Raw genomic sequence first — 144,179 nt, forward strand, 5'->3', positions numbered from 1 at the left:
TTTTCATATCTCATGTCCTTTAGTCCAAATATCATAAAGAAGTCCCATATTTATATGCTGTCAATTTCAATTTCCCAAAATTATTTGAAGTGGCAACCCACAGCAGGCCTCTCCACACCAGCACACAAGGAGGGCAGCAATTCCCCCATGTGTGTGGGTGGGGACTTCTGCCCTACAGTAGTAAAGTATAAAATAGCTCCTGATTGGTAGAATTATAGGCCAGTTGTACAACAATCATTGGCCATTAAGGTCCCAGTGAAATAAGTATAAGAATGGGAAAGTATAATGGGTCCACCAACTCTAGTTATAGCCCAATGAGGCTCCATTAGTAGAAGTGTAAGGGCATTACGGTCCCATATTCCAAGTTAAGCCAATCAGCTTCCCATTTTCTATAAATGGATGCATAAAATCTGATATAGTTTAAGCTTTGCTACGGGGTTGTAATGACATCCAAGCATACCATGCTCCAAATACAAACTGGTGTCAGATATCCAAAACAAAACAACACTTACTCACAAAAAATACATATTTTCTTCGAATTTCCATGAGGAGGTCTCATATATAGAGAACCAATGTCTAGTAGTAGGCATGAACCATACCAGAAATCCAAGTAGAAGTGAAAAGATATAAAGAGTAAAAGAGTACCCCCTCATTTCCTCGGATGTCTCTCCCTACCATCATTATGGCCTGCCATGCCATGAATGTAGCTAGTGATGGGTTCCCATATCCAAATCTTGTCAGATCTACAAGTGTTGTGGAAACCTCGAGTAACCTTTACAACATACAAAGGTGCATGTTACCTACTTCAAGTAGAAACTACTAACCCCAACTCCACATAGAATAACCATCATTCATTACACCACCCCAACTTTTGATAATGCAGCAAGGGTGTGTGTTGCCTGCTTCAAGTAAAAACTACTAACCCCAACTTCCACATAGAATAACCATCATTCATTACACCACCCCAACATTTGATGATGATGCAAGGGTGTGTGTTGCCTACTTCAAGTCAAAACTACTAACCCCAATGTCCACATAAAATAACCCATTCCACCACCAATCCATTCATCGCAAAGTACAAGCCATAGTGATTCAATTTCATATCCTATTTAAATTGACATAACCATGGAGGTATGGGTGGAAATAACATAAGCTTTATTTGCATCCCTAGAACAAGGAAAATGGGTTGTGACCAAAAGCTCCATAGTGCTAGAATGTCCATAAAGAAATAAGTCTCAAAGTTGCCAACACCATTTGGTCGATCCATTTCACCATGTCAAAGATTCTACTTTGCAAATCCGATGGAGAAGTGTACCAACTCACCTAGCACCATCACAAACCAAATAAAATTTAGACCAATTCATTCAAGTTGAGGAAGCTAGGCGTCAATGCTAACACACAATTGTTATCCTTGTCACTTGATCTAGACTAGCAAAAATCAAATCTTTCAATGTTAACTTGTGGGGGTTAAAGGTCACTGTGCCTTTACCCCAGCTATGTACAATACTCAAACACATATATAAATGAATGAAAAAGAAGATTAGGGTGTTCTACACCCACCAAAAACTTGTGTGGCTCTCTGCTTCTATCTCTCCCTCTTTCGTTTTGCTTCCGTTGAGAGCACTCTCAACTGGTATCACAGCCCGGGTGATCTACCTGAGCGTGTTGAGAGCCTGTTAAGTGTTTTCAAAGACAATTTCATTTTTTTAGCTTTTCCCTATTCCATTCGACGACAGAGACTCCGTATTGACTTGTAGAGGCAACCATTGCCTTCTTTGTCCATTTCACTTCAGGAGATTGGAAACACCTTCATTCTTGAATTTGGGATCATTTCATTGGATTTCTGACTCACTGTGTCAGTTTCAACGTTTTTCTGCCCGGGTGTTGGAACTCAAGTTTGGAGAAACCATTTGCAGATCAGTCAGTTCCGGTGGACTTAGGAGGTCCTAAAACTTCTATGTTGCTCATCATTCGCACTCTGGTGGAGTTTACAAACAGTTCAGTTTCCAAAAACATTTTTCAATCCGTGTGTTGGACCCAGTGATTGGGACCACGGTTTCTAAAACCGTCTATCCCATTGCGTTCCGGACGCCTAAAAGCCCCTACTTGTCAGTTCTTGCGCGATTCGGTGGAGTATTTTCAGAGTTATAGATCTCTGTGTATTTGATTTCGTCTCTCTGTTATGCATTTTTCATTCTAAGGTTTTGAAACCTTAGATTTATGCCACATGGCAGTGGATAAGTGTTGATTCCCATTTCTCACTCATCGGTTGGGATTTTGGAGTTCCAGTAGAAGAGCGATATTTGCAGATTGTCTTGCTGAGTCCGATTATGCAATGGCGCCCATGTTTTGAAGCATCTCAGGTTCTATTTTCAGTAGCGATAATTAATGTGGGACCATGATTTCTTGAGCATACCTTATGCAGATCACTCTGGTTACAGTTTAAGCTGTGTGCGCTCATTTGTGGTGTGCATTGGGTTGCAGTGGATGATTTATAGGCCATTTGGATGCATTGCGATCCTTATTGGATGTGCTGATAGGCCCAGATTGCCTTGTGGGATGCTATTTTTTATGGACGCTTTACACATGGATGCTATTTCATGATGAGGGACAGCTTTGACACATTGCAATTGATGCACTGATAGTGTTATGCTCTCTTGGATGAGATATTGTTGATGCATATGCCCATGGACAGTGTTTATGCTTGAGCCATTTGGCACTTATTGGCATTTTGGATTGCCATTGCAGTTGGCATTTTCTTTTGGGCTAGATTTGGCCATATAGATGCATAGTACATGCACATGAGTTAGCTGTATCTTTCGATGCTTTGAGCTTTGAGTTTTGGGGATATTTCACTCTATTGTGGCATACACATTTGGTGCACCTGGTATTTGGTGTGATTCTCTCTTGCAGGGACTAGCATTTGGGATTTTGCTTTATTTGCATCATGGCATCCTCTTCCATGTCTGAAAAGGAGTTTTTCAGCATTAAAAAGTTTGATGGGACAAACTTTTCTTTGTCGAAAGAATAGATAAGGGATGTGCTTATTCAAAAGAAGTAGATAAAACCCTTGCAAGGAATTGCAGCTAAGCCTGCAGCTATGTCCACAAATGAATGGAATGAGTTAGATGCATTGGCAAAGTCTACCATTAGACTTCATCTTGGGGAGAGGTTTATTTCACAGTAGTCACTGAAAAGACTACGGAAGCTTTATGGAAAAAGCTGTGTGCTACATGTGAGAAAGAGACTAAGCAAATTTTATGAGATACATGGTCATAAAAGAGTCCTATTTTTTTTTAAAAATATCTAAATCCAACCCTATTTAGCATAACTCAAAGTCTCAAAACTGTAATGTCAAAACTGATAAATGCATAAGCAAAGGTAGAAATGTCTAAAATATACTCCCTCGTGTTAACCAATTATGTCAAGATAGAGTTTATATATCTCTTCTTGTATCCTCAAGCATCTATAATGGTTTCGAGTATACAAACCCTTGAGAGGAGTCCTTTGACTTAATTTAGATCCCAATTTTGTGTGGTTCTATTACGCGATAGATTCTTTACATTATGCATGGGATTATCCACATGGGCATTTATAATGACCCGTGTTTCATCGTCTAAAGTCATTACCTTATGCTACTTTTGTCATGAAAATCATTGAAAATCATGCATGGTCATGAGTGAGGATGAAAATATAGAGATGTTCAAGGAATTATTACTCCAAGGTTAGGAGTAATTAGTTTAGAAAAGACCTTGTGTTAGGTCAATTTGTTCACAAAATAAATACAAAGAGGAGCTAGCACGCTTTCAAGAGTAGTTGAAAACTATGTAGAATGTTTCTATAATTTAGGGGGACACCCAGTAAGGAGTCATACGACATGATTTTGAAAGTTTTGCACAAAAGGAACCGGTACTAGATGGATTGTGGAAATGGACGTGGTAAAAGTTTTCCAAATCACAAAGTCATGTACTAAGGTGGTACTTTGGCATACTAAGAATTCACGTACGTTGAGATACTCTGAGAGAGAGAGAGAGAGAGAGAGAGAGAGAGAGAGAGAGAGAGAGAGAGAGAGAGAGCCCCACACAAGAGCTTGAGTTGCTACGTAAATTAGCTCGGGTGCATAAATTCGTCATTCAAATAGGACGAATAGTCCATGACCTAAAGTAATTGAGTAGGAAACACGCGAGCTATGTCGAAATGTCCAATAGCCAAGTGGTGGCAATAAGAGGGGGACTCAATTTGTGCCACGTGGAAGGGAGGGAGATTAATGCCATAGATGCGTTGTGTCGGGAAGGTTGAAGGGAGCCATACTTAAAGGCGTCCAGCGATTCTGTCGAACATACTTACCTGGGCGGGGTCAATCGGTGATCATGAAGGCCGATGGCCTAGGGTCGGCCTCTCCATTGCACTCCGGACGGGCTGCACCCTAGCATCTCCCTACGGGGAGAGTGCACGTCATAATTTGTGGCAGCGGGGGCTCGCGTTCGCGCGGCCCCCTCCCAGATCAAGCTGAAACATTGGATTTAGACTTGCCCACAGATACACCGCAATTGAGCTTCGTCTGTACTGCTGAAACCAATGTGGTTCCCTTTGTAGCTGTAAAACGACTCTACAGCCTTTCAGGATTGGTCTCTCTTCCTAACCATTGCTCACATGCAGGATAGAGCGAAAGGACATTCTCAAATTGGATTCACCTCCGTCACGTAACGGAGTATGACCGACCTGTATCCTCATCTAAAAAACACGAGCATTCCAAGCATCAGGTACCGCCTCCCTGTCTCCTTGGCCCCTGGGTTTTGGGAAAGGTACTTCTTAATTCTGAAAATTTAGGTTCCACATTCCAGGTACCTCCTGCCGTCTCGCCCAAAGTCTATTGATAGGGACAGCATAAAGCTACTTTCCCATCTTCGGTGAAGCACCTGGCAACTGTCCATGCTAAATGACCGAGTGCTCAAACGTAGGTGGCTGTAAATTTTTGGTCCACATCTATGATGATCCTTCACATATCTTTGGTCACACCTCCTTGATGAGCTGTAAACGGTTATCGGTTGGCAAGCAGTGAAACTGCTGCATTCGAACCCATGCCACAGCAGCAGATTATGTTCTGCCACCGGGGAGCCTCTCCACACCCATCCAGAGTCCAGACTAGAGGAAGCAAGTTTATGGGAAGGTTGCAAAAACAGGGTGTCTGGTTAAAGGAAGAGCCATCCAAGAAAGTAGCCCTACTTTCCTCTTGTAACAGACAGCAACCGTCCGTGCTTAATGACCGAGTAGGTGGCTGAGTGCACTAGGTGATTGTACTGCAGCAGGCGGCTGATTGGGCTGGCATGCTGGCTGCTGCTACGTCGCCTGTGGACTGCTGCTGCCCTGTGGCCTGCCTAGATGGCGGCCACATGTCTGCTGCTCCCTCATGGCTCGACCGCTGCTTCTGTTCCACATGCCACCAGCCTGCCTGGCTGCCTAGACTGATGTCGGTATGAACTTCCTCCTGACGCTGCCTGTGAGGGAGTCAGTTGGCAATGGTGGGGGTACCATGTCTTGGCAGCATGAGGCTTGCATACATCCCAACATGAGGCATACATGGCAAAGAGACGGCACATGATTGGCTTGCAACTGGTAGTGAGGCCTATTAAACCCCCTCAACCTTATACAGAGACTGAACAGACTGTGGAACTTGGAACCAAGACAGTTAACAAGTGTGTAGTCTTCTAGATCTCGTAGCCTCTCTCTGTTACTCGACTGACCTTTATTCATTGCTTTAAAAAAGTTGCAACTATCTTCATGTCTTTCGTCATTGATGTTTCTCTCTTCAAATATTGGTTGATTAAGATAGACATACGATAGTTTTACAAGTTCTCTTTTCTCCTTGTAGAAAGTAAGAGAAAACTTGGAAGTCTCTTGCTTGAGCGATTTTTGAGCACGTGTAGAGAATGCAACTATCAGTGTAACAAAAAACAGAAGGGAACAAAGGCAAGTGATGCTTGAGAATGATGATAAACTAAGATTTTTTGTTCCCTGATCCAATCCTTTCAATCTTAGAAATATGTAGGGAATGCCCACCCTTTTCTCATCGTGCAGCAGGCTACTCCCTCTGATCACACTATTCTCAGATCTCCCTCACAAACATGTGCACACAAGGAGATCAAGGATGCATACATTGTGCAGAAGTAACAAACATGTGCAGAAGGAACACCAATGTAGGCAGCAACATATCTGGAAATGAAGTATTACGTGCCTGTTGCATGCATGGTGGCTACATGACTCTGAATCTCCATGCTTCTGGATGGCGAGTTGGCGATGGCACGTGGGATTGCATTTGTTGGAGAATTCGAGGGAATGGATAGATCGTGCGCTAGAGAGAATGGGCTGGAATCTTTGAGCAGCATCGACGGATGAAGGCAACCATTTCCGTACGTTTTTTTGGGCTGAGCACTGAAGGCCATGATTTGGTTCGTACATCGCTTTCCAGGCTCACAGAGAGTTGGTGTGGGTTGATGGATTTACACGAGGGAGAGCAACATAGTAGCTCAGCATCCTCGTTCCTTCCTCGTCACCTTTTATTTTAATTTCATTGGCCCATGAACCTGATTGGTCAAGGACGAGACCTAGTAGTTTTCGTGCTCCCTAATCGGTTGGAGCATATGGAGTTATGGGTGTATGGACTGATACTGGTGGACACCTTCGTCTTGTTCGCAAGCGTGGTCCCATGGGAATGCATGGAGCATCTCATTCGAGGGGTGGGTGTAGTCCCACAGTGTCATTCAAAGGGGCAGTATGAGAGTGACAAGCCACAATGTGAGTCCCATATGAGGAGGCTAATGGGGGTTGACATCCGCAAAAGAAAAGGGTTTGGGCTGCTCATCGTGGGCTTCCTACCGCATGCCACCTGGGCAGATGTGAAGTCTGCAGCACTAGAGGCTGCCACGAGGATAACAGCAGATCTCAGCCTCAGGTGTGACTGCTACATGGACAGCAAAGTAAACACGGCCAGGTCAGCTGAAAGGCCCACCCTGGGCAGGCCTTGAGGGGGATTATGAATGGCAGGGAGCCCTGCAAACACGCAAACCAGGGACTGACATCAGCTGACTGGGGTCGCTTACAAGGGGCAAGCCGCCAAGCAGAGATGGGAAGGAAAAAATATTCCTCCTCTACAAAAGAAGGCATTGCACGTCATTCCACAACAAGCCAAAGAAGCCCACTAAAACACACGGCAACGAGGGAGCAGGGCCATTATAAGAGCAGGGCATCAGTCCTAGGTAGGTGCCTAGTAGGAGCTCAGGCAGTGGATCAGCCCCTCAGCTGTCTGCGTGGAGACGGAGAGTGGAGCATGGTAATGAATATAACGTAGTCAGATGAATGCCCGCATACGACCACACAATCACATGACAACGGATAACAATGATAGACACATGCCATCCTAAAAACAACACGACGTCACATTGGATACCATGACGCTTTGCAAGACCTGGTGCACGCACACTGTGACTCATCATCTCCCATAGGAGTCCCTGCAAAAGATTTTTTCATAACTCGGAATATTTACATCAGTCCATAATTTCTAGCAAAAGAGCACTCACTAAATTTAAAAGCCCCCAGCTACCGTAGCTGTGTACATCCAAGTGTCTTACCCCCTATACACATGCAGTGCACAAAAACCTTCTACAATTTTTAGTGTATCAGCGGCTGAAACGGAGCTTATGGTAGTATAAGAGATGGTCAATGATGCAGTAATGAGGAGGGGGTCGAGAAGAGGGTATCTGATTGACCAACCTGGTAGACTTGATTATGTTGTCACGCAGCATTGTTGAAAACCTGATCTCATAAGACAAGAATTTCCTTAATTCATCTTCGTCTTTGAGCTGTTTTCACGGGTCTAGAATTGAGCGTTGGAATGTCATGGAAGACATTTGCTGTTGTTGTCGTGGGAACTTTGCCTGCAAATGCATCAGGAAATTGTGATAGGATTGATTTCCTCTTGGTTAAAGATATCATCCTGAAGCACAGTGGACGTAGTATGTGCAGGAACCATTTGTAAATACAAGCATGGGATTGGTGGCATGCCTTCTAACTACAGACATTTATTCCAAAAATCTATGCCGGCATTATTGTTTACTAACCAATCACACCCAAAGGTTATAGGAAAAATCTGTTTCGATAAGACAATAGTTGGGAGGACAAATGAACTTAGACCCTGCAAGATGTAGCTCGATATCTGCACCCGAAGAGGAACTTACTTTTGTGACATATTCTCCAATAGTCACATCATTCGGTGGTAAAGAGTAAATTGGGATCCTATTATGGATAAAATAAAGAGGTCAGAGAACTGCCTGAGTCGACTAAGGCCTGAATGGGATGACTCGGAAGATAACTTCTATTACAAATGCAATAGGTCTGGAGATGTCGCCTCCACTACGGCTCCAGATGCTCTTCCCCGAAACCAGGGAACTTGAAACATCCACTGCTTGCGCATTTTGTATTGTTTGGAGCAAGCGACAGTATTTTTTCACGTGCCCAGTATTTGTTACAATAAAAACATCTATGCTTTCCTTGCTGATCTCTATCTGGTAGTTTTTTATCATTATTAATTCTAGGTCCAAACCGTGTCTTTTGAGAATCTTTAACACTCTGTGTGTGGTCTATGTCCATGGGGATTGGTGTTGGTGCTGTATGGCCCACCAAACGCATGCTCCAGGATGGAACGGTGCGAACCTGGCAAGCACTAAACATGAATTGTCTGCTTCAACCCATGTACCATCTGGTACAAAATACAAACTCTGTCCATGAATCCAATGTAGAGAGATCCTTCTAGCTGTTCCACATAGATCCCTATTAGAGCAGAGGCTAAAGCTTCAACCTCCAATGCAGTGGGTAGATCTAGATGACACACTTCAGATGCACACTGAATCCTAAACCCACAAATAAAGAGAGAGTAGCACAAATGCTTCCAACAATACTCAGATTATACCAACCACAGTAGTCGAAGAAAACTCCTCCAGGAAAGAGCTTCAACATCCAGCTTACTGCTGAGCAGAAGACAGCCAGGGAAAGGCTGCACAAATCTGAGATGTGACGCAAAGTAAGATCGCTATGTTCTGCTCCTGTGTGCCCTCAGTGGGATAAAGAATGGAGCCACCTATGGCTCCTTTTACAATGTCCTGACCAGGCCGACGTGCTCTATAGAAGGAGCTGACCAGATCTAGGCCGACCTGGGTCAACCCAACTATAGGTCTGCCAACCTGCTTTTACCTGACCTGCTATGAGGCCCTGTCAGACCTATAAATAGGCCTTGCCATACTGCACAATCTGCTGCTTCTATTCGGCTGTCCTGTGTACTGTTTCAGCAGGTAAACCAGAATGGTGGGCCATACAACAAGCGGTGTATTAAAGGCATGCTTCTGCTATGTAATTAGTTCTTCTGAAACAACCTCGTCCTCATATGGCAGCCCGCAGGTGGGTTAGTGACCTATTCTAACACGCCCTCTCAATGACTCAATGTGTGCCTATAAACATGCTTCAGATGAGGTGCTTCAGCTAGAGCACATCAGAGATGATGTCGGAAAGTCAAAACAATACATCAGCTCCACGATCTCAGTGATGAGCTCTAGTAATGGGCGTCAATGTGTTTCCCACCTGCATGAAACACAAGGTTCTTGGCAATAGCTATGCAACTCTAATTGTCGCACAAAGTCACTCATGCACCCTCTTGAAGAACATCATCCAAAATGCACCGGAGCCACAACTACTCGCAAGCTGCAACACAAGTTGCTTTGTACTCTGCCTCAATTGAAGAAAGAGCGACCGTTAGTTGTTTCATGAAATTGTTTTCACTTGGTAAGTTGCATTGTACTCTGCCTCCGTTGAAGAAAGAGCGACCGTTAGTTGTTTCATGAAATTGTTAGCACTTGGTATGGCCTTGTAGGCCAGTTAGGATCAGGCAACCCTCAGGTTGACTTCATTGGTCAACACTTGTGGTTGACTTTGGGGCCATTGGCCACCACTCGTACTTTGCCATGACATCTCTGAACGTTGCAAGCGCATTGCTTCGGAGAAAAACAGCAGCAAGGTCTTGTAGTTGCAAATGCTCCTACTGCCCACGATCCTCTGTATGAGATAGCAAATTGGCTCAAGATGAGTACTACAATCCGGAGATTCATGCTTGAGTGTCATTTATTTCAGATTCAAAGTCAGCTTGATATTTTGACAGCCGTGCTCCTAAGCACATTACCTCTTGCAAATCTCTATTTCAGTCCTTGAGTGATGCTCCACATGGGGGCATTGTCACTTGTGCAAACAATGCATCTTATTCCATGAAAGGGATTGGTGAGGTGCTGGTCACATCAGTGTCAGGTGATATAATGACATTAGTGAAGTTTTGTATGTTCTAGATATCAAGAAGAATCTGATTTCTATTTCAACCATCTTCACAAATGGCTTCAGCTTTCTTTTTTTCTTTTTTCATGAAAAATAGAGGATACTACTACTTTGTTACTTTTGTGGATGACTTCACTAGGTTCATTTGGATTAATCCAATGAAATTGAAGTCAAGTGTCTTCTCTAGCTTCAAGCATTTTCTTGCCTTATCAGAGAATGAGAGTGGAGAAACACTCTTGACCATCCACATGGATAGGGGGGGTGAGTACTAACCTCGGTCATGTTCTGATTTTTTAGCAGCCTGGGTATCATACATCAGTGCATAGTGCCATACACTCCACAACAAAATGGACTTGCAGAGCGAAAAAATAGAACAGAAATGGAAATGGGTAGTTGCATGCTTAAGGGAAGTCGTTGCCCAATAAATTCTAGTTGGATGCTGTTATGTGTGCCAACTATGTGCTCAATTGAGCACCCTCTCAAGCATTGAAGACCATGACCCCTTATGAAGCATGGACAAGCCGCAAACCTGTAATTTCTCACATGTGTGTATTTGGATCTCTTGCATATGCAGATGTACCCTCTCAGCTGAGGCATAAGATTGATAAGGCCATCAAATGCATATTCATTGGCTACAGCTCATAGAGCAGCCCTCATAGGGCATAGGGCAGCCCTCATAGTAGCTACAGTAGAGTGTGTTGGGTTCCGTAAGTTACTCTCATAGCTTCATGTCAGCCATGATACTTCTACAATCATATACACTAACAACCAGAGTGCTTCAGCCGTTGTGCGTAATTGAGTGTTTCATGTGCTTACGAAGCACATTGAGGTGCACTATCATTATGTTCTAGAGCGCCTATCAGCTGGATATATTATGTTGTCCTACGTTCCCATGGAGGATAACTTAGGAGATCTCTCCACGAAGGCTCCATCACGATCCAAGTTTGAGGATTTTCGACATGCCTTACACTTGGCTTTTATTATGTGATGTTGGTCTCCCTATACTATCATAGGTTGCTATATCCATCTTAGACGAATATATGCAACCATGATATAGTTTCCAGGTATACCTAAGATGTATCCAAGATATTTCAGCCATACAATGGAGGGGGTTTTGCTAGCACTTAACCTTGGTATCGCCTTGTAGGCCAGTTAGGATTAGTCAACCCTTAGGTTGATGTAATTGGTCAAAATTTTATGGTTGATTTTGGGGCCTATATTGGCTACCACTTGTACTTTCTCATTATCCATTTGCAAGTACTTTGAGTTCTCTCATCTGTTGTTTGCCTCCTTTGCATTCCATCTCTGTTCCATTGCTCCCTGCACCTAACAGAAATGACACCTGATGCAAGCATGAAGCAATACACTAGTGTCAAGCATTTGGTGTTCCAATCATCTGCCCAATTTGAATTTCAGAAATCACCAAGCCCCAACTTGTGCTGCAAGTGATTCTATGTGTTCTTATACCCGTAAGTAAAATCAATGCATTGGTATCATGTCCTTGGGGCCTGTTTCAGCCCATATAAAGCTTTTCTCAATCTACATACCTATTTACTTGGTACTTGGAACATGCAATCCCTCTGGTTACTCCATGTTAACTTCTTCCTCTTGGTCACCATTTAAGAACACAAACTTGACTGCCATCTGAAAAATTGACGATTCAAAATGGGCAGCCAAGACTATGGCTATTAATATGGTCCACGTCCATGGAGTAAGGGGAAAGATCTCATCAAAGTCAATACCCTCCACCTGAGCATAACCTTTGACCACTAGCATGGCTTTGTATTTGTCCAAACTCATCATGGGCGCATTTATCCGATACAAACCATTTTCTTTGACTCCACTTGCAAAGATTTCTCTAGTCTTTATTTGACCAAGACCTCGTGGTCTTTGAGCTCCACCTTCATCCTCTTCTTAGTTTGCGAAAAGCAAGTGCTTATAAAGATCACGTAAGTAGAGATATGATTTACCACTTGAAAAATTCACAAATGTTTTCTAAAGAAATTCTAAAATTTGCACTTTATCAAACACAGGTTGTAAAACAACCATGATGCGCATGTGGATCTTAATCAATGAGTTGATACAAGTATGAGATGTTATATGCTATTCTTTAAATACTCATTTATTTCATATGATAATGTGATTAGCATTTAACCCTTATGTAATATAAAATAGTTAAGTGTGAAGTAGTTTATAATAACAAAGATATTGTTGAGGCTAAACATTTCTTTTAATATTAGATTTGAAGGATTTATTTTGTATGAAGCATAGAAGAAGGTGTATGAGGATGTATCCCATACGAAACTTTTCTCTATCTTCTTAGAGTTTTTTGGTTGATGAATTTGATGAGGCTTTTTAATTGCCATGTTGGTATAGATTGACCTCTCGCTGCCATTATTGAAAGTATCTCAAATTGAAAGAGAGCATAATTACTAATGAAAATTCACATTAAACTCATGCTACAAAAGCTAGACTTTATTAAATTGCCATCAAAGTATAATATGTAAAGATTTTTACCATCATTAAAAGGCAAATGCTACTCTTGGCAAAGATTTCAAATTGAATCTTGAATGTATGCGTTATTATTAGGAACAAATCCATATTATTGGGGCTTTTGATATTAACTCATGCTAGTAAAGTACCAAAATTTTATTGTATATAAAAATTTTGCATGCTTTATGTTTTTTTGGGCAAAGTCTTCAATGATTTATCTCACTGATTTCAAAAATAAAGAAAAGATGTATATGTCCAACTTTTACATATAAAACATATCCCACAATATTTATTATTGGCCTTGAAGAATATACTACTTAACCATGCATATTAGGCATTTAAGTAACACCCATGGGTTTTAAAGACAAAAAAAGGTCTTAATCGTATAACTGTTCAATGCGTGTACATGGCTCGTGTATGAACTTGGATCTTGCAAATCGAGCTTGATTTCCTTCTTATTGTAAGTTTATTTATGCATCATAACTATAAGATCTAGCTATGGAGGATGGAAGGAGAACATTGCAACAACTATAGACAACATGTAGGCAATACAACAAGCATGATTCTTCATTATAGAATGAGCCTTAAGTAGGCTTAAGTAAAGTAAAAGTGACCTCATACATAAGCTCATGGAAGAGCATCTCTAGACCTATAATATCCCAATTACACACCAAACTCCCACCCCATGGATTAGATGTATCACACCTACTACCTACATACTTGGTGGTCACACACGAGCACACATGGACAAGCACGCATCTAGAAACACACTCTATGACCATACTAGGACACACACATCATGCACACATTGTGCATAAGAGAGCAAGACCTTGATCCCAACAATAGCACTACCTTGTTCTCTACTTTTACATTGTCATTATGGCATGCCTACAAACTAATGTGTGTGTGTGTGTGTGTGTGTGTGTATGTGAGAGAGAGAAAGAGAGAGAGGGAGCCTTTTTGTTTTGGTCCTAACTTAAACTTTTTGAATGGTGACAAGTATCAGCATTGCTGGTTGAGGTTTTGTACAAAGGTTCTACTACAAATTTTTTTAATTAGATTCTATACATTTTTTAATAAAAGGATTCAACTGCATCAACTCTTTATAAATACCTCTTTTTATAATCATATCATGTTTAGTGCGGTGCATATATGCTTGGACCTTCTTGAGGGGCTCTAGTCTAATCTTAACACATACACGCACGCACACACGTGCACACATGCACACACACATATCAATACACCCGTCTCTCTCTCTCTCTCTCTCTCTCTCTCTCTCTCTCTCACACACACACACACACACACACACACACACACATGCACACACACATGTAGAGTTAGCAATGATGATTTCACAGCTTATGTCATTTTCTTCAATGGGAAAAATATTATCTTCCCTGTAAATAATGGAAAAACACATGGATAGGAGAAATTCCTAAATCCTCACTCACATTTTGCTTATAGGACAACTTTCCATATCCATGAACATAAAAGAGAATGTCCATGTGTAGGAGAAACAAGATATCTACGCGAATATGTCATAACCATAGGTGTGGAATACCATGTGTATAAGAGAATATCTCCTAACCCTATGTGTGGAGCATCTAGTACATATAAGAGAATGTATATATGTCAAATAATGAGCATATATAAGAGGATATGCCATACCCTTATGTGTAAAGGGGAGTATGTCATAACCCTACGTATATAAGAGAATATGCCATAGATTTACGAGAGTAATCCACCTTTTTTTGGGAATGGATAAGCCATGTGTGCGATCCACCTTTTATCATAATGGATAAGCAATGCTTATATGAGTGAGAATGCTCTACTAATCCATATAATGTTTTGCCATGTAATGCATGCAGAGTTTGTGGAGCACATTCATATGTAAAGGCTATGCATGAACTCCCATGCATGGTATATATATCTCTGCAATGGACCACCAACACTATATAAGCTGAGAGTGTGCAATTAGGCCGCTTTTGCCATCACCAAGGATTATCCCAGGAAGAGGATTACCCATAGTATCCAATGAGCATCTCAAGCTCAAGATGGACCCAAGTTCCCACCAGTGTGTGTACATGCATGGCTCAATGAAAGCTCCTCAACCTATTATATCTCTGAATAATTACTTTTCATATTTCAAGAAAGTGAGGATCATGCTTTTTGCCGAGCAAAATGGTTAGTCTTGTGGGTGATTTCATACTAGCGTTACTAGTGTTATTGTAATTAGATCGCTATATATTTTGATGTTTGTATATCGAGCATAATTGCGTTGAAATTAGTTAGTATAATGATTCATTACTTGATTTTTATGAATAACTAACACAATTAGCAGCTTGAGTATGGATGATGAGTTGGATAATGAGGACTAGAGATGGTGAAGATGATTTGGATTGATCAAAGTATAGAATTCTTTACAAAGGCCATGGGCTAAGATTTTGAATAGCAAGTCATGGGATAATTCCTTTTATTAATTGCAAATGAGGGCATATAAAGCCTTGTGATATTTTGAGCTCATGGAGCTATGTTGAGAAATCCCTCCAATTATCGACAAGGGATACTTCTAGATGTACTATTATTGGCTTTTTGCTTTTTGGAATATGCAACTATAAATACTCTAGATGGGTAGAAAGAGCATCGTCTAGAGGGGAAAATTGGACCCCATAGGGCATTGCTTTCTTCTCTTTCCATTTGATCAATTAGTTCATGATCTTCATTTTCTTGATAATTCATGAAATTGTACTATGGCTAATCTTTGTTGGTTTTTTATCAGGTATGTCCTAATTATCTGCAAAAAATTCAGGTTCATTTTTATTTTGTTATAGATGAGGATATCATCTCATGGCTTATTGATGGGTGCCTTGGCAACTATGGTAGGTAGAGGCTATTGGTAATTGTGTATGCATGTTGATGGTCCACGTGCTATGATAGTTGTAGTCATGAACTCCCTATTGATGTTGAGTTGACCAAATTGTATTACGTAAGGCATCTAGCCATGGGGGAGTTTTGGGATGCATTGGTGGTATTCACCCTTAGTGGGTGACACACATGGATTGAGGGGACTTAGTCCCATATAAAATTGTGAGGCCATGATGGCCTTGAATAAAAAAGCAAGAAAAGACTATCTAGAGCATCCCTCTTAAGACTTGTGGGAGCTCTAAGAGGTTATGTGGCTATGGGGTAGGTATTGACACCCTCACACTCAAGCATCCTTGGTCGACATGTAGTAGCCTTTGGCTACTCCAACAAGAGTGTGCACCCTAAGCCATGAAATAGAGTCATCATGTAAGTACTTGTTCATCAAGGAATACACATATAGTTTTACTTGAATATAATACATTATCTACATCTCCATGGTGTGTCTACTCCCCATTAATGCTTGTACCAAAGTTAGAGGTTCCTAAGGCCATACAGATTTCTTCTTCTTTGACTCCTTCAAAGGGTGTCTATTGGACTCTCCATTCTTGAAAGTATTGCTTGGTCTCAATCATAACTTTGCACTTGGGAGATTGTTTATTGGATACAAGGTCTTTCAAAATGCTCTATGATTTCTTGTCACTGGAAGCAAGAGTAGTACGAGGGTGGGATGGTGGAGAAGAAACCCCCTTTTAATGATTGCATTATATGTAAGTGTGATTAGCTCGTGAAAGGAGGCATGCTAATTTAGGGTGGACGTTTAGGGAGATAAAGTGGTTGGCAAGGGGGAATGACGAGGAGAAGAACTTTCCCTAATATGATTCTATGCATGGGAGATCTCTTCAATAATTTGGAATCTAGATAGGATGAAGGTGATGCAGATGTCTAATGATTGTCCCTTGAAACATCCTTTCACATTATTGTTTTAATATTGTATTTTCATTTGCAAGAAGATTGTATATCTAAACTTCTTCGATAGTACCAAATTCTTGGTTTTCAAATAGACGTGCAATAGGTGCGAGGAAGTTCCAAATATTCACAAAGCAACCCTAAGGAGCCTGACAAGATAAATCTGCAAGTTTTTAAACTTAACAGGAAATTCCTTATCAATGAATAATATGAAATTATCACAACATATGACACCCATAGAGTTTTTTATTATATCTCTCCCAAGATTTTTAGATAGCAATAAGATCAGCGCGGCCTCTCGCTTAATGAATGGTATAGATAATCTGGTAGTTCAAACATGAGAAAAACTTGGAAGTTGTTAGCAAGCCTCCAAGGTCCTTAAATTATTCATTAATATGTGGTAAAATGGAGGAGATCAGGGCAAGGAGCTAGAGATTAGCCTAAAGAATAGCAGTTTAAAAAGCATAGGCAAAACATATGGATTTGGAAATCTGGAGGGTATAAAGACAAAGCTCACAATATATAGTCCACAACAATGAAATCTCCAATAAGGAGAAATCAAAGCTAGAAGTCTCCTATTTCATATGATATCTAGTTGTGTCTGACTTCCTTTATATGCTTGCATTGTAGGAAATTCTTCCTTTTTTAATAAAAGAATGAGAAACAAACTATAGAAGTTCTATATTTTAACTAGAAGAACATGTTTCTTGAGAATGGAAGTAATCCTTTCAAAGGGACCTATTAAAAATGTTACTTTTCCCAATCCTATCACTTATGGGGGCACTGCCCAATTGTGCAACAACAGTAGTATCCCTCAATTCCAAAGAGTCAATTCCAAAGAGTAACTCAATATGTGCCTTGGCTACATAGGCCCCTAAAGCATTATTGGGATCTCATCTCGTATGATCAATATTCCTTCTTGGTATACTAAAACTTATTGACTTCTTCCAATCCATACTTGTAAAATACAATTGCATCTTTATTGGAGTTGTAATTAAGTATAATCCTCATCCATAAACATTTGTTTCCTCTTTTTAAACATTTACTTTGGCTTGCAATGGTGTGAAGTATAAAAATATAAGAATATATTTGATGGTTATTTGTCAATGGAGATCATTGGAGTGCCTACAAATTGGATGTCAAGCTCTTAAATGTGTGATTTTGCTTCTATATGTATTGGGGTTTTATATTTTAAAGAAGAAGAAGAAAACAAACACTTGTCACCATGGAAAGAGAGTTTGAGCAAGAGGTGGAAGTAGAAGGGGGAGATTTCTCGTGTAGATCCCATATAATCATGAGTTGTACGTATCAGACCTTGCGGCATGTGACACTCAGTAAGTGAATGGCAGAATTGGAAATGATGCAACAATTATTGGTAAATCAAGGCTAGGAAGGCTTACCAAAAATTATGTGTACATATTCTAAAGTGCATTCTAGAGAAGATAAGGGTAAAAGATGTACTAAACCATAGTTTAATATCCATAAAAAAGAAAATATAAAAATTTAAGCAACCAAACACAATAAATTACACACGTGATAAATATGCTAGGTGAATGAAAGATTGGATTCACAAATGGGATGAGTCTCTTGCCATTTTTGAAGTATATCATATGACATTATTCAAATCTGTAAGGCCGCTCACATATGTATTGAGGTGGCAACCGATAGTGGACCAAGCAATAGGACATTGTTGATTTTGGTACTTGTGAGAAATTCAAGATGGAGTTCAAGAAACATTTTCTATTTCCCAATGAAGCATCAAGAGCTTGGGTGAAAATAGGTATCTCAATTGGAAGAATTGATTGGTAGCAGAGTATACTAACAAATTTGGAGAAATTGTAATGAAGATTCTTGATCCATTACCACAAGTTATTCAAGTTAAAGTTACATCCTTGGCTTGAAATTACCGCATAAAATGGAGGTAAGAGAGAAATATGAAAATAAACTCGCCATTGCAATAGCAATTATATCAAATTATGAAGATGTGAGAATTAGAACCATAGGTTTTGTGCATCTCGAGGTATTATCAGGTGCCTCATTTTTCTTAGCAGCACACATGTTACAATATAGAATTTGAGGTCACATTACGTAGATGAATCTAAAGCTCCTCAAACCTTATAACTCTTCTCCATCTCTACATTATATCTTAGATAACCATCTCCACCATGTGCCATTGGTGATACTTGGTTAGAATCTAATGCTTGTTTAAGGTTTGACCATCTAGGTAACTGTAATGGGTATTTGAATGCTTTCCTTCTTTATAAACTTATCCACAAGTACAAGTTTCTTTGGGTATTCATGCTACACATACTTTCAAAACTCGTAGCGACGGAGTATTCAGGATTTGCGGAGATGGAATTAAAAAAGAGTGAAAGGGCAAGTAGCCAATCATAATGTAATGATTGTATTGCTTGACTCTGGCCAACAAACAATGTTATTAATTCCAAGTTGGCGAAAATGTTGAAATTTAAAACTTGTCCTTTTGATTATGACTATATGGTTAAGATGGCAAATGGAAGTCCAACAAAAGTGTAAGATAAGAGAATTGTAGTTGGAACTTTGTATCCAAGACCATTAAGAGAAGCTAGATTTTGAAATGACTAAGCTAGCTCAAGCATATATAGCTCTAGGTATGGAATAGCATTCTAGGAACAAGTTATTGATTTGCAAAAGCACATATATGAATTTATATTTAATAGTATGCCACATGTATTACAAGGTGAAAAGGATTTGATATATTGGGGGGAGAGAGAGAGAGAGAGAGAGAGAGAGAGAGAGAGAGAGAGAGAGAGAGAGGAGTGCACATGATATAGCTACCTGTACACTATGTTGTATTGAACATAATCATGAATATATACATGGGAACCCCTTAGGGTTAGGGTTATGGTTTGCCCCTAATGCCCTTAAGGTATGGTGTAATTTACACCATCTCAACACCCCCTCTTAAATTGCATTGTAGAGGGTGCATGTACAATATCTTTTTGTGTTTTGTTTGGTGCATATGATAGCATCCAAAATTGAAAAGAATTAGGGTAGTATGTGCAACGTGTGAGAACAATTGACTATGAAGCACAACCCTGTACAATGACTACAACTTACTAGATCTTGTATATAATGTGCATTTTCCTCTCTTAAGTTGGGGGTCAACCTTTGCCTTTGGGAATAAAACCCAGAAGATAAGATGAAGGAAAGAGGATGGAAAATCAAAGACTGGTCGATCAAAAGATGAATAGTGTGTCTGGTTGCATGCCGAACTAGAGAAAATGCTACTTGCCTCCTTCAAAAGCAAGAAGCTTTCTACCTCTATGAAGAATTGGGCAATTCATGAACATGAGTTGTATGGCTTTATTCATTCTTTGAAATCATGGAGGTATTATTTATGTGGATCTCGATCATGAGTATGTCTATAAACAACCTAATTTGAGTGGCTGCCAAAAGTAGATGGAAAAACTAATACATGAATTCTAGATGAAAATCGTTACTGAAGAGGAACAATAATAAAGTTGTTGTTGTGTTGTCTCGTATCATGCATAATATGAGTTTTACAATATTAGAGAGTGCTCTAAATTAGAGAAACTTAAAAAGTGGAGAAGAATGACTAGAGACTTTTACTTAAGGCTAGCGTGATTAAGCTATTGTTGAAGACCTACCACCTAAAAGAGACGTAAGATATACCATAGATGACAGTATGCATAAGACAAATGGCAAGACCGTTGTTATACTGGTCAGAATGAGCTTAGGAAAAACATTATTCATCACTGCCGTGATAGCCCATGTGTGGAACATTCTATTGAGAAGACATACAAGGTTGTTAAACGTTCTTTCTTGTGGCCAAAGATGGAAAAAAATACTGAAGTGTCAAGTGGATAAGGTAGAATGGACGAAGCCACATGGCCTTTACAATAACTCGAAATAGCATCAAGTAGATGGGAGAGCATTTTCATGGTTGATCTGCTGCAAACACTATGGAGATATCATTCCATTCTTGTGGTGGTCGACAGTCTTATCAAGATTGCTCACTCTTGTCTGTGAGATAGTCAGATAGTGCACCACAACTAAAATTTGTTTATGTGTAACGTGTTTCATCTACATGGACTACCAAGATCCATAATATCACATAGGGATACGATATTTACTATTCATTTTTGGAGAACAATATTTGTTGCACTTAGGACTAAGCTAAGAACAAGTAGTGGATATCATCTTAAGACGGATGGCCAGACAGAGAGAGTCAACCAAACTATTTAGGATATGCTAAGAGCATATGTTTCATTAAGGTAAGTACATGTAACAATTTGTTGCCATTACTTGAGTTTGCCTATAATGATAGAAAGCATTCATCCACAAGAATAATGAGTCCTTTTAAGTTGAATTATGGATTTAGACCAACAAATCCAACTATCGTTGGGATTCCTCAAAAAGTGTCCAGATGTGGTAGATGCTAGCATTGGCCAAAGCAAGCATCTGTCAGGCCATGGATAGGGATAAGGCTTATATAGATAGATATAAGGCTTATACGAATAGGGATAAGAATTTTGTGGAGAGAATTTTATCAGGATTCTTGCACACATAAAGTCCTTAAATACAAAATAATACATGAAGTTATTGCTCTGTGCCCTCAAGTTTGTGTAATTGAAGTTCCAATTATTTCTTCACTCTTTTCTTCTTTTTCCCTTCCCCCCCTTAGTCCTCTTAATCTTTTGCACTTGGCATGTAGTACCAGGTGATGCCATTTTAAAATCTCAAAATCATGATGACTCAAGCTCAAATTTAAGTGTTTGAGCTCTCTTTGTTGGTTGTTATAGGTGAAATGAATGTGCAAGCATTTTATTTGCATTTATGTGAATATATGGCAGTTTTACATAGTCATGGAGGACACAAAGGTATTTGGATAAATTTCTTTAGCAAAGATGAACTCGAGATTATCTCACTAGATTGAGACTTTATTTTAATGCAAATTCTCTACTTTTCTCTAATTTGAAGGATTTTCCATTCATTTTGGCTAAATACATCTCTTAGTTTGCAAAAAATGGCATGGGGTTTGTCGTGAATGTCTTGTCAATATGAACTATAGTTCTACATGGATGAAGTTTTCCAAAATTGGGATTCTTGGTTGATTCATAGGTTGTTTTGCCTCCCTGCACTAGTATGAAGCCATTTCTAGCCAATTTGGAGAGGGTATATGAGCTGCATTGTTGCACTTTTTCCTTGAATTTTAAGCTTAAATACAATAAAACGAGACATGGAATCAAGCTTTCAAGCATGAAGAATTCTCCCTTCCTTGCAATCCCTTAACACTTTTATGCCATTCGTGCACTCCTGTAGCCAAAGATGGGGGTTTGCTGCCATTGTTTTGGATGGTGACTGCATGTGACCATTAGAGCACTACTTCACACACTATCGACTATCACTTGCAATTCCTTGGCATGTTTTATGCCCATGCACTTCTTGGACCAAAATAACACATGATGTCTTAGACTCCCATATAGGTGCCCCTTTTCCTTAGCACTTGTATGCATAATCTTATCACCTTTTCTCTTCAAATCATGCACTCTTAAAGATGGAATACCATTTCTTGGAGTTGATCAATCTTTTTCTCTAGCCCCCTCATTTACACTCAAGTGTTACCATAAGCAAGTCCTTGTGAATCCTTGATGCCTATGGGAGTGCTGAGTTTCTATAGACACTTCCTGTAGTTGAATCTATCATAAGATTCTCAAGGAGCTAAGTAGAAGCAAGCCTAAAATCCATGCATGAGTTGTCCTAGAAGCATGTGGGCTACAATGAAAGACTATTGTGACAACAAAATAAAAAGGAGGAACCGCAATGACCCAATTATGGTAGGTGTGACTGGATAATGTCCAATTATGTTAGAACGATTAACTTTTGTCTTCATTCAGTGCCTTTACCATGATTCTAAATTGTGGCTAGTTCTTTGTTAAAGATATCTCTGTAATTATGTATTCAAACATTTCATTTTGTTATTCCCCTCAAAATTGACCATTACTACTTATATTCTAGTAGACCATCTTCAGATTTACCACAATTGGTGCAAAAATTGTAATATAGTATCATTGCTTAGAGTAGATTATAATCTTGTCGAAAATATATTACTTGTAGCATTATAGTTATCCATAGCACCAGCCTAATTAAGACTTGGTCATTGTTTGATATTATAACTGCACTTTCTAGTTGTGACATAGTCCCTATTTTCGACAACCATATGTAATGTACTTTTGTAAGAGAATGCACTAAGATTGAATAAATGGATACAAGCCAAATTATTTAATTAATCCATATGAGGTTTAGCTACTAAACAAATCCCTATCATGGCATAGAGGCCTTCTTTTTTCCTTTTTATTTTCCTAAAAGGATTAGAAGAATTTCTACAGATACATATATGATGATACCTAAAATACAATGGAGAAGAAGACATGATTAAAAAAGACTTCAAGAGTAGTAATTTAGTTATGTTATGAGGCAGTATCTCACAATGCATGTTGCAGATTCTTAAGTCTTTTTTGAACATATTTTTCTCTAACTTATTAGGTTTTCATCCTACTGGACACACCCACACACACATACACACACACACTCTTAGTAGCTTGCAAGAATGGATAAATAAAGAGCCATATTTCAAAAATGCAATGTAAACGTAGAGATCAAGATAGTGTTATTGTTGGGATCAAGGTCTTGATCTCTTATTGCAGTCCTAGTATGGTCATGAATATTTGCCCTCTTGCTTATGTGTGCTTCTGTGTGACGACCAACTACCACAGGGTTCCACAGTGCATATCTAGTGTTTCATATTTCATTGTCGAAAAGATTTTTGCAATCTTATGTTACAGAAGCTAGAGAAGAGTGCTGAATGCAAACCAGTAAAAACATTGGGCGGTGGCAAAATGCAAGTTTCAAACCAAATGATACCTATAGTGCTAGTTGCATGGCATGGACATCCTTTTCTCAAAGGCTACTTGGAATCCGTTTACCAAATACGGAGAGCTTTCCCAAATTTTAAATCAAGGATATTGATGCAGGAAATCAAGGATATTGATGCCTGCAGAGCGAACAATTGTTACGTCTTAGTGAGAATGTGATTGGAAGGATTGGTGGACACTAAAGTCCTTAGAACGACAAAAATATGTATGTAAATGTAAATGCATTTTTTGTTGTAATGGGTTTTCCATAAGTTGTTTTGTTGTAATGGGAATGCGTAGATGTGCGTCAAGACAAGCGACTAGGCATTGAAACACACAGATGAGAGGACTCAAAGCAAAGACAAATTATGAAGAAGAGATGCATAAAAGAGTCTGCTTTCATTCTTGGAGCCTTACTCCTCATAGGCTACCTCTCAGGCACGGCAGATGAAAGGACTCAAAGCCAAAGACAAAATATGCAAAAGAGATGCATAAAAGAGTCTGCTTTCATTCTTGGAGATCGGTTGACGTGGAACTGATGTTGTCACGTCTACTCCCCGTGAAAAATCAACCTCCCAAGAGTGGAAGGGTTTACTTCACGCAATATGAGCAGTGGTCTTTGTTTTGCTTCGGCCTGGTGTGCAGCTCTCCAAAGCATAGGTCGTTTTGCCAACCAGGTGCAAAACACAATAGGGCCCAATCCATTTTGCTAGGAATTTTTCTGTCAATCCCTTCTTCTTTGTTGGGTAATGTACTATGACAAGGTCGCCTCGAGGAAAATCTGCTGGTTTATGCTATTTGTTGTAAGAGATTGCCTTGCGGCTTTGTGCTCTTTGCAAATGAGCTGCAGCATTTTGCCTTATGAAAGTCAACGCATCAGACAAGAAGTCGACCCATTGTCTAGCATCCTTATGCTTGATGTTCTCCCTCTTAACCGTTCCCAATTTTGGAGAAAATATAGGAGATCTTCCATATAGTGATTCAAATAAACTCAGACGGGTTGATTCATGGATCAAGGTATTATACGCTCGAGAACGTAACGGAGCGACACTCCAAAATCGACGTTTGGGTAGAAACTAGATTGGTATCCCAATTTGAATGGTGGGAGTCAATGTACATAGCCAACATTAATTTGATTGTAATGTTTAGCCTGCCTTTCAAACCATTACAATCTGGGTGATGTGGACTTGAAAATTGATGTGAAATGTTTAAGCAATCAGCTATAATCTGCATTACTTCAGATTTGAAATTGCTGCCTTGATCTAAGAGCAGCTGTTCCGGACAACCATGTGGAAGGATCAACTTTTGGAGGAGAAAATTAGCTACTTCTAAAGCTGTTGCCGTTTTCAAAGGAGCTGAAGTCGCCTAGCACGTAGATAGTCTATCAGAACAATTAGGTATTTGTTGCCATCAACCGGCTCTGGAAATGGGCCCATTATGTCATAAGCCATAAGTTCAAAAGGCCTTGAAACTGAGATGGATTGCATGTCTCCAGCTGGCTTGGTGGTTGGACTCTTAAAAGTTTGACACACAGGACATGCTTGTTGTTGCATTCTGGGCCAAAAAGATCTAGTTTGTAGTTTGGTAAATGTGGCCTCCAAACATTCCAGCATGAAAGGGATATTGATTCTTGAATTTCTGTGAACAAACAAGCGCAGTGATAACAGAAAAGAGGGGAATGACTGGACAGCCCTCAAGCAATCATAGCATAGATCGACAATTCCCACAATTACCAACAATAACTTAGAATTGAAAATGAGAAGAGACACCTTCAATTCGAAGAGACACCAACGGGATCAGTAACACAGTGTGGCGCTCATGTAGATGGACCATATGCACAGATATCCAGAGCACATAAAGATCAAGACAATCTCTCACACAATCTGACTGGAACACAATCACACCAACTCATAGACACTATATTCCTCTGGAAAACAGCTGAATCTCAAAATCTCAATCAGCCGATCCCTCCTAGATGATGGCGCAACCCACAAAGAAGCAATGACTGCTTAGTCCCTCTCGAAGAAATTGCACGCACTAGGCGTAGACTTCTGATGCACAACCAGCCTCCAAGCCAAGACCTCCGTATAACTTGTGGTGATCAGCCCTCCACAGAAGCAGACCTCACAACAGCCCATGCAAAGCTCCAGAGTCTCTCAAAACACACAAGAAGCTGAAAAGCATTAGTGCTTGTGTTCCACACAAACTCACTTGCAATATTCTGACAATGTACTTCTTCAACCTCAAACTATTCACTCTATTTCTATGCATTCTGCCATCTAAGTCCCCCAACTGATAAGAACCATTTGGAAACTTCTTCAGAACACAGTAAGGACCTTCCCATTTTATCACAAACTTGGTCTTAAAAGTACTATCCAGCTTGCTATCATAGAGAAGAACCAAGTCACCTTAATTTCCCTATATTTCAGATTTGCCCTCTGCTGATTTCTCTCCTGTATTGATGCATAACGTTCCACTGCCTTCATCGTATCCAACTAAGCCTCTTGCAAATCCAACTGCCTATTCTCAAGAACTGAACCAAGCTTCTCATCCATCTTTATCAACATTTGAAGTGCTGGAATTTCCACCTCCAAGGGTAACCAAGCTTCTTTTCCATACACAGATGAAAAGGGGAAACTGAGTTCCTTCCTTCACTGCAACACAGTAAGCCCACAAAGCTCCATGTAATGCCAGATCCCAACCCTTTTCTTTGTACACTCTCCATTAAAGTTCTCATTCATGCCATTACACTGACGATAATGAGGTGGCATACCTATGTTTGATCTTCAATTTTGGCACACAATCAATCCATCAACTCACTTCTAAAACCCGATCCTCTGTCAAAAACTAACTCCAAAGGAACACCAAAACGGCAACAAATATCTTCATAAACAAACTTACAAACTTGCTTAGCATTGATAGCCCCCGTACCGCTCTTGCTTCAGCCCACCGAGATAAATAATCCACAACAGTAAGTAGATAACAATTACCTCTAGCAGTCATAGGCAAAGGACCAATGGCATCTTTTCAAAAATATTGTATGCAATCATCGTATTTCTAAGTTCTGGATGAAGAATCCTCTTACCCATCTGCTAGCACTGCAAACAAGAGCTACACCAACGCCATATGTCTCGTTGCAAAGAAGGCCACACATATCATGTTGGGTGCAAGAAGCAATGGAATGGGAGTGGAGTGCGGTAAGCAAACAACAAGTTGGAGCAAAACGTAGTACTGCTCAAATGGATAAGAGGAATATACAAAGGGTGGCCTGTATGGCCCCCAAGTCAACCATATGGCTGACCAGAGAAGTCAACTCATTGAGTTGACCTGACCTACAAGGCTCATACCAGGGCTAAGTGCTAACAAACCCCCCTCCATGGTATGGCTGAAGTATCTTGGAAATATCTCAAGAATACCTGCAAACTACATCATGGTTGCACATATTCGTCCCAGAGGGATATAGCAACCAATGACATGTACAAAGTGATCCCTCACGTAACAAAAGGAGCCAAGCGTAAAGCATGTCGAAATGCCTCAAACTTGGGCCACAGTAAAACTTTCGTGAAAAGATCTGCCAAGTTGTCCTCGGTGGGAACATAGGACAACTAGATGTCTCCAGCAGACAGTCACTCTCGAACATAGTGATAGTAGACTTCAATATGCTTTGTCGTGCATGAAACACTGGGTTTCTAGCAACTGCCAAAGCACTCTAGCTGTCGATGTAGGTCGTAGTAGAGTCAGGCTAAGATTTGCAAGTAACTTATGAAGCCAGATGCACTCTACTGTAGCTGTAAAAGCTGCTTAGTACTCAGCCTCACAATTGGATGTGGCTGCTTCTTGCTAAACCAAGAGATGCATGAAGCTCCAAGCATAAAATAGTTGCCGTTGTGTGACACCCTAGTGTCGTAACATCCTGCCCAGTCACTATACCGTGAATGCATGCAAAACAAGTGGGGCCTCTGAACCATAGAGTAAACCCAAATGTTGCGGGGCCTTCAAGTATCGAAAGATCCACTTCACTGCTTACCAATGCTGCGTACTAGGCTTGTGCATGTACCTGCTCAGCTGGGAAATGGCATACTGAAGATCAGACCGGGTATGACAAAGGTATATGAGGCAACCAACAGCCTGCTGATAAATGGATGCATCAAATGGCGGACGTCCATCCCCGTCCAATATACTTGGACTGACTCATCATTATACCCCCCTCAACATATGCAAACTGTATGCCCAAATAATAATGCAACCAGCCCATATCTGTCACGGCAAAAAGTCTGCTGTAAATCAGCCTTGAAATCTGCAATTTGTTCCATATCTGGCCCAATGATAAGCGTGGCATCCACATATAAAATCAGAATTAAAAATTCTGACGCACTCTTTCGAACATAAAGAGTGGCCTCGGTTGAGCTATTTTGAAAGCCACACGCTATCAAAAATGCATGTATCTTCTCATACCATGCCTAGGGTGCCTGCTTCAAGCCATTGAGGGCTTTTCTGAGCTGGCAAACCATATTTTCAGAACCTAATTGTTCAAAACCAGGTGGCTGAGTGACATAAACCTCTTCCAGAAGATCACCATGAAGGAAGGCAGTCTTGATGTCCAGTTGATGAACCTCCCAATGCCAATGAGATGCCATAGCAATAACACACCTAATAGTAGTAATGCATGAGGTGGGAGCAAAGGTCTCCTTAAAGTCAATGCCGTGTTGCTGTGCATATCCCTTTGCAACCAAGCGGGCTTTGAGGCGGTCAACACTACCATCAGCTCTCCTTTTCAACTTGTAGACCCACTTTGTGCCAATGGCATGCTTGCCTGCTGGCAAGTCACACAACTCCCAAGTGTTGTTTGCATGAATGGATTCAAGCTCAGCCTTCATGGCATCCATCCATTCCTTGTTGTCAAAGGCATCCTTGTGACATAAAGGTTCCTCATTGCAAGTAGTAGCAACCAAAGCTACAACCAAATAGTTTCCATGCATCTGTTTATACGCACCTCTAATGCGGGCTGGCAAAGGCTCAGCTTGTTTGCTGTCCCTGAGTGTGTCCAAAAGACATCTCGAGACTCATTTTTGATGTTTAATGACAGCACTCTCCCATGCAACTGCCTGCTCAATAGCATGATCATCAACTAAAGGCATATCAGGCTGAGCACGAACTATTGCAGGAGGACGTGCACTCATAGAAGTGTATGGCACAACACTCTGAACTGGCTGCTCTGATCTGTGGGCGACTGAAAGAGAGGCAACAATGTATCAAAGACATCTGAGGAATCAATAGTAGGCTGTTTTTGCATTGCAGCAAGATAAAGGCACATTTTCAGCGAATACAACATCCCTACTAACAATGGCCTTGCCCGTGCTGGGCTAATACAACCTGCATCCCTTGCTCTCTGCGCTATAACCAATGAATATGCATTTTACAGCTTTGTCTTCAAGCTTGTGCCTCAGCTGAGATGGCACATGAGCATAAGCCAATGACCCGAACACCCGCATATGAGAAATTTCAGGTTTGCACCTGTGCCATGCCTCATAAGGTGCGATAGTCTGCAATGCCGTTGTGGGTGCCCAATTGAGCACATAGTTGGAGCACATGACAGCGTCCAACCAAAACTTATTTGGCAAAGACTTTTTCCTTTGAGCAAGCACCTGCCCATTTCCATCTTTGACCGATTTTTCCTGTTGGCCAGCCTGTTCTGATGCGGAGTATAAGGCATTGTACATTGATGAATAATACCCCGAGCTGCCAAAAAATCTGAGAATTCACGGGACATGTACTCTCCCCCCTGTCAAGAGTAAGGAGCTTGTTCCCTGATTCATTTTCAGCCATGCAAGCCAATGTCTGAAGCATGGGAACACATCAAATTTGGCCTTCATGCCATATATCCAAGCAAATTTGGTGTAGTCATCCACAAAGGTAGAAAAGTAAAGGTAGCCCCCAAGAGATGCTATCCGCATCGGCCCGCACACATCACTATGCACAAGGTGAAGCTTCTTGGATGCACCAACTGTCCCATCCTTTGGAAATGAGAAACGGTGCATTTTGCCCAACAAGCATCCCTCACAAACATGTTTAAGCGGTGCATGCATGGGTGGGAGAGCAGCCACCATGTTTTGTGAATGCATTTTAACCAAGCTTCTGTAGTTGAGGTGACCCAACCTCGCAGGCCATAAGTGGGAATCTGAAATTACAGATTCAGCCACCAAATTTGCCCCTATAGTAGGCTGTTTGTCATAAACATCAAGATGATATAGCCCAAAAGAAAGTGGCCCAATAAGTACTATGATGTCATCGTACCGGTTGTCATACACGGCACATCGATAACCATCAAAGAGAACCCAAAAGCCATTCAAGGATATGGCTGCAATGGAGATGAGGTTCTTCTTGATACCTAGGACAAACAAAACGTCCATGAGCGTGATCGTATCACCTGAAACTGAAGTGACCTTGACCTGGCCAATCCCTTTCACGGGATATTATCCATTATTGGCACATGTCACTGTGCCACCATGTGGAGCAGCCCCTAATGTCTAAAAGAGTGATCTGCAAGAAGTGATGTGCTTGGAAGCACCACTATCGAAGCACCAATCTGACTTAGAATCTAAGACAAAAAAGGCTGTAGCATGCTTCTCTGGATGGTGTTGGCATGTCAACGTGAAAGCCCACTCATGGTGAGCAATGTTTGCTGCCTCATGACCATGATCTGGGGCAGCAACAGTAGTAGTGACAGCAAGTCCCTTTTGCTGCTTTTTAGCGATGCGCTTCCGACATTCAGAAATGTCATGTCTTGGCTTCCGGCAATAATTACAATGTTTGCTGTTTTTCTTCCTTGCATTAGACGGGGCAGAATTAGATGAGTGTCCAGCAGTAGATGAGCCTCCAAAAGGCTTGGGTTTGCTGTAATTTTGCCCGTTCTTTCCCTTATTTTTGTGGTTAGCGACAAAAGCCTGATTTGCAATTTGAGAGGTAGCACGATTTGTGCGACTCTCCTCTTCCTGCAAGGGAAGGGAAACAAGCTGGTTGAAAGTATAAGTGTTGGGATTGCCCATGGCAACCAACCTCAATGTAGTAGCAAACCCCTGGTAGGACTCACAAAGTCCATTGAGTGTCATGGACACTACCTGAGCATCTGAAATAATTTCATCCACATTAATGAGCTGCTCTTGAAAATCCTTGATTTTTGTGATGTATGCATCCATGTTGTCCCCCTCTTCCATTTTGACATTCTCCAATTGCCTGCATAAGAAATCAACACGTGCCTCATTGCGAACCTGGTAAAGGTGAGCCAAGATGTCCCACGCAACCTCTGATGTCTTGCAAGACCGAATGTGAGAAATGATATGTCTCTTGACTGAAAAGCAATGATAGAATGTGCTTGGGCATCTCTACCATCCCATCTGACTGGTTCGGGCGTAGAAGGTGTGGCTGGAGTAGTAGTAGATCCAAAGGACTCCTCTGCCAAAGATAGCTGTCCTGCAAAAATATCAGCCCAAAACAAGGGGCAAATGTATCAAATGATCAATTGAGCTGTAAATGTCCCAGATGGAGGCTGCGTGCCTCAAATCTAACAAGACAACAAGCCCAAATCAAGGGGCAAATGCATAATATACCCAAATTGAGGTGAATAAAGCAAATGTCAATGCAATGGACAACAAATCCAAAAGCCCCAAAATCTAAGAGGGCGAATTGGAAAAAGCCCCAAATTGTGCTGCAAGTTGCAAATGTGATTCAATGTGCTGCAATTGCAAGCCAATGTCAATGTTCCTGCATGTCAATGTCTACCAAATGCCCAAAATTGGCTGTACCAAGCCAATGTCACGGCAAATTTCAACAAAATTGACAAAAACCCCAATTTTTCAAAGGGCAAAACTGTCAAATTTGGGGCAAATGACCAAAAGTCCCAAATTTTCTTGTAATAAAGCAAATGTGACAAAACATTATGATCCACTCCTGCTGCCCTTCCTCCTTCCTACTCCCCTCCTTGCTGCCCCCTCCCTCCCCTCCTTGCTGCCTCCTCCCTCCCCTCCCCCCTCCCCTACCTTCTGCTCCCCCCCCGCCTCCCCTCCCGCTCTCCCCTTCCCTACCTCCCGCGCTGCTGCAGCCCCTACCCCCGCGCTGCTCCCAGCCTCTCCCCCGCGCGCTGCTGCAACCCCTCCCCCGCGCGCTATTGCCCGCGCAACCCCCCCTCCCCCGCCTGCGTGCCCCCCCCGCGCTGCTGCTTGCACATCTCCCCCCGCGCTGTTTCCTTGTTCCCCCCCCCCCCCCCCCCTTCTCCTCCACTCCTCCTCTCCTCTACCCTCCCCCCCCCCCCCCCCCCTTCTCCTCCACTCCTCCTCTCCTCTACCCTCCCCTCCTCTCCCCTCCTCTCCTCCTCCTGCCCCCTTCTCTTCCCCTCTCCCTCTTGCTGCCCTCCCTTTCTCCTTTCTGACTCCTCCCCCTCATTCATTCTCCCTCCTTGCTCGATCTTCTCTCTCCCTCCCTCCTTTCACCCTCTCCCTTCATCAGGTGTACCCCCTATTTTTTGGGGTCTCCTGGGCTTCAGGAAAGCGGACAGAGTTTCTTTGTGTTTGAGTCAGCCTTTCCCACCTCGATTGACGAATGGGTACCCATTCAGTCAATCCGTTACCGCACACACCAACCGCGAGAACCGTCACTTTCTCAAAAGACGAGCTGCAGCAATTGCAAAAGGATTTGGAGCATGAGTGTTCCACGACTCTCTTTGCACGCATCTTTGGCTCCCACCCCTCCAAATCACAGGCTAGAGATTTTGGATGCTTGCGGCACTTCCTCAAGAGCTCGCTCCCCACCTTAAGGATATACGTTTGTTGGGACGAGGTTTCGTTCAAGTGTGCCTAGATTCCCCGAACGTCACGAGAGACTTGCTACAGACTGGGTTTCTCTCTTTAGGCTACATGAGGATTTTTTTGTTTCCCTTTGAACTGGGCCTTGACCCAGTTGAAGAGGACAAGCACGGAGTTTCCGTCTTCATCAGGTTTCCTGGTCTACCTTCAATTTATCACCGGCTTCTTTCAGTTATTGGCGAGAAGTTTGGTGTGGTAGCAGAGATCCCCCCTCTTCCTGGCGAGCCTTCGTCGGCTGCTGAGGCGATCAGGATGGATGGTGTACCCACGGTTAGGGTCATTGTCGAGGACTCTAACATTTCAGATGACCACATCTACTACAACGACCCGATGGGTCATTCTTTTGCCAAAGATTTGAGGTTGCAAGTCGTCAAGACCAGTGCAGGATTTGTAGATCCTCCGGGCACTTCTCCAGAGATTGCCCAAAGAAGAAGAAGAGGCCAAAAAAGCAACCAGCTCGTACTAGGTTACGACAAAGTTTAGGAGCAGGACCTAGCGCTCCACACGCACCGCCTCAGACATGGGTCCCCCTCCTCCTAGGGCTGCTCGAGTTCCTCCTACACACCGCACTACCTCTGGCCCCCGGTGGATTCCGGTTGCGGTCAGGCCCTCTTCTTCAGATCATACTTCCGCCGCTCCGGAGACTACCCCTCAGGAGCCTCGAGAGGTTACCACCGTGGAGCCTTTTGTTCAGGAGCCTTCTTCCGCTCCACCACAGGATCAGGCTGTGCCTCCTTCAGCAGCCCAGGTTGTTGGCACCTCGTCCGCAGCACTTCTTGATCAGGACGCAGCACAAGGGCCTCCTTCTGTTGACAGAGGGAAAGGGGTCTTACTTTCTTTCCCTGCTTCGATAGGAATCCTTCGGACCCCTTCCCCAGGTTTGGCTCAATGGAATTCCTTTTCCGCTCTCGAGGACCTTTCTGACCTCCCAGATGATGATTTTGTACCCTCCACTTTCGGAGAGCCAGTTATCAGCATCCCCTTTGAGAGATCCTTCTCTCTCTCTCACCAGTGGACTTTCCTCCCCTTGGACCTCATGTGTATGGAAGGAGGTCAGCTCCGGTAGAGGGTTCTTTTTCCGCCACTAGGTTGGGTAAGGTATTCCAACCCGCTTCCTCCCGCCGATGAGGATAGCCAGTTGGAATATATAGGAGTTGGGCGGCATCCCTCATTGCCGTCGCAGACAGCTAATAAGGAATCAGCTTCATCCAGGTGTGTCAGGTGGTTCCTTAGACATTCTTTTTCTACAGGAACACAATTTGGATGCCAGAGATTGCTCAAGTCAGGTAAGTTGCTTTCAGGCCGGACGTTTTGGTTTCCTGCCTTGGGAACCAGAGGAGATACTTGCATATCAGTTTCAGACTCTATCCCCCTCTGGTCATTGGACACCGTACCATCACCCCCTCCAGGGCACAGTGGATTTTGCTTATGGTTGACGGACGTAAGGTTGGTTTCCTCAACCTCTACGCTCCGAACAACAGAGGGGACTGTGTTCTTTTTTGGAGAGAGTTGCTCTCATGGGCTGACATTGCAGATTCTTGGATTATTGGAGGTGACTTCAACATGGTTGAGGCACCATCCGATATGAAAGGGGGAAGAGAAGGTGGTATTCACTCCCTTGAGAGAGCAGCTTGGGATGCCTTATTGTTCACATTCAGTGGTAGAGATGTTTGGTCAAATGATGCATTTCATATTCAGTCTCAGTCACTCTTGTTTTCGTGGTCGAACCGTAGGGTGCAAATGCCTATCCATACTCGGATTGACAGATTCTATGTGGATGACTGGGCTCTTGATAGAGGGGGGACAGTTTGCATTGCACCTAGTGTTTCCACCTCCGACCATTTTCCGGTAGTTTTGTCCATCTCAAAGCCCCATTTGAGAGGACGATCTTCCAGTATCAAGATCCCTGAAGCCTTATACATAGATGATACTCTCACAGAGGCAGTCTTGGAAATCTGGGTTTCTCACATGCAGGGGGGGTGGCCGCACCTTCACATGTGGCGCTCATTAGACCAATCAAAATTTTTTTATGGAGTGGACTTGATGGCACGGCAGATGTTGCAACGAGGGTGGCCTGGGAGACCATTATTCTCCCTACATGTGAAGGGGGCCTTAATATCATTGACCCGGACTTGCAATGCAGGGCATTGCTTTGTAAGGTGGTGGTGAGGGTCTCATGCCTAGGCAGGAACCTTGGAAGGACTTCTTTTTTGGACGCATTCAGGCTTGCACACCTACCTTGGGAGATGATTGGGTGGACAGCCCTCACTGGATTTTTTATTCCACCCCTCTCAAATCTCCTGCATCTCCTCTCATGGCTGCCATTCTGAAAGCTTGGGGCAGCTTCAGGAATACACTTTGCAAGGTTCCGCCCTCTACCCTCGAAGAGATTGATAGGCAGCCGGTCATTTAGAATGACAATATTCTTGATGAGCATGGCAGACCACGGGGCACTTCGCATTACATGCAGTGGTCTAGATGGGAGAGAGGCCCCGCCTTCACAGTAAGCACTTGGAAAGCATTTATCAGGCTACCTGAGGATCAGAGACTACAGTCCGTGAGTCACCTCAGAGGGGTAGCACGCAGGATTCAACAGATAGATACAGTCATCCCGGTGGACTGGACAGTTGATATGCCTATTACTTCTCCCACTTGGATGGGAGCTTTCTTGAGGACAGCAGTTCCTCTTCAAGTGATCACTCTTCTAGGTGTTGGGGAAGATGCACTTGTCTTTGACGTTAGGGATGGGGGTATACTTTCTAGATCCACGGATGATATTCTTCTAGAGGTTGCCTTTCAGCTCGTCAAGATTGCTGGCTTTGTAAATCATGGAGCGAGCTTGCAGTGGTATTTAGACCCCGACCCTTTGCTCTTGGCCCTGGGATCCTAGAGATTGTGGTTATATGGAGATGCACCTATCAGGTGCTTACAGTGGGACCCAGGAGAGTGGGAGTGGATAGATTGAGAGAGGGGGATTCCCTTCTTTCGTTTCACGGTTGGTAATGCCAGGAGATTTCAGTTGAGCAGCAGGGGTTGGATTCCCTCCAGAGCCCCCCATTGGGACAGCAGCTTCATCACCGCAGATTTGCGTAGGAACTTCTGGAGGAGGCTCTGGAAATCCCTCAGAAATGGAAAGATCACTCTTTTCTTTTGGCTTTCTATTCATGGAGGGATTGCAGTGAACCTGTGGAGATCACGATTTGGGGCTGACCCTACTTGCCCTCGTTGTCATTCTACATAGGAGTCAGTGCGACATTGCCTTTGGGACTGCAGTCAGGTGAGGACTGTTTGAAAGGGGTTACTCGGATACTCAGCATTTTTCATACCTCCCCTTTCTTCATGACTTGGGGCTCGGTCGCTTGGTTATCCCTTACTGGGCCCCATATGTTTTATGAGGGTGAGCCTTTTTCTTGGGCACTCTCGGTCCACAAGTAGGTGATAGAGACCTGCTCTCTTCAGGATGTACCATTTACTCCCTTCAGAGCTTCTCATGCTTCAATGGACACTTCCTGGGAGATTCTGGCTAGCATTTCCTCTTGGCACATCTAGAGAGCTAGATGTATAGAGGCCCTGGATGGCACCCAGATACACCCTTCACAGGTGTTCACGGGTATTTGGACTGATACGGTTCATACTTTGATAGGCATTTGGGCTAGCATGCAGGGCCCTTCACAGGCAGCCTCTTCTAGGAGGACTTTATTCCTACGAGTTTGGAGGGGTTCTCCCTTTTTCTCGGAGGGTTCTACAGGATTGAGATGGCACTATCAGATCCAATCCTTTCTTTTTGGCTTTTGAGCTTTTCATGCATTGCATGGTGTATCCCGTATGGAGCTTGCTCTAACGGTTTTCTTTAATACTTAATAGAAGTCTCTTTTTGCAACCAAAAGAAAAAAGAACGTGGGACGACCACAAGCAAATAATCAAGCAAGTGTTACAAATGTTGTAACAATACAATTTGCGGTTGAATCCAACCAAATGCAAGTTGGGCGCAGCAATCGCAGCACTACACCCAATTCCACGAAATGTAAAGCAGCTTCAAAGGTCTCTCGGGATGGCAGGTTTTACTTCTTGTGTCATGCCAGAAGTGTTTCAGCTCCTCTCAGAAATCTGTTGTTGGAAAAAGTCAAATTTATTTGGTCTAAAGAACATCAGAATGCTTTTGATCAAATTCGTCAAATTCTAAAAGATGACGTTCTGATGCGCCACCCGGGTTTGCAGTGACCATTCATAATATGCACTGATGCATCATCAGAAGAATTGGATGCAGTTTTGCTGCATAAGGATGAAGGGGTGATCTGCGACCAATTGTGCACATCAGTCGTTCACTCACAGGACTGGAGTCGAGGTACGCAGCCACAAAATTGGAATAATTAGCCGTGGTTTGGGCCATCTCAAAGTTGCACCATTAGTGCATGGCACAGAATTTGATGTCCAAAAGGGCCATGCAGCGCTTACTAGCCTTATGAGAAGGCGAAAACTCCAAGGACATTTGGCCCGCTGGGTTTTGCTCCTACAGGACTACAACTTCAAGATCTCTTACCGATCAAGTAAGCATAATGAAACTGCAGATGCTCTTTCAAGATCTCATTTTGCAGCTGCGCAGAGTTCAAATCCTCTAGTGTTTTTAGGATGGCATGTGTCTATCATTGTTATCCGTTGTCATGTGATTGTGTGGTCGTATGCGGGCATTCATCTGACTACGTTATATTCATTACCATGCTCCACTCTCCGTCTCCACGCAGACAGCTGAGGGGCTGATCCACTGCCTGAGCTCCTACTAGGCACCTACCTAGGACTGATGCCCTGCTCTTATAATGGCCCTGCTCCCTCGTTTCCGTGTGTTTTAGTGGGCTTCTTTGGCTTGTTGTGGAATGAGGTGCAATGCCTTCTTTTGTAGAGGAGGAATATTTTTTCCTTCCCATCTCTGCTTGGCGGCTTGCCCCTTGTAAGCGACCCCAGTCAGCTGATGTCAGTCCCTGGTTTGCGTGTTTGCAGGGCTCCCTGCCATTCATAATCCCCCTCAAGGCCTGCCCAAGGGTGGGCCTTTCAGCTGACCTGGCCGTGTTTACTTTGCTGTCCATGTAGCAGTCACACCTGAGGCTGAGATCTGCTGTTATCCTCGTGGCAGCCTCTAGTGCTGCAGACTTCACATCTGCCCAGGTGGCATGCGGTAGGAAGCCCACGATGAGCAGCCCAAACCCTTTTCTTTTGCGGATGTCAACCCCCATTAGCCTCCTCATATGGGACTCACATTGTGGCTTGTCACTCTCATACTGCCCCTTTGAATGACACTGTGGGACTACACCCACCCCTCGAATGAGATGCTCCATGCATTCCCATGGGACCACACTTGCGAACAAGACGAAGGTGTCCACCAGTATCAGTCCATACACCCATAACTCCACATGCTCCAACCGATTAGGGAGCACGAAAACTACTAGGTCTCGTCCTTGACCAATCAGGTTCATGGGCCAATGAAATTAAAATAAAAGGTGACGAGGAAGGAACGAGGATGCTGAGCTACTATGTTGCTCTCCCTCGTGTAAATCCATCAACCCACACCAACTCTCTGTGAGCCTGGAAAGCGATGTACGAACCAAATCATGGCCTTCAGTGCTCAGCCCAAAAAAACGTACGGAAATGGTTGCCTTCATCCGTCGATGCTGCTCAAAGATTCCAGCCCATTCTCTCTAGCGCACGATCTATCCATTCCCTCGAATTCTCCAACAAATGCAATCCCACGTGCCATCGCCAACTCGCCATCCAGAAGCATGGAGATTCAGAGTCATGTAGCCACCATGCATGCAACAGGCACGTAATACTTCATTTCCAGATATGTTGCTGCCTACATTGGTGTTCCTTCTGCACATGTTTGTTACTTCTGCACAATGTATGCATCCTTGATCTCCTTGTGTGCACATGTTTGTGAGGGAGATCTGAGAATAGTGTGATCAGAGGGAGTAGCCTGCTGCACGATGAGAAAAGGGTGGGCATTCCCTACATATTTCTAAAATTGAAAGGATTGGATCAGGGAACAAAAAATCTTAGTTTATCATCATTCTCAAGCATCACTTGCCTTTGTTCCCTTCTGTTTTTTGTTACACTGATAGTTGCATTCTCTACACGTGCTCAAAAATCGCTCAAGCAAGAGACTTCCAAGTTTTCTCTTACTTTCTACAAGGAGAAAAGAGAACTTGTAAAACTATCGTATGTCTATCTTAATCAACCAATATTTGAAGAGAGAAACATCAATGACGAAAGACATGAAGATAGTTGCAACTTTTTTAAAGCAATGAATAAAGGTCAGTCGAGTAACAGAGAGAGGCTACGAGATCTAGAAGACTACACACTTGTTAACTGTCTTGGTTCCAAGTTCCACAGTCTGTTCAGTCTCTGTATAAGGTTGAGGGGGTTTAATAGGCCTCACTACCAGTTGCAAGCCAATCATGTGCCGTCTCTTTGCCATGTATGCCTCATGTTGGGATGTATGCAAGCCTCATGCTGCCAAGACATGGTACCCCCACCATTGCCAACTGACTCCCTCACAGGCAGCGTCAGGAGGAAGTTCATACCGACATCAGTCTAGGCAGCCAGGCAGGCTGGTGGCATGTGGAACAGAAGCAGCGGTCGAGCCATGAGGGAGCAGCAGACATGTGGCCGCCATCTAGGCAGGCCACAGGGCAGCAGCAGTCCACAGGCGACGTAGCAGCAGCCAGCATGCCAGCCCAATCAGCCGCCTGCTGCAGTACAATCACCTAGTGCACTCAGCCACCTACTCGGTCATTAAGCACGGACGGTTGCTGTCTGTTACAAGAGGAAAGTAGGGCTACTTTCTTGGATGGCTCTTCCTTTAACCAGACACCCTGTTTTTGCAACCTTCCCATAAACTTGCTTCCTCTAGTCTGGACTCTGGATGGGTGTGGAGAGGCTCCCCGGTGGCAGAACATAATCTGCTGCTGTGGCATGGGTTCGAATGCAGCAGTTTCACTGCTTGCCAACCGATAACCGTTTACAGCTCATCAAGGAGGTGTGACCAAAGATATGTGAAGGATCATCATAGATGTGGACCAAAAATTTACAGCCACCTACGTTTGAGCACTCGGTCATTTAGCATGGACAGTTGCCAGGTGCTTCACCGAAGATGGGAAAGTAGCTTTATGCTGTCCCTATCAATAGACTTTGGGCGAGACGGCAGGAGGTACCTGGAATGTGGAACCTAAATTTTCAGAATTAAGAAGTACCTTTCCCAAAACCCAGGGGCCAAGGAGACAGGGAGGCGGTACCTGATGCTTGGAATGCTCGTGTTTTTTAGATGAGGATACAGGTCGGTCATACTCCGTTACGTGACGGAGGTGAATCCAATTTGAGAATGTCCTTTCGCTCTATCCTGCATGTGAGCAATGGTTAGGAAGAGAGACCAATCCTGAAAGGCTGTAGAGTCGTTTTACAGCTACAAAGGGAACCACATTGGTTTCAGCAGTACAGACGAAGCTCAATTGCGGTGTATCTGTGGGCAAGTCTAAATCCAATGTTTCAGCTTGATCTGGGAGGGGGCCGCGCGAACGCGAGCCCCCGCTGCCACAAATTATGACGTGCACTCTCCCCGTAGGGAGATGCTAGGGTGCAGCCCGTCCGGAGTGCAATGGAGAGGCCGACCCTAGGCCATCGGCCTTCATGATCACCGATTGACCCCGCCCAGGTAAGTATGTTCGACAGAATCGCTGGACGCCTTTAAGTATGGCTCCCTTCAACCTTCCCGACACAACGCATCTATGGCATTAATCTCCCTCCCTTCCACGTGGCACAAATTGAGTCCCCCTCTTATTGCCACCACTTGGCTATTGGACATTTCGACATAGCTCGCGTGTTTCCTACTCAATTACTTTAGGTCATGGACTATTCGTCCTATTTGAATGACGAATTTATGCACCCGAGCTAATTTACGTAGCAACTCAAGCTCTTGTGTGGGGCTCTCTCTCTCTCTCTCTCTCTCTCTCTCTCTCTCTCTCTCTCTCTCTCTCTCAGAGTATCTCAACGTACGTGAATTCTTAGTATGCCAAAGTACCACCTTAGTACATGACTTTGTGATTTGGAAAACTTTTACCACGTCCATTTCCACAATCCATCTAGTACCGGTTCCTTTTGTGCAAAACTTTCAAAATCATGTCGTATGACTCCTTACTGGGTGTCCCCCTAAATTATAGAAACATTCTACATAGTTTTCAACTACTCTTGAAAGCGTGCTAGCTCCTCTTTTCTCACTTTTTGGCAAAGCGTAGATCTAGCTCCTTGTATTTATTTTGTGAACAAATTGACCTAACACAAGGTCTTTTCTAAACTAATTACTCCTAACCTTGGAGTAATAATTCCTTGAACATCTCTATATTTTCATCCTCACTCATGACCATGCATGATTTTCAATGATTTTCATGACAAAAGTAGCATAAGGTAATGACTTTAGACGATGAAACACGGGTCATTATAAATGCCCATGTGGATAATCCCATGCATAATGTAAAGAATCTATCGCGTAATAGAACCACACAAAATTGGGATCTAAATTAAGTCAAAGGACTCCTCTCAAGGGTTTGTATACTCGAAACCATTATAGATGCTTGAGGATACAAGAAGAGATATATAAACTCTATCTTGACATAATTGGTTAACACGAGGGAGTATATTTTAGACATTTCTACCTTTGCTTATGCATTTATCAGTTTTGAGACTTTGAGTTATGCTAAATAGGGTTGGATTTAGATATTTTTTTTAAAAAATAGGACTCTTTTATGACCATGTATCTCATAAAATTTGCTCTAACTTTGGATGAAAATGAAATTCGCATTAGAGTCTCATTATATGATCTTTAAGTGGGGCTATTTGCCATTGATTCTGCTACATTAGGATGGCGAATTGGGAGCTAAATTATGTCAAAGGACTCCTCTCAAGGGTTTGTATACATGAAACCATTATAGATGCTTGAGGATACAAGAAGAGATATATAACCTCTATCTTGACATAATTGGTTAACACGAGGGAGTATATTTTACACATTTCTACCTTTGCTTATGCATTTATCAGTTTTGACATTTCTACCTTTGCTTATGCATTTATCAGTTTTGAGACTCTGAGTTATGGTCAATATGGTTGGATTTGGATTTTTTTTTAAAATAGGACTCTTTTATGACCATGTATCTCATGAACTTTTCTCTAACTTTGGATGAAAATAAAATTGGCATTAGAGTCTCATTATATGTTCTTTAGGTGGGGCTATTTGCCATTGATTCTACTACATTAGGATGGCGTTGGGCAATCCCTTTATTTAGTTGGGATGCTTTTTTTTGTTTAATGGAATTCGACAATGACCCTAATCAAACAGAGGCTTGGTGGGATGTAGGAAAATAAAAATCATATGTGTACCATAGTTTATAAATCTTTTTGGTATATTTTATATGATTGGGCAAAAGAGAGCTTTTCTTGGTGGACAGAATTTTGACCCTTTCAAGGATTCTATCTCACTTTGACTTATGCATAAACCTTAACCCTTGATTGGTTTTAGAAAGTTATAACAGTGCTCTCAACGGAAGCAAAACGGAAGAGGGAGAGAGAGAAACAGAGAGCCACACAAGTTTTTGGTGGGTGCAAAACACCCTAATCTTCTTTTTCATTCATTTATATATGTGTTTGAGTATTGTACATAACCGGGGTAAAGGCACAGTGACCTTTAACCCCCACAACCTCCCACTTAAACGACAATGTGCCTTTAAGGGAGAACAACCAGTGAGCATACTATCCAATGCCCATCAATACACGACAATACTCAAACCACTGACTAGGTAGACTCTTCGTCAGCATATCTACAGGGTTATCATCTGTATGAACCTTGACAAGCTCTATACGCTTGTCCTCAAGTACCTCCCTGATGAAATGGTACCTGAGCTCAATGTGTTTGGTCTTTGCATGAAAGACCGGATTCCGTGCTAGCTGAATAGCACTCATGGAATCACTATGCAATGTCGGTACACTTGTATGAATCCCCAAATCTCCCACTAGCCGATCAAGCCATATAGCCTCCTTGCAACCCTCTGTGGCTGCAACATACTCAGCCTCTATGGTAGACAAAGAATTGCACTTCTGTGCGCGAGACATCCACGACACTGCACTACCTACAAAGGTGAACACACAACTAGAAGTGGATCTCCTACTATCCACATGCCCTGCATAGTCTCAATCTGTGTACCCAAGTACACGCATGTCTCCTCTACCGAAGCAGATGCACATCTCCTTGGTACCCTTCATGTACCTCATGATGCACTTAACTGCCTCCCAATGCCTCTTTCCTGGATTAGCCATATACCGGCTAACAACTCCCACTGCAAATGCAATGTCTGGTCTAGTAGCGATCATAGCATACATAAGACTCCCAACCCCTAATGCATCAGGAACCTTGGCCATCATGGCCCTCTCCTCATTTGATTTGGGACTATTTGTATGACTCAATTTCACATATGGAGAAAATGGAGTATTCACTGCCTTCCCCCCCTCCATATTGAAACGCTGCAATACTTTTGGAACATACTCCTTCTGTGAAAGCCAAAGGAGTTTCCTACTCCGATCACGCATGATGCCCATACCAAGAATATGACCTGCAAGTCCCAAATCCTTCATATCAAAGGCCTCATGCAACTTGGCCTTTAATGTATCTAGCTCATAAGTATGACCTGCAAGTCCCAAATCCTTCATATCAAAGGCCTCATGCAACTTGGCCTTTAATGTATCTAGCTCATAAGTATTCTTGTAGCCAATAGCATATCATCCACATATAGTGCCAGGAGTATCAGGCTATTATCCTTAGCCCTTTTAGTGTAGAGGCAGTGATCAATTTCACTCCTTCTAAAACCTTGGGACCGAATGAAAGTATCAAACTTCTGATACCATTCTCTAGGCGCTTGCTTAAGACCATAGAGACTCTTTTCAGCTTGCAAACTAAATGCTCTTTGCCCTTTTCTTCAAAGCCTTCTGGCTGCACCATGTAAATTTCCTCATGCAGATCCCCATGCAAGAAAGCTGTCTTGACATCCATCTACATAAGCTATATATCCTCTGTTGCCACTAGTCCAAGCATGCATCTAAGTGTGTTCATCTTCACAACCAGAGACAATATATCATCAAAGTCCACACCCTTCTCTTGCTTGAACCCTTTAGCGACCAAATGGGCCTTGTACCTAGGCACATCATCACCTATGACCTCCATCTTGTAGACCCATTTACATGGCAATGCTTTCTTTCCATGTGGCAAAGAAACCAAGTCCCAAGTCTTATTCTTCATAAGTGAACTCATCTCTGATTGCATAGCATACTCCCACTTGCATTGATCCTCACGCATCATAGCCTCTCTATATACTCGAAACCATTATAGATGCTTGAGGATACAAGAAGAGATATATAAACTCTATCTTGACATAATTGGTTAACAAGAGGGAGTATATTTTAGACATTTCTACCTTTGCTTATGCATTTATCAGTTTTGACATTACAGTTTTGAGACTTTGAGGTATGCTAAATAGGGTTGGATTTAGACATTTTTTTTAAAAAAAAGGGACTCTTTTATGACCATCTCATAAAATTTGCTCTAACTTTGGATGAAAATGAAATTCGCATTAGAGTCTCATTATATGATCTTTAAGTGGGGCTATTTGCCATTGATTCTACTATATTAGGATGGCAAATTGGGATCTAAATTATGTCAAAGGACTCCTCTCAAGGGTTTGTATACATGAAACCATTATAGATGCTTGAGGATACAAGAAGAGATATATAACCTCTATCTTGACATAATTGGTTAACACGAGGGAGTATATTTTAGACATGTCTACCTTTGCTTATGCATTTATTAGTTTTGACATTACAGTTTTGAGACTTTGAGTTATGGTCAATATGGTTGGATTTGGATTTTTAAATAAAATAGGACTCTTTTATGACCATGTATCTCATGAACTTTTCTCTAACTTTCGATGAAAATAAAATTGGCATTACAGTCTCATTATATGTTCTTTAAGTGGGGCTATTGGAACTATTGGAATTTGATGTCTTTATTCTATGTCCACAAGTCTAATTGCCCATACTCTCCAACCAAGCACCATTGAACGCATACTTCAATTTCGTTTTAATGCACTCGTTGCAACCTCTGTTCAAGATCACATAGATCTAACACACCCATTTCCTCCATAAACACTATTAAGCCTCATGGACAAGCATTCTAACTACACACATCTAATTATAGCCAACCTTCTTTGGTGGGTACCTTCTTTTTTAAGATGATTCTAATATCTTCGACTTTCCCTTACATCCTATTATTTTGGACATTAGGGGTTGGTGCCAGATTATCTAGGAAGCATCTTTATTCCCCATAAAGGAACCAATTTTGGAATTAACCAAGACAGATGACCTTGAGTCCTATCCTTGCAATCCAAATTCCTTGGCCAAAGGACTTAACTAGCTGCAAGTGCAAGGGCATCAAGAAGCCATCCACACCAGATATTATTTGCTCTATAATACAGTCACATAATATCATCCATACATGCTTATTATACTATATAACAGGGTATTCAAAGCCATCCTAAACATGGTCCAAATTGGCAATATTACTTTTGAAATTCGAAATCACTTCTTGACGAGGAGGCACTCCAAATCATCATTTTTAAATCTAACAAGTCTCAAAAACCTCACAACGTCTCTAACCCACTCCTTCACACCACTTTACACTCAACAATTGCATCCACCTCAAAGTGTACACCACATGTACACCTATACCTTCCACAACACAATATCCTGGGCAAGCAAAACCATTAGCAAAGCCATCAACTTCAACTATTCCTACTCTAGAAATTGATGGTAAATTGATGTAGCAAATCTTTTGCCTTGCCTTGCTCATTGTTGAACCATTGGGATACCACCAGTTGATCCTCTTGCTCTAGGTGATGATACTAACTTCTCAGTTAACGAGGATAATCAAGATCATGGGGAGCCACTACCCACTTATTTTGATTGACATCAATCATCACTTCTTTCCATGATATAACTGATCTCAGTTGTTGTTGGAAGGGAAAACTCTTGAGCTTCAACCTTTACATGGTTGACATCATGGAGGTACAACTCCAACAAAATTCGTTCAGCAAAGTTATCAGCCAACGACAAGAAGCTCAGTGTCTAATCAAAATGGTAGATATCATTTCTTAAGAACCCAGCCATCCAGAGGATCTACTATGGTACACTGCATCCACCTGGCCTACACTCCTATCCTTCGTTGGTGGACTTGGGAATTTTTTGCATGCTTTAAGAATAGGACTCCTATTTCAAATACAATTTTCCATGTTTTAATTTTCAAAGTGTCTAATAACACCACTAAGGCTAGTAACACAAATGTATACTTTTTATGACATATGCTGAGGTCCCAGATCCAATAGTCATGACTCCTATGCATTTCTTTTAGATCCTAATCATTTTTTTGCAAGATATACCTCTCCATAGACTGATTGTAGAAAAAAAGGCGCTCAAATTAAGGTGAAAACTAGTGTTTGATCCTAACAAAGGATTAACACTCAAACAAAATATCTGCATATACCTTTGAATCAGCTATCTTTATGCTCATCATATATGAACTTTTGAGGACATGAATGACACATGCCCTATTCACATTTTTTGCTACATCTCTCAGAGTCTCATGGCTTCTTGGCACCCCCAACAAATGACTAGGAGTCCAAGTTGTCCAATCTTAGACCAAGTTGTCCAAGCTTCCCACTCTTCTAGAATTCTTTAACTCCCTGGCTCTAAGGATGGATCAACATCAAGAAGGGGGGTATGTTAGCCACATTTTCTAGCAATGCCATTTTGATGGTTTTAAGTAGTGGAGTCAATAAGTTGTCCAAGCTTCCCACTCTTCTAGAATTCTTTAACTCCCTGGCTCTAAGGATGGATCAACATCAAGAAGGGGGGTATGTTAGCCACATTTTCTAGCAATGCCATTTTGATGGTTTTAAGTAGTGGAGTCAATAGTGGCCAGGGCATATGACTAGGTAGGACTATGCCTTGGAGCCAATTGGGCCCAAGAAGATTACACAGGATGAGTCAAGAGAGCAAAGGGTTGGTCCTCCCTTCAAAAGGTGGATTGTAGATAAGGGTAGACCTATGACTTTGGTCCTAGTTGTTGTATGCATCTTTTGGAATACAAGCTCAAGATCTCTTGCTCTCTCATGATGTCGGTCTTGCTTCCATGTCATAACCTTTTTGGTTACCACTCTCCATTTATTTTCTCCCCTTCCCCTCCCCCTCCCCCTTCCACTATTTATCCTATCCTTCTTTTCCCCCTTCCTTTTCTCTTGCCTTTGGAGTCATAATCACAACAACCTGGGAGCCATTTGTGGATAGCTCTTACTTGCATTGCTCTCACTAAGGGTAGCTTGGAGGTTAGGTGTCCAACAACGTTCTAATAAGATCCCCATGACACATCAGTCACCACCAAGGACTACACATAACTTAGGTGGGGAGTGTAGAAAAACAAAATGGAGACACACAATGGAGAGAATAAATCACACAATGGAGAGAAAAGGAGGACCACAAGCGGACTCAACACATAACGATTGGTATTGACTATTACCTTCATGAAAGGGAAGTCTAGAAGTGTTCCACACCATACAAGGGGAGTGACCACCCATGAAATAGGAGCCAAGAGCTCAACTTGTAATCCAAATCCCATCCAATATCCTCATCCACCAATCACATGGATGTAGACTTAAATCCCTTTAGTCATCCTGATGTACAAATCTAAACACTCCCCCTTAATGTAAAATGGGTAGAGTATTGCACAATTGTTAGGTGACATAAAATGGGAGAAGCCTTTATCACTTACAAGATTACCACATGGTTTTGTATTTTAAAGAAGACATGGTGTCAACTTGAGAAAACACTACATAAGGAGAGTAGTGTATTGATTAAGAAAGCTTGTGAATACAATACATAAAGAGAATAGTATATTGATTAAGGTGACTCAAAAAAGTTGCTTGACCACCTCAAATTACATATTCATTTTATCTTAATAATCCTTATAGAATGATCAAGTCATTTGCACATGGATATGAATGGCTTGCGTAAACATGTATGGTTTTTCTCTACATATTGAAATTCCTGCAATCCAAGAGGATAGCAACACCTCCTCCAAATGAAAATGAGGGCATGTCCCTCAAACGATGGTGGAAATTCAGGAAGGAAGGAGGGCCTTACCACTTGCTTTCACAAATATCAAGGGCAGTGTCTAGTCCTTTTACAAAATGTGAAATAATAATAGGCATGCCACATGAAAATGCCTTAAACATGAAGATATAATCATGAAAGAGTCAAAAAATGCACGTCACTATGAAAGATACCTCTCCAAAAAATCCGACAAATATTTTGCTATAGAGACACCACCAAAACGTTGGTGAGCCTATGAAGTAAGGTAAAAGTGTGAGTTAAATTACACTCTCTGGATTGATTTCCCCCCCATCAATATATAAAAACAATGAGCTCTTGGTCAACAAGAGATAAATAAATATTTGCCATATGTGCCTTTCCAATAAAATTATCCTAGACCGTTGATGCCCAATAAATAATAAAATTTTGCTAATAAAAGGAACTAGCTCCCCCGATGCAATGACTAGCCTTGAACCATAAAAGTAACCTTTACCAAGGATTAAGACCCAAATGGAAAATTAAAAACGTTCTCAAATTGGTTGAATAGTTTCTTTTAAATGAGGAAAGAAAGGACATAGAAGGTTTAAAAAGGGGCAGTCATTTTAATGGTTGACCTGCCTAACAACGAACCTTAGCCCAAAGAGGATACGAGGCCTTGAAAGGACATTACATGTCAAAAAATAAGAAGGGATTTGAAACTTAGCAAAGGGAAACCAAAGGAATACGTAGACAACATCTCTATTACTGTCTCTCTCATGGATTGAGCATCTAGAGCAAAAGAAGGTGAATAAGCCCTGCCTTTCATATAAATTCTTCAAGAACTATAAGGTACTACAGAAACACAAATGGCTTCCCATATCTTTTTCACGATGACAAAAATAACAAAATTGCTAGTGCAGCTTTGGAGAAAAGACACTATAATTCAATCATGAGTTATGCGTGGTAAATAATTATTATAGCATGAGAGCAGTGGATATATTGCTTGTATCTTGTATCTTCTTGTCGGCTAGATAAGAAAACATAGGACTGGATGTTTTTTTGTGGACGTAGCCCACATTGGGTGAACCACGTATATCGATGTATCTCGTTCTATTCCATTCCATGCGCTTTCTGTAGTGTGTACTTTATGCATTCTATTTCTTACATTGTTGCTCCATTATCGCATTGCTCCTAACATTATGCATTGATATGCTGACTGTTGAGTATAGCATTCCCCGCCTTTTGCATGCCATCATTCACTAGTGCATTTGTTTGCATGCATTGTGTTATGGTTTGTTTGATCGCCTTTGTGGTTGCTTTATTAGCTTTTGTGATGTATGATGTGCAATAAGCAACAGCTCCATGTGGATTCCGAACAAAGTGTACATCTGTGTTTGCTCCCCATAGGTTTGATAATATTGGGTTGAAATTGTTGGTGTATATGTATTTCAGTGCCTCTTAGTATCTTGGGGCACCAACTCCCTTTAGTAAAAAAACCTATCAAAATCTTGAGTATGAGATGAATCTAACAATATGCCATGAGTAGAAATTAGTTAAATTAACATGGTTGTGTTCTACACTAAAAGAGCTTCAAATATGTCTTTACACCTTGAAATTGAGGTAACACATGAAAAAGTTACAGTAATTTGAAAGGAGATGGTTTTTCATATTTTAGTGTATTTTTTGTTTGCCCCCCCCTTTCATCCAAAAGACCCCCCCTTGGGCCTCACATACTATGAAAAATATGTACAAATCTTAAAATCTTGCATATTTTTCAAGGTATATGCCTTATATTTTGTGGGAGGGAGGACATGAGATTTTTATATTTTTCCCTTAATACTTGAAAATTTTTAAGGAAATTTTATGCATATTCTATATGAACCTTGTTCCCCCATACCCTAGATTTTAAACGAGGGTAGTAACATAATACATATCGAGTTGGCGCCCCAAGCTTAGTATATTGCAGGATAAGATATAGCTGATTGCAATGCGATCACTTACTCTTCTTTGATTAGCCCTAGTTCTTATAAAAAAGAATCGAAATCCAATGTCAACTGTTGTAGCAGCAAGGAAACATGCCTTCTATTTTTATTTGTATGCTTTTCCATTGTTCGCCTCATCCACGCATTGATAGTCGAGGGAATCCAAATCTACACTTTTTAGACTTTTGTTTGTAAGTTACTCTATATTTATGCAATTGCAATTCTTTCTTCTCTAATGTCAACTGAGAGAGATCTATTGTAATGTACTTGTCTAAGAAAGCTATTATGTTTGCATGCTCCTCTAAGTGCAATTCTTTCTTCTCTAATGTCAATTGAGAGAGATCTATTGTAATGTATTTGTCAAAGAAAGCTATTATGTTTGCAAGGTCCTCTATGTTTATGTAATCGCAATTCTTTCTTCTCTAATGTCAATTGAGAGATATCTTTTGTAATGTATTTGTCTACTACAAAAGCTATTATGTTTGCAAGTTCCTCTATGTTTATGCAATTTCAATTGTTTCTTCTCTAATGTCAATTGAGAGAGATCTATTGTAATGTATTTGTCTACAAAAGCTATTATGTTTGTTTCTATAGATTTTTTTGTAATCTTTGCATCCTTAACCCACAGTAGTCCATGGTCATGTTGGCTTTCTATGTTCTAAATTTCAATGATAAAAAAATAGTCTATGATTTTGCCCAGGATGCTAGAATCATGTTTTAGTAATTGTTGCAATGCCTTAAATCCATGAATGTAGTACTAGGCAGCTATAGGATCAATGCGAATGAGCTCACAAACATCGCCTGAAACATCTTTCAATAACATTGCTAGGCTGTCATCATGCAAAGTTTGTAGGCATTGTAGCAATGGTTCCCATAAACTTTCCACTGTTGCAGAGAAGGTGACAAAGAACAATGGTCATCCCAATTGTCTCACCATGGCAAATAAGTTATTCTTAAGTTTGTGCTTGTAATCCAATGACGTCCTTAGGCAAGTGAAGCCTTGAAATTTGATATTTTATTGGTGAAGAAGCTTCTGTATGTTTGTGTTAAGAAAAGCATCTATATCACTTGAAGCTTCCTTCCTTGTGGAGTCAACCCTTGCGCATTTGTACCCATATGGAGGAAAAACTTGGTGCATGAAAATTTCGTTGTCCTAAAGAACAAATTCTCAGTAGACATCGCAAATCACCTATTTGTGCTTGTGAATTCCCATTGCAGTATGTCCTAGTACGATGTGCATTCAAGGATGTGATAATTGCATGTGTGCCCATAAAAGAGCTTTAGAAAAGCTAATCCAAGTCTACCACTTGCTGGTTTGTACCACTATTGCTTGTGTTCAAAGTCTACCACTTGTTGGCTAGTTTACACCTTGTGTACCAGGATATTGGTTTTCATTTTATGTTTTGTTCCAATGTGCACGTCGTTGTTTGAGGTCTGGCTGCACTCTTCTTCTGATTCAAGTGAAGAGATACGCTCTACCTAGGTTTGATTAAGGCTAACATTGTTTTCTTTATACATTGAAGTGTGTGGCAGTTCACCCAACACAAGTAGAGTGAGAGTCGGACGAATGAATCCACTTATATAATTGTAGAAGTACTCGAAGGTTCTTTTTATTTCAACCATCACGATTGCATGATCTGTGATGAATCTTGGCAATACTCATTGCATTTAGTCAACATCAGTGAACGTGTTTGCAATGCTCCCATAAAAGCCATATTTCCCATCATATGATTAGCATTGACTTTGAGCAAGTGGTACTCTGATTGCAATTAGACACGCCTCAATGTCATTCCACTTTCTTGTGTGTTCCTTTCTCATTGTAGTAGTCAAGTTTATCCTTGAAAATATTGGAACTTTTCCTTTTTCGATTTGTTTTGAGCGTATTGGACACAAATGGGGCTCGCTTGAATGGCACTCTTGCATGAGCAAGTCGTGCTATTCCAAGACTCTTTCTGTTGTTATAGTTGGATGCTTCTGTCTTGAAGAAAATGTCAAAGAGTAATCGCAAGGACAAGTATACCTTGGGCTATCCTTGATCTCTGTTCTATGTATTCTTTGAGCTAAATTTGCCTCCCTTTTTCTTTTGCATTCTTTTGCCTATAGAAGATGATATTGAGTTGTTGTTTGGGTAGCAACCTCTTCCTCATGTGTTTCATTCCATGTTCGTTGACCTAAGTTAGCAACTATTGTCATGTTCTTTTGCATTCTATATACTTTCTTTATGATATCTTGCATTGCGTATCTATCATGTGGATATATGGGAATGTCCTTTGCAAACAAGTGTGGATCAGAAGTAAGAAGGCCTTGTAGTTGTAGTTAAGCCATGTAACGTATGGCCTTCTTGTGGTTTGTGGGTGCAATGGAGTGACAACAATATGAGAGAAACATCCATCAAGCATGAGTACTTTTGAATTTTTGTCATTAACCGTACCAACATCGAAGACCTTCTTAACATGTGTCCTATCGTACCAAAGGACAGTGAAGACAATGTTGAGGGCATTAGCTAAGTGTGTAAAGCAATTGAAAATCAATGATCTTGAGTTTGATGAGTTTCCTACATATTGTGCAATGTATTCATTACTCAACAAACATTGCTCGAGCTTGCATGCCATAGAAACTAGTGAAAACCATGGTGATCTGTGCATGTTTGGAGACATTAGAATTGAGCTACAAAAAACATTGAACAAGGTACCATAGTTTGTGCTTGAGAATAAGTCAAGTATGCAATTACATGTGTCTATGTTGTGAGGATGCTTGTGTTGGAACATTTGATTTTTTCCCGTCATACTAATTAAGGATTTTGATATTCACCATTTTATGACATATAGGTTGCCAAGACTTTCCAAAGAATGAAGAACACAATATGCAAAGCTTGCTTCCTTATGAAGTGAAATTACAAATCAAAGATTTGAAGGCAAATAGAAACCATGATCTTTATTCCAAAATAGAGTATGCAATACATCCTCATAAAAAGCTAACATCAAATGTCTAGATGTGGGGGAATCAAGAATCTAAGATCAAAGTCAATCATAAACCCACCTCTATTGATTGTGAAATCGCTGGTGGGATGTCCATGCACATGGAGTGAATACAAAGCACACTCTCAACGTGGACATGTAGAAAAGGGGTATCCAAATAGAGCAAGCTTTCTACTACATGGTCTCCTTTCACTTTCATTGAGACCTCTGCACCCTCTCACAATATAATCCTCTCCTTAAGAGAAGGCACCTGAATCACTCGTGTAGTAATATGGTCAAGCAAGGTCACGATTGACCTCTCTGTAGCTGCTACACTAGTACTTGATCAGATGCCCATTCAAGTTGGTGAAGTGTAAAGTCCATAAGACCTGCATGAAAAGGAGCAAAAAGATTATGATTCAACTCTTGGGATATATTGATGCAAAGAATGAAGTAAGCATACCTTTCTTTTGTATCCAAGCTCAAAGACTTGACTAAAAAATGTGTCCTTCAACTCCTCTCACTTGCTTCCTGCAAAAATCTCCGCTGGTATCGTGAAATCAAACACACCCAACACGTTATGTGCACACATGAAGGGGATATTTTTCAAAGCGTACATCACTAGGCCTTTCTCGTTGTACTTATGAATTAAGTGTGCATGGATGTTCTTGCATTCCTTCACAAATGATAAATGCATTGAAGGCTAAGGTTAGTGACAAAGTTTAGTCATCACCATGTACATTGCATGGGTGTTTGGGTTAGAGAGCTAGCCGCTGTCACGTCCTAATCACAAGGCCCCATCCACGATTGTGATTTGATCATTTGCACGTCCCTTGATATCAACCTTAATGAGTACGAATGCGATATTGTGCATGATAGTCGAAATGGTCCCCCTATTAGACTTGATGATGATGGATGAATGCCCATGGAACTCAAGAAGATATCGTCATCTTGAATAAAAATGAATGGTGCCATCAAATGGCTCTCCCCCCATTACCATTGTGGTTGCATTCACATGAATAAGAAGTTGCATGCGCCACCTTCACCTCTTGCCTTCGGCACAACTATGGCTCCCTCTATATGATAAAATGAGTCTACATCAAGCCTGTCCTTGAATTGTTGACTAAGATGAGGTCATGAGCTACCCAAGGCCTTGAACTCAAAATTGGCCCAAACTACACACACATTTTTGCATTGTCCCTTTTATTAAGTGCCAAACAACACCCCATATGAGTGATCATGACGAGGTCTTGAGCTGCCCCTAGCTCTTGAACTTCAATCGGCCCAAACTCACCCACACCACTTGGTCTACATGTTGTTGGCACTTTATTTTTTATTTTTAGTAATCTATCCAAGGTGACAATGTTTACCAGAAAACATTTTTCTCAACAAATCACAAAACTTGGGGTTTCAGAGCTAAAATACAACTCAATTGCTTAAAGTTTTATAGATTTTGCAAAATTGGGAAAGAAAAATTTAGAGGTGAAAATGAACATGTTGTAAGGTCATATTTTCCCTCATGGAAACTATAAACATCATGAGCTTCTAAAGGGGAGGCACTATGCACCTAGCTAGGTGTGGCTGGGGGCAGGGGACTGCCTGTCGAAGGTGTTGGGTTGAGAGCCCCCTGCACTTAGCCGCACCTAGCTAGGTACAGGGTGCCTAGTTCATCAAGTTATTGGCCTGTCCTATGGGGAAGGCCGTGGTGATGATTTGGTAGGGATGCGTCAATTTTACAAGCAAAAACCTATGAGCAGGTTTATCCTAACGTGTTTTTCGAGAGATTTAAAAAAGTGTATTTCTTTAGGAAACATCGTTTTTACACTTTTATTTTCTCTAGAACTAGATCCCTTTATCATAAAAATATACAGAATTGTCACTCATTTAATTTTACATAACATAAATTTTCATCTTCATAGACATCCTTTGTATCCTTGTTATTACCTAAAAAAGTATTGAAAAATAATTCCTTTAAGAAACATCCCTCGTTTCACTCTCAATGTAATAATATTATACATATATAATTCCTTATTAAACACATTTATATCAATATGACAAGAGCTTTCTAGTGTTTTAATAGCATAAATAACAAGATATTTATGGATATGTTTTTAAAGAAGTTTAAATTACTATAAATAAGTATTTACTTGGGCTTATATATCACTATCATAAAATACATGTAATATTTAATTCTATATATGAAATATTTTTCAAAATATAACTCCATAAATGTGCTCAAATGGGGTTTTTCGATCAATTTGAGTGGCTGAATGACTATATTTGCACATTGGATGTGAAAGTTATGCCACTTTTAAAAGTGCTATCCATGGTAGTTTTGCCAGCGAAACTGCCCTGGAAGACCTACTTCAAAGGGGTTTCACTGGCGAAACTACGTGCTCATGGGACTTTTTGGCTCGAGTTCTTCAATGTCTTTTTGGCTCGAGTTCTTCATTGTCCTTTTTGGAAGTGCTACTATTTTAAGTTTGCAAATGTGATTATCTCACAATGTGCAAATGAGCTCACTTTGAATGGACATAAGATCCATGTCATGGGTGGATGCTTTGTCTCAGAATCATGTTTCCAAAATAGATTTTGTAAACCTTTTGCAACCATTATGAGTATGCAAAGGTAGCTTATCTTGTCTATGTGAACCTCTCTAAGGTATCTATGATATTTTGTACTCCCCTTGTTTTGTGTGTGTCTTTATCATTGTAATCACCTCTGGCCACCTTATGATGTAGGCCATGTGACTGTGTGTTCCCTCATGGTACCTCTTGCAGACAGGTGTGTCTATATATGCAAGTGAGATAACCATTGGGAGGGGGTGTGTTTTATGCCCTCTTGGTACCCCTTGCAGACAGGTGTGTCTGTAAATGCAAGGGTGATAACCTTTGGGGGGGTTTTGTGCCCTCCATAGTACCCCTTCAGGCCTGTTTGCACATGCTAGGGAGATAAGTATTTGGGGGGGTCTTTATGTATCTCTTTTTTGTACCTAACCCTTGGGAGCCCTTGCTAGCAGTTGACATAGTCTGAGGCATTCCCTTGAGGGGGGGTTTATTGGGATGTATCAAGGTCATGCCTCCTTGTTAGCAAACCTTTAGTCCTATGTGTGTGCTAAAGGCACAGTTAGGTGGGAGTAGATTCCATCTAGATGATGTTGGCTAGATTCTAGGGGAGTAGATGAGGTCGGTGGCCTTTGGTCAGAGGTCATCGACGATGTCAATGATCATGTAGAGATGCCCTACATATGGCTCTCATTGTTCTTCATTCTATGAGCACTTCTTTTCATTGTGTCCATCTTCTGTCGCTTCCATGATATCTTCCAATAGATATATCATTCACCTTGTTAAAATGTGGGAATTTGTCTAAGGGGGATTTCACATCCGTTTGTAGACAGGGGAACCCCTTGAATCCTTGTCTGCCTTTAAATCAAGAGAACTCCGCCGTTTCTCTATGATGGTTTTCACAACCGAGCGGACGGTTCGCCTTATATTATTAAATACGTCATTTGGTTACACTAAAAACGATTTGGTTGAAACGTCATGTTTTTGAAAGAGGGACCCAGGTTCAAGTCCTTGCTTGAATTTTGATAGGCTATGAGCTCGCGGATGCTCTTTTAGGCACCGTGATGAGGCCGTTTCGAAAATTTACAAAGGCTTGGACGTGACAAGGATTCCACGGATGGGTGCGAAACCAATAAGTGGCTGCTCACACTGAGTCATTTTGCGGGCGGACAGGTGTGAAAAACCCTACCAATGATAGTTTGGAGTAGCTCATTAAGTTGGGAATTTGTCTAAGGATAGTTTGGAGGTTTTTTGTGAACACTGGTACTACTATTACAAGCGAAGTTGATAAGGGGAGCATTGTGGCTATGGCGTCCTTCACTGTAGCTGCCCCTTCCCTCTCCTCCTCTTCCTCATGCTTCGCTTCCTCCTCCCTCTCTTTGCTTCGCCCCGCCTCCCTCTCCACCCGCGCAGCTTCTTTCCGTCCTCTCGCAGTCCCTCGTGCCTCTTCCTCCCGGTCCATTAGAGAATTCGCCCTCAAGGATTTCACCTGTCGACGTGCTTTCAAGGTTGGTTGGAGCTTGTTGCTCGTTATGGAATGTCCATTTCTTTTGGCTACCCCTAAGTCCAAGGCGTACTTTTGAACCGCATCAACAGGCTCAATCATAGTAGCCTGGTCTACGGTATTTACGAAGCGCATTTTGTAAACCGGAGCATTTCTTGCAGTGTGTTGAGCCAACCTGACATCCATGGTCCTCGAGTTGGCAGATGATTTGTTGCAGTTGTGAAAGATACTGACTGTTATTCACGGGTAGACTTATGCAGTTATATTTCGCTATAGAGGTCCCTGATATTTTCAGTGGAAAAGAAGTTCACATTCTGTCAGTTCTGCGTCTCCAATTTGACCGGTTCATTCAACACAAATGCAATTCTTCATCTCGCGTTTCTTGGCGAATTAATTGTGTTGATGTTCGTTATCTAGTGCCACGGGGTCCTTCGAAAAATTCAATTCTAAAGTAATTGCAGTGATAGAACATGCAAGAGAGGCAAACTTATGAACGATGAAGAACGAGGGGTTGTGCAGAACAAAGGGGCGAAGGAAAGTCGAATGCAGGAAGAAAAGAAAGGAAGCGCTCGAGCAAGAAGACAAGACAAGAAAGCGTAGTGAAAAAGATCTGTGTATAGAGTCTTATGAATGGCCCCTTTTAAAGAATACAAGTGCGTAACAGAAATGTCCGTTGCTGTAACTAATCTGGACTTATGTAGGCATATTGAGTTCATGGCTAAGCTAATTATTGGAGTTAATACAATATTCTAATACCCCTCTTAACTCCAAAATATTTGAGCTTTATGAACAGACTAGCCACTACTATCGGGTGGCAGTGGAGCCGGGATGTGATTCCAAGTGCAGAGCAACATTTCCAATGTGAGGCTTTGGGGAGCGGCTTGGTGAGAACATCTGCTGCTTGGTGAGAACATCTGCTGCCATTTCGTGTGTGGAGACATAGACAAGTTGCAGTCTTGGTTGTTTGATTTCATCTTTGATGAAGTGGAATCGAAGGTCATTATGTTTCAGACGCTCGGGCTGGCTGTTGTTCAGTGCTATTGCTATGGTAGACTGATTATCACAGTATGTGATCAACGGATCTTCGACTTGAAAACCGAGATCTTTGAACAAGCCACGAGGGAGTCAGATGTACTCAACGAAACAAGCAATTGCTTTGTGAGTGATGAACCAAGCCAAGAGTATCTATCATCTGCAAGGCAACGAATAAAGGAGGGAGAGTTTTCACTATGGACTCCATGTCACTCCAAAGTAAGTGATCCAAGCACATGCTCTGTACTGTCTTGCTGTCTTAGTTGGTAAAGTCAGGCCACTCTAACCACATTTGACACACCACTTCTGTCGAAGAGCTGCATGCATTGCAAGAAGGCGCTCCAAAACAATGTGCATGTATGCAAATCTTGTCTTCAATGGTTGGACAATTTCCAAGTTGGTATGCTCCCTGAACATGGCCAAGGCCTTGGGCTTTTGCTTAAAGAAGCTACAAATGTTCTACCAGTCTGCATCACACTAGCAATCCAAGGGAGCTGACCGATGTCCTTCACACAAGGAGTCCATACAATGGTGGGGAACTGTGCCTCCACAAGCTCTCCCATCCTCATGTAGTTACTTGCGTTGTCTGAAACAACTTGGACCACATATCTTCCACCCCTCCTTTATAGGATCAAGAGCTTTGTTAACTGCTTTGTGGCTGAAGGTTGGTCATTTTTGGTATGCAGTTATAATGCCAGGTGCGATGTCAACCACAAGGTTGCCTCACTCAGTGTGAGTGATGCTTTAGTAGCAGTTTGGTACTTCGATAGTGGGGTTTGGGGCACATTACTTCCAAGAAGAATTTGAAGCTGCCACTTTAGATTTTGGCACCTTGGGATGCCTACTTACCAAACTGAGTGTTGTTCTAGTGCTGAAATTTGTGCAGGAATCTGCATATGCTAAAAATTGCAGAAATCAGCCCAAAAATGCATGAGATCTCTTGGCATGCATGTGACCTTTGCGATGTCAATGATGCAAAGATGATGACAAACTTGAGACCTTGTCCATATGTGTGGTTGAGCTGAATTTGGATTGCATGTGAGACAACTGCATAAAGCTCTTCCAAGATTGCCTGATAAGTAAGAAACTAGTGGCAAAGACTCTGATCACCAGATTAGCAGGGACTAAAAGATGATATTGAATGAAGGGGAGCACAAGCAATGGATGCAAAGGTGAATGGAGAGCACTACTTAAGGTGGAGTGTGCACAATGAAAATGGTAGCCCAATATATGCGAGGGGATGGAGATTTAAGTGTGACTAATGCATAGTTAAAATTTCCTAAGCTTAAAAATGGAGTGGATAGCCTGAACATGAATTTGGGGAGTACCCCACAACTTCAGTTAGTATAATGTCTATTTGGCCAATAATTTTGTTCTAACCATACTAACTAGAATATGACTAAATGTGGCAATCATCGCACTAATAATTTACAAGCTAATGCTCCATCTTTGTCATTTATTTCTCAAACTCGCAAAGGGTGCTAGGCGTGTACTGATCAGTTTGGATAATTTTTTCCTTTTGAATCTTTTATGTTAGTGCTACATTGAAAGCTTAATAGGTCTATCATGCCATAACAACTGTGAGAAGTCCAGCGGAACTGAACAGAAGTGAGAGAGAGAGAAAGGAGAGAAACTGCAAGTGAGCTCAGGAAAAACCCCCAAGACGGTGGGGAAAACTAAGACTGCTCAAGAGCTCACAACACTGCTTAAGAGGCACCAGATTGAGATATGAAATGGAATGAGGGGGGGGCCTATAAGTAGTCCCTCACCCTCCTGGGCGGCTAAGGTAAGCAGACCGACCCACTTGCTCTAGATAGCCGACTGTAGGCCCCTAGGGGGCCAACCCCCTGGCCTATATCTAGGGCTCCACAAGGCCCTATGTATGGGGTTGAACCCCTGCTCCAAACAGACCAACTGCTGGGCCAGCAGCAGCCCTAAGTGGGCGACCACCTACTGCTCCATATAGAGGCTGCCAGGCTGTTTTACAAAGGGCTGCAGCCTTGGCTCTAGGCCTGGTGGGGCTGCACCACCTGGCCGACCCTGTTGTTAGAATATCACTGTCCCCACCTGTGAGCCCCCGATTTGAGGGTTCAAGAGGGCAGGAGATAACAGGGGGATGGGACCTGCAAGGCTTGTGGCCTGCCAAGTGCTGCCCAAAGAGCCCTGTTTGAAGGCCTATTTATAGGCCGGGCCAAGTCGGCCTGGTCAGCTTTTGGCCGACCCATTGTCTAGAAGGAGGCAGGGGGCCGACCCCCTGCTCGTCGGTTTTGACAGCCATGGACAGGACCTATATAAAGGGCACCTCACTCCTCCATTCCCTCATCCACTGAACTGAAGCCTACACTCACGGGCAGCGTTCTAAGAGGGAGGAGTTCTCTGATATACTCAGCAGTTTTGGACAGCATCCTTGCTGCTTACCTTGTGCTCATTTGGAGCTTGTTTATCCCACACACTGTGAAAGAATTTAGTCTGAGTTTTGTCTCTCTCTCTCTCTCTCCCTCTTATGCTGTTCCAGCAAGGTTTCTTAGTGTATGTGTGATCATCTATCTAAGGCTTCTGAGTGTTGTTTGAGCTGAGATCGGAGTGAGAGGTCTGAGCGATTCTATCCTCCTATTTTCAACATGGTATCAGAGCAAGGTTTCCAGCTCTAGAAGGGAGTTCCTCAGCAAGAAGGCGACTCCAATTGACACTCAGGTTTGCTGCGTGGTCAAGTTCTCTACTGTAAGTCCATTTTTCAGTTTGCTGTTTGATATTACAGCGAAGATGGAAGAGAACGATCCATCCATAGCCTCTTCATCCCATGCTCGTCCTTCCTCCTCCTGTTCTCATCTTCCGTCTTCATTCCTCCCTAACTTTGGCGAGTATTAACTACTTTGTGCTTTTATCACTTTAGACAATGGAGTCTTACAACTTTTTTTTAGAGAAACTGTTGTAAATTGCCCACACACATAAATGCTGTAATTTAGAGAGTGCAGAGGAGGGTGAATTCAGATTGACATAGCTTAACAATTGTTGACAACAAATTGAGGTTGCAATATGGTTGAGGGGCCAAGACACCCCCCCCCTTATCCAGGCTCACTTTATTTCTTGAAATAGGTAGAAGACCAAGGTGCAAGCACCTTCCAAATTGAGAACTCAGGTATTAACTAGGACTCATATAGATGATTTGGGGACAACTGTAGAGAGATATAGACAATAGAGAGAAAGACTCCAAGGCTAGGGCTGATAGAGAATCAGCTTTTGGCTATCCCAATCCACAAGGAAGAAGCCTGCAACAATCACCTCTTTCATCCAACATTAGTTGCAAGCACTAGTGCACTAGTTATCTAGAAAGAGAGCAATATCAACATGAAATTGTGCTACAAATGAGATAAACTTGAAATTACAGACTCCCCTCATGACTTGATTCCTTTGGAGATGGAGTCCTTGATGCATCTACAGCCCCTTTGGGTGGAAAGAGTGAGATCATGGGGCTGGAGTAAGGACTCAGAAAAAGCCATGTAGGCTAGAGAGAGAAAGCTTGAAAGGGGTTATACTTTTAGAGAGAGAAAGAAAGAAAGAAATTTTATTAGAGTCTTCGGAAGACCGATGGGTCTATGAGACTGAAAGAAAACCTGATACAAATCACAGTAAGGGTGGAGCTACTGAAACGAGCATCATCACCCGTGCTGAACCCTAAGTCTGATCATACATAATCAAATACATCTGGATGTAACAATGAAAAGAAAAGGACTGGAGTGGAGCGGAATCCTCCGTATGTCATGTCGCCTTGGCAGGTGTATAGCCGGTGATGGGACGTTGGCGCCCGTCAAGGGGTGCCGTGCGTCTCGGTCTCCTGGACGAGACTCGACACAAGACCAGAGCCACCGTTACTCCCGTGGGACGTATCCCGGGTCTAAACAATGACGGGAGGTCCCCCAGAGTGATCTGTGTGTCCCCTTGATGTCTCGTGTGTCGTGCTACGGTCGTTGGGTCGAGGTCTCTGTCACGTCTGTGGCTAGAGAGTGGATGATCAATGTCACTCGATGGGAAGAACTCTGTGATCCTGCTCTGAGAGGTGTCTGATGATGTGGCAAAGTCCCGTCGCCTCAGTAAGTACTCTCTGTGTTGGATCCCCTCGTGAATGAAGGCCGCAGGCATCTCTGATTTGGGTAGGCGAGGAATCTGGAAAGGAGCCCCGAGCCGTCTCTGAAGAGGTAGTGGTAGCGACCTCGGATCTCGTAGTACACTGGGCACCTGAAAATAAAATGCTCCTCCGAGTCAACCTCTTGATAGTTGCACAATATGCATAAGCGATGCTTCCTAGGAATCCCCTCTGCTTTGCCGCTTTCTGTGCAGAGGCGGTGTGATGATACCCAAAACTGTCTGATGGAGATCCGTAGTGAGTGAGGCATATGAAGCTCAGTGTACCCCGGTGGTGTGATGAATCCCTCCTCCGAAATACGAAGACAATAATCTCTGTAGAAACTCAGCTTCACTGGAAGCTCCCTCGGCTCCAACCAGGTCCTAAAGGTGTGTAGCTGTAGGAGATTCTCTCGAATGACCTGGTTGGTGTGTGGCCCAATTGTGATGGTGGGTGGGAGTACCGGAGGGGCATCTAAACTGTACTGAAAAGGAGGTATCCTATCGATGTGGAACCCTAGTCTCACAAACCATCTGTGAGTCCATGCATATACTAGCATCGCTCGTCTCCCTCTGCTGCCAACCTCATGGAGGAATCGAGAGCCAACCATGGCAACCTCTGTCTCCCTGATGTGCAGTCCCCATATGACTGCCTCGAAGCTGAGAGATGCTGTTGCAGTTCCAGAGGTGCAGAGAGAGGCTGAGGGCTGGAACTGTTGAGAGAGAAATTACTGCAGTAGAGAGAGAAAGTGCTGCAGTAGAGAGAGAAATACTGCAGCAAGAGAGAGGAGGGTGCGGTTGCTGCCCGCAGGCTGGGAGAAGGAAAGGGGAAGCTGTTGCTGCTCTAGAAATGCTGAGAAGGGGCAGATCCTTGAAGAACAGGAGCTGAAACTGTATAGAGAGAGAGTGTGCTGCAGTAGAGAGAGAAAGTGTTGCAGTAGAGAGAGAAGATGCTGGAGAGGAGCTGGCTGAACCTCAAAGGGTGGAGGAGGGCTGCTGCATCAAGGGAGAGGAGGGACTGAAATGGATGTTGGATTTTGTGTAGGAAAGAGGGGGAGGGAAGGCCTTCTTTTATAAGCTCAGCCCATTTTGATGGGCTGCATGGGTGACTGTAGGTCCTGCAGTGACAAGTGGTGCCATGGTCCATGCATGGCCCTCCACATGTCCCCCCCCACAGGCTGTCATGTCTCATGCATTGCCATGTGGCTATGCCAAATTTCAAGGCTGCCATGTCAGCATGCCATGTCACCCAAAAACCCTAAAAATACATAGTTGTCAGAATTCAATTTTGATTTCACTGCTGGGTACCTAACAGCTTGTACTATCCAATGACATACTCTAGGGTCACAATTGAGCCATAACTGAGCTCATTAGTTTGTCGTCTAATTTGTATCTCCATGTCTCTTAGCATGCTTCCAGGTCCACACCCAAAGCTTAGGGAGCATTCTCTTGAATGAGTCCTAGGTCGGTATGCAATCTGTGCATTTGATTGGTCCTGTAATTGGGTACTCGGGTGGGGTGCGGTCATCAATCTTGCGGGTCACTAATGCCGATAACCCCAAGCAGAGGGATCCACCCTCAAATGCTAGACCTAGTTCTCATTAACCTAACTCACACAGTAGGAAAAACATTTCTTTTTATTCTTTTACAAGCATGCTTATTGAAATACAAAAAGAAGAATTACCAAACAAGTGGATACATGTTGTGGAAGCAGAGTGACACCGAGTTTGGGAAGCTGGATGGGACTAATTATCCCATATGGAAGGTGAAGATTCGGAGCCGTCTCATGGCTGGAAAACTCTAGAAGCTTGTGACGGGTATTGAAGAGAGGCCGGAGGATGTTCTATACAAGTGTTGAAGAGAGGCCGGAGGATGTTTTGGACAAGAAAGAAAGAATTTTGATTCCAGTAGATGGGACGATCTCGCACCGTGGGAAGAAAGAGATGCCCAAGTCCTAGCCATGCTGATAGGGACGACGGCATGCAGTAATTCCCCACATTCAGATGGCGGAGACGTCTGTAGAGGCGTGGGCCATCTTGAAGGATTTGTACGAAATAGATAACACGTCTTGGATCCTCACTCTTTAGCATCAGTTATACAATTTGGATATGAGTGAGGGAGACAACGTTCATGACCATTTGACAAAAGTCAAGGTGGTGAGGGATCAGCTCGCAGCAATTGGTAGAAGGTAGACTCAAGTCATCTAGCTTTGCTGACACTTCACAAGCTACCTCGAAGTTTCAAGAGTTTCGTGACGACAGTCACTGCAGGACACAGGACCAAGCCTCTCACATTCGAAGAGCTTGGCCCCTTTACTATTGCAGGAAGAGGCTTGAGAGAAACTATTTAATCAATCGGATGAGAAAGCACTCGTGGCAAGGGACAAGCTAGGAAACATCAAGTTCAAGGATTCCAAGGACAACAAGATCGAGGATGCAGAGAAAAAGAAGAAGATAAAATGCTTCTACTGTGAAAAGCTTGGTCATTCAGCTAAGGAATGCCGAAAGAAGAAGGCAGACCTCAGGCAGAAGGAGTCCAAAGCCAAGGAGGAGCCAAAGACTGAATCGGCCAATGTCACTACCGGCTCTCTCTTTATCATTACTGAGTACTGCTTAGCCTACGCTGTTAGCGAAGGCAAGGAAGGCTGGTACGTGGACAGTGGAGCCTCAAAGCACATGTCGAACAGGAAGGAGTGGTTCAAGACCATGGAAGGGATTGTGGCTTGCCAAGTGCTGCCCAAAGCGCTCTGTTTGAGGGGCCTATTTATAGGCCAGGCCAAGTCGGCGTGGTCAGCTATTGGTCGGCCAAAATGGCTGACCCATTGTCTAGAAGGAGGCGCCCTTGCAAGTCAGCCATGCAGGCAGGGGGCCGACCCCCTGTTGGTCGGTTTTTGACAGCCTTGGACAGGGCTTATATAAAGGGCACCTTACTCCTCCATTCCCTCATCCACTGAACTGAAGCCTACACTCACGAGCAGCGTTCTAAGAGGGAGTTCTCTGATATACTCAGCAGTTTTGGACAGCATCCTTGCTGCCTGCCTTGTGCTCATCTGGAGCTTGTTTATCCCACACTTTGTGAAAGAATATAGGCTGAATATACGGGCTGCACTACGCCGTCTACACAATCGGAAGGCACAGGATCATGAAGGACTTTAAACAGAGCATTTCTCACATGGGCATGAGGTCCTGGCCCTGATTTCAGCACGGATGTTCAATCACGCAGTATGCCACCGTTTTCCACCTACCTGGAGCACCACCACCATCGTACTGATACACAAGGCAGGGGACCCCATGGACACTGAAAACCACCACACCCTCATGATTGGTCATACTTTGGCCAAGATCTATGGATCAGTGCTAGAGAGGGAACTTAGCAGCCACACGAAGCTTCAGGGGCAGCGAGCACTAGGACAGGCAGGCTTCCGGAGACAGCACTCTACTTTGGATCACATCTTCACTCTGCGGACTATCATTGAGGAGGCTAGGTCTAGACATCAGAAAGTCTACACATGCTTTGTAGACTTTCGGAAGGCCTTCGATACTGTCCCGTGATCTCGTCTGATCACGAGACTACGTGAGCTACATATCCCGGACTCCATGATCTGGGGAGTCACGAGTCTATACGAGTCTGTTCGAGGGAGGATTCGAGCCCCATGAGGTATATCGGATTGGGTGGACAGTACGATAGGGGTGACGCAGGGCTGCCTCCTCTCCTTGACGCTCTTTGGACTCTACATTGATGAGATCACATCTTTCTTAGACCGCGTCTGGGGGGGGGAGGGTTCGCCACTGGCTGATCTCATGATACAGATACTGTTATATGCAGATGACATAGTACTCCTATCATCATCAGCAGAGGGCTTACAGACAGACATTTGGATGCTTGGAGGTGTTCTGTAGAGAGAGGGACTTGATAGTCAACCTTGGGAAAACCAAGGTTATGATCTTCAACACCTCACGGGCAGTGCTTCACCGACATAGTTTCACATACAGAGATGCCCCAGTGGAGATAGTGCAGTCCTATACATATTTGGGTGCAGTTTTCTCAGGACCCCTCTTCATGATGACCCACGTTGCTAGAACACGGCTCACACGGGGACGGGGCGCATTGGCCCATTTGGAGAGAGAGTGTTTCCAGGCCCACTTCTAGGACCCTCCGATGAAGGGTTGGCTTTTTGACACCCTTGTCCGACCGACGGCCATGTATGCTGTACCCTTTTGGTTGTGTGACCTCCCGATAGCGGAATGGAGGACATTTGAGAGGCTGCAGGTTCTCATGGGCTCCAGGATAATTCGGAGTAAGCCCTCAGTCCCACATGAGATCATAAAGGCAGAGTTCATGATGACACCCCTTCAGATTGATGCCATCTTCCAGACAGTGACATACATCCACAGAGTTTGGGCCCTACCTCACTGGAGACTATCGAGAGTGGCCTTACAGGCTTCCATACGCTTGGCAGGAAGCGGCGCAGACACCTGGTATGCACGCATAGGCACATGGCTGGCGAGGCATGGTATTTATCTAGATAGGCTCCCCTCCTTTCAGTACAGTATGGATGCACCCCGACTCCCGCGTGACGAGATCAGCCGTATCATATGGCTAGATCTCCTACAGCTTTACACTTCACGGATATGGGGGGGGGGACCACTTCCTAAGATGCAGTTCTTTTGTGACCACGTCCTAAGAGTATCGGAAGATGGGTTTATCATCAGGCCACTTTACCTTGAGGACAGAGGGGTCTCCCACGCACTCAGGATCGCCATTGGGCAGATGCGAGTCTCCTACCACCAACTTAAGATTGAGGCCGGACGTGCCGCACGCATACCCAGAGAGCAGAGGATATGTATGATATGTGATATGGAGACAGTTGAGACTGAGGAGCACTTTCTGTGCATCTGTCCGGCCTACTATGAGATACGAGACGCTACCACTGCCTATATCAGGAGGGGATTGGATTTGGCCCACTCTCGCGATTGATACATTTCGAGGACCAGGTGTGCATAGGGCTCTACTTGATGGAGATGCGCCGACACAGGGAGACCTTACTGAAGCAGCTTCGAGCACAGCAGACACCAGATGAGTCACAGGTTGTAGGGCAGACCCTACTCAGAGGTAGGTCACGGATTTTTATACATTTGAGTCAGTCCCAAGACACAGTGGGATCGAGGAGGAGGAGATAGCTGATACGAGGACAGCATGGCTCAGCCACTGACGACCACACACGATGCGCATAGCTGCTAGACTGCGCACCATTGAGATATGACCCATTGCGGCCCTCCTCAGAGGAGACCGCCAGAGGCGTGGGATCATAGTAGATATAGCCCGTCGGGTCCTCAGATCGAGACGATCGTGTCCACCGCTGCCACATGAGACTACTCGACAGATACAGATCCGCGACATCTTCACGGCCCATAGGAGGGAGGCTCTGATACCAGGCATTGGATCCTGATATTGGGCCCCAGCTTGAGCTTCAGCTCAGTTGGAGAATTTGAGCTTGAGTTCTGAGTCCGAGCTAGGAGTTCTGCTTAGCTTAGTTTTCAGCAAACGGCCCTAGTGCGCCCTTTTGCATCAGCCCTTGGTGGCATGTATGAGTTTCTTTTTTTTATTATACTGTATCACTCTGTCCCATAGGCCTGCGAGGTCTTCCGTGGACGTTAATATATCTTTCTTTCTTTCTTTCTTTCTTTCTCTCTCTCTCTTTTATGCTGGTGGAGGAAGGTTTCATAGTGTATGTGTGATCATCTATTTAAGGTTTCTGAGTGTTGTATGAGTTGAGATCGGAGTGAGAGGTGTGAGAGATTCTATCCTCCTATTTTCAATACCTCTCCTGCCTCATACGTAGGCTGCAAGGGGCCCATATGAGGGACAACCCTCCTGCAAACACGCCAGGCTCTGGGTGACCGTAGGCTCTGGGTGACCGACCTCTACCATACATGAGGCCCCACCACATGGGCTGCACACAGCCATAAAAGGGGGTGCTCCCCTACTCTATCCTCAAGTGGGCCGGGCACACCCACACCAAGGCCCTCTCTCTGTGTCCTATCCTAACGTCTCTCTGGGCATGCACACCCACAACAAGGCCCTCTCTCTGTGTCCTATCCTAACGTCTCTCTGTGTAGGCACACCCACAACATAGGCCCTCTCTCTCTACGAGATGTTGACCTCCAACATCCCCTCTCAGCTTCTGGATGGAACACAGATACCAAGGAGTTGGGTTTGCCACGGGAACAACTGGAGAAATCCATCATCTGAACTTCATCGTTGAAGACCGCCACAGGTATTGTCAAAGAAGCCCCCTCTTGGCATGAACCGCCTTAGCATGATCACTAGAAACTTGGTACTGCTGCTCCCAGGCCACAGGTGCTAGATAACCCTCCTCTGGTCCAGTATTGGTACAATAACTTGTGTGGTACAACAATCCAACTGTTGGTACTGGTACGTCACTCCAACAGAAGGTACTGAAACAATAATCCAACTGATACTGGCCTCAGTGCAAGGTCTGCTTCTGTGCATGTGCACTTGTATCTCAGAGCAATACAGCCCCCTCTGAAGCCCCCTCTCAAGTGATCTCAGCCAACATGGTGGGGGAAAACCTCTGCTATAGAAGACTGCTCAAGAGCTCACAACACTGATAAAAAGGAACTAGAATGAGATGCATGAAACGGAACTAGAATGAGATGCATGAAACGGAATGAGGGGGACCTGTAAATAGCCCTTCACCCTCCTGGGTCGGCTGAGGTAAGCCAGTTGACTCACCTGCTCTAGATAACCGACTGTAGGCCCCTAGGGGGCCGACCCCCTGGCCTATCTCTAGGGCTCCACAAGGCCCTATGTATGGGGCTGAACCCCTGCTCCAAAGAGACTGATTGCTGGGCCAGCAGCTGCCCTAGGTGGCCGACTACCTGCTGCTCCATATAGAGGCTGCCAGGCTGCTCTACAAAGGGCTGCAGCCCTGGCTCTAGGCCTGACTGGGCTGCACCACCTGGCCGGCTCTCTCCTGCCTCATATGAAGGCTGCAAGGGGCCCATATGAGGGACAACTCTCCTGCAAAAGTCTTGAAGAATTGACCATGTCTTGATTCTTGGCCATTGAATCCTAGAAGTGTGGATGATGTTTGTTTCATGGCTTATATTTGATAGTGAGTTTGCTCCCTTTCTCTTGCATGGAGTGTAATTCTATTGCACATTTATGGTTTCCAAATTCCAAATTAAAACTGCAAGTGTGGTTACTAGATTATAAACAATAAGGAAGATTCACTTTTTGCTTTTGCAGGTTATTGCAGGTCTTCAAAATTTTGATGAAGAAAGAGTTGCTTCAGTGGTTATTGCTGCAGAGAAGGTAAGAGCAGTTCATTTGTTTTGTTTGTTGAGTGTGACAACTAGACATGCCTGGTAGTAGAAACATGCGTCCCATACCATGACCTCCTACACTAGGTCCTAGTGAGGTCTATATCTTGGGAGTTACTTTATTGAAGATCCCTATACAGACCCTTCCTCAAGATTTCTGCATTCCTGCAAAGCTGAGGTGAATTGCAGTTTTTAAGAGCAGATTTGAGTAGCATGGATGAGGCGTTTTTTATATGCTTGAAATTTAGATGCTACAAAGTGAATTTGACATGTTTTTTGGTTATTTCATGCTTCCAATTGTGGCATTATTTCACACGTGTTGATTGGAAGCATTTGAAGATGATCTGGAGCAGGGAAATTCCACGCATGAAATTTTGGAATAAATTTGCAACACTTTGGCACGTTTGTAGACTGCAAAGCTTGAATGTTTGATTTTGCATTTGCAAGTCTCTAGATGGTGTATTCAGCACATGGGTTGCACATTGAGCAGGTGCAACAATGCAACACTTTGATATCTTTCGTCAAAACTGAATTTCTCTAATTGCTGGCTGACGAAGGGAGAGGGAGATGCAAGCACACAACACACAGAACTAGGGCCCAAGACCAATCGGCTAGAACCCCCCATAAGCTTCTGTATTGCTTGATAGAAAACTGAGTACAACATCTGCACATTATGAAGCTCTTTGTTTCAAAACGTGAGACCCCCAAAAGCATTACATTCCCTTTCATGGGAAAGCAGGGAGGGGTGCTTCCCAAATCGGCAACCCATCCCCTTACCCACACTTGCTTATCCTAATTAGTCCACATGCCATGGGTGAGGTCCTTCTAGAGCCTTCCAAGCCCGTGGTCACACACCAAGGTGAGCTCCTCCTTGTAGGCAGCTTTAGCCCCTTAAAAGTAGGGCAATTCACCCCTCTTGTACGTGCAACAATTAGATGTAGCACACAACCATGGCACCCATTAATTGTTAGGTCTTGCATGCAATAGACTGTCCTGGCGTCTTGTCACGGGGGCGTGAAATTCTAAGTACTTTAATGTACTAGAAGACTGTGACAACTTTGGTTTTAAAAGTCCAAGCGTGGGCTTAATAATGTGTAATTAAACGCGGCATGGTGCCTAGCACATAAGCGTAATTAATCCCTAGGCCCAAAGGTATTCCAAGGAATTAAAAGAGTGGTTGTTAGAAAATGATGATGTGGCATTTTTAATGGCCTCCCTAGAGGGCCATGTACCTTCAGTGGCCCCCCTGGAGTTCCAGGTGGCTCTAGTGCCTTCTACATGCTCCTTTGCCATTCCTGGACCTTCTTGGGCCTTCTAAACTTCTCATGTGTGGTTTTCTCTCTCATCTTCTCCCTTTGTTGAGATTTTGGATTGGATTTTCATCCTCCTTCAGTTGAATTCCATTTTTCTTCATAACTCCTCACTCGTTTGGATTCCTCGACTTCCGTTTGGCCCGATGGCTTCCCCTCTGCCTCCCCTTCGCAGTGTTATGCTTTTCCCTCCGTGTGTTTGGTAGAATGGGCAGAGTTGAGCACTTCTTTTCCTGGTCAAATTTACAAAAGTGGCTTTTTTTGGACCTTTTTGCTTCTACAGCCTCCTGGGCCTCTCCTCTTGCAAAGCTATAGCTTTCTGTTGAATTTCGAGTGGTCCCACGCACTGGTTGACTGGTTTTTCTCAGTTTTGGAGGACTTTTCGGCGATGAAACTTCCCCAAAACCTTCTCAATGCATTCCTCTCTAAAGCACGCTTCTTTTGAGCCTAAGAACTCCTACTTCTTCGCGACAGAAGTGCTTCTTTTCGCATTTTTCAGTGGAATTCTTGCTGGTCGGCTCTTGTAAATGCTCTTTCTTCATGCCTTTGCACTCCTCTTTGGCTGAGAATGCAATTGGGCATTGGCTACTATGTACTCTTGGCGATTGAGGACTTGGTTCGAGTTTTCAAGGCTTGGTGAGTTGTGATTTTGCTGCTACAATTTCTTTTTGTCATAAGCTATTGGTTGGCCTCGTGTGCCGTCTCTTTCTTGGTTCACAGGTGCTGAGGCAGTGCTACATGAGCCATTCTTTGGTTGGGTACTTTGCTGATTTTATTTTGGAGCTTTGAAAAGCTTTGTGAATGCCATCTGGAAACCACTCAAAAAGAGTGCAGCTGGGGTGCAGTGTGATTGCACTTGGACAGCCAATGGAATTGCACTCAGAAAAGAGAATGCCTTTGGGTTGAGCCTATGGGTTAAGTGCACTTATATGATGGTGTTCTATGCTTGAAAGCCTAGCGAAGGCTCAGTGAATTGGGGCTGCATGCTCAGTTGCAGGGAGGGTCTCCCAGATGCAACTTGTAATCATTTCACTGTGAAATATAAAGAAATACCGAAAGGGGCGCCACGGTGTTTGGGGCTAATCGGGTGCACTTGTCTATGTTTGTTGAGCAAGGGCATTCTAGCCTCCATCCCTTTTTCAGTGGTTTTGTTTGTGAACAAATGGGTAAATGCCAAATGGTGATCATGCAATGATTAATGGTTGTGATATATGCTTTGTGAGCTGTAAATAAGTGTTGAAGTGATTAAAGGTTTAGTTCCACTGCCCTCTGAGTGATTAGAGGCCGGTTTCATTTGTTCCATTGCCGGGATACCACACACTCTTTCTCAAGAGGTGGGCCTCGGTAGTTTGGTGGAAGGATATCTTTGCTGCACTTTTTGAAAGCTGAATATTACAACCATAAACATGGTGAATACCCATAAGCAAGAGAGCTCCACAACTCCTCAAAGGAGAAGGTAGGAAAGCCTTAATGATCCAGCTAGTGTACAACTGCAGGGAGCACAACAAATGCTTTTTGAGTAGGCCACACATGAAGCTACAACTGAGCTCAACGGTGATACTAGTTCTAGCAGTGAGTCAGATGATGCTACTATGTTGAATGCACAGCTTGCAAGTGCAGTGATTGCTTTGACTCAGCTGACTCAAAATTTGGCTCAGATTGTGCAAACAAATGCCAAGAAGAAGAAGAAATCAAGAAAGCACAAGCACGGAAAGAGTGAGTACACACATGCATCAGCTTCTCATGGCGGACCACACACTCATGCATCAATTTTCCACGAGGGACAGCCATAAAAAATGACTCAGAAAGTGACTTTCAAGAGAGAGGAATCCCCCAAAAGAGCGCTTGAGAAAGAGGTACAAAAAGTACAGCCAGTGCAACAGTATGAGCAGCTAGCACAAGGCCTTGGTTTGGGTACTTCTACTCCTCAAAATAATAATGTGCAGTCCATAAATGTGGCTCAGCCACCTCAGCCATATTTGAGGCAGCAACCTGAATATTTTGGTACAGATTCTATCTTTGATGCTATGTTGATTTCACCGCCAACTGGGCATAGAAAGCAAGCCATGTATGACAATGTGGGAATGCAGCCAGGCATGCAAGCCATAGCATATGCTCCCATGCCTAATGTTCAGCCAAGCATGGCTCTACCTAGTGAAGGGAATGCTGCAAAAATACAGCCATCTTTGGGACAGCCAATATCAAATGTATATAAAGAATTTAAGGATGGTGGTTCTCATGTCAAGTTTGAGACATATAATGGAGTACAGGACAGGTACAATGCCCTCACATTCCTTCAACAGTTTGATGTTGCATTTCTTGGGGGTTTGTTTACAGAAGCATCCAAGATGAGGAAGGTTGCCACATTTTTGAAAGGCAATGCACTTAAGTGGTACACCAACCTTATTCTTCATGGAGATGCACTTGCTACTTGGTTGGAATATAAGCAAGTGTTCTCTTCTACTTGGCTTACTCCAACTTTTGAAGTTGAAGTACTTTCACATTGGCATGACTTGTCATACAAACCTTGCAAGAATCTTGATGATTACACCTAGAGGTTTTGGGATGTTTTGTTGTCATTGAGCTCTTATAGGCATGTTTCTTTGAAAGAGCAAATAGAGAGGTACTGTTGTGGATTGCCTAGTGAGCTACGTGATTATTGCATCAAAACCAAGGTGGGTTCTATGACTCAATTAATTGAGAATGCAAGGATAGCATATGCATGGATGCAGGAGAAGAATTTAGGCTTTATGGACAGCAAGAAAGAAGACAACAAACGGGCTGCCAAACACGAGGATAAGGACATCAAATCTGAAAATAAAAATTATGGCAAACGACCGTTTCAAAAGGGAGGAAAAGCCCAATTCAAAGCTGGTCAAAGGTGTGGACAGCCTAATAAACAACCCTGTACCAAGTTATTTGATGAAGAGAAAAAGTCACTCATGGAGCAAAACAAATGTTTTATATGCAAAGGAGAGGGACACTGCTATTATGATTGCCCATCCAAGAAAAGAGACAGGTCAGATGATGATAAGAATGGTGATAAACAGGCTGATCGGAAGGGCAAAAGGCCTAAACCTTCCGCAGGACTTCTTCCAGATGTGATTGGGAGTTTGCCACATTCACATGATGAAGAGGAATGAAAAAGACTGAGATGTGCAGAGCATGGGGAAAAATCAGAAATGAGAATTGTTTATTTTTCTTTGATTTTGGGGCAAAGGCGAATTTCATAACTCCTGATGTGGCAGGAAGGCTTGGCATCAAGCCTGAGGAAATGGGGCCATCCGGCATGTGTGATATGGCCAACCCTGAACTCAACACACTTGTCACTCCTATCATTGGCAAGTTGAGGATGCATATCCAGCAGAGGAGTTCTACATTATGCCTTTGCTAGAGTGTGATGCTTTGCTTGGGATGCCTTGGATGTACAGGGTGGGGGCTGATGTACAGATGAGAAACAAGAAGATTTCTTTAACTCATAGAGGCAAAAATCATGTACTTGATTAATACAGCCGAGTAATTCTCCTTATTGTTCCCCTGCGTTGCTTGTGCAAAAGAAGGATGGCAGTTGGAGAATGTGTATTGATTATAGGGCTTTGAATAAAGTCACAATTAAGGACCGTTTTCCAATTCCACGCATTGATGATATATTGGATCGGTTGGAAGGTTCCTCAATGTTCAGTCGTATTGACCTTAAAAGTGGATACCATCAGATAAGGATACGGCCTGAAGATATCTACAAGACTGCCTTCCGCACTTCATTTGGCTTATATGAGTTCCTTGTGATGCCTTTTGGTTTGACTAATGCACCTGCCACTTTCAATAGAATGATGGACATAATTTTTAGAGCACACAGAAAGTTTGTGGACACTTTCTTAGATGACATCATTGTGTTCTCTAAAAATGAGCAGGAGCACAGGAAACACCTCACTATTGTGTTTCAAGAGTTGAAAAGACACAAGCTGTTAGTAAACACCAAGAAAAGTGAGTTCTTTATGCATGAGATTCATTTTCTGTCATATAGTGTCAAAGGATGGAGTCAAGATGGATCCTGCAAAAGTTGAGGCCATAAGGAGTTGGCCAATTCTGAAAAATCTGCATGAAGTCAGAAGCTTCCTTGGGTTGTGTTCATACTATTGGAGGTTTATAAAGTACTTTGCAGAAATTGCTTCTTCCTTGCATGCTTTACAGAAGAAAGCTGTACCGTTTCGGTGGGGACCAAAGGAAAATGCAGCTTTTGAAGAGCTGAAGCAAAAGTTGTGTTCTGAACTCGTTATTATCTTGCCAGATCTTACAAAACCCTTTGCTGTAACTTGTGATGCATGAGGGAACAGCATAGGAGGCACTTTGATGCAGGATGGCAGAGTGGTTGCATATGAGAGTAGAGTTCTCAAAGATGCTGAATTGTACTTGCAGACATATGAGAAGGAAATGTTAGCGGTGATACATGCTTTGACCACATGGAAACATTACCTTCTTGGAGCTGATTTTTATGTGCAGACAGATCATCAGTCACTTGGATATTTTCTCACGCAGAGAAAATTATCTGAAAAGCACATGAGATGGGCTAACTTCCTCTCAATGTTTCATTTTCAAATTGTACATGTGCCGGGTAACAAAAATGTCGTGGCTGATGCACTTTCTAGGAAACCACAGCCTGAAGCAGTCTCCAAGAAACCCAGTGTTTCAGCAGTGAGCATTGCTTACAACAATGTGTTAGATGTGATGAAAGATGAGTATGTTAATGATGCTGATTTTTCAACTATTTATGATCAGCTTTGTGATGGTCAAAGGCATGATCACTATATGTTGAAAGAGGGTTTCATTTTGATGCATGGACAACTCTGTGTCACTAATCAGATGCGACAGAAAGTCATAATGGAAAGTTTGCTCCTCCATATGCAGGACATAGGGGAATTACAGCAACAATTACAGTAGTGGAGCAATACTTTTATTGGCCATCTTTGAGGAAAGATGTGGAAGAATATGTGAGAACATGCATGGTTTGTCAGAAAGTAAAGTTTGACAGGCAGAAGGCACCTGGGTTGTTACACCCTTTGCCAATTCCGGAGAGACCATGGCAAAGTATAGCTATGGATTTTGTGTTTGATCTTCCACGTACTCCTATTGGACATGATGGATTGTGGACAATAATTTGCAGGTTTAGCAAACAAGTCCACTTTGTGCCAGTAAGAAAGAAAATTACAGCAGATCAAATGGCCAAATTGTTTCTGCAGCATGTCTTCAAGTATCATGGGATGCTTGAATTCATAATCAGTGATAGAGATCCGAGGATGACCAGCCTCTCTTGGAGAGGGCTGTTTGAAAATATGGGCACTATGCTGAATTTTTCGTCATCTTTTCACCCTCAGTCTGATGGACAATCGGAGCAGGAAAACTCTACCATCTTGGATATGTTTAAATGCTATGTCTCAGACCACAAAAGCAAATGGGAGCATTATTTGCCTTTGCTAGAATATGCTTACAATAATACGGTGCACACATCCACAGGTAAAGCACCTTTTGAAATAGTAGAAGGTGCTAGGAAGATACCTCCCATTTTGCATACAAAAGAGAAAATCTTTGAAGCTGATCGTTTTGTGGAAAGCCTTGAAGAGGCTTACAAGAAGATCAAATATGCCTTGCGAAGAAGTCAGGACAAGCATAAAAGAGCAGCAGATAAGCACCGCAGGGAATTGGTATTCACAGAAGGTGATTGGGTTTTGCTGCGTTTTCAGAAGGCAAGGCTGAAAAATAAGAAAGGTAGGGAAAGGTTGTACACAAAGCTGAACATGCGTTACTATGGTCCTTTCGAGGTTTCTGAAAAGATATACGAGGTAGCTTATAGGCTGAAGTTGCCTCCGCATTGGAAGATACATAATGCCTTTCATGTGAGCTTGTTAAAGCAATATCATGGAGATGTTCCCGAGGATTTACCTGATGAGGTACAGTCTGAAGTGGAAGAACATGATCAACTTGATTCTGGCACACAGAGATTGAAAGCTCAAGGGTAAAGTTATCCGTCGCTACTCGGTGAAATTTCAAAATTAGATTCACTTGGGATATTGCAGCTTTACCTTGATGCTTTCCAGTTAGAGCCGACTGCAGTCGAGGCTCCTACAGGTAGTTCAGCAGAGCGAGCGTCTGGAGCATTACCTGGTGTTCAAGAGGGTGGTAGCACCTCCACTCCCTCAGTACAGACGGGCTCACCGTGATTTCATGAGGTCCCTTAATGACACTGTATGTTTCATTCGAGATATTGAGCTGACAGTATTTCTACTGTGAGACTTCATGATATTGATGCATCTTGACTATTGATCGCCGAGGATCACATAGATTTTGAGCAGTGTATATGGATGGATGCATGCCTCTCCTAGCCATATTTTCACTGTCTTTGTATACTATAGTTGCGGCTTTCTTGTATACTCTTTCATGGTATATTTCATGCTCGCTCTTGTGTTTTGGGGCAACAACCTGTGGTTTGTTGTTCCAAGATGTAGGCCATCTTCTCCTAGTTCTAGTGATGCCCTATAGGCCCTGGTATGTGCCTTGTAGGCATTGGTATAGGCACTTGGTTTGTGGCCCAATGAGGACAAATGCCATTGGGGGATATAAGTATTTCATGACTCTCATTGATGATTTCACAAGATATTACTGGATATATCCTTTAAAAGCCAAATCTGAAGTTTTCTTATGCTTTCAGAGGTGGCTGAATATGGTTGAGAATGAATTAGGTTGCAAGCTTGTCACCCTCAACACAGATAGGGGGGGAGAGTATATGTCTAAGGAGTTTGATGCATTTCTGTCTTCACGGGGCATTATTCACTCATGCACTACTCCTTACACTCCTTAGCAGAATCCTGTTTCTGAAAGGAAAAACAGGTCCACAGTGGAGATGGCCAGATGCATGCTTAAGGCCAAGTCTTTGCCCAATAAAATTTGGCTTGATGCAGTGATGTGTGCCAACTATGTGCTGAATAGATCACCTACACGGGCATTGAAGACTGTTACACCTTATGAAGCATGGAAAGGCAAGAAGCCTTCACTTTCACACATGAGAGTTTTTGGGTCTCTTGCATATGTTCATGTACCATCTCAGCTGAGACATAAGCTTGATGATAAGGCAATCAAATGCATATTTATTGGTTACAGCTAGGAGAGCAGAGGGTATCGGTTATATCAACCAAATACTGGGAAGATTATTGTCAGTAGAGATGTAATCTTTACTGAACATTCAGCTTCTCCTCTTGTGGACTGCAAAGCTAAGCCAGTGTTGACATGTTTGATGCCTTTGAATCTTGGTTACCTCTGCCATCCTCAGAAGAGGACTTTGACCAGCAACATGAGCTTCCTGCAGGCCCTCCACCAAGCAATAGTCAGCCACTACCCGATGCTGATTTGCAGGTTTCTCTTCCAGCCCAAAATGATCCCACTATTCATGACGCAGTCATTGAAGAAAGAGCTGTCAATAGACAGCAAAGGCAAGTTCCCAGATGGCTTCTTGATACATTGAGGGACAGCAAACAAGATCAGCCTTTTGCTGCCCGGACAAGATCAGGGAATAGACAGATGCATGGTCACTTTCTTGAATTTGCACTCCTTGCTACAGCTTGCAATGAAGAGCCCTTGTGCCATAAAGATGCTTTTGACAGCAAAGAGTGGATGGATGCAATGAGAGCTGAGTTACAATCCATTGCCAAAAATGACACATGGGAATTAGTAGATCTTCCTCCCGGCAAGCATGCCATTGGTACATGGTGGGTCTACAAATTAAAAGGAAAATCTGATGGTAGCATAGATCGATACAAAGCCCGTCTTGTTGCAAAAGGGTATGCCCAACAACAAGGCATTGACTTTGAGGAGACCTTTGCTCCCACATCTCGGATTACTACCATTAGATGTGTCATTGCCGTTGCAGCCCATCATCATTGGCAAGTGCACCAACTTGACATCAAGACTGCTTTTCTTCATGGGGATCTGCATGAAGAAGTATATGTCACCCAACCTCCTGGCTTTGAGGTTGTTAATTCTGAAAATAAGGCATGCCGGCTTAGAAAAGCCCCATCCTCAACTCCGACACGCCCGGCAAGGGATCCCGCCAGAGAGGAGAAAGCATATGGTATCATTGCTCTTGCTTTAGGAGATGATTATATTCATCACATCTCTGACTTAGAGTCTCCTTCAGAAGCTTGGCAAAAGCTTGACATGATTTTTGGTGCTAGCTCTCACATCTCTAAATTATCACTTAAAATCTCTTTCTTTGAATTGAAGATGGTTAGTGGCACTACTTTGGCAGCTCATGTCAATTACATGCGGAGTCTTATGACTTAACTTGCTTCTATCAACTCTCCTATTACTACAGATGATGCTATGGCAGTGTTACTTAAGAGTATGCCTGAAGATTATGATCATATAGTTACCACTTTGAAAAATCTTCCTAATTCTAGTCTTGAAGGTATTATCTCTGCTCTCCAAGAAGAAGAAAGGCATATGGAGCTCAGGAAAGGCAATGACAGTGTTTATGCTGTAAAAATCCAGAAGGGCAAGTTTACACCTTGCAATCACTGTGGAAAGACAAATCACCTTTCAAAGGACTGCTTCAAAATCAATCCATGCAAACACTGTGGCAAAAACAACCATCATGAGAAGTTTTGCAGAGCCAAAGCAAAGACAGAAAATGCAAATCTACTTTCAGTTGATGAGCCTCCACAAGATGAGGCATTTTTTGAAGATTATGCATTTTAAATCATCTCTATGTATGCTCCAGATCTCTCTTTTTTATGTCAAGGTACTCAGCCTGGATAGTCCTCCAAAATGAATGAAATAAACTATTGTGTTTTGTGTGTTTTGTAAACACCTCTGGTCACCTTATGATGTAGGCCATGTGTATGTTTTGCTCCATGGTACCTCCTGCAGACATTGTGTGCATGTACATGTAGGGGAGATAACCATTGGAAGGTCTTTTTGTATCTCTTTTTGTTTACCTTACACCCATGGGAACCCTTGCTAGCTTGAGATGCTAGCCATTGATAGATCCATGACCACCATGAGATGGCATGAGACACCTTGTGCTAGCTGTATCCTTGACATAGCCTGAGGCATTCCCTTGAGGGGGGGTTTGATGGGATATCTCAAGGTGTATGCCTCAGGCACACCTTGGTTTCTATGTGTGAGTGCTAGAGGCACAGTTAGGTGCCCATAAGCACAGTTAGGTGGTGGAAAGCCACATAGGATGATTGAGAGAATCTAGGAGCAGATTGAGGAGATGATTGTGGAGCTCTGAAGTCATCAGTGATGTCAGTGAGCATGTATGAGGTGCCTACATAAGAACCTCACTCTTCTTCATTCCATAATGCAAGTATTCTGAGTTTGTGTCCACTCTACTCTTTCTTTTCAGTTTACCAACAGGGGTATGTCACGGGGGTGTGAAATTCTAAGTACTTTAATGTACTACAAGACTGTGACAACTTTGGTTTTAAAAGTCCAAGCATGGGCTTAATAATGTGTAATTAAACACGGCATGGTGCCTAGCACATAAGTGTAATTAATCCCTAGGCGCAAAGGCATTCCAAGGAATTAAAAGAGTGGTTGGCATTTTTAATGGGCCCCGTAGAGAGCCATGTACCTTCAGTGGCCCCCCTAGAGTTCCAGGTGGCTCTAGTGCCTTCTACATTCTCCTTTGCCATTCCTGGACCTTCCTGGGCCTTCTAAACTTCACATGTGTGGTTTTCTCTCTCATCTCTTCCTTTGTTGAGATTTTGGACTGGTTTTTCAGCCTCCTTCAGTTGAATTCCGTTTTTCTTCATAACTCCTCACCCGTTTGGATTCCTCGACTTCCCCTCTGCCTCCCCTTCGCAATGATATGCTTTTCCCTCCGTGCGTTTGGTAGAACGGGCAGAGTTAAACACTTCTTTTGTTGGTCAAATTTGCAAAAGTGGCTTTTTCTGGACCTTTTTGCTTCTACAGTCGCTTGGGCCTCTCCTCTTGCAAAGCTACAGCTTTCTGTTGAATTTCGAGTGGTCCCACGCGTTGGTTGACTGGTTTTTCTCAGTTTTGGAGGACTTTCCGGCGATGAAACTCCAAAACCTTCTCAATGCATTCCTCTCCGAAGCATGCTTCTTTTGAGCCCAAGAACTCCCACTTCTTCGCGACAGAAGTGCTTCTTTTTGCATTTTTCAATGGAATTCTTGTTAGTCGGCTCTTGTAAATGCTCTTTCTTCATGCCTTTGCACTCTTCTTTGGCTGAGAATGCAATTGGGCATTGGCTACTATGTCCTCTTGGCGACTGAGGACTTGGTTCGAGTTTTCAGGGCTTGGTGAGTTGTGATTTTGCTACTGCAATTTCTTTTTGCCATAAGCTATTGGTTGGCCTCGTGTGCCGTATCTTTCTTGGTTCACAGGTGCTGAGGCAGTGCTACATGAGTCATTCTTTGGTGGGATACTTTGCTGATTTTATTTTGGAGCTTTGAAAAGCTTTGTGAATGCCATCTGGAAACCACTCAAAGAGAGTGCAGCTGGGGTGCAATGTGATTGCATTTGGACAACCAATGGAATTGCACTTGGAAAAGAGAATGCCTTTGGGTTGAGCCTATGGGTTAAGTGCACTTATGTGATGGTGTTCTATGCTTGAAAGCCTTGCGAAGGCTCAGTGAATTGGGGCTACGTGCTCAGTTGCAGGGAGGGTCTCCCAGATGCAACTTGTAATCATTTCACTGTGAAATATAAAGAAATACCGAAAGGGGCGCCACGGTGTTTGGGTGCACTTGTCTATGTTTGTTGAGTAGGGGCATTCTAGCCTCCATCCCTTTTTCAGTGGTTTTGTTTGTGAACAAATGGGTAAATGCCAAATGTTGATCATGCAATGGTTAATGGTTGTGATATATGCTTTGTGAGCTGTAAATAAGTGCTGAAGTGATTAAAGGTTTAGTTCCACTGCCCTCTGAGTGATTAGAGGCCGGTTTCACGTCCCCACGATGCAAAACCAATGCAAGCAATAAAAATACTTTGGTTGACTGGGATGAACCCTTCTTTACTGTGGGCAAGAACTTTGGCCGCAACCAAGGTTCCTTGACCGTAGTCAAGTCTCTCTGACTGAAGTTAGCTCTAGATACTCTGGTTGACTGTAGTCAACTCTTCTTGGCCAAAACCAAGATTCCTTGATGAAGTCAAGCCTCTTTGATCAGAATCAATGCTTTGACCGAAGTCACAAGAACTTCTTGGCCAATAAAAACTCTTGGACCAAAGTCAAATAAAGAGTATACTTTATGAATTGCTTGGGGTATTACAAGTTGGTGACAGTAGGTGTTCCTGATAATTACAGAGAAAATGCATGAAATTTTCAGATTTGCTAATATTATAGTTGATAGAGTCTGTATATGCTGAGACACTGCAGAAATTCCAGGACTTGCAATGCCATGCTGAAAGTTGCACAAAAACTAGATAGAAAATGCTGATTCTGCTTGCCTCCGAGTGTTTGTATCATCTAAAAATTGCAGACATAAGTGAATTGTTGTCTTATGCAAGTTGCTGGGCTATTGACCTGGTTTTGGCTAATTTCTTCTGAAGTGTGAAATTGCTAAATTTGGTGAAATTTGCTAGAAATTGTGTCAAAATTTTGGGATTTTGCATGTTTGTAATATTTTTGCATTTAATCTATGCAAGAGATTACCATTTGTGTTGTCAAAAAGAATTTGCATGTCTTGTGCTTTATATTTTGTGAATTGATCAAGATGACTGCATACATATTGGAGGGCTCATTAAAATTTCATATTTGTAAGCACAAGGTCAAGCCTTCTTGCTCTCATAGAGACAAAGCCAGAAACAGGTGTGAATTTTTGTCAAAAGGCAGGCTCTCACAAGCCACTAGGTGTTGCTCATGCAAAAATTTGCTTTATTGCAACCACCACTTGCATCTGCCCTGAAGTACACTGGTATTTGCAAATATGACGCTACAAGGATTGGAGCCGATGCTATATCTTTCTTCGATCCACGCATCAAGCTTTCTCTGAGTGTGGAATAGGGAACACTTTCTTAATCATCTTTGCACATTGACTTTCGCAAAAAATTCCACAATGAACTTGACATTGTCCAAGTATTCCTGAATATGGACAGAAAGCTTGCCCACAACGAGAGCAAGAGAAGTGTTCGTGTTGTTATAGCATTGACACCTTTGTCTGTGTTAGATGCTATGCCTTACAATGATGCCAACTGTAGAAATGTTGTTGTGCATTGAGATCCACGTCAAACAAAACAAGGTTGGCTTGTCTGCAACGTGGCCCCAAGATTTCAATATCACAGGGGTTGAATGTTCTTCCTTACCCTCATCTGTAACTTTTGGAGCCCCTTTTTCAGCCACCTGCTTGGTTGGACTTATCATTTTATTCCGAAAGGGCACTCCAAGTATTGTGTACTCATCAAAATGAGGTAGAGTAGTAGGAGCAGAAAGACACATATGCTTGTGTGGTCTTGATATAAAGCACAAAGGACATGGTTGTCCCCCACCCCAGCTGTTTTGGCTGACTGAAATATGAGGCTGCATACAAATGGCTTTGCTTTTCAGTGCTAGCCTTGAGAACATATAAGTTGGCGTTTCATCTGCTATGCTTCTATCTTTGAAGCTCCTTGAGTTTCCAAGCTAATCTGTGTAGGTTGAAAGTGATAGTTAAGCAGGAAGACTTCCTTCGTATGGGCATTCAATGGTTGTAGTTCACGCTCCGTCAGATGGGCATTCAATGGTTGTAGTTCATGCTCCTTTGCGGGTCTGGTCAGGATTAAAATACTGTAGGTACTTACATTTTTGTGGTCCGGGCTAGGGTTTTGCAAGGTTTCGTATTCGCAACTTCTATCTATTCGCTTCAATATGCCTGGATTACATTGTAGATAGCATATGCCTTAAGTGGAGATGTGTAGTTGTCTTTTACAAATTGGGTGTATATGTGTATGTGTCTGTTTGTGTGTGGATATGCATGCATGTGTGAGAACATATTTCTGTGTGTGTATGTGTGGATATGCATGCATGTGTGAGAGCATATGTTAATCAAATGGTCTGCACCCACCATTTGGCACCCTCGACATTGGCAGGTATGTCTTAGTAGCTAGTCTTTGTGATAAGTGAAGAGTGATGGTTTTTAATGTGATGGAAGACTTGGAATTTGCACTGTTTGTTTTGTTTTTACATGATGAACAGGTCCTATTTCCGTTTAGATAACATTTTGGAAAAGGTCATGGCATTGGTATTTTATCTGGATTAATTTATAGAGATCTTTTCCGGTCTTGCAGGGTGGGGCAACACACGTAGATATTGCTTGCAGCCCCCAGCTTGTCAAATTGGCACTTGAGTTATCAAACTTACCTGTCAGTTTTGATGATTGCGTATCTCTCATTTCTGTAAAGAAATCAATAACGAGACAGAATTTTACTTTCAATCGCATGGCAAAATCATAACTATATCTGGGATAATTGTTTTACCATGTTAGGAACACTTTTGTTGTCTCATCCATGATCTGACAGCTAATGTTTTACATTCTTTCCTGCTCCTTACGTCAGGTATGTGTCTCATCAGTGGAGCCAGAAGCTTTTATCGATGCTGTAAATGCTGGAGCACACTTGGTACTTTTTGCCTTTTATAAGAATGAATGTTTGACTATCAACAATGTCATCGTGCATCTTTGTTCTGTCAGTTGTAGAAGTCTGATCTCCTGTTGAAACAACAGTGGTTCTGGCTTCCTCTGCAATTTTGAGCTGTGTGTGTGTGTGGGGACGCGATACAGTCATATTTTTAATTCAGGTTTCTTTTGACAGGTTGAGATAGGAAACTATGATTCCTTTTATCAGAGCGATCGGGTCTTTTCTGCTGAGGAGGTAATAATATGACATGCATCGTTTCATCTGTCATAACGAAGAGGCAATTAGCTTAGCTCTGTTTGTGAACTTTGAATGGATCTGTGCTGCACTTTTTGTATTATAGGTATACTTATTTTTTAAGTCTATCCTTGGGAAGAAGCTTCTCTCATGTTTCTGGAAAGGAAAAAAAGAAGAGTCTCTCGTGACTACAACACAGTTTACCTTTATTCTACTTGCAACAAAGCACATGAGTAAAAATATTTTATAAACCTATCGTGACCTCTTAATATCATACCACTAGATTTCATATAGGCATTCATTGCCAATTATTATCAAGAGGAGAACAAGGAGGGTGAAGTGTGAGAAAGAAAAGAAAGAAAGAAAGTCTATTAACATCCACGGGAGACCAACAGGTCTATGGGATAGCCAAAAGAACGAGCTAGTACATCCGCTCAGGGAGGGCACGTGGCAGCTCCCAAGGAGTGCAAAAAAAGCAACTCAAAGTTATTTAGAGTACCTACATTATAATCTGAAAATAAAAAACATAATCAGCCATACATGTTTAAGACTGAGAGTCTTTTGATTTGGATTTAAACCCTTGATGAGTGCGACACCCTCACGGTAGGCTCTCCATTTCCCATCCTTTCTAGCAGTCTTGACCTTGGCGAATTCTGTTGCCTTATTTTTCAATTCAGCTCGTGTGAGTCCCTCAGCTATTAATACCTTGGTCTTTCAACTTTTAAGATTGTTGGAGAAGCTTGATCCGCAAATCTCGTGAGTTAAGTGTAATGATAGCATGTCATCTAGAATGCAAGAGATTAGTTGCTTTGGCATCTTCATCATCATCAACCGTCCATTCAATGCTAGGCGTGGCTGCTTTGATGTGTGCTAAAGATTTACGGAAAGAGTCCTTCTCTTTGTACCTGCCTTCAGGGAGTGGCCCGATTCTAATCTTGAGGGAGCCCCCCTATTGTAATCTCTCCTTGAATATTAGTTTTATTTGCCTCTATATCAATCTCCACAATCACTTCTCTTTTAATTGTTTGTACTTTATAGTAAACAAGATCTTTAAGTGTAGAGACTAGTTGAGGGGTAGGGTGAGAAGCCCCCTCCTTTGATGTGTCTTTGCATATGGAGAAGGTGTCAGTGCTGCATGTCACGATTTGTGACGTATTCCTTTCTCTATACCTTAGAATTATGGATGGTTTGATGAATGGACACTTGTGGAAGGGTATGCCCTTTCGACGGGACACTTCCTATGAGGCACAACCCTTCACAAGAGACACATTCTATTGAAGAGACACTACCATTGTAATGTACCCTCTCATCAAGGGTCACACCCTTCACAAGGGGTACACAGCTCTTCATGCACATACTTTAGAGTACACACCTTTTCATGTGTGACTCTTCACTCATAGGACCTCCTTTGCCAGATTTCCACGGGTGGTTCCATCCTACCTTGCCTGCTCCCTCCAACATGAGCAATCTCAGGGAGCAGCCCGGATCTTCTTCTAGGAATGGCACAAACTAGAGCGCAGTCTCGTGCTCTTCTCACAGGGACCTCATATATGTCGCAACGCTTGCGTGTAGCCTCTCCGGAGATAAGCGACCCTAATCCAAAAAAGACCCCTAAACATACAAGGCGAAGCATTACTTCAACTTCAAATTTCTCAGCTTCAGGACAGCATTTCCGACTTGGTCCAGAAAGTCCAACAACTCCAGGATTCTCGCAGTACCACACATACAGAGGATTGATGGGATATCTCAAGGTGTACAAGCACACCTTGGTTTCTATGTGTGTGTGCTAGAGGCACAGTTAGGTGCCCATAAGCACTATTAGGTGGTGGTAGAAGCCACATAGGATGATTGAGAGAATCTAGGAGCAGATTGAGGAGATGATTGTGGAGCTCAGAGGTCATCAGTGATGTCAGTGATCATGTAAGAGGTGCCTACTTAAGGACCTCAACCTTTCTTCATTCTATAAGCAAGAATTCTCAGTTTGTGTTCACTCCATGCTTTCCTTTCAGTTCACCAACATGGTATCAGAGCCCTTTGATCCTCCTTGAGCCCATTTGTGCCACATCATCTTCTTCTTCTCCATCTTCTTCTTCTTCATCTTCACCATTTCTTCCCTTTCTTCCCAAATCTTGCTAGAGCTTGTTCTCCCTCGTTTCTCCGCCATTCTCCAAGCCCTTCCTGTTGGAGATACCCCTCGTATGGGCGAACTTCCACCTGCAAGCAATTGAAGAAAGGTCGTCGCTGTTGGTCGCCATTCCACGAAAATCGTCAAAACTGTCTTCTGCGTTTTCTCTGTGTCTGCTCCACCTTTCTCTAATTCCTTTCAGGGGAAGCTTCTCCATATCTTGGGCTATCTTGTGTTGAAATCTGAGCAGCAATGGTTGCATATTCAAGGAGAACAGAGCCAAAAACCAGTCGATTTTGACGACGCTCCAGCCAGCAATATCGCGCGCCATTTCGCCCAACCTCTGTGTTGGATCTTCTCTGGTATATGAGCTTTCTTTTGCTTCAGAAAGCCCTGTTTTCTTTGCTCTGAAGAAGGAGATACAAGCCCTCCAAGTTCAGGCCTCTGTTTTGGACAGTTTTGACAAGGTTGTGAGTCTGATGCTACATTAGATGCTACTTTAGCATTTCTGAGGTTGTAAAGTATTGAAAAGCATCAGTACAACTGTGGCTACTACTTTCTTTTAAGTTGCTATACCTGGATTTGCTTGGAATACTTTCATTTAACCACCTCTATAAAGCATGCAAGTGAAAACATCATTTTTATTATGTTTTGTAGTATGGAATTTGGTTGCAAGCCTTTGCTATTCTAAATGCTTGTATTTTGAAGCTCTTTCTAGCCCTGTAAGAGAGTAGACACTGCCCATTCTGGGTTAGACCCTCTCATGGCTACCATCTTGAATATGGATAAGTTCAATGGTAAAGGCTTTCACACATGGCAGATGAAGGTTAAGTTTGCATTGATGAGGGGAAACCTCTGGGGGCTTGTTAAACTGGCGTCAACTTCTTCTTCAACAGCCTCTAATGCTGGAGAATCCTCAGCTCCGACACACCCGGCAAGAGATCCTGCTAGAGAGGAGAAGGCCTATGGCATCATTGCTCTTGCCTTAGGAGATGACTATATTCATCACATCTTTGACTTAGAGTCTCCTTCGGAAGCTTGGTAGAAGCTTGACATTATTTTTGGTGCTAGCTCTCACATCTCAAAATTGTCACTTAAGATTGCTTTCTTTGAATTGAAGATGGTTAGTGGCACTCCTCTGGCTGCCCATGTCAATCTTATGCGGAGTCTCATGACTCAACTTGCTTCTATCAACTCTCCAATCACTATAGATGATGCAATGGCAGTGTTGCTTAAGAGTATGCCTGAAGATTATGATCAGGTTGTTACCAATTTGAAAAATCTTCCTAATCCTAATCTTGAAGGTCTTATTTCTTCTCTTCAAGAAGAAGAAAGGCACATGGAACTTCGGAGATGCAATGACACAGCCTCTGCCATAAAAATCCAGAAGGGCAAGTTTTCACCTTGCAAACATTGTGGGAAGACTAATCACCTCTCAAAAGACTGCTTCAAGATCAATCCATGCAAACACTGTGGCAAAAACAATCACCATGAAAAGTTTTGTAGAGCCAAAAAGGAAGCAACTACAAAGTCAGAAACTGCCAATCTACTTTCAGTTGATGTGCCTCCACAAGATGAGGCATCCTATGAAGATCATGCTTTTTGAATCATCTCCATATATGCTCCAGATCTCCCTTTTTTATATTGAGTTAAGGTACTCAGCCTGGATAGTCCTCCAAAATGAATGAAATAAACTATTGTGTTTTGTAAACACCTCTGGTCACCATATGATGTAGGCCATGTGTATGTGTTTTGCTCCATGGTACCTCCTGCAGACATTGTGTGCATGTACATGCAGGGGAGATAACCATTGGAAGGTCTTTTGTATCCCTTTTGTTTACTTCACACCCTTGGGAACCCCTTGCTAGCATGAGAACCTAGCCATAGATTTATCCTTGACCACCATGAGATGGCATGAGAAACTATGAGACTAGATGTATCCTTGACATAGCCCGAGGCATTCCCTTGAGGGGGGGTATGATGGGATATCTCAAGGTGTATGCCCCAGGCACACCTTGGTTTCTATGTATGTGTGCTAGAGGCACAGTTAGGTGCCCATAAGCACTGTTAGGTGGTGGTAGAAGCCACATAGGATGATTGAGAGAATCTAGGAGCAAATTGAGGAGATGATTGTGGAGCTCAGAGGTCATCAGTGATGTCAGTGATCATGTAAGAGGTGCCTACTTAAGGACCTCACCTTTCTTCATTCTATAAGCAAGAATTCTGAGTTTGTGTTCACTCCATGCTTTCCTTTCAGTTCACCACCAAGGATGACGTGACACCACCGGACGACTATGTGGACCCGATCCCACCAGAGGTAGAAAACGCTGAACTCCGTGCCCTCTACCGCCTACTTCAAGCTTCCAAAACTAAAAGACTTGGCATTAAACTTCCGGAAGCCTACACTGGTCAATGAAATCGCAGAAAAGTTGACCAATGGCTTGCAAAATTGCACATGTACTTTGATACTGTCGACCTCACTGAAGGGAAGAAGATTGCCTCGGCTGCCTCCCTCCTCAAAGATACAGCTTTTCTATGGTGGCAACGACGCTTAAAGGACGGCAAAAGCGTGTTAACTTGGGAAAGTTTTGAACACGTGCTCAATATGCAGTTCATACCTGCCAATGCGGACTTCCAAGAATGCTCAAAACTTTGACAGTTGGAGCAAACGGGCTCGGTGTCTTCCTACATCTCTCAGTTCACCCCATATTCTTTTATCTTTAAAAGTAAATTATAGGTGATGAGGTCTAAACAAGGTACAAAGGTTTTTTAAAATATAATCAGCATTTTCTTTTGAGGCTTTATTTGGGGATTTCTCTTTCAGGTGTTGCATCTTGCAAGGCGAACAAGAAAGCTGCTTCCTGTAACAGTTCTCTCAGTAACAGTACCGCATACCCTCCCCCTTGATGAACAGGTATTCCGATGTCTTGTTTTATGTTATCTTTTTCTGTGAATCAATTAAGTTTGATTGTTAATACTTTCTGATATGATGTTACATTGAAAGACATCAGAAGTGTATGCTGTAAATCTCAGTTTGTTCCACTGAGTTTTGGGAACAAGAGGATATGTGCGTGAGATCTGTAAAAGCATCTCCTTTAACTAAAATAGAGATTCCTGACCTTTGGAAAAGAGAAACATGTTGAGACACAGTAGAGTTTCGCCTAGTCCACAGCATTCATATTTTCACATAATCTCTAATACCTTTGAGAATAGTGGTGTTATTTAGAGATTTTTCTGGTTGTTTGTCTTTATATTCTGAATAGTGACCTATATCATGTTTTCAAGACTTAGAGCATGTATTGTACTATAAACTAAGTATTTGACTGTGCAAGAAATGCTTGTGGCTCTATGATGGTGAATACGCCATTCACAGTGTACAATGTGATTTCATCTGGCATTTTTGAATGTGTATTGAACCTGCCGTTGCAGGCCTTGATGTTGAAGGGTTTTTGTTTATACGTTGAATGCATTTGGACGTTATCGTTGGTGAGAAATTAATAAGATGGCGAATTTTTTAAATCTAATCGTAGGCCATGCTTCAATTTAGACTGCATGGCTAGGATTTGTGGCCCTCTTTGAAATTTGTGTCAATAATTACGTTTATGGTACTGCTCTTTGTGAGCAATACAAATTAATCGTGAAATAAAGAGAAACTTCACATATGTGTATCTGGATGTTCTCATACATGCACATGTGTCCATTTATGAAGAGAGCATTAATTTTGAGGCAAGCAGAGGTATAAATTAAAAACAAATAAAAGCAGGCTTTATGTAATATCTATGTATCCTAAGGGTGTACATGCTCAAACTGCTGTTTGTGTGTATTCTTGATTGGCCTCCTATAGTAGAAGACATTTGAGCTTTCATCACTTGGAGCATTACCAAACCAACAGTTAAATGTATTGATAATATATTTATTCAAGCAGTAAAAGGAAACAAGATGCTTTCATTTTCTGCCTTTATAAATGTGCATGAAAAATGTTTCCGAAGAGCATTGTAGGATTTGGATGTGTCCTTAATATTCTGCATAGGGGCATCAATGCCAACCCAGTGTAGCATGAAGCCATTAATAACTTACGTTTTTCTTTGTTTTTCTTTTTAACAGGTCAAATTAGCTGAGATGCTTGAAAAAGAAGGTGTGGACATTATTCAAACTGAAGGTGGCACAAGCTCAAACCCTTTGAATTCAGGGGTTCATGGTTTGATTGAGAAGGTATTTTTCATGATACCCTCTCTGGACGTTGACTTGCTCAGATTTTTATTCTGCAGATTTATTCTATAAAAGATTCCTTTCCTTTTCTTTAGGGCTTCTTACTGCTAATAGCTACTTCTTTGTTGTGACAGGCCAGTCCAACACTTGCGGCAGCATATGCCATTTCAAGAGGAGTATGCATTCCGGTCATGTGCGCCTCAGGATTGAGTGACGTGACAGCTCCTCTAGCATTTGCTGCTGGAGCTGCTGGTGTGGTATGCCATTTTCTGTTATCCTTTTCCTTTTCCTTCTCCTTCAAATTCAAGTTCATTTATGTCATCGCTTCCTTAATGTGGTTTGATTGAACCTCACCATAAGGCAATACTTGACAATGAAGTCAGTCCTTCAAATGTTTTCCTTCTTTTATATACACTCCTGTTTAGAAAATCAAGCAGTGTGGAAACAGCATCCTGCAAAGTACTAACAGAGCAAAAGACAGTTGTACAATAAGCCAGCAATTATGTCTTGCAGGCATCAAGGGGATGGCCAGGCCATAAGATGAGAGCACTCCAAGCCATCTGTGCTCTGATGTGACCTCTGATGTCTTGTCCAGAGGATTTAAAAAATGATGCCAAACCTGCCCTAGGCAAGAGTATGGAAATGTCAGATGCACATGGAAGCATGCTATTCTTATGTGAATCAATTAAAGACTGTTATGACACAGTAATCATCACATTCACTTGAAGGGTAAAGGGTATAGAAAGAATCACGTCTATGGTACAAACAACCAAGTAATAGTTTTTGAATCCTTGAACATAGTCCAGACACAGCTTCGCCATCTAGAATACAGATGGACCAATACAAGGGATAGTGGCTGCTGATGTTAAGCCCTTGAATACCTATACGTGTGTGACTTTGGCAGGATGGTGTCACCCAAAATATGATTTTGTCATAAGTAGAACTTAAAGCTGCCATCTAGAATACAGATGGACCAATACAAGGGATAGTGGCTGCTGATGTTAAGCCCTTGAATACCTATACATGTGTGACTTTGGCAGGATGGTGTCACCCAAATACGATTTTGTCATAAGTAGAACTTAAAGCTGTAACTCAATTTCAGGAGTCTACAAATCTGTAAGCTTCGGGTCCGCCGTATTCTTATTGGATTTGAGTCCAGAGCTTGCATGGCTACCATATAGTGTGATAAAGCATCTGGATGGCCAAAACACAATCATTTTATCTGCGAGGTGCCACCATATGTCCTTGATGGGATATAGTGCTTGACTTTGACTGGACATGGTGTTCTAGAGCTTTGAAAGCTTTTGATTCTATAGATGCCACTCCAAGTGCTTGATGTTGACTGGCCATGTCGGTCTAGATTCTTGAAGGCTTTTGATTTTACAAACTACTCCCGTAGTGCCAAAGAAAGGTATCATTATCTCCCTCATCAATTGAAACATGACCGCTGTTCAAGATCTGAGGACAAGAAGTGGCGTCTACCATGGGATATGGTTAGGTTGAGACAAGGGATAGTTTGGTCTGCAGTTGTGTAGCTTATTTGTGAGATTAGGGGGAGGGGAGGGGTACTGTGTCTTTTGAGATTAGGGGCTGGGGGGGATACCGTGTCTTCTAAGATAACCTTGGATCCATTTTCACTTCATGAGACATATAGGCCAACAATGATGTGAGATGCAATGAGGAAAAGATTACTTATTAAGATCCTTGGGAGGGACCCATTACGATCCCACAAAAAAACTTGTCACCTCTTCTTGGAATGAGGAGCTGGTTGAGGAGGATCAATATCAAAGGAGAATGTGTTTAAATAGCCTAGCAGAGTAGGGCAAGTGTCACTTAGCCCATCCTACAGGCTATTGATAGACGGTAGCGATGCGTGGGATTGGGACGGATATATGGAGGAGGTGGATGCTAGCTAAACACGCTGGCCCTTATAGCCAAGAGGCGATTTATATTAAGTCTATGTTTGGACATAAAATGCCTAGTGTTAAGGAGGTCGGGTTAACCTAGGGTCATGTAACCTAACAGTGGGATAGTTAGGACCTGACGTACCTTTGGTACAATTAGGGTAGTCTTAGGGTTGAGACACGTAGGACACCTATGCCTATATAAACGTGGGCCTCAACTTATTTGCCGGATGCCATTTGCGCGTAGGTAGGGCTGCATGATATGGGACACAAAGTTTTACCTATGAGTTCATTGGTCGAGGGTTGCTTGACCTCTAGCTCGGGGGTGATCCTTGTGCGCATCTATGGCTGGGTGGTGACGCGCTACTATGCCTGTCCTTATGTTCGTGTTCCTACCTTTGATCATGTTTGGAGGTAGCTTTTTGGATAGAGAATAGCGTTGTACCTCCAGGTTAGCTGTGTGTCTGTTTCATTTGGTATCAGAACGTACTCTTATCTTGTTGTTTTGTATTGTCTCCTTGCTTTTTGTATGTGCTTATTGGTTGCAATTTCCTTTTTGGATTCGTACATTAAGGACGTTGAATCCCAGTTTGTTTGTGCTGAGATTTTACAGCATGAGTTGAGCTCGCGTGTGCTCCTCATGATCTGTGTATTGGTGTGCTGCTTTGCTGTATTGCCAGGCTTAAGAAATTCATTTTTTCCGTAGAGGCAGTAGTCACGTAGGTGAATGCAGCAACTGGAAAAATTTCTCTCATTTTTGTAGTTCTTGATCTATGTATTGGGATTCAAGTGGTAAGATTTCTTGCAGCTGTTTGATTGTGAATTGTTGCTATATCTGTTTGCGAAAGAGAGGCCTTGGCTGATTGCAAGCAGTGATAGACGATTGCAGGCAGCAGTACTTGCTGTTTGTGAGCATGCTGCTAGTGTCTGGAAGTGGCAGCTAAATTGGCGATCTGCAGATTGGGAATCGCAGGCCTGTTCAGAGGCATGATTGTTTCGGAGATGTGAGTGAGCCATGTTTGTCAGAACAGATGTGAAATCTGTCTGACGCCATTGGGCTGTATACCTATGCGCAGGTCTTTGTGACTTTATATGGGTCTGTTAAGAGGAAGGTATAAAAGCTGATACGTCAGCTTGCTGGCGTGTCCTGAGTTCGTGGCAAAGAGAAGGCTGCATGTCTACAGGTTAAGAAACATAGTTTGAACTGGCCGTGTATGGTTACCACAGGGCCCAACCAGATGTATGGAATCGCTCTTTGCGTACGCTAATGGAAGGGAACATACTTGTTGGTGAAAAAATGCAAAAAGCACTTGTCCTCCATGGCTTTAAAATCGATACTAGTTGGAAGTTTGAAGTTGAAAGTTCTGTAACTCTCTGACAATTAAATGTGTACAATGCATATTTTCTTGTTTAAAAAAAATAAAAAAAATTAGGGTCATTTATGATTCAGCCCCAGGGGCTGAACCATACTCCCCATACCCGTATGTGTTTGCCGTATAGAAATGTATGGAAAATACTATGTGTAGAAAGGTGGTGCTGGCAGTTGAGGCTGCTAGAACTTTTGTCAAGCATGTGTGCATTTAGGAGTTTAGTGTGCATGTGAGGTTGCAGGCAGTGAGTCTAGAAGATGCACATGCATGGGTTGCATGTGTGGCAACTTCATTAAGTCCTGCTAATGTACTTCGAAAAGTAATTTTAGGGCTGTTAGACAAGTAATAAGTGAACCAGTATTAGCACTGGTACCAATGGATGGTCTTTCCATGAAAGTACACCCACCTTTTGCTCATTACCTACTTCAGTTCACTTTCTATCTCGCCTAGTCTACCAGCTTGTGTTTTATTCCTCTCGAAATCTCGACCAGCCTACTTACTCTATCTCCAGGCCTAGTATGCTCTCTATAGCCTGCTTCTATCTTCCCCTTGCTATCCCTTATTTGACTATAGGATGTGATTTCCAGCCCATGAAAGTACACCTAGCTTTGGCTAATCACCTACCTCATCTTACTTTCTATCTTGCCTACTCTAACAGCTGTGTTTTATTCCTCTCCAATACTCGACCAGCCTGCTTACTCTCTCTATCCACAGGCCTAACTATTGCTCTCTATAAACTGCTTCTATCTTCCCCTTAGTATAGGATGCAACCTTTAGTCAATCTCAAGCATATATCTTGCTCTTTTCTGCAAGGAGAAAAGCGCTTAGCACACTGTCAAATTGCATCCTGCAAAAATCTCCAGGGATTTTGAGCTTTTGATTGCATGTTCACACTTTTGGATTGAGGAGCATGTTGTTTACACATGTAATCGGATTCTAAACCTCTTTGGGTTTCATGCATGTTATCTCTACCTTTAATTCTCATTTTTTAATTGTAACTTCTTGCATCAATTTCTTGCACAACATTGTCATTTTACATTGACTGTTTATTTGCTATTTCATACATGCTCTCAAGAGCTTATAAAATATCAGGAGAGGCAGCTCAGCACTTTGATGCTCTTAGACCTTCTGCACCACCATGCATGTAGGTTGTCTAGAGATAGATGCTCAGGTTGGTGCTGCAAAATTCGTTCTAGCAAATGCAGACCATGCAGTAGTAGCTTTTCTTGTTGCAGCAGATTCAGGAATCCCAGCGCCTTCACAATGCGATGGCTTCCTTATATTCAAGAGAGGAGTGTACATCTGAGTATGTGCGCTCCTGGTTCAGGACATGGGACATTTTGCCATCATCAAGTACTAGACCACATCTGCACTATCTCTTGTGTAGATGTATCTTTGAGAGAAGCCTTTTTCGTGGTTGTGGGATCTCAAAGAAAAGTCCTCCGCACCTACAACTTGGAACAAATTCTGTGAGGCCTTCACAACGGAGTTCCTTCTTGAACCGGATGAATTTGACAAGTTTTGGAAGCTTTAGACCATGAATAAGGGTGGGAAGCTCTCGGATCCCTTTATTTAGGAACTCAGGAGATTATGGGTAAAGTCCGTGAAGGTATATATATTCTAGTCTTGTGAAGGTATATATAAACTATGTGATAAACTGTCCATCTTTTCTTCGTTTGTAGTTTGCTGAAGGCCTATCAAAACAAAATAAGGTACAACAAAAATAGAGGCACTCGATTAGGCTGTCCAGTTTGCAAAGGTTTATGACATCCCTTAAGCACATAAGGATGTAGGACCTTCGATGGACAATCAAGGTGAAAAGCTGTAGAAAAGACAATTGAAATAACCAACGAGCCGGTAAACTCGAAAAGGCTAAGCAGAAGTGACTATGCTTTTAAGTGTTGGTCATTAGTCGAATACATGCCATTTAAACCCTAGTACGGGTGTACAGCTGTCTACTGAGTTGAGTCTAGCAAGACTCCATGTAATCTTCACATTTGTAATGTCGATGTCCTTTCTTCTGATTCTGGTTGTGAGCATGGCCATTTCAATGTTAATGTGGTTGGACCCCATGATTTGATCTGTGTGGTGGGTTGGATCAATGAGCATTTGGCTCTTGTTTTATTTGATGACGGTATTGCTCATGACTTGATTGATACTTCTCTTGTGTAGAGGTATGAATAGCCACCACTACACTGTCAATCTCACACATGGTGCTTCAAACACCTTGGAGGAGATGGTGCAAGACTATTTGGAGGAGCCGTTGTTTTCATGTCATGAGATTGGATAGAGTAGGCATTTTTCTGTGGATGGAGTGAAGAGGGCTGTTGTAAATGTTGATTCTTTGATGCATGTAATTCACTTTTGATGTAATGGAAAGCTTTTTGCTCTTCATGGTGATCTCCATGGACCAATGGTAAAAACAGCATATATTGATTTGAATTCATGTGTTCAAAGTAAGCAACATCTATGTCTTGCTTTGGAAACACTACATTATTCCAACCCATCAAATGTGATGCTTTGTAGTGTGTTGAGAAATCCGAATAATAATGTGTCTCAATACACGTATTAAGCAAACTCTTGTGCAATAATGATGAAAGACAGCAAGAGAGGTAAGTTTTCTTATGGTGATGTTTTTTATAATAATGCTTCAGCTATGGCTATAGCTGCCGGCATTGATGCTACGATATTGTGTGAATAGCTTGCGCATGGACTACCCGCTGCTCAACGTGTTTTGATAAGAATCAGCCAGTTGAAAATTTTTTCCGAATCAGTGAGGTGACTAAGTCAGAGCACTCAGAGTGATGATTTACCCTAGGCTCAAATAACTCGAGAGATTATGTTAGTATTTTGAAGTGTTTCCAAAGGAGCTTTCCTTTTGGTCTGAACGTTGACTAAATGATTGAACTTATGCCTAGTGTGTAGCTTATGTTCAGGCAGTGGTACAAGGCTAGTTTTACTGAGGAGGATAGAATATCTCCAACTAGGTCAAGCGGGACTAGGAAAGGCACCTTGGAGTGCACCAATTCTTCTAGTTAGAAGAAAGGCACTTCTTTGCACTTATTTGTAGATTATAAGAGTTTGAATAGACTAACTATCAAGAAAAAATATTCTTTACCAAGGATGGATAGTCTCATTGATTGGCTTTCATAGCCAAGTATATTATGAAGATTGATTTGAGAACAGGCTATCATTAGATATGGATATTTGGAAAAGATGTCTATAAGACCGTGTTTAATATGCCATTTGGCCGTTATAATTCCATTTGGACTCAACTTTCGAGCAGATGATGATCTCTTTTGTCCATATTTGGGAGATTTTGTAGTTTTTCTAGACATCTTTTATAGCAAGACTCTTTTAGAGCATGGACGCCATTTGCACATAGTTTTGTTCATACTTTGAGAAGAGCAGCTCTTTGCGAAAAAAAGCAAATGCAAATTCTCAAAACAGGAAATCACACACCTTGGACACATCATTTTGGTTAATGGTGCCCTTATTGACTATGAGAATGGATATCTTGAGAACGATTACCAAGGTCAAAGCCCTTCTTAAATTTGTGAATTTCTTCTTGACTTTATGTGGAACTAAGACTTGTCTAAAGGGGGTGGAAAAAGGGAAGTACAATTAAGTAGCTGCCCATTTTGTGGACTAACGAGCTTGATGCATGTTTCAAGCAATTGAAACATGAGGCTATATCAGCTTCTATGTTGCATGATAGAGTTTATGGTTTCGATCTTGTTTGTGACTGTCATGAGATGAAACTTCGCTATATGTTTTGTTTTCAGAGGATGGTGAGTTTGAGCATGTTCCTGGATCTCTCTCACACACACACACACTTTTTTTTTAGTGAGAAGAAATCTTTTATTGCTGTAAAATAATTACATTCATAGTTACTTCGAAAATGGAGTAACTACTACTCAACTAAAGATCTCAGTATAAGCTGTATACACATCCTGATCAATCAAACGAGTCTGAACACAATCATAGAATGATTGCTGCAGAGATCGTTTGAAAAAAACAAAAGATGAAAATAGTGGATCACCAAAGACTCTATGATTTCTGTCCATCCATAAAGTCCATAGTGCCCAGTAGCGTACCCATACAAAAAATAAGTCAAAACCCTGTCTCGGTGGATGAAAACCAAACAACCAGAAAAACTTGCCAAAAGTAACAGTAGGAAATCTCGCTCGAAGCCTCTGTCGGATGAGAGCGATGAAGTCACAACTTTGTGTGGACAGAACCAAAAGATGTGAAGCACATATTCAATAGAGTGCAAGCATCTATGACAAACAGTCGGAGCAATATGTCTGCGTGCGAGTAACTGTCCAGATGGAAAAATGCCAAGCAGGACTCGCCAAAGGAAAAGCTGTTGCCGAAGAGGGACTTTGTAATGCCAAAGGAGACGCAACTGTTTTCTCCACCACTTTAGTGGGCGATCCATATGCCAAACAATATTTGCTCTGTCAGAAATCCAAGGCGGAAGTAATAACACTTTATACAGAGATGACACTGTGATATGTGAGAGCTTCAAGGGACGGGCTGAAGAGGAAGAAGAGTGTAAAATCCAATCCTCAAGCCTATTCTGAAGTTTTAAACAAGGTACCGGCAAGAACGGTTGAAGCATTGCTGGAATCGTATGCCATAAAGGACGATAATAAGCTCCCAAACCGTATTTGCTAGTAGCCATAGAAAAGGATAAAAGTGTGCCATCATCCTGAAGTACATCCGCCACAGATGAAATGCCTTTGAAAGAGAGAAAATAAGAACGTCTGGGTTCTTGTATGGCCAAAGAAGGGTAGAATACTTTAGACCAATAAATATTCTCAGCCCTCAAAGAATTTCCCGACAGAGAATCTCGGCCATGCCATTCCAAGTGGGATAAAATATGTTTCCAATCAAGAAGCAGGCGAGAGACAAAAGGGCAGCCTCTGATCTTGCCTTGGATAGAGCCAAATAGGAAATCCCATTGAGTAGGCTGCCAATGCCCAAAGGCAGAAGTATGAATATGTAATAAGAGAGAGCGGATCATGAAAGCCCAAGGCTGATCTCCTTGCATAAACTGCAACATCATTTTCCCTCTGTGAGCAAGTAAATGCATTTGAATATTGAGAATGTTGAGACCCCCGTGTATCTTTGGAGAACAGAGACGATGCATAGAGAGTAATCTGAGACTTTTCTTGCCATTTTTTGAACACCAGAAAATTTCCATGATAGCTGACATAAAGGAAACCAGATCTGCCTTAGTGAACATAATGAGAGGTAGATAAAATTTTATGTATGCTATTAAAATGGATTGTGTGATTCGCAAACGAACATGTAATGGCCAAGTTGCAAGCTTCCAATATTCAAGTTTTGCCCTCAACTTTGTTAGCACCCAATCAATTTGTTGGGAACGGGTGAGTCCCCAACCTAGAGGATAGCCAAGATGTCGAATCAATTGAGAAGCGGAGACAATTTCCCCAGGCCACAAAATACTGTGCCATTCCTGAGCATGCAACGGCAACAATTTTGATTTTTGAAAATTGACCCGAAGACCAACAGCCAATCCATATGTAGAAAGAGCCCGCATAATCATGGACAGATCACTCCGAGTATTTTTTGGAGTAAAGAATGAATCATCAGCATATGCTTGAGCGATCATGCTATGACTGCCAGGAATCTCCAAACCGTGCAACTGGTCAGTGTCCAAAAGGTGGTCCAAATATTGAAGCATTGGATGAGTGGCTATGGCAAAAAGTAAAGCACTTAGGGGACATCCTTGCCTAACAGAACAACCAAGAGTCCAGGATGTAGAAATATCCCCTGAAAGTATGCAAGCAGCTTTACTATCTTGATATAGCCAAGTGATAACTTGCTGCATTTTTGTGCCAAATCCCAATGCTTGCATAGTTGATGAAATAAAGTCCCTCTTAACAGTATCAAAGGCTTTGGCAATATCAACTTGCAATAACAAAACATCCTGCTGCGTGTATTTGGCATATTTAATTCCAACATAGGCATTAGTAATGTTATCTGTGATATGCCTACGCGGGACAAAGCCATATTGGGCAGGATGCAACCCATCATGTAAAAACCCCTTAAGCTGATCGACTATCATTTTGGTAGGGACTTTGTAATTGACTGGCATAAGGGTGATAGGTCTCCAGTCTGCTAAAGATTCACAAATTTGCTTTTTTGGAAGGAGTTTAACAAGACCTGTCTTCCATGTGTCTGGCATTTTCTGATTTTGCCATGCAGCATTCACCATATGTAGCAATGTATGCTTCAAAAGAGGCCAATATTCTAGAAAAAACTCGACTGTAAGACCATCCCATCCTGGAGATTTCCATCTGCCACAGGATTTGATTGCATCTGACAATTCCCTTTCAGTAAAAGGTTCCTCCAATTCCAAAGCTTGAGTAGTGGAAATTATAGGAGAAACATGCTGTAACAGCAAATTTCGTGCAACCAAAACCTGCTGTGACGGAGGAACTGCAGAACCAAACTGCTGAGAGAAATGATGCACACAAGTAGAAGCAAGCTGTGACCGTGAGGTGGTCCATGATCCATCAGGCATAAGCACCCTGCAAATTTCTGTATTTAATCTCCTCTGATGCAAGCTTTTGAAAAATTGTTTGGAAGAGCAGCCTTTATCTGTAAAGGCTCTTTGTCTTGCTCTAGTCTCCCATTTAGCCAATTTCCTGTGATCATTGAGTTTAAGACAATGTCTAGCCTGGCATAGTGTTGTTTGCTCATGCAGGGACAACGAATGAAGATGGCTAAGTTCAGTGAGGTCCTGACAAGTGAATTTGGCCTGAGCAATAGTTTCCTTCAGAGTCTTCATGTAAGACTTGCCATAACCTCTAATCACAACTTGCATTTTTGAAACAAAAGAATCCCAGGCATCATCAATATGAAAATGGCTGCGAGAAGACAGAGAATGAGATGCTTCAGTAACCATGGCCTTGAAAGCAGCATGTTGCAAATAGCTATTGTTCACGATCAGATGTCGCCTTTGTGGCAATCTATCATCTGGCATAGCATGAAAGGATAAGCGCAACCATAGAGGTGCATGATCTGAATGCACAAAGGCATAGTCAATCCACATTTTGCATGTAAAATTACCATTTTGTTGCGGAGCTACACTATACCATCGATCCAGACGTGCCTGATAAGAAGAAAGGGCATTATGTTGGATGTATCCAGGTGACAAAGGCTGCAATTCCTTCCAAAGGTCAACCAAATCCAGATGCATTAGTAATTGAGACCATGCATGCCTTTCAGGGGTTAACATATGAGTATGTCTGGAGGTATTGTCACCCTGTTGTGGAGCATTATTGAAATCCCTACATATAAAGGCATGATATCTCCATGGATATTGTTGCATGGCATCCCAAATTGTAGTTCTTTCTCTAGAGGATTGAGGTGCATAAACAGAAGCAAATTCAAACACCTCTCCTCGAATGATGCATTGAAGAACAAGCCATCTGCCTTTGTTGTCATTTAAAGCAATAACTGGTTGAAGCTCATGTTTGATCAGAAGGACTACTCCTGAGAAAGAGTGCTCCCCAGCATAAAAAATATCATAGCCATAGTAGTGTCCTGTCTTTCCTTCATAGACATGTTGGTTGTGTTCTTGTAATGCCACTATGTCAGGCTGGAATCTGTTGATATACAGCCACACAGATTTTCCATTTCCTACTGTCACACATCCCCTGGACATTGAGTGTAAAACATTTGATATGAGCAGTCATATTTACAGATATTTATAGTAATGTAACAATTATGTACAACATCAAATTTCATGATGTCAGCCTTGCATTTCTATCTCAGGGTCAAGGCCTCTCCCCTGAGAAGAAGTATCCACATGAGATGTAGACAGCAAAGCAGCAACCTCTTCTTCAGGGAAGAGTGTTCTGCTAGCTGTCACTACAGCCCATGTGATCCCAATTCTCGTATTGACCTCCGGGGTGTTTCCACTAGAAGACGCATCATTCTAAGTACGAGGGGGTGAAAGTCTTCGAGCAGAAATAACTTTTCGTGAACTTCGCCATCCATCAGTTGGAGGTTTCTGTCCTTTTGTTGAGGGTTGAATAGCAGGAGGTGAATGTGAAGAAACATTCCCATTTGAAACCACTGGAGCTTTACCTTTATCCTGAATTCCAGAAAACTGTCTACTACCTTTGTTTTTATTTGCAAAGGAGGTAGGAGCATCTTTAGTAGGCATTTGAACCGGCGAAGTAGCAGGAGGCATTTTATGCTGATTCATTGGACACTGTGAAGCCATGTTTCAAATTTTTTGCAGTCAAAACAAGCCCCTGCAAATAATCCCCATTTCAGTTTATAAAAAGCACTTCCCATGTCTACATTATTCACCGTGACTGAATAAGACTATGGTGTGGGATTATCAGTATCCCAGAGAATGCAAAATCGATTCGAGTTGCCATTAGGCCGTGGTGGGCAGACCACTTCGCCTAAAGATGCTGCAATTTTAGGCAAGAGTGAGGCCATGCATTGTGGGAAGTCTACAACTTCAACCCAGACCGGACATCTGTGTTGGATTAAAGCTTGAAAATCCCTTGTGGGAGACCATTGCAATACATGCACCATTTGCTGCCCAAAAAAGAGGGGCGAATGTTCCAAAAGCATTGGTCTGTGTATCTCATCTACCATAATAACCTCAAAAAACCCCCTGGTTGCATAGTGTACTTTGCGAACAAACGAGCCAGCCAGTGTGCGAGTCAACCAGTTGCCTATCTCTGCAGCAGGTGGCAGCAGTTTTAGCATATTCTCTGACTGGATCCACAATTTCATCTACTTCAACCATGAGGCCAACCGATGGAACCGAGTCTTTCCACTCTTTCCTTGTGTTTGCAAATCCTTCATGCATGACATCATAGACCAGTTGGGCCTCAAGAGTATCATGTACGGGGTCATGTTGACCCTCAGCCTGCTTTTGCTTCTTGCAAAAAACCGAACGCTCCTTTTGAAAAGTTTTTTCATAGGAATATTCAACCATAGCTTTGTAAAAAGTGGAACCCAGAAAGGAGGTATCTGTAAAGTGATAGTGGAGGGAAAAAACCAGTCCAAAAAAAAGCCCACAGGAAGCCCACAGAGAAGAGAAAAAGAGTATATTTGTAAGGAGAAAGAAGGGAAAGAGGGATGTAGAGGTCGAGAGAAATAAAAACAGTTTTGTAGAGGAAAAAGAGAGAAAAAACCAGTTAAAAAAAACCCAGATGATCTATATTTCAGAGGAAAAGGGAAGATTTTGGCGATGGGAAAGGTGCACCAGACCCAAAGACTCAAGAGGGGAGAAACGGGAGCAAAAGCCTTCAAAATCAGCGCGTAGATGTAGTCCGCAGGCAAAACCCTGTGTGGAAACGATCCAGGAACCGGAGATGATCTGGGAGCAGTAAACTGCAGCAGGCGGAACTGTCCGTACAGGCCGTACACATGTACGGAACTCTGGCGGGCTGTACAGCAGGTAAGAACTGCTCCAAAACACCGGTTTTTGGGCTCTGATGCAGCGCAACAGGGAGCTGAGGCTCACGGGCTGGTTGCGGGAGGCTCTAGAGCTGTTCTGTTCTCTCTCTCACCACACACACACTCGATCCCACCTCACACACACACACACACACACACACACACGAGACAGTTACATCTCTCACACACACACACACACACACACACACACACACACACTTCTTACATATCACAGTGGAGGGTTTCATTGATGCACTAGGATACATGGAGATTCACCTCCCCACTTGCTGAGGATCTCCCTTGGGCAGTTCCGGGTTTCTTCACACAGACTTCGTATCGAGAGCGGCAGAGCAGAGTGGTTACCTAGGGAGAGGTGCATATGCACATTGTGTGACATGCATGAGGTTGAGACAAAGGAGCATTTCATCTTCAGGTGTCCTGTTTACTAAGAGATCCGAGGGCGTTTCTACTGCCTCTTCAGATAGTTATGGGGTTCTGGCCTGTTTCCTCTCCTACTCGGACAAGCGATGTTTGGCTGGTTTCATTCATGAGGTGCTCAGACACCGCGATCGGATACTCCAAGCACGGAGACAGGAGCAGATTTCTCCCTCAACTGATACCTCTCAGAGCTCTATCATGGAGTTCTTTCAGCCAGATCACATACATTCCCACGAGGCGAGACCTCGACATGACCGTGACCCGGAGCCTGTGACTCGGCAGCTCAGACAGAGGGTTGACTCACAGATCATACTTTGGGGCATCCCCTCCTTGTTTAGGGTCGCAACCCGACGGACGGGGGTCACAGTGGCCTTGGTTAGACGCAGAACTACGACTAGGAGACGTACTAGGACTGCACCCTTGAGGGGGCGACATCGTTCTATTGCTGACCTCATGCCTCCATTTCCACGACCTCATCCATCCTGATGACTTGCTGCTGTTGTTGATGATGATGATGGTTATGATGATGTCGTCGATGATGCTGAGATTGATATATGTAGTCGAGATATGACTATGTTGTACTTAGGACTTAGTACTGCCATTTTACATTTTTTTTGCATTTTGCATTGGTGTGGATGCTCGTTTAGTGGCTCCACTACCATAGCTCATTGTATCAAGTTTTTTAGAGTCTCATAGACCCATCGGTCTTCCGAAGACTTTAATAAACTTTCTTTCTTTTTCTCTCTCTCTCTCTCTCTCTCTCTCTCTCTCTCTTTCTCTCTCTCTCTCTCTCTCTCTCTCGGACTGATACCATGACTCCCAGATATGTCGTGGGAGCTTTCGCATTGCCTACTGGAGTCTCTTTAGAGCCTCAGAGATTTTTATTTTTTTCGAGATTTGAGTTTTTGAGATCATTATTTAGCTTAGCACTCAGCAGGGGTCTTACCGAGCCCTTTGCTTGAGTCAAAGGCGGCTTGTATGAGTTGTTCTGCAAATTGTACTGTCTCATAGGCCCGTGAGGCCTCCCGAAGATGCTAATACAACTCTCTCTCTCTCTCTCTCTCTCTTAATAACCACCCCCCCCACACACACTCACCCCACCCACCCTCCCCCCCCCCCCCACACACACACACACGCACGCGCGCATGCACGCACAGAGAGACAAGTGGCAAGCTTGACTATTTCATTCTAGGGAGATTCTTTGTTAGCGTAGCTAGTAGCGCACAAGCTAGGGGAGCTTATAGAGCACTGGCTAATATATGCTCATAGGCACAAGTAACTGAAGCATGGGAGCAGGCTTTCCAAAACTCAAATCAGTGAAAAGCATGGGTACTGTCAGTGATATAGTGGAAATTGGAATGCCGACCTGAACCAGGCTAGGTTAGAAAGAGAAACAAATCAAGATTCCTTCAAAAAGCAGGGAAAGCTTGCATAGAAAGAACTGGCCTGGTCTGCCCTCTAGACTTTGCTATGCTAAAGATATTTCTCTGTTGCTTCCACCTTGAATCTTCACTTTTCCCAAATACATCTGAAATATGTCATAGGTAGGAAAGATGTAATTGAAAGGCGGCACTCAGATTTGAAGGAATAGAGAGATAGAGAGTGTGAGAGCAGGAGAGAGTGAGAGAGACGTAAGCTTGGAGACTGTAGTTGCTCAATAGAGTGTGTAAAGAGTACAACACAAAGTAGTGTAGATAAGGTTTTGTCATAGTGACAAAACCTTAGTAGTCACTAACCATAGTTAGTGAACTAACTGCAGTTAGGGGGAAAAACCTCTAAATGAGGGAAAAGTGCCCCTAACTAACTTATTATATTACATTGGTCACTGCTGAATTATAGATATAATTCCAACACCCCCCTGCAGTGCCAATGTCATGTACAAGGCTGATCAATCACCAAACGGATATAAGTTCAGGGCACTGCGAAATGCCTCGAACTTCTCACGTGGTAGCGCTTTGGTGAAGATATCTGCAACGTTGTCATGTGTGGACACAAAGATCATACTGATCTCTCCTGCATGTAGTTTCTCTCTGACATAATGATAGTGAACCTCAATGTGCTTCGTGCGAGCATGAAACACTGGATTCTTTGCCACTGCAATGGCACTCTGACTATCAGTGAGAATTGGAGAAGGACCCTCCAAAGACAGATAAAGATCAGCAAATAAACGTCTCAGCCAGACACATTCCACTGTTGCTGTGAAAGCTGCCCTGTACTCAGCTTCACATGATGAGGTAGCCACTGTAGATTGTTTCTTGCTTAGCCATGAAATGCAAGATTTTCCCAAAAAGAAACAATTGCCACTAGTGGACTGCCTAGTGTCATAATCACCAGCCCAATCTGAATCACTGTAGGCATGCATCTGCAAGTCACCCCCCCTGGGAAATAGTAAGCCAAAAGACTTGGTGCCTTGCAAATAACGGAAGATGCGCTTAACTGCCTGCCAATGCATAGTTTTAGGGCTGTGCATATACCTGCTCACCTGAGATACTGCAAACTGAATATCAGGCCTAGTATTGCAGAGATATATGAGGCATCCAACAGCTTGACTGTAAAGTGTGGCATCAACTGATTCTCCTGCATCATGCATTGTGAGTTTCAGCCCCGGTTCCATAGGAGTAGATATGGGCTTACACTCTTGCATGTTAAATCTGTCCAAAAGTTTCTGAACATACTTGGACTGAGACATAACAGTGCCACGTCTCTCATGAGAGAACTGGATCCCCAAATAAAAATGAAGCAGCCCCAAATCTGACATATCAAAGTGGGTCTGCAAATCAGTTTTGAAATCTGCAATTTTGTCGTCATTGGACCCTGTGAGCAGTAAGTCATCAACATAAAGAAGGATGACTAATATTTCCCCCCCATCCATCTTGATGTAGAGGGTGCTCTCAGTAGGACTATTGTGCAGCCCCTTGCTGGTCAAAAAGGCATGTATCTTGGCATACCATGCACGAGGGGCCTGTTTCAGCCCATATAAAGCTTTATTAAGCTTGCAGACTTGAAGTGCATTTGCTGTAATTTCAAAACCCGGAGGTGGTTTGACATACACTTCTTCCAGCAAGTCCCCATTTAAGAAGGCTGTTTTGATGTCCAACTGATGAACATTCCACTCAAAATGTGCAGCCATTGCAATTACTGAGCGGATGGTGGTCATCCGGGATGTAGGAGCAAAAGTCTCCTCATAATCTATGCCCTTTTTCTGAGCATAGCCTTTAGCAACCAGCCTAGCTTTATATCTGTCAATGGAGCCATCTGGCTTCCGTTTGACTTTAAATACCCATCGTGTGCCAATAGCATGTTTACCCGGTGGCAAGTCCACAACATCCCAAGTCTGATTTTTGGCAATGGACTGCAACTCATCGTGCATGGCATTCATCCAATGCACATTACCTTGTGCCTCTTCAAAGGTGGCAGGCTCCTCTTCATCAAGGAGAGTACCTGCATATGCTGATTCCACTGAATTAGCACCTTCCATGTGCCTTGCTGCACTGCGAGTCCTGCCAGGTAACGGAGCATCAAGTTTACTCTCCCGGAGAGTCTGTAACAGCCAGTTTGGGACTGTTTTTGCTGCATGTATGTCTGCAATTTCTTGCTGTACCACTTGTTCCACTTCCTGTGGAGGAGGCATGACATCCCGTGGCGGAACTGAAGCATGTGAAGGTTGCTGTAAATTCTGATTTGGATCAGAAAAATCAGCAGGGGAACCCAAAGCAATGGGTAGCAACCCTTGAAATACATCTTCTGAAGGTGAAGGCATATGAAAATCAGCCTGAGTGTAAGCTGAATTTTCAGAAAATATCACATCTCTACTTACAATGATTTTGCGTGTAGCAGGATTGTAGAGACGATACCCCTTGCTTTCTGCACTGTATCCAACAAATATGCATTTGATGGCTTTATCTGACAATTTGTGCCTAAATTCAACTGGCACATGTGCATAGGCAAGGCATCCAAAGACTCGGAAGTGATCCACTGAAGGCTTCCTGTCATTCCAGACCTCAAAAGGAGTTTTTGTTTTTAAAGCCTTAGTGGGAGCCCTGTTCAAAATGTAATTGGCACACATCAAACCCTCTAACCAGAATTTATGAGGCATGTGTTTGCTTTTCAGCATACATCTGTCCATCTCCATGAGGGTTCTATTTTTCCTCTCAGCTTTGCCATTTTGCTGAGGGGTCAGCCTGACTGTGAGCTGATGCACAATACCCTTTTGTTTGAGGAAAGCATCAAATTCTGCAGATAGGTATTCCCCACCTCTATCCGTGCGTAATATCTGTATCTTGAGCCCGGTTTCATTTTCAACCATGGCTGAAAAGTGTTTAAACACTGTGAACACTTCAGATTTCTTTTTCAGCCCATAAACCCAAGTAAAATTGGAGTAGTCATCAATAAATGTGACAAAGTAGAGATGACCACCCAATGAAGGAGTCCTCATGGGACCACAGACATCACTGTGTATAAGCTGCAATTTGCGAACAGCTTTAACTGAACCATCCTTTTTGAAGGGAAATCTATGCATTTTACCTAAAATGCACCCTTCACAGGCATGTGGAGGAGGTATTGCAAGAGGGGGCAATGCATCAACCATTGAAAATTTCTGAAGTGTCATCAAGCTGTTGTAATGCATGTGGCCATATCTGGCATGCCATAATTCTGCATTTTGCATGGCAACTGTAGGGGAAGAAATTGCCAAAGCATGAGCTGCTCTTTTCTGAAAAATATCAAGCTGAAAAAGCCCACGCAGCAGAGTACCAGATAACATTAAGGCATTGTTAGCTTCCCTGTCCCGGACAGCACATTTGTCATCCTCAAAGATGACCTGAAATCCATCTCTGTTAAGAGTGGACACTGAAAGGAGATTTTTGGTTATGCCAGGCACATATAAAACATCAGAAAGTCTGAAAATTGAGCCATCAATTGCAGTGAGCTCAACTTCTCCTGTGCCACGTACTGAATATGAGGAGTTATTGGCACAAGTGACTTTCTTACCAACAGGAGGTGGATGCAAGGAAGTAAAAAGAGACTTCCTCGAAGTGATGTGCTTGGATGCACCGCTGTCAAAATACCATATGTTCAGTGTTTCATCGACACTGAAAGCAGATGCATCTGAAGGAGAGTCAAAACTGCAAGTCAAAAATGCATAAGTGTCATCACTGCATGAAGCTGTACTATCCCGAGCATCTGGAACAGCCAACCTAGAATCGGAAATGCAAGATAAAAAGGCATAATCTTGACCAACAAAGTTGGCTGCAGCATCCCCACTGTCAGATGCACAAGGGGCTGAATCTGAAACAGCCATTCCTGAGCTGTTTTTCTTTTCCTTTGCAATCCTTTTCCTGCATTCTGCTATGTGATGACCTGGCTTTTTGCAGTAGTGACAGAAACCCTTCTTTTTGGGCTTGCTTGCATCACTTTTAGCCTTTTGTGAAGGCTGTCCTGACCCACTGGAAGGCTGATTTGCTGCTGTTTTTGCCTGTCCCTTTGTTTTTGATTTGAATTTTGAGAGCATGGCTTGTTCACCTGCACGTGAAGCCAAATTTTTCCTGGTCTGCTCTTCCTGAAGCAGAAGTCCTATCAGCTCATGAAAAGAAAGAGGATTTGCACCCCCCCTCAATGATAAATTGAGCGAAGTATGAAAGCTGAGATAAGACTCAGGAAGAGAATTCAGAGTGGTTGTAATCATCTCTGAATCAGGAATAATTTCATCTATATTTAACAACTGCTCTCTGAGATCCTGTAGCTTAGTGAGGTGGGCTGACATGGAGTCACCTTCCTCCATATGTGTATTGGTCAACTCTCTTTTTAAAAAAGATACCCTGGCATCATTCCGTGCTGCATACATGCTTTCCAAAATATCCCACGCTGCCCTGGAGGTCTTACACGACCGGATATGCGGAATGATTGATCTTTTTACTGAAAGAGAGATGCAAGACAAAGCTAAGGCATCTCGTGAATCCCATCTCTTTTGTTCAGGAGTATTAACTGTAGCTGCACCAACAACTTGTCCTGCAGCTGCACTTTGTGCACGACCTCTTCCACCTCCTTGATGAGGAGGGGTAGCAGGTGCAATATCTGCTGGTCGGATTTCATCCCCATTGACATAATCCCATAAATTACGAGAAATCAGAATATTACGTACCATGAAACTCCAGAGGGAGTAGTTGGTACCATCCAATTTGTCTTCCTGAGAAAGACCACCGAACTGAAAATCATTCTGATTTTGATGGGCCATATCTGAAAAAGGAATTGAAGCAGATACAAAGCTGAATTCCCTTACTGGGAATAAAATGCACAACTCCCAAAAAACACACCCAAGCACGGGCTGTATAAGCAACTTAGATTTCTGCACTTGAGCTGTCAGAAATCTGTCCAAGCATAGAACACTCTCCAAAATCTGCCAAAAGTGTTCCAAACACTCCAATAAAGGCAGTATATACTGAATACTCCAAAAAATGCTCTCCAAACACAAAAGCCCCAATTTGTAGCTAAAAATTGCAGCCAGAAAGGGGTAAAATTACTAAAAGCCCCAAATCTGCAATTTTTGAACAAAAGCCCCAAATTTCAGACTAGATCTGCAGATCTGTCTGTAAAAGCCCCAAATGTACTCCCAGAAAATAACTGCCCCAATTTGTGGTTTCCTGCAAGATGAGCCTGTCCAAAAACACCTGTGGCTTAAGGCAACTGGTGTCGATCTGCAAGTACAGATTGTACAGCTGACAGAAGCAAGGACTGTACGGTCAGTACGAACTGTACGGTCAGTACGGAACAGACCGTACGGTACTGATGACGCAGGTACAGTCGAAAAACAAAACTGTACGGAAGCAGGATGGCGATGATGTACGGCGAAAATGGTACGGACGGCGGAACCTGTACGGCGTACGGCAAAATCTGTACGGACGGCGAAAATTGTACGGACAGCGGAATTCGTACGGCGTACGGCGAAATCTGTTCGGACGGCGAAAACTGTACGGCGATGGTACGTCGGATTCCGTACAGTCGTACGGACTGTACGGACGAGTTGTAGCAGGGAGAGAACGTTGAGGGAGCTGGTGGCCCGAGGGTAGTTGAACCCGCTCTGATACCAAATGAAGGAATAGAGAGATAGAGAGTGTGAGAGCAGGAGAGAGTGAGAGAGACGTAAGCTTGGAGACTGTAGTTGCTCAATAGAGTGTGTAAAGAGTACAACACAAAGTAGTGTAGATAAGGTTTTGTCATAGTGACAAAACCTTAGTAGTCACTAATTATAGTTAGTGAACTAACTGCAGTTAGGGGGAAAAACCTCTAAATGAGGGAAAAGTGCCCCTAACTAACTTATTATATTACATTGGTCACTGCTGAATTATAGATATAATTCCAACAAGATTAACCTCCATGATGTAAGCTTGTAAGATGCTTAGTTTAATAGTTTAATGCCATAGGAGTTGCTCGGTGAGCTCCCCCCCCTCTGCCTGTGGCGGCTTGTAGGCTGCCCATGGCCTGTTTGCTCTCCCGCTGCCCGCCATGCCTCCCCCGCTCCATCTCCGCCCACCTCCGCCCCCTGCTCTGCCTCCGCCCGCTCTGCCCCCCTCGCTCCACCTCCGTCCTCGCCCCTACCCTCCGCCCTTACCCTCGCCCTCGCCCTTACCCTCCGCCCTCTTTGCCTCCCCTTGCTCCACCTCCGCTCTGCCCGCCCCCCCGCTCTGCCTCCCCTTGCTCCACCTCCGCCTACCTCTGCCCCCTGCTCCGCCTTGCCTCCCCCGCTCCTCCTCCCTCTCCACTTCGGTCATCTCCCCCGCTCCACCTCCGCCTCCCCGCCCGCTACCTTCCTCGCTCCGTCCCCCCCTTGCTGCTCCCCTGCCCCCCCTCCCTCCCTCCTTCCGCCTCCTCGCCTCCCCTCCTTGCCGCCTCGCACCTCTTCCCGCCCTTCTACCCTCCCGCCAGCGTGCCCCTCCCGCCATTCCGCCTCCTCCCACCGTTCTCAGAGATGCTAGCAGCAGAGCGTAGCACTTGGGAGCAGTTCATTTTCATGATCAGTGGCAGAGACCCGTGGAGAGAGCCAGAGTTCAGCAGGACTCATGGCGGCCTTCTCTTCTCCTTTGGACAGAGGAGATACGATGGATTGCTCGAGAGATTAGACCGCTTCTATGTTGGGAACTGGGCATTACACAGAGGCGGTTCTACCGAGATTCTGGCAGGTACCACGATGTTCGACCACTCTCCAGTGGTACTTCACTTAGATCAGCCCCACCGAGGTCTCCCCCAGAAGGGGGTCCGCATTTCAGAGGACCTCCTGCAGGACGAGGAGATTCAATAGGTTATGACAGAGATATGGGAGCACTCAGAGATGGCACCGAGTGAGGGTTGGGCTGCGTGGGTGGCCGAAGCGATTCAGAGGAGCAGTGTGGAGCTACAGGCTCACGCCCTTAGGCGGAGGAGGACCCTTTAGGAGCGAGAGCGGGCTTTGAGGAGAGACCTCGCCTCCATCGAGAGGCTCAGGGAGCAGGACTTAGTTTCTCAGTGGCTTAGTGACAGATTGGAGAGCGCTCATCTCGAGCTTTAGGACACAGAGTTGCAACGGGCTGAGTTCTCCTACCATTCCTCTCGGGCCCGATGGGTATAGCAGGGGGACAGGATGATGAAGCAGTTCTTTCAGACCACTGTGCCCCGATCGACCGGCACATAGATATAGCGTCTTCGGGACTCGCAGGACATCATGCACACTGACTCGCAGGAGATTCTTGACATGACCACCGAATTTTATAGCCAGCTCTTTCAGACAGAGAGGATGACGACCCCAGCTGCTCTTGTGGCCCGAGAGCTAGTTTGGGATCATGTTCCGACAGTAGTCTCGCGGGACTTATGCAGCAGACTTGAGGAGCCCTTCATAGATGAGGAGCTTTGGGAAGCCCTCAAGGCTCTCCCGACCCAAAAGTGCCCCGGGGAGGATGGCTTGACTTCGGCCTTCTTCCGAAACTTATGGGACATTCTCTCTACCCCCTTCTGTTTAGTTTGCTAGGAGATTTTCGACACAGGCCTTCTTCCTCAGTCCTAGTGCAGGAGGTGGATGTGTTTGATCCCGAAAGGGGGAGATAGGTCAGATATTCGACAGTGGAGGCCGATCACTCTGCTTGATACTGCATACAAGATTCTCGCCAAGGTCTTGAGTTTGCGGTTACGGCCTCATCTTTCCAACATCATCCATGACACACAGATTGGGTTTGTCTAGGAGCACGACATCCTGGATAACATCTTCACGTTCTGGGAGGCAGTGGATTGGTTCAGGGAGGAGTCACAGCCACTGGCCATCCTTCTCTTAAACTTTGAGAAGGCCTACGACAGGGTGGAGTGGTCTTTCCTGGAGGGCATTATGAGGAGATTGGGTTTCTCAGACAGATGGGTTAGAGGAGTTTCAGCGCTATACGCAAGGAGCTCTAGTCAAATGATTATTGGAGGATACACAGGCGAGGCCTTTCCTCTCTCTTGCTCGGTTGGCCAGGGCTGCCCACTAGCTTCCTTCCTCTTCCTGTTTGTAGCGGAGGCTCCCAATCAGGCAGGAGGAGGAGCTCCTTGACTCGGAGTTTGCAAATGACACGGCCTTGTATGTTGAGGGCACCACCACGAGTCTAGAGGGAGTCAGAGGCGCCTTGGCTATCTATTGTGAGGCCTCGGGGACACGGATCAACTGGACGAAATCCATAGGCTTCTTCACGGGCTTTGAGGAGACACAGGAGATCCGTGATTGGGGGAGTGACTTTGGTTTTAGATGGATATCGCGGGGCTAGACAGTGAGATACCTCGGATGCCAGGTGGGTATTGACATTACAGAAGAGCAGCAGATTGCCTCGGTCCTTGAGAGTGTTCGGCACAAGCTTCTCTATTGGAGCTCGGCCAAACTCTCTCTCGCAGGTCACGCCTTAGTGGCAAACCTGGTCCTTGCCAATGCCTGGCATATTGCCTCCTGTTGGTGCTTTCACAGAGGATGCATTGGGCAGCTCCGATGGTTGGTACGGAACTTCCTTTGGGTAGGTTCAGACGGCACGAGGAACACTAGGGCCCGAGTAGCTTGGCAGACGGTGATCATGCTGCAGGCACTGGGAGGCTTGGGTATCATTGATCGAGAGATGCAGAGTAGGGCCCTTTTGGGCAAGCTGGTGGTTCGTGGCCTCACCCTAGGTGCCGAGCCTTGGAAGCTCCTCTTACAGAGAGGGCTTCTGAGGAACACCCCACGCACTGGGGGATAGTGGCAGCCTTCACATAGATGGATCTTCTCAGAGGCCCCCTTTACGGGGAAGGGCTCCCCCCTGATGATGAGTCTTCACAGGGTTTGGCAGAGACTAGCAGGGGGTCTCATCCGTGCTCTGCCCCAATGTAGAGAGGAGTTCGAGCGTCAGCCCCTTATGTGGCACCCAGAGGTCAGGGATCAGGAGAGACGTATGCTTGGGCAACGGATTCACATTGGTTGGGCACAGTGGGACAGTGGTCTAGCAGGGTCTTTTGGTCGCTGGAGCAAACTATTTATGGAGGCAGAGACAAGGCTTGACGCCCTAGCGTATCTGAGAGGGGAAGGGCAGCGGATGGGCGAGATCGACTTAGCCATTCCTGAGTGCTGGTGGGAAGGACTTCACATTTGGAGAGATAGCAGATGGCTGGGGCAGTTTTCCCGTACGGGTGTTCCCTTGAGGATTTTGATGCAGCGCGGCAGCACGCACCCTGCTTCTTTTGTGTAGGACGTGGAGGCCTACTACAGCCCCTCACTGGGAGTGACCCTGAGATGGATGGGAGTCTTGATGGGATACATTGGTAGATGATCTGAGTGGTAGGACGCTTGGGGAAGGAGTGGCACATCGATCCTCCCAGTATCTCAGAGTAGGACGCCTCTCGATGGTGCCTTTGGCTATGGGAGGGTAGACCCCTGAGGGAGGTCCAGTGGGACCCTGGGGAGTGGTTCTGGCCCTCCAGGGGCGGCCTAGTTGAGACGATAGATGAGGTGCCTTTCTTTTCCTACACCACACTGATTGGCAGGAGACTTCAGATGGACTCCCTAGAGGGAGAGACACTGGGAGACCTAGAGAGTGCCCCAGGATGTTCACTCCAGGTTTTGGACGCGGTTGTGGTCCAGCTCGCAGCCGAGGAAGATTTCTTACTTCTTCTGGCTGGCAGCCCACGGAGGCTTGCCCATCAGCCCGTGGTTGGAGTAGATGCGAGTGGAGGGACAGTGCCACTACTGCTCAGATGGTGTCCTGGAGACTATCCCACACTGCCTATGGAGCTGTCGTAGCGCAGCGAGGATCTGGATGAGAGTCCTTAGGATCATGACACGCATGTAGAGTTTTCACAGAGACTACACCTGGGGGATGGTGGCTTGGTTGACAAAGGGAGGACACGCGTTCCAGATTGATGAGATCTCCCTAGCCTACCGGATACAGTGTCAAAGCATTTAGAGGATTGCACTCCACGAGGCAACCCCCCCTGACGCCCTAGCTCCTCCTTCCCCTAGGGAAGACATTGTTTGGGAGGTGGTAGCCAGCATCACGGCTTGGAACATTGGGGTGGCTCGCTGCAGTCTCGTGATGGGAGAGCACCCAGTTCCACCCTTGGTTGCCATCTGGTAGAATATCATTTATACTCTACGGTCCACTTGGGAGCGTGGGACTCGAGGCTCCAGGGTGACTATTGAGAGGCGTGCTTGTTTCTACAAGGCTTGGCCTGCAGGTGTTTTCTACATCTTCACTCCGCGAGGGATTTGCTGGCTGTATAGTCCCCCCACTTGGCTGTTAGCCCCAGTTCCCGAGATCCCCTAGGCAGTGAGCTGGGCTTCTCTTGAACAGGCCGGTTTTTCTTTCAGCCTTTTCTGGTTTTTTCATACTCAGCACCTTCGGGGCTGTCGTCTTGTATGAAATCTTTCAAGCATTAATAGAAGGTTCCTTTCTTTGAAAAAAGAAGAAGAAAGAACTGGCCTTATCCTGAGGAGGCACTGCTTTTGGATGAGCAACTGATTAGCTCTAGTTGTATTCACTAGAATTTGTTACCGGTAATTAATAATAACTAGGTAAGACATTGAAGTGATGTGATGATATGTTGGAAACTTTGCCCCATGAACCCTCTACCCTTCCTTTCTATTAATGTTCAGTCCAAGGGGTACCTAACCTAAATATGTCCAAACTTCTGGGATTTGTATCTAAAGCTAGAAATCTGTTCTGTTTGTGAAGTAGACTGATGTGAGTGCCTAAATGGTAAAGGATCTATCTCATATCTACACATGTCAAGAGGAGAGGAGAGATTATGGGAGTGCTTTCAATCTCATATGCATCTTGTTGACATACCACGTAGATGGTGATCTATTGACATATGACACGTTAGTGGCGTTCACCAAAGAACTTGTTGGCATGGAAGCTCATGATGTCAACAGTGACATGCACCAGGTGCACGAGCTCATGGTTAGGGTCACAGGCTCAATGTTTTTGTTCTGTATCATAGATGAAAGATTCTGTGATCAGAGGGCTTTTGCAGCATCAGCTAGTACTATCAAGCAGGAAAATGTCTGCTGCATTGCTATCAGATTTGGTTGACCAGCCTCAGTCCATAATGAAAGTGTATGTAGTGGCTTCTGGGTTTTAATTTAAGGCTCCTGCAGCGTCGTGCTATGAGTTTTTTCTGTTGAGACTTGAACATAATGCATTCAAAGTTTGTGGACGTACCTTTACATGTAACAAATAATTTTCATAAAAGCAAGAGAAATGCCTCCATTGCCTCCACAGATTACAAATGTGTCTCATACCCAAATCACTTTTGACAGATCACGTTCTGTATAATTATGGATTCACATAGCTGTGTATGTATAGTGCTGGAAATACCTGAAGTTCTATCAAGGGCACTGTTTAGTGCAGACTAAGTAGCATTATTGACTTGAGTTTCAGTGGATCACCTGTGCTTTATGGATATCACATAGCTGTGTATGTATAGTGCTGGAAATACATCAAGGGCACTGTTTAGTGCAGACTAAGTAGCATTATTGACTTGAGTTTCAGTGGATCACCTGTGCTTTATGCCTCCAGTATTGTCATGAGCAATTTTAACCTTGGTCTATTTAAACTATATGTTGGCAGGGAGTTGGCTCTGCTGTAAATAAATTGGACAATCAGGTGGCCATGATTGCAGCTGTTCGAAGTATTGCGGATGCCTTACCCGTTCCATCACGTTCTTCTGTCAATCCTGTCTCTAAAGCATGGCTGTCATAGTTCATACTGTTGCTAAAGTTTTGTTGAGGTCAAAAGGGAATTAAGCCTACACGTATTTCCCCGTTCCTGTTTATATTATCTATAAACATCAGTTCCAAGGTATGTTTTTTCTTATGCTTTTGCTTTTCAGTTTATCTTAATACCATCTACGACGTTTCATGCAAGTTTAATTATATTTATGCTATGCAGCTGGGACTGAAAGACAGACAGATGGATGCATCCCATTGGTATTGAACGATATTTACTTTTTAATTGCCTGACTGAAATGTAATACAGAGTTAGCTTGCTTTAGTACAAACGTTGTCTCATTTTGATGTATTCAGGAAGGTTAGAGTGAGTCATTTCATTATGTTGAAGACATTTTTTATTTGGTCTTGTACAGCTCTGATTCTGGAATTTGAAGCTCTAAGATCCCTTTAAAAGATGAACTGTAATTGGTTGCCATATTCTTGAGTATGCTCTGTCTCATGACGTCATGAATTCACAGGAGTGTTATCGGATGACCTGGAAAGACTGTTATTTAATAAGAAGGCTTTTTTGGAAATACAAATGGCATTTTATAGCCCTGAAGATGTGTTTATTTAACGAATTTTTATGGCAAAAGATTGTGCGCATGTGGCTGAAGCCTTCTCCTTTAGTGCTAGCCTTCGTCATGGCTGCATCTGCCCTTCACCTCTGAAGTGCCGACAGAAACTCAGTACGAAGACTTTGTATAAATGGATGCTCAAGTATGTGTGGGTGTGTGGATTTGTATGTGTGAGAGCATATTTTTATACTATGGTCTACACCCACTGTTGGGCGTTGATGACGTCAGTGGGGATGTTGTAGTAGCTAGTCCTTTGCTATGCGTGATGGAGTTTATGGTTTTTAGGGGAGAACAAAGTATGGAAGCACACTGACTATCGTGAGATTGAAACTGCACTATGTTGTGTTTTTAGAGGATGAGTTTGGGAATGTCCCTGGATTCATCTAGGTATATATTAAGTGTATATTGGATGTATACTATGTAGCTATCATCCACTTTTATTTTATTTTCAGTATATCTTGTACTTAACATATAGTCCTTTGTCAGTCTGGCACTCCAAAGCATGTAGGTTAAGTTCAATTGGTAGAAAATAAAGGTAATGATGGTAAAGTGCCATGCTAATGACCCATCGGGTGGAGTTTTTGCAGGCATTGCTAGCCTCTGTTATCTTGCTTGCCATTTACCAAGTTGTCATGCAGATTTGAGCTCAATTTTGAAGATTTCATTATAGTTAAACACACATTTGAGACACCTTCTGGATAGCTTTCAATTGTCTTACGAGCTCAAATTTGAAGATGTCATTGTGGTATATAAGGTACTACAAGAGCTAATCACTACATTTTTTAAGGATTAGAAGGCCATGGTAATTTAGATGGAGAACTTCATCAACATGGTTTCGTGCTAGACATGAGAAAGGGAGAACTTATGATGAAGGAGTTTTCGCTAGTCATAAATGTGATTTTTTGAAAGAAATTATAGAAGGGTATGCAATGGCAAAGAAAATTGCAAATACAAGAAGAAAACTTGCCAAAACAAGGTGACTCTTTAGTAACAATGGACAAGAAAATGAGAATAGAGGCAAGAAAATGCTTAGCATTAATAGCATTGAATATGAGAGATTCTAATATAAAATCTTAGTTTTCTTAGATATGTAGCGTGTGTATTTCAGATCAATTTCTTTCTTCTACAAAATGGATCTAAAAAAAATTGTCCTATGATACAAATCTCAACTTCCATGAGAACATGTGCAAGGGTTTTTTAATTACTTAAAAACAATCCATTGGCAAGCCAACGTAACTAGACCCTAACAAACTCGAGCTTAATCGAATCCCAATTTAGGCCTTTGCATTTGTATGCAACTTGCTTGTGGCCAATGCAAGCTATACACTTGTAGCACAAGGGGAAAATATAGTGAGTAGCAACTCTAAAGAAGAGCATGGCAAAGTGGGAGTGGAGTAAGTTTAGTAGGGAGATAGTTAGGAGGGCAAAGTCTAGGGTAGGGTGCAGAGAGAGAGAGAGATATATATATTAATGTTTGCAGGAGGCCTTGTTGGCCTATGGGACAAAGTATGGAATCAAGTAACTCATATAGACCACTGTGGGCTTGGGCAAAGGGCTCACTAAGACCCTTGCTGAGTACTAAAAAGCTATACTAGTACAAAATGGCAAAAAAGTAACAAAATAGCATGAGGGTGGAGGGTGGCATGAAAATATCAAGTGCTCCGCTAGAGTCCCAAGTGCATGAATCGGCTCCACGTATCCAAGCTCCATGGTGGCTCTCTGATGAGATACAAAGAGCTCACGTATTTGCATCTGTCGGGAAGTCTCGTGGTGGTGGAGGGCGTGGTCTCCTTGATCTTTGGATCTGATGGGCTATGTCAAGGGTGACGCCTCGCCTTGGTTGATCTCCCCTAAGGAGGGCTGAAATAGGTCGAACCTCAATCGTGTGTGCTTTGGTCGCATGTCGCGCTGTATACGATCTCTGTGTCCCTCGCCTAACAGTGCTGTGTCGGCTCTCCACCGATCCATATATCTCTAATGTCGGCTAGCTCCTCCTCCTCTATCCTAGAGTGCCCTGGAGCTGAGTCAAATGCATATGAATTCGTGACTTGTCTTTGCGCTCGGTCTACCTCAGTACCCTGTGGTGGGGCGGTCCCATCCTGTTGCTCGCTGATATGTCCTAGCAGTCTCCCTGTGTCGTCGCATCTCCATCAGGTAGAGCCCAATATAGACCTAGTCCTGGAAGTGGATCAGTTGTGAGTGGGCCAAAGTTGTGCCCCTCCTGAAAAAGGTAGTGGTAGCGTCCTTGAATCTTACAGTAGGTTGGGCAGACACATATAGAAAGTGCTCCTCTGTCTCGATCGCCCCCGTCATGCACAACTTGCAAGTCCGCTACTCTCTGGGTATGGGTGCAGCTCTCCTTGCCTCGATCCTTAGCTGATGGGACGAGACCCGCATCTGTCCGATGGCAGTCCTCAGTGCGTGTGAGACTCCTTTGTCCTCTAAATATTGAGGTCTGATGATGAGCCCATCCTCTGATACTCTCAGAAAGTGGTCATAGTAGGGCTGGGTCTTGGTGGGGAACTCCTGGTACGGCATCTAGATCTCTGTAGTCCCTCTGTCGAAGATGATAAGAGGACTATGTCATCCCGGTATAGTAGAATATGTATCATCAAGTCTGCTAGTGGTGCTCCCTCGCCTCCTTGACGGTCTATGAAAGATGTAATCTCATCAATGTAGAGCCCTGCTTTACTCCGATCGTGCTCTCAAGCCAGTCTAATAGGCCTCCTGGGACACGAACTCTCCCTCTGACGGACTCGTATAGACTCACCACTCCCCAGATTAGAACCTCTGGAATCTGCATATCCTGTAGTCTCCTAATCATGCGGGATCGCGGGACAGTGTCGAAGGCCTTCCAAAAGTCTACAAAACAAGCGTAGACCTTTTGGCGTCTCGACCTCGCCTCCTCAATGATAGTCCTCAGGGTGAAGATGTGGTCTGCAGTGGAGTGCTGTCTCCGGAACCTGCCTACCCTAGAGCATGCTACCCACGTGCCTTTGTATGGCTGCTAATCTCCCTCTCCAGTATCAATCCATAGATCTTGGCCAGCGTCTGGCCAATCATGAGAGTGTGATAGTTCCCAGTATCCATGGGATCCCCTGCCTTGTGTATCGGTACTATATGGTGGTGGTACTCCATGAGGGTGGGAAGTCGTGACATATGGTGTGGTTGAACATCTGTGCCCTAGATATCATGGGTGATCACATGAGGAAGATCTAGATAGTCAAGGGTGATAGATCATGATGAAGAGCCAAAACTTCTTGTCCATGATCGAAATGCTCAGTCCGTAGCCCCTCATGGTCATGTGCTTTCCGGTTATGAAAGGCGGCTGAGTGCAGCCTGCACATTTTGTGCAGTGAACAAGTGGCAAGTGGTGGGCCTGGGCATAGTGGACATATCAGGTGGTGCTTGCATTGGGACATCATAAAGAGAGCATGCATAAGTGTGCCAAACACTTGGGTCTATGATGGGTGTAGGTGGCTTCCCCTCTGATAGAAGTCCCCAACCAATGGTGGGATCCCCCCCTCGAAATGAATTGATCACCTCGTTCATTCGGTGGGTGAGGAAGGCCTGCCGCTTACGACGTGTCAGTCGTCATGAGATCCGTTGTGCCTCGGGTGATGTCCAGTGGCCAAGGGCTCGCTCACGCTCACGTGTGAGGTGAGCTCTCATCTCTTTGCACTCATCATCATACTAAGGATTCTGTGTGGCATCTTCCCTAGTGAGGCACGTGCAGATTGAGTCCGGGGGAAAGACTTGATGGTTGCGTCCATGACTACTGTGGCAAGGGTGTTTGAGGCGTGGGCGAGGTCTACAACATCTCCAAGTAGTAAGGTTGGAAGTCCCTTCGCCACGTTGCTCACATAGATGGGGTCGAGGGCATGATCAAAGTGAACCTGTACACGAGGGCGTGGGGGGACCCTCTTTGTGACTGGCATAGTGGTAGAGATACAAAAGGCTAAGTACGAGTGATCAGCATCGAGTGGGGGAGGGAGCACAATAAAGTCATATATCCGTGAGGTAAAGGCCAAGGGACCCACTAGGTAGTCAATTATGATTGTCCCTCTGCCATGTGGGAAACAAGTGAGACCACCAGACGATGGCCATCTATGTAGACCATCGTAAATGATCAAATCATGAACAACAACCCCTAGCTCAAATAGATGTCCTCCATACTCTTTCACCTGTGGTGCATCTGCAGAGTGTCTCACTATACATGGCTATTAAGAGCTTCATCACAAGTGGCCTTATGGGTGCATCGGGCTTGTGAACTCTCCAAGCTATCTCACATGTCAGGTTCACACCCATTTTGGTGAACAAAGCATTTGCATATGCCATAGGAGTATCTTCTACTGTGAGATCTCGGACTAGACATTTAGGGCTTTACTGTTTCTCCTTTAATCCTCCTCTAGAGCATTTGGAGAGACACAGAGAGAGAGAGAGAGAGAGAGAGAGAGAGAGAGAGAGAGAGAGAGAGAGGGAGAGAGAGGTTTGTGTTAGCAATGGGCACAGGATAGGCATGCACTCAACCTCAACACAAACAAACAAAGAGATCAATCTACCCAACGGAACTCCAGATTTTAAGGATGACCATTATCATTGCCTCAAGGGCACTAATATGAATGATGGCTCTTTTGGGAGGTTGAACACATGTATTGCTCATTTACTTTTTGCAATGAGACTATAATGCCGATGGTTACATCATTGCCTTGTTATTGTAAGAGCAAGGATACCTTACTTGATTTGAAGTGATTAGTTCCATGTCTTACCAACTTTGCAAACTTACTGTTAGGTCAAGCCAACGAATCACATAGCACAAGGTAAATATTTCCCTCGGAACTCAAAAAATAAGTAGGAAGTACAGGAGCAGAGCCCCACCCTGATCTATTTTATATGTATGTGCATGTTGCTAATGCAATGTAAGGTACTATGGTGTGCAAGCTCACATGACATGGAGTAACAAAAAGGCAGCAAAAGATATTAGAAATAGATGGAAATATAGCATGAAGGCATGGGGGAGAAATTTTGGAAAGAGCATGTGCAATAGTCCCTCTTCTTGAATTTGATCAACCACATTTCTTCTTGCACATCAAATTTCCAAAGGAGTACGTGCTTATTGCAAGTAAATACAAATTCCACAAGCTTACCAAACTAACATAATGTCTTTGATGTATTTGAAATAGTACATAGAAGATCCTTGAGCACGTACGGGAGGTTGGCCCTTGACGTTGTTTGAAAAATTGTAGGAAATCAAGATGTCATAAACAATTTGTCCTCACGTATCTTGAAGGCTCGAATGAGCGTCAAACCAAACAAAAGATTTTGACTATCCAATATCTATGTCTATAGAAAGATGTTGATGTTGGTGATTTTGATATAAGGTAAATGGTTTTGATATAAGGTAATTTTTAATTTTTGTGATTTTGATATAAGGTGATTGGTTTTGATTAGATAGGCAAAACATGAAAGGGTACTTTATTCTACTCAACCCTGATATATGATGTAAGCTATGGAAAACATTTATCCCCAAGACATTTTGGTTTGCTCGGAGATTCATTGAACAATTTAAAGACAAGTCGTACAATTCTAGTCTCAATAAATCCTTTTATAGGTACATATGGTTCTCTGAAATTATAGATTTGTAGCATTGCTTAGCTTGTCAATTCAAAAGGAGATATGTTGCATTTGCGAAGTTAAATTTTCAAAGAAAAATCACATTAACTAGATTTTCAGCTACATGATGATCTCAACTTATAGATTTGGGACCCTAATAGTCTCTTCACACCCAACCTATACATTTGGGACACTTCATTTTTCTACCCCTTGTACACTATATGCACATGGCAGTGTTGTGGTTTTTCAGAGGCCCCCCCTTGAAAAAGGAGTGCCTAGGTGGGCTATCCCAGCATCCTTACCCTTGAGAAATGATAGCCTAAATGGGCGACCATGCTCTAAACTTGGTCAAGAAATTTATGCATAACTTTATAAAACAGCTATTCTGATGCATTAACCTTAATGGTGCAAATAATATGACAATTATTTAAAACATATCTTGCCATTTGATTTGATATGCTACATGAAGCATTTGGATTTGTCAATCAAAAGATATAGGTTCTCAAATCCTGTTTTTGGAGATCAACATAGACTTTTAAAAAAGAATACCATATTCAAACATGATTGCACCATACACAGAGCACACAACACACTAGCATGACACAAGCATGCACAACACATCAAAGACAACACACAAGCCACAACTGACAAACACAAGAGGAAGCACACATAGCTTAGTTACAAGCACGTATAACCCATGTATGCATGCATGGCCAAGCACACAACAAAGCATTTAGCACACAACATAGTCAAAGTATAGAAAACACAAAGAGACACAGCCAATCGTATTACAAGCATGCAGTAGCTTGCATCAAAATTAGAGGAAACTTTCCAGGTTGAAGAAATTCGTCAATATCACAAGTATACAATACAATTACTATCACGAATTTGGACATTACGAGAGAGATTGGAAGAAGAAGCAATACAATCAAGAAGGATAGGACAACAACAACAGAGAAATTTTAGAGGAAGCCTGGAAGATAAAACTATCATGGACAAAATCAAATTTAACATGCAAATCCAAATGCAAGTACTTCAGGTAAATGTAGTTATAATGTCAACAATATAGAGGAAGAAAACCAGGACCATGGTATATTGAATAAAGCATTATCCCACAACACAGGTCATAAAGAATTGGCTTACAAAAATGAAATCTTTGGAAGGAACAAAGAGTGTAATATACACTACTGATAACACACCAAATCCTATTCAAGGAAAGGGCAAAGTACCCATGGATAATTATTCACAAAAGACAACATTAATACATCATGTAATCTATATTTCAATGCTTAAAATGAATCTCTTGTTAGTTGGACAAATGATATTATTATGGAGTAATCTTTGATGGAGATCAATGCACTATTAGAGACAAATTAAAAGGATTCCACTTTTTAGGAAAGCAATAAAAGAACTAGACTATTTAGGATGATAACTTAAAAACCTAATCTACGTGCAATGATAACAGAGTATCGCCCCATGCCAATCTTAGAATTATGGCACAAAAAATATGCACAAGAAAATTTCACAAGCTTGATATGGCTCGAGATTTGAGTATGGAGGGGCTTTAAGAGGCTGACATGGAAAGCATTATGTATTTTCCAATTATCAGGTAATTCAAGCCTATAAGCTAGATCATTGATTTTCTGAATTACCTTGAATGGTCCATAAAAACTTGGTGACATCTTGATTACTGGCCATTTCTTAACACTCTTCAATCTTCTTTTCTCAATCTGAAGAAGTACATAATCGCCTTCTTTAAAAACCATATGTTTTTGTTTCTTATTAGCTTGTTTCGTGTACTTCTCTTGAGCGATTGCAATGGCTTCTTGAACCTCTCTGCCAGGGAGTAGGTACAGGATGCATACCTCCAAGGACCATGCAATCAAGAACCAACCTACAGAAGAGAACCTGCACGCAGGAAGGAAGTGGGTGCTGGCAACTAAAAGTCATGAGAACTAAGGAGGCATAGTGCAGGTGGATGCACCACCAAATGGACATAAGGTAGCAAACCGAAACTATGATGCCAAGAGGAATGTGCTAGGGAGGAGCTCCATGCATCTCCTATACTTGCATGGAAACATGGGTGAAAGGGGCTGCGCAAGTTTTGTTGCTCCCCTCCAATGTACTTCCAAATAGGGTGATCACCCAAGGTCGACTAATGAATGTGAGTGGAAGTGTAGCCAAAGCCAGTGGAAGACGGCAACCAGTCAGAAGGAAACTATGACGAGCATCAGCTTACAGGTATCCATATGTATTTTTTCTATTAGTCAAGTGCAATGATAGGGGAGGAGCTAGCAAGAGAGCAAGAGAGTCATGGGAAGGCCAATACACACAGCATCATCGCAGTAAAGCAAGAACAAACTACAATCGAATGATTATGTAGTATGAAAAGAAAAGCCAATGAAGTGTAGGGAAAATGTGATCCAACGCGGAAAGCTTAGAGAAAAAGAAGCAGATGAGAGGCCATGGTCAAAGAAGAGAAAAGGGCATGGAGGAGTGGACATGTGAGATGCAAGGAAGAGCAAGGGTCATAATGCATCCCACTACACGGAGTAGGAGTGCTTTTGAGGTAGGCAACACCTCCTTCACATTAAGGATCTCCACATGCCTCGCGTCATAAGCCAATGAGGACCTCCATACCAGTATCCATACAGATCTATGGTTCAAACCTATGCACACTAGAAACCATAGAGCCACAAAGGTTCCATTCATAAATCTACGGGGGTATCTTGAGGTATTGTAGAACCATGATCAGAGCAGAAGAAGGGAGGGAGGGGGGGGTTGGGGGGAGAATTTACGTGCGTTTTGGGTTTAAGCCCCAATTATGAAAAAAAGTATTTAAATTTTCATGAGGAATAGATAAGGAATTATCAAAGGACACTATAACACGTAGCGTTGGCACATGTGTATAATATTAGAGATGGTCAATAAAGGAATCAGGGGTACATTTTGTGTTTATAAACGATGTCCCATGTCTCACCAGTGAAGATTTCTCAGGCATAAAAGTCTTGTGTGTGCAAATGTGTGTTTGTGTGTATGTGAAGTAGTACAAGTTGGATAGATGTGTGTGTGTGTGTGTGTGTGTGTGAAGTAGTACAAGTTGGATAGATGTGTGTGTGTGTGTGTGTGTGTTACCCATTATTGAATGAATCTAAATCTCCACTAATCCATGCTCTTAGTCAACATTTTGAAAGGCCCCTGGCAGCCATTGCTTTATCAAGACTATGTTCACATTTACTTTATTGCTAAGGCATGCAGTAGAGTCTAGAGATAGTAGTCCTCAAGAAAAGAGAAATCCATTTAATTACTCTAGCTGCATTTCAAATCGTGAATCCAAGGAAATAATGTTTTGTCAATTATTCCCATGGTGAAAGCCATAAGATAATTCTCAAATTAAGCAAGTTGCAAGGTAGTTCACTTTCAAGTTCTTAAATTGCAAATACATATAATTATGTAAGCATGCATAACAGGGTCGAGAGCAATATATCTCTCTCTCAAGTGTATTCTTCTGCAATATCATGCCCAAGATTCTACTTGCAAATCCGATGGAGAGGTGTGCCAACTCACCTAGCACCATCACAACAAAAATGAAGGTTACCAGCTGACAACTTCTACAGCTAGCCAAAGCTTCCCGATAGCTTCGACACCTCCAACGACCAAAGAGTCGCAGCTCTATGGCTCTCTCTAACCTCTAAGGCCTGCTCAACGCCCAAAGCTCATGGGCAGTTGCCGTCTCCAAGCTCCTGCTCGCAAGCTCGACTCCTAGAGCCTCTCCACTCGGACTCCAACAGCTCACGTGCTAGTGCTCATACAATCAAAGCTCCCAGCTCCTACAATTAGCTCCAGCATAACCTTCTCATGCATATCTCTCATGCATATCTTTGACCGACCAGCCTGAGTGGTAGCCTCGACCTCCTGCTCACGACGACGGATGCTACATAGACGAAATCTAGAAGATTCCATCAGAATCCTTAAGATTTCAACAGGTAGACTAGGTCCCTGACATGTGGCAAAGGCTTATCATCAAAGTAACCACACAGATTTGGGTTACACAATTGACACGTGGCAATCGACTGCCACGTTAGCAACCTTATCGAGCCATGTCATTAGGACAATCACCGACTGCCACATCACGCAAGTCCCATCAGCAGGCTACCATGTCATCAGCCTTATCTACCACATCAATGTCAGCAAGTGCCACATCACCCAAGGCCATGTCATCTGACCATGTCAGCACTGCTAGCTCATCAACCACATCATCATTGCCACATCATCATAGCCACGTCAACATAGCCACATCATCATTGCCACATCAACTACTGCCACATCAGCATAACCACATCACCTATGCCACATCATCTAGCCACATCATCTACCATATCATCTACGACATCATCTACCACATCATCTACCATGTCACCTTTGCTAACATCATCTACCACATCATCAGTGCCATGTGGCACACTGACCCTCTGCAGGCACACATAGTGCTCCATAGTCACTTCATGTGACCACACCTACCACCTCATCACTGCTTCACAGGCACACCTCTTGCTAGGCATAGTGCCACATCATCACTCCATCTGACCCATAGTGACACATCGTCATTGAGCACCATTTGCACTCCTTTTGCCCCTCCGCCTAGATCAAGTCGTATCTCTTGATCCAGGAAGAATTTGAGGTTGCTCCAAAAAGGAAAGTCACTTGATTTTTCATGCTCTACGCGCTCATCACATCACACATACATTTTGGTGCAAGTTACACTCAATTTTGAGCCTTGCCACCGACAAAACCACTTCCTACATGCACATTCGCCTCTACATTGACGCATCTGATACAACACTTAAAAAGAATAAAAGAAAAGGAATTATTTGTTGTTCTTTCATCGATCGATGGTTGGTATAGATCTAGATCAGAGTAGACTAGATCGCCTTAGAGGGGATGCTTTGAATCTCCCCAAGTTGCCAATCTAAGCCATGCCTGAAATTCCCGACTAGTACCTACTCGAAGTCAATCCATATGCTCACATATGGTTTCACATCATCACATTACCTCAAACTTGATTTTCATCAGTTCAGTGAGCCGATTTTAACGAGTTCACAGGCATTGCCGACTGTTCAGTGGGCAAATAGCATATGATTTGATTTCACACACACATGCCATCATTGTAAAGCATATTCGGCTATTTCATGGCATTGTGCACATCATTTCAACCTTTAAAGCCTCTTGGCTATTCCTGGCATCATTTGCCACAAGCCTTGTAACATAGAACTGATTTTATATATTACAGTTTTATCTTCACCACCCGATAGTTCAAATTTCACTTGGCACAATCAGTGTTTTGCAGTTGATTTATACAGAGATTTTCATGACACTTTGAGTACATTTTTTGCACCATGTCTACGACTAGCAACCTCAATCTGGAGGCATAGAACTCCAATTACGATACATGGAAATACCGAATGGAGACCATTCTTGTACTTTAGGATAAATGGGAGTATGTTGATGGGTCTACACCTAGACCATTGGACGATCCAGCCAGCAGTAGCTCTACTCCACCTGTTGTAATAGCACTAGCAGTGGGATCTATAGCAGATCCTGCCATTGCTCGAGCTCAGGAAGAATGGGATAAGAAAGACAAGTACACATATCATCTGATCAAGCAGAATGTGCAAGATGTCATGCTAGGATAGCTCAACACAGTCAAAATATCAAAAGAAGCATGGGATGGGTTCGCAGCTCTCTACGAGTCCAAGAACACATCTAGGATTCTCACACTGAGAAACCAAATCAACAAGAGTTTCCGCAATAGCAAAACGAAACCGGTCATGCTTATGTACTCCGGATAAAAGACTACAACAATCAACTTGCAGTAGCAGGAGAGACTATGAACCCCACATAAATGGTTCAAGTCATCCTGAATGGACTAGGAGAGGGATACGAGAATCTAGTCCAGAGTATTGCCATACAATGATAAATTTAACATTGGAAGAACTCCATTCAGTCCTATTTGGTGAAGAACTCAAGACTCAGGCCATTCAAGCACGTAAACGTCATTTTAATGATCAGGCATTCACAACTTTAGACAGAAGTAGAGGCAGAGGCAAAGGTAGATCATAACAAAATCAAAGTCAGCATCAACATCAACATCATTCTTAGCAACATCAAAATCAGCAAAGAGGAAATCATTCCAATCGAGGAAGATTCCAAGGATGAGGGAATGCATCCACCAACCATCGCAAACATTCAGTGCAACTACTGTCATACATTTGAACACTATGAAAGAGATTGCCGCAAGAAGCAGTATGATCAAGGCGGTCACAATCGAGGGAATTTTCGAGGCAGAGGAAATCATCATGGTGGACATTCTAGTCACAGTCATTTTGCAAATGAACATGGGAATATGTTTCTTGCAAATGAGGAAATGCAACAAACTGATACAGTGTACCCAGACAGTGTACCCAGACTCTGATTTCAATCCCAAAGAGGATTTAAGCTATCAGGTCGACCAAGCAGAACAAGATCCTTGGTATATCAACAGCGGTGCATCATCTCACATGAAAAATGAAATGGTTCATAGAGATGAATCCATTAGAAGGTCAAAAAAATGTCATCTACACAACGGACAATACACCAAATCCAGTTCAAGGGATAGGTGTTATCCCTATGAACGATTTCACTGGTACAAAAGGATTGGTGAAAAATGTACTCTATGTTTCGAAGCTCAGCAAGAACCTCTTGTCATCAGCAGGTCAAATGACAGAACACAACTATCGAGTCATCTTCGATGGAGATGAATGCGCTATCAAAGATAAATCCAAAAGATGTCAACTAGTAGCAAAAGGTGTCAAGGAAGGACGCTTGTATAAAATGCTAGCTACAATACTAGCAGATAAGCATGCCATGTCAGCTCAACTGCAACAGATGCCACTATTTGCAAAATGGCACAAGAGATATGGTCATGCCAATTTCAAGTACTTGTTAGATCTCACGAATTAGAATATGGCAATTGGGATTCCTAAGCTATAGTTTCTTGAAAAGTTTGTGAAGCATGCTGCTTCAGCAAACAAAAGTGAACCAATTTTGGCATAGGTACCTATTGTGCACAAGGTATCCTTGATTTGATACATACAGATGTATGGGGTTATGCCCAGACCCGCAACATCAATGGTTCGCTTTACTACTTGACTTTCATCGACGACTATAGCAGATATTGTTGGGTGTACTTTCTGAAAGAGAAATTTGAAGTGTTTTCTAGATTTCAAGAATTCAAAGCCATGGTAGAAAACCAGACAGGCAGAAAGATCAAGGTCATGAGATCAGATAGAGGAGGTGAATACATGTCTTCAACTTTCATAAACTTTTGCAAAAATCATGGCATTCAAAGACAATTCACTTGTGCAGATACTCCTAGGCAGAATGCAAGAGCTGAAAGGAAGAATGGGACTTTAGTAGTAGACAGTGCTAGAGCAATGCTTAGCGAGAAGCATCTTCCGAATCAATATTGGGTAGAAGCAATAGCCACTATGAACTACTTGCTTAATCGGCTTTCTACCAAACCGTTACAAGGTATGACTTATATGCCCACATACATGATGATCATCGCAGGAAATTGGATGCAAAGTCACACAAATGAGATGAAGGGTCACCCCAGAAATGAAGGGTCACATTACCTTTCCATTACCCATTCCTTTGCCTTAAAAATCAAGGGTCCCTTGCTATTTTTTTATAATTCACAACCCACGTGCACCCATTCTTATTTTTCATCTATATGCACGGGTTGATTATATGTTATTAATCAATTAGCTAATGTGACGCCAAAAATTGATATTTTCTATTTGGCATTGGTATTGTTTTCTTCTATGTTTGATAAGAGTTTGAGTATCAAGTGATAGCCTAGCGGCTCTCACTTATTTCTATTTTCTAAGATATTGTATGGGATTGAGAGGATGAGTGGAATGGATCATTGTAAATACCATGTGTATGAATGATAAATACCTTGGTATGGGGTGAGAGTTATTTGTGTATGGGATATTATGGGGTTTTTAGAAAATAGAAAGAGTGAGTCATATAAAGAGGTGGGCTCATGTCCATAATATAAGAGATATCATATGCCAAGCATGTGGAAGGCATGTGGAGGAGTGTGGAGTCAAGAGGAATCCTTCTAGAATTCCTATGTGGAATAAGGACGATGTGGACATATGGAAAAGAAAGGGTCCCTATGGGCTCCATGTAGGGAGACTCTTGACTTTCTCAATATTTTAAGAGTCTTGAGAATCTTTTGATGGGACACATGGCAAGAGTATCCAAAAAGGACATGGATGATGACATACGAGCTTATGTGATTGATGGGGAAAAGAATCTACAGGAAGCAATTGTAAATGGGTGAAGGAGGGTGACAAAATATCTATAAAAGGAGCCCTCCTCTCCCTTGTTCATCATCTCTTCCACCATTAGGGCTCATGTTGCTATACCTCTAGTCTCCTCAAGCCTCTTCGATGAGCCTTCTCTTCCCCTTGTAGATATTCTCTTATGTAGACTCTTGAGTCCATCTCTCTCTAGTTCATTCTCTCTCTATGAGTAGTCTTGGAGCTTCCGCTCCCTCTTGTACTTATGAAACCTCTTCTTCTCCCTTGTTGGTATTTTGAGTTGCATTGGAGTGGAGTCTCACTCTATTGGTAATGAAGGTCACGTCAGGTTCTCTCTCTTGAGTGTCTCTTCCCTTTTTCCATGGCTTTCTCTTCCAAAGTGCTAAAAAATGTTGTCTATTCGGCCGCTCATTGTGCATACATGGTTTATCTATTTTCCAAGCCACAAAGGGAGCTCTTCCTTCCCTCCTAGGTGACCTCTATGGGACTTGGATAATTGATGAAATCTAAGCATCGAGGTAGTATTCTCCCAAGTTGGAATCAGTAGAAGGAGTAGGTGTTTTTCATGACAGTTTGACCCCCTGTCAGTATTTTGTTCATAACTTTTCGCTCGGTGGTCCGATTTGGGCAAAACTTATATTAGCGCAAAGCTCTCTTCAAGTAGCATCATCCTATGTCTTCATTTATTGTAATAAATGTTAAACCAAAAATCAAACCAAAATCTCTGACTCTCTCTGTGTGACTGTTTCTTTTTCAAACATTTTTTACCCCCGTCCAATAAACTGCCCATATCTTTCCAACCGCTTCTCTGTTTCTTACGAAGCTTATATCAGAGTAAAGCTCATTTCAAGTGCATCTCGATATGTGTTTGAATATTTAATATCATGTCTTTATAGAAAGTTATAAGCCCTTGTGCCTAATGATAGTTTGCATAGTATTTTGAGCTAATTGTAAAGGTATCTATGAAGGAGGTGCAATGTTTCCCCGGAACATACCCATGCGACCCAATCAGCCCCTTCAAACTCCTCAATATATATCAGTTCATGTCATGTTGAGCCGCAAGATCTTCTTTCAACAATGTATCATTCTTCTCTTTGGCATATAATCACTTGGGATGTTACCATCTTCATTCTCATATAAGGGAGGATAGTATGGTGTGGTCTCTTGGTATAAAAGCTTCTTTTAATGTCCCTTTCCCAGTGATAAATATCTCTATCACTCAGTTCGAAAGCAGTAGGAAGTGAAGAGGTGCGTGAAGTTTGTTACTCCCAACTTCATGTCACATCTTTTGGTGGAGAGGCCGAGTATGTTTGGTATTGGATTCATCCCACCTCACTAAATGGTCTCCGGTGTACTTGATTGCATGTTATGCCTGAGAGTGCTCTCAACGGAAGCAAGAACGGAAGAGGGAGAGAGAGAAACAGAGAGCTACACAACTTTTGGTGGGTGCAGAACCACCCTAATCTTCTTTTTCATTCATTTATATATGTGTTTGAGTATTGTACATAACCGGGGTAAAGGCACAGTGACCTTTAACCCCCACAACCTTCCACTTAAAGAACAATGTGCCTTTAAGGGAGAACAACCAGTGAGCATACTATCCAATGCCCATCAATACATGACAATACTCAAATTGTAGACTAGGTAGACTCTTCGTCAGCATATCTGCAGGGTTATCATCTATATGAACCTTGATAAGCTCTATGCACTTGTCCTCAAGTACCTCCCTGATGAAATGGTACCTGACCTTAATGTGTTTGGTCCTTCCATGAAAGACCAGATTTCGTGCTAGCTGAATAGCACTCATGGAATCACTATGCAATGTCGGTACACCTGTCTGAATCCCCAAATCTCCCACTAGCCGATCAAGCCATATAGCCTCCTTGCAACCCTCTGTGGCTGCAACATACTCAGCCTCTGTGGTAGACAAAGCAACGCACTTCTGTGCGCGAGACATCCACGACACTGCACCACTTGCAAAGGTGAACACATAACTAGAAGTGGATCTCCTACTATCCACATGCCCTGCATAGTCTGAATCTGTGTACCCAAGTACACGCATGTCTCCTCTACCAAAGCAGATGCACATCTCCTTGGTACCCTTCATGTACCTCATGATGCACTTAACTGCCTCCCAATGCCTCTTTCCTGGATTAGCCATATACCGGCTAAAAACTCCCACTGCAAATGCAATGTCTGGTCTAGTAGCTATTATAGCATACATAAGACTCCCAACCGCTGATGCATAAGGAACCTTGGCCATCATGGCCCTTTTCTCATCTGATTTGGGACTATCTGTATGACTCAGTTTCACATATGGAGGCAATGGAGTACTCACTGCCTTCCCCCCCTCCATATTGAAATGCTGCAATACTTTTGTAACATACTCTTTTTGTGAAAGCCAAAGGAGTTTCCTACTCCGATCACGCGTGATGCGCATACCGAGAATATGTCCTGCAAGTCCCAAATCCTTCATATCAAAGGCCTCATGCAACTTGGCCTTTAATGCATCTAGCTCATAAGTATTCTTGCTAGCCAATAGCATATCATCCACATATAGTGCCAAGATTATCAGGCTATTATCCTCAGCCCTTTTAGTGTAGAGACTAGCCCTTTTAGTGTAGAGGCAGTGATCAATTTCACTCCTTCTAAAACCCTGGGACCGAACGAAAGCATCAAACTTCTGATACCATTCTCTAGGTGCTTGCTTAAGACCATAGAGACTCTTCTTCAGCTTGCAAACTAAATGCTCTTTGCCCTTTTCTTCAAAGCCTTCTGGCTACACCATGTAAATTTCCTCATGCAAATCCCCATGCAAGAAAGCTGTCTTGACATCCATCTGCATAAGCTCCATATCCTCTAATGCCACTAGTCCAAGCATGCATCTAAGTGTGGTCATCTTCACAACTGGAGAGAATATCTTATCAAAGTCCACACCCTTCTCTTGCTTGAACCCTTTAGTGACCAAACGAGCCTTGTACCTAGGCACATCGTCACCTGTGACTTTCATTTTGTAGACCCATTTACATGGCAATGCTTTCTTTCCATGTGGCAAAGAAACCAAGTCCCAAGTCTTATTCTTCATAAGTGAACTCATCTCTGATTGCATAGCATACTCCCACTTGCGTTGATCCTTGTGCATCATAGCCTCTCTGTAGCAAGAAGGCTCCCCACAATTAGTAAGCATCACATAGTCTACCCCTGGAACAAACCTATCAGGTGGTCTAGACACTCTAGATGATCTTCTCAAGGGCATTTCAGCTTGCTGTCCCACCTGCATATCAGCCACATTTGGCTCATCATTTCCACCAATAGATGATCCATCATCTACCCTTGTATACACATCCATCATCTACCCTTGATTGTATACCTGTGGGAGTATTTGGTGGTACCATTTCTTGCACATTTGGTGCATGGACAGCTTGCTGTCTATCAACATATGTAGGTGGATTCACATCTTGGAAAGTGATTCTCCTCATTTCCACATCCCTCATGGGTGCCTTATGCATCTTCTTCTCATTGAAGACTACATCATGGCTGTGTATGATCTTCTTTGCTTCTGGATCCCAGAGATGATAGCCCATCTCTCCATTTTCACCATAACCCAGAAAGATGCATTTCCTAGACTTAGGATCTAGCTTCTTTTGAAGCTCTTTTGGCACATGTGCATATGCCTCACACCCAAATATACACAAACGAGAGTAAGAGGGCTTCTTGCCACTCCATGCCTCTTTAGGAATACTGCCATCCAAACTCTTACTAGGTGATCTATTGTTCACATGCACTGCAGTATTCATTGCCTCAGCCCAAAAACCACCAGAAAGACTTGCATTGGAAAGCATGCATTGCAACCTTTCTTGAATGGTACGATTCATCTTTTCTGCAACTGGATTTTGCTCTGGAGTACGAGGGGATGTGAGCTCCCTCTTAATCCCACGTGTATCACAGAAATGCTGAAAGTCATGAGAGAGATACTCTCCACCATTGTCAGTCCATAGGCATTTAAGTGTTCTACCCGACTGATTCTTAACCAAGGCCAGCCATTTCTAAAATACCTGGAACACATCACTCTTCCGAGCTATAGCATAAGCCCACACTTTCGTAGTTGCATCATTAATGAATGTCAAATAGTATTCAGCCCCGCCTAATGACTGTGTAGGCATGGGACCACATACGTCTGAATGCACCAAATCAAGCTTTTCAAACTCTTTCTTTCCCCTTCTTTAATGGGCTGATTTAGTATGCTTCCCATAGAGAGAGTGCTCACAAAATTCAAAATTAGAGAAACTCAAATGTGGTACATAACCCAAATGGCATAAGAGTTTCATCCCATTTTGGCTCATATGGCCCAACCGGCAATGCCATAAAGAAGTGCTTGGTTGCTCGGTTATTGCAACAACATGATCAAATACCCCTGATACATGTAAGGGATACAAAGTCCCACACTTGGCACCCCTAGCCAAAAGCATAGAGCCCTTCTGGATTTTCCAACTTTGAAAGCCAAAAGTGGTGTGAAAACCAGCATCATCTAGCTGACCCACTGAAATAAGACTCTTGGTCAACTTAGGCACATGTCTCACATGTTTCAAAATAAATGCAGACCCATTTGCAAAAGAAAACTTTATGTCACCTGCTCCAACTATGTCACATGCATAGTCATTTCCAAGATGCACACGACCTGTCTTTCCACTGTCATAAGTGGAGAACCATTCCCTATGGGGAGTAACATGGAATGAAGCACCAGAATCCAAAATCCAATCTTGGGAATATGTATCATCTGAAGTGGTAAGCAACTCTGTAGATAAACTAGACATGAAGAGAACGTCATTGTCACTATCATGTGTGACTGCATTGATCTCCTCGATCTTTACTTTTCCTTTGTTCTCCCTTGGACAATCTTCCTTTTGATTTGCACCCCAATTTGCATTCTTTTTCTTATCCTTTTGCTCTCTTTTTCAGCTTGTAGCAATCCTTTTTCATATGGCCGTTCTTGCCACAGTGGTAACACTCAATGTTCCATGCCCTAGATTAGCTACGAGACTTTCCTATTTCTTGGGACTTCCCCCTGAATTGTGATCTGCCCCTTTGCCCATTTAAGGCTGCATCCTGCTTGTTGCCATCTATAGACTTCCGTCTAATCTCCTCGGCCAACAAGCTACCCACAACATCATCAAATTTCAGTACTCCACCAGGTGCAGAGTTACTGACAGCTGTACGGAAGGTATCCCATGAGGATGGCAATGAAATAAGAGAAATATTGCCTTAGTCTCCGCATCAAAATTCATCTTATGAGCCTGAAGCTGGCTGAAAATAATATTGAATTCATTCAAGTGAGAAGCAATGGAGACCCCTTCCTTTATCTGCAGCTCAAACAACATCTTCATGAGGTAAACTTTATTAGAGGCAGTTTCCTTCTCATAAGTGGCACACAGTTTCTTCCACAAATCTTCCGCAGTTTGCTCATTTACTACTGTGAAATAAACTGACTCTGCAAGATGAAGTCTAATAGTAGACTTTGCTAATGCACCCAACTCATTCCAATCATCCTCAGACATATTTGCAGGCTTAGCTTCAATCCCTGCCAAGGGTTTAATCTGCTTCTTTTGAATAAGCACATCCCTTATCTATTCTTTCCACAAAGAAAAGTTTGTCCCATCAAACTTTTTAATGTTAAAAAACTCCTTTTTAGACATGGAAGAGGATGCCATAATGCAAATAAAGCAAAATCCCAAATGCTAGTGCCTACAAGAGAGAATCACACCAAATACCAGGTGCACCCAAATGTGTATCCCACAAAACTCATGTCTCAAAGCATCAAAAGATGCAGTTGACTCATGTGCATGTACTATGCATCCATATGAGCAAATCTGGCCCAAAAGAAAATGCCAACTGCAATGGCAATCCAAAATGCCAATAAGTGCCAAATGACTCAAGCATAAACACCGTCCACTGGCATATGCATCAATAATATCTCATCCAAGAGAGCATAGCACTATCAATGCATCACCTGCAATGTGTCAAAGCTGTCCCTCAGCATAAAATAGCATCCATGTGCAAAGCGTCCATAAAAATAGCATCCCACAAGGCAATTTGGGCCTATCAGCGTATCCAATAAGAACCACAATGCATCCAAATGGCCTATAAATCATACACTGAACCCAATGCACACCACAAATGAGCACACACTGCTCAAACTACAACCAGAGTGATCTGCATAAGGTATGCTCAAGAAATCATGGTCCCACGATAATGACCGCTACTGAAAATAGAACCCGAGATGCCTCAAAACATGGGTGCCATTGCATAATCAGACTCAGCAAGAAAATCTACAAATATCTCTCTTTTGTTGGAACTCCAAAATCCCAACTGATGAGTGAGAAATGGGAGTCAACACTTATCCACTGCCATGTGGCATAAATCTAAGGTTTCAAAACCTTAGAATGAAAAATGCATAATAGAGAGATGAAATCGAATACACAGAGATCTATAACTCTGAAAGTACTCCACTGAATCATGCAAGAACTGATCGGTAGGGGTTTTTGGGCGTCCGAAACGCAATGGGACAGACGGTTTTGGAAACTGTGGTCTCAATCATTGGGTCCAACACACGGTCTGAAAAACGTTTTTGGAAACAGAGTTGTTTGTAAACTCCACCGGAGTGCGAATGATGAGCAACATAGAAGTTTTAGGACCTCCTGAGTCCACCGGAACTGACAGATCTGCAAATGGTTGCTCCAAACTTGAGTTCCAACACCCGGGCAGAAAAACGTAGGCATGACTACAACTATCATAGCACGTGGACCATCAACATGCATACACAATTGCCACTAGCCTCTACCCACCATAGTTGCCAAGGCACCCACCAATAAGCCATGAGATGATATCCTCATCTATAACAAAATAAAAATGAACCTGAATTTTTGCAGATAATTAGGACATACCTGTTAAAAAACTAACAAAGATTAGCCATAGTATAATTTCATGAATTATCAAGAAAATGAAGATCATGAACTAATTGATGAAAGGGAAAGAGAAGAAAGCAATGCCCTATGGGGTCCGATTTTCCCCTGTAGATGATGCTCTTTCTACCCATCTAGAGTATTTATAGTTGCATATTACAAAAAGCAAAAAGCCAATAATAGTACATCTAGAAGTATCCCTTGTCGATAATTGGAGGGATTTCTCAACATAGCTCCATGAGCTCAAAATATCACAAGGCTTTATATGCCCTCATTTGCAATTAATAAAAGTGAGAAGCTCCAGTACTTGGATATGTTAGATGATTTTCCATGTCTCTTTGCAACAAGCTATTCACAGGTTCGATCAGTCTCTCTTGTGGAGCACAAGATTGAGTTGAAGCTAGAAAGCAAGCCAGTTGTGCAATGCTTAAGGCGATTGGGGGTGATCCAATCTAAGGCACTAAAGAAAGAGGTAACACAACTACTTGAGGCAGGATTCATCTTTCCTGTTGATGATTTAGAATGGATATCTCTTGTAGTTGTCACACCAAAGAAAGGAAATAAGTGGCAAGTCTGTGTGGACTTTCATCCTTTGAATGCATGCACTAAGAGGGATAATTTTCCTTTGCCATTCCAAGATGAAATACTAGACCAAGTAGCAGGGCATGAGATGTATTCTGTATGTGATGGGTATTCTAGATACTTTCAAATTCGTATTCGAGAGGAAGATCAAAAGAAAACATTATTTGTCACACCTTGGGGAGTTTTTGCTTACAGAGTGATGCCTTTTGGGTTGACCAATGCACCAGCTAGATTTCAAAGGTTTATGAGTCAAGTGCTCGAGCCTTACTTGGGAAAGTTCATAAGGGTATTTTTGGATGATTTTTGCATTTATTCTTGGCGCATAGATCCAATGGAGAAGTTAAAGATGGCCTTAGCTAGTATTGATGAAGCAAAAGGGTGTCTAAATCCTAGCAAGTGCCATTTGGCTCAAACAAAAGTAGTCTTGTTGGGGCATATTGTGTCTAAAGAAGGCCTGGAAATGGATCCTGACAAGGTTCAAACAATCATGGCATTGCCAAGTCCTGAGAGTGTCACTGGTGTTCGCAGAATTCTAGGAAAAAGCAAGTATTATCAACGCTTTTGTGATGATTTCACAGAGAGTGCATCCCATGAACTTATTGACAAGAAAAGGAGTTTCTTTCCAATGGGGTGTGGAGCAGCAGGAGTCTTTTCAACAACTTAAGGAGGCCATGAGTAAGGGCCCAATATTGAAGCCCCCTGATTGGTCTCAAGACTTTTATGTAAATCCAAGTGTATCTTTGCATTCAGCTGGTGCTGTATTGCTACAAAAAGGAGAGGCATGTAGAATGAAACCCAGGCACTATGTAGTCAGTTTGATTTTTACAAGTTTGTTCATATAAACAGAAAAGAAAATCAAAGGACAGATGAGTTAGCTACTCAAGCCATTGTAGTACAAGACCAGGGAGTGGTTTCTTTGGTAGACACTGGATGGCCAGAACTGCAAGATGTTCAGCAATATGTGGAAGAAGGCATGTTTCCTCGAGGGTTAACTCCACAATAGAAGCAGAGATCGGTAAGGAATGCTTGTCCCTATATTATTGTTGATGACATTCTTTATAAATTGGGAAAAGATAACGTGCTCCGTCGGGTGGTCCATCCCATGGAGACTAGGAGAATCCTAGAAATGTGCCATGAATGCTCTGGTCATTTTGCTTTAGCGAGCACAGCTAGGAGAATTCTTAATGCAGGTTACTTTGGGCCACGCCTCCATAAGGATGTATATGAATGGTGTCGAAGTTGTAAAGTATGCCAAAATTTTGGAAAGTGACAGTTGATTCCTGGGCCCTTGAAGCCTATTCCAACATATGGGCCATTTGAGAGGTGGGGGTTAGACTTTGTGGAACCACTCCCTCGCTCATCTCAAGGCAAGCAATTTTTATTAGTGGCCACAGATTATCCGATTGCGTGGGCAGAGGCCAAGGCCACAGTCAATAACAAGGCCAACACAATTGCAAAATTTCTCTTTGATCAAATTTGTTCACGCTTTGGTTGTCCTTTGGAAATTCTCACTGATGGAGGAACCTCTTTTAGAAATGAACTAATTGAAAATGTGGTGCATAAGCTAAAGATAAATAATAGCATGTCCATGCCATACTATCCCCAAAGTAATGGCTTGGCTGAGAAAACAAATGGATTGTTGTGCTATTCAATGGGAAAGCTTGTAGACAACTAGAAAAGGCATTGGGATAGGCACTTGGCAAAAGTTTTATGGCCTTATAGAACCACACACAAGCTAGCTATTGGGTTTACACCATTCGAACTAGTGTATGGAATAGAAGCCATATTGCCCATTGAATTGGAGATACATAGACTTCGCACTGCTGTTCCAAGAATAGAAGGATAGGAGGATGCCTATGTTCAACGCACAGCTAGAAGCCTTGGATGAATGTAGATTACAGGCCTTACAAAATTTGGAAGCTTCTAAAAAAAGGCGCAAGTCCCATTTTGACACCAAATTAAGAAAGATATTGCAGAAGGAGATTTGGTCATGAGATTTGATAGCCGTTTGGACAAGCGGCTAGACAAAAGTTTATCAGCTGATGGGAGGGACCATATCAAGTCAAAAAGAAGTTCACGAATGGAACCTATCACCTTGAGGATGTTGATGGCATAGTGATACCCAGACACACCAATGAGTATCGCCTTAATTTCTTCTATGCTCGACCACCTTGAGGGCCAGCAGACCTTCTCTGTCACTAGAGAGCATCTCTTGGGGGGGGAAAGATGTGATGCCAAAAATTGATATTTTTTATTTGGCATTGGTATTGTTTTCTTCTATGTTTGATAAGAGTTTGAGTATCAATTGATAGCCTAGCGGCTCTCACTTATTTCTATTTTCTAAGATATTGTATGGGATTGAGAGGATGAGTGGAATGGATCATTGTATATATCATGTGTATGAATGATAAATACCTTGGTATGGGGTGAGAGTTATCTGTGTATGGGATATTATGGGGTTTTTAGAAAATAGGAAGAGTGAGTCATATAAAGAGGTGGGCTCATGTCCATGCGTTCCAATAATATAAGAGAGATCACATGCCAAGCGTGTGGAAGGCATGTGGAGGAGTGTGGAGTCAAGAGGAATCCTTCTAGAATTCCTATGTGGAATAAGGAGGATGTGGACATATGAAAAAGAGAGGGTCCTTATCGGCTCCATGTGAGGAGACTCTTGACTTTCTCAATATTTTAAGAGTCTTGAGAATCTTTTTATGGGACACATGGCAAGAGTAGCCAAAAAGGACATGGATGGTGACATACGGGCTTATGTGATTGATGGGGAAAAGAATCTACAGGTAGCAATTGTAAATGGGTGAAGGAGGGTGACAAAATCTCTATAAAAGGAGCCCTCCTCTCCCTTGTTCATCATCTCTTCCACCATTAAGCCTCATGCTACTGTAGCTCTAGTCTCGTCAAGCCTCTTCCATGAGCCTTCTCTTCCCCTTGTAGATATTCTCTTATGTAGACTCTTGAGTCCATCTCTCTCTAGTTCATTCTCTCTCTATGAGTAGTCTTGGAGCTTCCGCTCCCTCTTGTACGTATGAAATCTCTTCTTCTCCCTTGTGTTTGTCGTATATTGAGTTGCATTGGAGTGTGAGAGTGCTCTCAATGGAAGCAAGAACGGAAGAGGGAGAGAGAGAAACAGAGAGCCACACAAGTTTTGGTGGGTGCAGAACACCCTAATCTTCTTTTTCATTCATTTATATATGTGTTTGAGTATTGTACATAACTGGGGTAAAGGCACAGTGACCTTTAACCCCCACAACCTCCCACTTAAAGGACAATGTGCCTTTATAGAAGAACAACCAGAGAGCATACTATCCAATGCCCATCAATACACGACAATACTTAAACCGATGACTAGGTAGACCCTTCGTCAGCATATCTATAGGGTTGTCATCTGTATGTACCTTGACAAGCTCTATGAGCTTGTCCTCAAGTACCTCCCTAATGAAATGGTACCTGACCTCAATGTGTTTGGTCCTTCCATGAAAGACCGGATTCCGTGCTAGCTGAATAGCACTCATGGAATCACTATGCAATGTCGGTACACCTATATGAATCCCCAAATCTCCCACTAGCTGATCAAGCCATATAGCCTCCTTGCAACCCTCTGTGGCTGCAACATACTCAGCCTCTGTGGTAGATAAAGCAACACACTTCTGTGCACGAGACATCCATGACACTACACCACCTGCAAAGGTGAACACATAACTAGAAGTGGATCTCCTACTATCCACATGCCTTGCATAGTCTGAATCTATGTACCCAAGTACACGCATGTCTCCTCTACCAAAGCAGATGCACATCTCCTTGGTACCCTTCATGTACCTCATGATGCACTTAACGGCCTCCCAATGCCTCTTTCCTGGATTAGCCATATACCGGCTAACAACTCCCACTGCAAATGCAATGTTTGGTCTAGTAGCTATCATAGCATACATAAGACTCCCAACTACTAATGCATAAGGAACCTTGGCCATCATGGCCCTCTCCTCATCTGATTTGGGACTATTTGTATGACTCAATTTCACATATGGAGGCAATGGAGTACTCACTGCCTTCCCCCCCTCCATATTGAAACGCTACAATACTTTTGTAACATACTCCTTTTGTGAAAGCCAAAGGAGTTTCCTACTCTGATCACGCGTGATGCGCATACCAAGAATATGACCTACAAGTCCCAAATCCTTCATATCAAAGGCCTCATGCAACTTGGCCTTTAATGCATCTAGCTCATAAGTATTCTTGCTAGCCAATAGCATATCATCCACATATAGTGCCAGGATTATCAAGCTATTATCCTTAGCCCTTTTAGTGTAGAGGCAGTGATCAATTTCACTCGTAAAACCGTGGGACTGAATGAAAGCATCAAACTTCTGATACTATTCTCTAAGCGCTTGCTTAAGACCATAGAGACTCTTCTTCAGCTTGCAAACTAAATGCACTTTGCCCTTTTCTTCAAAGCCTTTCGGTTGCACCATGTAAATTTCCTCATGCAGATCCCCATGTAAGAAAACTGTCTTGACATCCATCTGCATAAGCTCCATATCCTCTAATGCCACTAGTCCAAGCATGCATCTAAGTGTGGTCATCTTCACAACCGGAGAGAATATCTCATCAAAGTCCACACCCTTCTCTTGCTTGAACCCTTTAGCGACCAAACGGGCCTTGTACCTAGGCACATCATCACCTATGACCTTCATCTTGTAGACCCATTTACATGGCAATGCTTTCTTTCCATGTGGCAAAGAAACCAAGTCCCAAGTCTTATTCTTCATAATTGAACTCATCTCTGATTGCATAGCATACTCCCACTTGCATTGATCCTCACACATCATAGCCTCTCTGTACCAAGAAGGCTCCCCGCAATCAGTAAGCATCACATAGTCTACCCCTGGAACAAACCTATCAGGCAATCTAGACACTCTAGATGATCTTCTCAAGGGCATTTTTAGCTTGCTGTCCCACCTAGATATCAGCCACATTTGGCT

At 42.9% G+C, this 144,179-nt stretch overlaps 1 protein-coding gene and 2 non-coding genes across 4 annotated transcripts; 2 read left to right on the forward strand and 1 right to left on the reverse strand.

Annotated features, from left to right (window-relative positions):
* The first annotated feature begins 4,339 nt into the window (after positions 1 to 4,339).
* Positions 4,340 to 4,499, forward strand: LOC147906024 (U1 spliceosomal RNA). Its single transcript, XR_015542090.1, has one exon. It is a non-coding gene; the product is annotated as a U1 spliceosomal RNA (small nuclear RNA).
* A 35,518-nt stretch (positions 4,500 to 40,017) lies between these two features.
* LOC147906025 (U1 spliceosomal RNA) lies at positions 40,018 to 40,177 on the reverse strand. The gene has a single exon (XR_015542100.1). It is a non-coding gene; the product is annotated as a U1 spliceosomal RNA (small nuclear RNA).
* Positions 40,178 to 56,397: 16,220 nt separating this feature from the next.
* On the forward strand, positions 56,398 to 117,812 carry LOC147906026 (uncharacterized protein ycf23-like). Of its 2 annotated transcripts, XM_087382731.1 has the most exons (11): positions 56,414 to 56,685; positions 69,108 to 69,173; positions 83,770 to 83,844; positions 84,037 to 84,099; positions 84,292 to 84,351; positions 89,301 to 89,390; positions 90,581 to 90,688; positions 90,820 to 90,942; positions 116,945 to 117,175; positions 117,266 to 117,303; positions 117,459 to 117,811. In XM_087382731.1, the coding sequence occupies exons 1-9, from the start codon at positions 56,485 to 56,487 to the stop codon at positions 117,074 to 117,076; spliced, it is 918 nt and encodes a 305-aa protein (XP_087238857.1). In that variant the 5' UTR covers positions 56,414 to 56,484; the 3' UTR covers positions 117,077 to 117,175; positions 117,266 to 117,303; positions 117,459 to 117,811. The 2 variants fall into 2 exon arrangements, with proteins under 2 accessions (XP_087238866.1, XP_087238857.1); XM_087382740.1 differs by having other exon boundaries at positions 56,398 to 56,685; positions 117,266 to 117,812.
* The last annotated feature ends 26,367 nt before the right edge of the window (positions 117,813 to 144,179 follow it).

Source organism: Dipteris shenzhenensis, chromosome 1, assembly GCF_047967505.1.
Source record: "Dipteris shenzhenensis isolate YYH24624 ecotype China chromosome 1, Dip_SZ_1.0, whole genome shotgun sequence".
NCBI lineage: Eukaryota > Viridiplantae > Streptophyta > Polypodiopsida > Gleicheniales > Dipteridaceae > Dipteris > Dipteris shenzhenensis.

Bases quoted from the DNA above. Each gene is read 5' to 3' on its own strand.
- LOC147906026 (XM_087382740.1), top strand. From the start codon at position 56,485: ATGGCGTCCTTCACTGTAGCTGCCCCTTCCCTCTCCTCCTCTTCCTCA. The intron at 56,686-69,107 runs GTTGGTTGGAGC...TTGCTTTTGCAG, and splicing joins CCTGTCGACGTGCTTTCAAG to GTTATTGCAGGTCTTCAAAA. The intron at 89,391-90,580 runs GTATTCCGATGT...TCTTTTTAACAG, and splicing joins CCCTCCCCCTTGATGAACAG to GTCAAATTAGCTGAGATGCT.